The 117881-nt window shown below is 42.0% G+C and overlaps 1 protein-coding gene and 1 non-coding gene across 2 annotated transcripts; both read left to right on the plus strand.

The window, feature by feature from the left end:
• The first annotated feature begins 16342 nt into the window (after window positions 1-16342).
• MAP3K2 (mitogen-activated protein kinase kinase kinase 2) lies at window positions 16343-104146 on the plus strand. The gene is made up of 17 exons (XM_008258427.5): window positions 16343-16875; window positions 60996-61064; window positions 66824-66951; window positions 67925-67965; window positions 69833-69932; window positions 75208-75321; window positions 75711-75798; window positions 78798-78928; window positions 79764-79843; window positions 82306-82373; window positions 83237-83329; window positions 83990-84196; window positions 90438-90586; window positions 90951-91082; window positions 92718-92847; window positions 98827-99004; window positions 100402-104146. Exons 2-17 carry the CDS (start codon window positions 61058-61060, stop codon window positions 100625-100627), a joined length of 1872 nt encoding a protein of 623 aa, XP_008256649.2. The 5' UTR covers window positions 16343-16875; window positions 60996-61057; the 3' UTR covers window positions 100628-104146.
• Window positions 55643-55715, plus strand: TRNAK-CUU (transfer RNA lysine (anticodon CUU)). The gene has a single exon. It is a non-coding gene; the product is annotated as a tRNA-Lys (tRNA).
• Window positions 104147-117881: the final 13735 nt, after the last annotated feature.

Genomic DNA, 117881 nt, shown 5'->3' on the forward strand with positions numbered 1-117881 from the left:
GGAAGGTGGCCTGAGTCCTTGGACCTCTGCACCTGCGTGGGAGACCTGGAAGAAGCTCCTGGCTCCTGGCTTTGGATCAGCTGAGCTCTAGCTGTTGCAGCCACTTGGGGATTGAACCAGCAGATAGAAAATTCTCTCTCTCTCTCTCTCTCTCTCTCTCTCACTGCCTTTCTCTGTGTAACTCTGATTTTCAAATAAATAAATAAACCTTAAAAATATTTCAGGGGTTGGTGATATGGCATAGCAGGTTATGCCACTATAAGTTACAGTCCTGCCTGATCCACTTCTGATCCAGCTCCCTGCTGTTGCACGTGAGAAGGCAGTAAATGATCGCCCAAATGTTTGAGCCCCACATGGGAGACCTGGATGGAGTTCCAGACTCCTGGCCCAGTCTTGGTTGTTGTGGCCATCTGGAGAGTGAACCAGCAGATGGAAGATCTCCCCCCGCTTCTATAACTCTGTCTTTAAAAACAAAAAATAAATAAATGAAAACCTCACAACACCGTATTCTCTCTTGTTACGTGTGACCCAAGCTGTCTTCTATTCCATGCAGGTCACTTGCCTTTCACAACCTGCTAATGGAGGGATCAGGACTGCCAGTCTGAAAAGCACCCCTCCAGGTCGACCTCCTACTGTGCAAATGGGAAAACCCAGGCCCTAAGAAGAGGAGAGAGTGCCCTTATGCTGCAGGTTTTCAGGAAGTTTGTGATACATTTCTACAGCTTTTGGGAGCAATGTGTCTGAATAATAAGCATTGCATTTTAAAACCATCAAGAGCTAGAGGAAGCTAGCTGGGGTGTGTGTGTGTGTGTGTGTGTGTGTTAAACCAGAGATTTCCTAGCTTTATTTAGTAGCCCCGAATGTCCTATATTGGAGGCCTGCAGCTCTGGGAAATAGAACCATGTCTTTTCCTTCACCTGAGCACTCCCTCCAGATAACCTCAGGCAGTGGTGCGTAGAGCAGGCACTGGAGCTGAAGATGGGACAGCTTTGCCTTAAAGGTACAGAGAGTCAGGCAGTCTCATCACAGGGAGACAGGTGTACAAGAGGAGTTGCAAAAGTCCATGGAAACTCTCTCTCAGTGTCCACTCTGCCTGTCCAAAACAAAAAAAGTCTGTGGAAAATGAAATTCCAAGTTTATTTTGGTTCAAAACAATTTGAAACACATGCATCTTTTTTTATAATACACATTTTGCATGAACTTTCTGAAGGTTCCTCATATGCATGAATTTCAATTTTTTTTTTGCACCAAGTACTCTTTTAATTCCGTATTCCATGAACTTGTGCAAGAACCTCCTTAAACAGCCACACTCTGGTGAGAAGCTTGCAGCAACAGAGATGTGCACAGGGAAGGTGGGAGGTACTGGAGGTAGAAGGGAGGTTGTGTGACATTAGAAAAGTCACCTTCCGAGCCGGCGCCGTGGCTCAATAGGCTAATCCTCCACCTTGCGGCGCCGGCACACCGGGTTCTAGTCCCGGTTGGGGCGCCGGATTCTGTCCCGGTTGCCCCTCTTCCAGGCCAGCTCTCTGCTATGGCCAGGGAGTGCAGTGGAGGATGGCCCAGGTGCTTGGGCCCTGCACCCCATGGGAGACCAGGAAAAAGCACCTGGCTCCTGGCTCCTGCCAGGATCAGCGCGGTGCGCCGGCTGCAGCGGCGGCCATTGGAGGGTGAACCAGCGGCAAAGGAAGACCTTTCTCTCTCTCTCTCTCTCTCTCACTGTCCACTCTGCCTGTCAAAAAAAAAAAAAAAAAAAAGAAAAGTCACCTTCCTGGGGTCAGTGCTGTGGTGTAGCAGGTTAAGCTGTGGCTGGCAATGCAGGCATCCCATACTGGCCCCAGTTCAAGTCCTGGATGCTCCACTTTGATCTAGCTCCCTGCTAATGCACCTGGGAAAGCAGTGGAAGATGGCCCAAGTGCTTGGGCCCCTGCACCCCCATGGGAGATTTGGATGGAGTTCCAGGCTCCTGACTTTGGGCTGGCCCAGCCCCAGCCATTGTGGCCATTGGGGAAGTGAACCAGCGGATGGAAGATCTCTCTTTTCTGTCTCTCTCCCTCCTCACAACCCCATAACTCTGCCTTTCAAATAAGTAAATATTCTTATAAAAAATTAAAAAGTCACCTTCTGGAGCCTCAGTTTCCTCCCCTGTGAAATGGGCGTGGTGAGACCTGCCTCCTGGAGTTGTAGCTGAAGGAAGCCCCTGGCACTTCTGGAGGAGAAGCGAGGCTCAAGCCAGCCTGGGGAGGCCAGGAGGGTCTTGGGAGAGCTTGGTGTGGGGGGCCTGCAGGGTGGGCATGAGGGACCGGTGAGCCTGAGAGGGCCCCACGAGCTCCCGAATTCTGGGGCTTGCAGAGCAGGGGCAGGGGGGACTGGAGATGCAGAGTTCACAGGGTGGAGGCCTTGTTTTCCTGCCACACAACAACGTTTAAATCTACCTCTTGGGGCCACTGGCATTGTGGCATAGCAGGTAAAGCCACCGCCTCAAGTGCCGGCATCCCATCTGGGTGCTGGTTCAAGTCCCAGCTGTTCCACTTCTGATCCAGCTCTCTGCTACAGCCTGGGAAAGCAGTGGAAGATGGTCCAACTCCTTGGACCCCTACACCTGCGTGGGAGACCCAGAAGAATCTCCTGGCACCTGGCTTCAGATTGGCCCTGCTCTGGCCATTGCAGCTATTTGGGGAATGAACCAGTGAATGGAAGATTTCTCTCTCTCTGTCTCTGCCTCTGCATCTCTGTAACACTGTCTTTCAAATAAATAAATAAATCTTTTTTTATTAAAAAAAAAAAAACCTACCTCTACACAGCCATCTCGGCTTGCAATTCTGGCAGTCCCATATCATGGCAGGTGCGAGTCCTCAACGCTCCATTTCTGAGCCAGCTCCCTGCTCACACATCTGGGAAGGCAACAGAAGGTGGTCCAAGTATCCATTGCCCTGACCCAGACGTGATTCCTGGAGCCGTAAGGAAGCTGGCAGTCACCATGTGGTGCTGTGCTGTGCTCGGATGACACCCTGGTAGGTGACTCAGGGAAGCCAGAGTTTCCTGTGCACGCTAACAGTGAGAGGGCAGCTGCACCCCAGTTGCACCACCACCATCCAGCACATTGCTAATGAAAACACATGGCCTTGGGGCTCGGCGGCGTGGTTCACTTGGTTAATCCTCCGCCTGCAGCGCCAGCATCCCACATAGGCACCGGGTTCTAGTCCTTGTTGCTCCTCTTCCAGTCCAGCTCTCTGCTGTGGCCTGGGAGGGCAGTGGAGGATGGCCCAAGTGCTTGGGCCCCTGCACCCACATGGGAGACCAGGAAGAAGCACCCGGCTCCTGGCTTCGGATTGGTGCAGAGCCGGCCGTGGCGGCCATTTGGGAGATGAACCAACAACAGAAGGAAAATCTTTCTCTCTGTCTCTCTGTAACTCTACCTGTCAAATAAATAAATAATCTTTTTTAAAAAAAGAAAACACATGGCCTTGATTGCAGAGAAAAGTCTTGTCCTCTGAGACTCCCGTGGGGCTGAGCCCACAGCTCCTGAGCCCTCAGCTGAGCTGGGCATGTTGAGTATCCCAGGTAGGGCGCTGTGGTGAAAAAGACACACAGGGCTTTGCTTTTTCATATGCAAATTAGGTGATGTGGGGAACCTCAGTTAACTGCCCCGGGGAGGACAGCTTCCTGGCTTCCTCAACCTGCATGCGATGGGATGGAGGGGGCCTGGGATGGAGGGGGCCGGGCTCTGTGTGGACAAGTGAAGGTATTTAGAGTGTGTGGTAAGCCCTCCCAAGGCCTTGCTCCAACATGACCTCATGTTCTCCTCTTCCAGAATGAGGCGGCCAAAGCCAGAGAGGCTATTACCCGACCAGCTCAAGGCTGCAAGGGTTGAGCAGGTGGCACAGCCAGGGGCCAGGTGATCTGCCCTACTCTCTGTGGGCCGGTACTCCTCCTCTTGAATTCCACTGCAAGGACAGCCTGGCTGCCCAAGCCCAGCCTGGGACACGTGAGTCTGTTAACCTAGGCCCCGAGGCCAGGGTGTACAGCGATGAGTCACCCCATCCCGCTGCAACAGGAGAGCCCCCTCCCCCGCCCGCTCCGGGGCCCAGACCTGGTTGCCGAGCGATGAGACATAACATATATAAATAAAATGAGGTTTCTCACTGTAGCACTGAGACCTGCTTTTGGCTGCTTGCTTGTCTTTGCTCCTCCTGTCTCCCCAGGCCTTTGCCCCCAAGCCTTTTCTGGTGCAGTCAGCTTGGTGCTGGCATTCACAGCTTCCAGGCTGGAGTGAGTGCACAGTACACCCATGGGACCACCCATTGGGGACTCCTTGGGGGTGGCTGCAGGGCTCTGCCTGGGCCTGAGCTGGACGAGGCTGTGCAGGGCGGGACAGAAAAGAAGGCGGAGGTGGTGGTGGCAGACGAGCTGGACTTTCACCACCCAGCCAGGCTGGGCAAGGGCGGTGGAGCAGACGTGACTGCCTGACCCTGAAACCAGAAGGGCGGGCACTGTCCCAAGCTCCTGCCACCAAGTGCCTGCCCATTTTCCAGGGGTGGGCAGGGCTTCTGCTCCAGGGCCTTGGGCACAGGCACGGCCTCTCATTGAACCTGCACTCTTCTATTTCCAATCACCTGGGTGATTCACTTTAGGTGCCTGACACCTGGTGAGCCTGGCACCCCAGGCTGGGCCTCCTGCTTACACACTGGCCCTGCTTGGCCGAGGACTGTGCACCTGCTTACCACTCTTATTCTAGGACCGTTCTCACGGCAGGCACTGAACTTGGGACAGCACCTCACCTGATTAATGAAAGTTTTATTGGCTTTTTTAAAAAAATATTTATTTCAAAAGCAGATATACGGAGGGGGAGACAGAGAGAGAGAGAGAGAGAGAGAGAGATAGAGAGAGAGAGAGAGAGAGGGAAAGAGAGAGAGAATGAAAATCAATCTTCCATCCACTGGTTCACTCACCAAATGGCCGCAACAGCCAGAGCTGGGCCGATCCAAAAGGCAAGAGCCAGGAGCTTCTTCCAGGTCTCCCACGTGGGTGCAGGAGCCCAGGCACTAGGGCCATCTTCTGCTTTCCCAGGCACATTAACAGGGAGCTGGTTCAGAAGTGGAGCAGCCGGGACTTGAACCAGGGCAACAGCTTAACCTGCTAGGCCACAGCACTGGCCCCTTATTGACTTTATTGTGACTGTATTTACATACAGTAAAATTCACCCATTTTAGGTGTACAGTTTGATGAGTTTTAATGAAAGTATAACCTTGTAACTGCCACAATGCTCATGACAGAGAACATTCCCATCACCCCAAGTACTTGGACCCCTGTCCACGTGGGAGACCCGGATGGAGTTCCAGGCCCCTGGCTTCAGCCTGGCCCAGCCCCAGCCATTGCGGCCATTTGAGGAGTGAACCAGTGCATGGAAGATACCTTGCTCTCTCTTTCTCTCTGTCACTCTGTCTTTCAAATAAATAAGCTAAATCTTAAAAACATTTAAAAAACACACACCGATTTGTGTTTTTGCTAAGTAGCTGATGATTATTTGGGGGGCAGCAAGAAACATATGTGTACAAGTCTGTGCGTGGACATGGGTTTTCACTTCTCCTGTGCAAATCCTTAGCAGTGCAATTGCTGGGTGCTTAACTGGCTACAATTATTCTTCCCATTTTATAGGTCAAAGGTTGTGGGTGAGAAAGGTTGAGCAGCTTGCCTGAATGCACAGCTTGGCAGAAATTCAAAGCCACATCTGACCTGTGCACCAGGTGGTCACCCATAGGAAACAGGTGCGTTTGGAGTTGGAGGTGGAGTTGCTCATTACTGCACAAGAGCAGCTGCGGTCAGCTTTGTGGAAGAGTCACACTCACCCCACGTTGGTGAGCACAGCATGCACATGGCAGGTGCTCCCAGGGCACTTCAGCAGGTGGATCCTGGAAGCTTAAGTGCTGGCTTTATAAAGGTGTTGCTTGCTAGGTTTCTCTGCCATACCGTTATTTTCCCTTTGTAATTGCTACATGGAGAGGAACAGCCTTGTTCATCATCAGTATCCATTGTGAATTATTCCTAACTCCATCATTACTTTTCCATGGGCTGCTTGCTTTGTTCTGCATGGGAGAGCTTCCTTTCTGCCCCATTCATGTTTAAACGTGTGTGTCCCCATGGATTATTTTATTCTGTTGGATATCATCTGTTACTATCAAGTTTGTTTAAAAGATTTATTTTATTTATTTGAGAGGTAGAGATACCGACAGAGAGGAAGAGACAGAGAGAAAGATCTTCCATCCACTGGTTCACTCCGCAAATGGCTGCAACAGCTAGAGCTGAGCCGATCTGAAGCCAGGAGCCAGCAGCTTCTTCTAAGTCTTCCACGTGGGTGCAGGAGCCCAAGCACTTGTGCCATCTTCTACTGCTTTCCCAGGCCACAGCAGAGAGCTGGATCTGAACAGAAGCAGCCAGGACACGAACTGGCACCCATATGGGATACCGACACCCCAGGCAGAGGCTTATCCTACTACACCACAGCCCCGGTTGCTTTAAAACATCCAAGAGAAGTTTCTTTGGGAAGGAAAATATCTGATTGGGCTTACAGTTTGGAGGTTCACAGTTTAGGATCAGGCGGCCCCATTAGTCTGGAGTGTAGTGGGGGCTGGGCGTGGCAGAGCAGGTACAGAGGAACACTCATGTGAGCAGCCAGGAAGCAGAGAGAGGCTTCCTAGGGCAGACCCTGATGACCTAAAGACCTCCCAGCAGACCCAACTCTGATGCCCTAATGAGATCAAGTCTCCACCCCTACACCAGCAACCCTTAACATGAGACTTCTGAGTTAAAACAGCTGCGTGAGTTTAGGGAGCTGAGCCCTGTTCAATGCATGACAGCCTTGGTGACGGAAAACTGCACATGCTTCTCCTGGCACGCACTCGCTGCTGTACTCAAAGCTGAGCCTGGGAGAGCTGAGGATGGCCGTGAACTTCAGGGAGGAGAGGCGCTGACTCACAATACGCAGCCCCAGTCTCAGAGTCAGCCACCCAGAAAAGAACTTTGCCTTCCGGTTGTGTCTGATGCTCTCCGATTTTTTTTTCTTATTATTTCTTTCTTTCTTTCTTTTTTTTTTTTTTTTTTTTTTTTTGGACAGGCAGAGTGGACAGTGAGAGAGAGACAGAAAGGTCTTCCTTTTGCTGTTGGTTCACCCTCCAATGGCCACTGCGGCCGGCGTGCTTCGGCCAGTACACTGCACTGATCCGAAGCCAGGAGCCAGGTGCTTCTGGTCTCCCATGCCGGTGCTGGGCCCAAGCACTTGGGCCATCCTCCACTGCACTCCCGGGCCACAGCAGAGAGCTGGCCTGCAAGAGGGGCAACCGGGACAGAATCCGACACCCTGACCGACCGGGACTAGAACCCGGTGTGCCTGCGCCGCAGGCAGAGGATTAGCTTATTGAGCCACGGCGCTGGCCTTTTTTTCCCTATTTTTCTTTAAATTTCGCTTTCTTTTTTAAAACTTTTTTTTTTTTTTTTTTTTTTTAATTTGAAAGCAGAGAGACCAACAGCGACAGAGATAAGAGAATCTTTCTATTGGCTGGATCACTCCCATAATGCCTGCAATAGCCAAGTCTGGGCTAGGCTGAAGCCATGAGCCTGGAACTCGGTCTGGGTCGCCCATGTAGGTGGCAGGGACCCCAGTACTTGAGCCATTATCACTGTTTGCCCAGTTGTGCATTAGCAGAAAGCTGGAGTTGGGAGCAAAGCTTGTACTTGAATTCAGACACTCCGATATGTGATGTGGGCATCCCAAATGGCCAATGTGCTAAACACCCGCTCTCCCTCCATTTCTTTTAAAGATTTTATTTATTTATTTGAGAGGTAGAGTTGCAGACTGATAAGGAGGGACAGAGAGAAAGTTCTTCCTTCTGTTGGTTCACTCCCCAAATAGCCTCAATGGCCGGAGCTGCGCTGATCCCAAGCCAGGAGCCAGGTGCTTCCTCCCAGTCTCCCATGCAGGTGAAGGGGCCCAAGCACTTGGGCCATCTTCTACTGTTTTCCTAGGCCACAGCAGAAAGCTGGATTGGAAGAGAAGCAGCTGGGACTCGAACTGGCGTCCATCTGGGATGCCGGCACCGCAGGCGGAGGATTAACCTACTGTGCCATGGCAGTGGCCCCATCTGCCTCCATTTTTAAAGCCTTCTGACTCTGGGGTCTATGAGGATGTAGAGAGCACCGAGCCTCCTTGTGTAGCAGGTGGTTACAAGTGTTACCTGTTTCTCACTGTTCACCTGCCTGACCCCTCAGGCCTCCATCGGAGTCCTGGGAGCAAGGGGCCTTTCTTCTTCAGAGGCTCAGCGACCCAAGGGCAAGGTCACACAGAAGTCTCTGCAGACTCCAGCATTCTCCGCAGTCCAGCCTGCAGCCAGAGACACCAGGGAGGTGGCCGGGCAGACGCTGGGGGAGGCTGCAGGGAGCTCTGCCCTCAGATTTACCTGAATTGCCCTGGTTGTCTGAAGGCGTCAGGGGTGGAGGGGGGTGATGGCACTGCTGCCTCTCGGGACGCGGGCTCTACATCCTGCTGGGTTTCAGGCAGACTGGCCCATGCTGCAGAACCAATGTCAACCCCGTGTCTTGACTTGTGGGCACCAGCTGCAGGAGAAGCTTCATGAAGCTGGCTTGAGGGGTTCCATGGGCCCTAGGATGAATGCGACTCGTGCTTTTCTGGTTTTGCTGATGTGATGCTCGATGCTCAATGGTGACAGAGAGGGCTGAGGTCCCGCAGAGCAAGGCTGAGAGGGGCTGAGAGGGCTTGGTGTGAAGGAAGCCAATGGTTTCAAGGGAGGCAAGGCTGCTCGGAGGGGCTGCTGGTGTTGGTGGCACAGGGAGTGGTACTACGGGGCATTAGGCAATCAGGGAGGGACTTGGGGCCCAGGAAGGGAGGGAGGGCCTGCCAAATGGACTTTGAGGTTCCTGCTGGCTGCTCCCCTAGGTGTCCCTTCCCTCACCCCGGGCCTGGTGACAGTTATCTAGCCCCTCTGTTCTGCCTCTTTATCCTCAGATGTAAACTCAGAAAAATAATTCTGCTGAGCTGCTTCTCAGGATACGTGTGAAAAGTAACTAATAAAATACGGTGCATTAAATAGGGTGGGGAGAGGTATATGAAAGAGGCAGAGAAAGAAGGGAAAAGGGGAACAGGAAGAAACGATCACAACGTAAACAGAGAAAGGGAAGGAACAGAGACTCCTCACTTTGCTGTGAAGGCGCGGAGTGGGAAGTGGGGAGTGGACCATTAGGCCCTCGGGGGATGCTGCAGTGGCGACCACCAGGGGACCCCAGCCAAACAGCCAAGATCCCAAAATCCCTCATTGAGATGGGAGTTGGGGTATAGACGCTTAAGTCCCTGCTTAGGACATCTGTGTCCCCTATCAGAGTAGGGGAGAGCCTGTTGGAGTCCTGGCTACTCTGCTTCTGAGCCAGCTTCCTGCTAATGCATCCTGGGAAGCAGCCTGCGATGGGGCAAGTGTTCGGGCCCCTGCCACTCACATGGGAGACCCAGATGGAATTTCTGGTTTCTGGCTTCAACTTGGCTCAGCCTTTGCTGTTGCAGGGATTTGGGGAGTGAGTGAACCAGTAGATGGAATATCTCTCGTGCGTGCTCTCTGTCTTGTAAGTAAATTAAAAATAACTAGTTTTTTAAAAAATTAAAATATCTTATTTTTAAGATTTATTATTTTATATGAAAGTCAGAGTTACACAGAGAGAGGAGAGGCAGAGAGAGAGAGAGAGGTCTTCCATTCGCTGGTTCACTCCCCAATTAGCTGCAATGCCCGGAGCTGCACCAATCTGAAGCCAGGAGCCAGGAGCTTCCTCCAATTCTCCTATGCAGGTGCAGGGGTCCAAGGACTTGGGCCATCTTCTACTGCTTTCCCAGGCCATAGCAGTGAGCTGGATTGGAAGTGGAGCAGCTGGGACTCGAACCGGCACCCATATGGGATACTGGCACTTCAGGTGGCGGCTTTACCTGCTACGCTGCAGCGCCGGCCCCAAAATCTCTTATTCTTAACAATGGGCTGTTGTAAAAATCTTTTTTTTTTTTTTTTACTGTACAGGCTTAGTATGCACCAACCTGAGGAACTCAAATGATTGTAGGAGCTTTAGGTCTTTTCCTAAAAAGAAGTTCTCCTCCAATGCTAGACATAAAATTTGCTGACCTTGTATCATGAAAGTGAGCAATGGCAGGTTGACCAGGGTGCATGATCTGTGAAAGACAGACATTCTGAGGCAAGCATGAGTTTCCCTTCTCAGGTTCATGTTGGCATTGTATTCATGCGGTCTCTTCTCATTCTGCCTCAAACACATGCAGTCTGCTGCTGTTCCATTCATCAGTAGCTAAAAGATTGTCCATTAGATGAACATCTTTCATGTAAAATATTTAGAATAAAGTTAAAAATTTTCAATTCACAGTCCAGCTAATCAGAACCATGTTTGCAAGTATAAGGGAAAATAAGTGAAACTACTCATTCTGTGTTAAATGAAAAAAGGAGGATTTGAAATTGCATATGCTGGAGCCAGCACTGTGGCACAGCAGGTTAAACCACCATGTGCAGCACTGACATTCCATGTGGGCAGTGGTTCGATTCCTGGCTGCTCCACTTGAGATCCAACTCCCTGCTGATGTGCCTAGGAAAGCAGCAGCAGATGACCCAATTGCTTGGGCCCCTGCACCCATGTGGGAGACTCGGAAGAAGCTCCTGGCTTCTAGATTCTGCCTGACCCCAGTTGTTGTGGCCATCTGGAGAGTGAACCAATAGTTGGAAGACCTTCCTCTTTCTGTCTCTCCTCTCTCTGTAACTCTGTCTTTCAAATAGATGAAAGATAAATCTTTTTTAAAAGTTGCATGTGGGGCCGGTGCTGTGGCACAGTGGGTTAACGCCCTGGCCTGAAGTGCTGACATCTCATATGGGTGCTGGTTTGAGACCCAGCTGCTCCCTTCTGATCCAGCTCTCTGCTATGGCCTGGGAAAGCAGTAGAAGATGGCCCAAGTCCTTGGCTCCTGCACCCACGTGGGAGACCAGGAAGAACTCCTGGCTCCTGGCTTCAGATTGGCGCAGCTCCAGCCGTTACGAGAGTGAACCAACAAATGGAAGATCTCTCTCTCTCTCTCTGCCTCTGCTCTCTCTATGTAACTCTTTCAAATAAAATAAATAAATCTTTAAAAAAATTGTGTATAGAATAGATCACAACTGTCAAGCAACTCTCGAAAAATATGAGGGTTCTTCAAAAGCTCATGGAAAATACATATTATGAAAAAACTATGCATAGATTTCAAAAGTTTTGGCAACAAAAAACTTTTAATTCCATTTCCTATGAACTTATTGATTTTGATTGGAAAAGCAGAGAGCCAGAAGAAATGTCTTTTCATCTACTGGTTCACTTCCCAAAAGCTCCCAGCAACTGGGGGCTAGACCAGGCCTAGACAAGAAATTTGGAACTCAAACTGGGTCTCCCAAGTGGCATGAACCCAACCACTTGAGCCATCCTTGCTGCCACCCAGGGTGCCCATTGGCAGGAAATGGGAGTGGAGCTGGGACTTGAACCCAGACACGCCCACATGGGAGGTGGCATCATAAATGCTGTGCCAAACAGCCCTCTTCCCCAACCATTTTCAAGTACCCACTTATACCTAAAATAGAAAATACTAACACAATAAAGAACTAAGCACAGAGAACACTGGACACGACTAGAACTACAGAAGGAATGAGAGTTTTTTCTTTTGTTCTTGTGGTTTTCCTTATTTTCTATTATAAATGTGCTATACATATTTATAATGTTGGCAACTATATAACATGAGGATTTTAAAGAAAGCAGTTTATGTTTTGGCAACTTATATAAGAAAGAATTAAAGATGAACAAGTTCATTGAGAACTCAAAACAATATTCTGTTGCAAATCTTGTCACATTGCCTTTTCCCACACTCAGAAAACTTCTGAGAAGCAGGTGATTTGGTAGAGAGGTTAAATCACCACCTGGGATTCCCACATCCTATATCAGAGTGCCTGGTTGGAGTCCCAGCTCTTCCACTATGATCCAGCTTCCTGCTAATGCACACCCTGGGAGGCAGCAGATGCTGGCTCAAGTAATTGGGGTCCCTGTTCCCCACAGTGGAAATCTGGGTGAAATTTACAACTCCATGCTGTTGCTGTATTTGGGGAGTGAACCAGTGAATTACAGCACTGTCTCTCCATCTTTCAAGTAATAGGAAAAAAAAAAAAAAAAAAAGGAAGATCACAGTCTCCAGAAACATAAGAAATAAATTTCTGTCCATTATAATTTATTCAGTGTGTGGTATTCTGTTACAGCAGCACAAATGGTCTAACAAAGAACCCTTGCCAGATGATGAAAACAACACTGCCTTCCGTAGTCTTGTCCCAAATTCTAATCACAACAAAAACATGAGGCAAATCACAATTGAGGGATACTCTTTTCTTTTTTAAGATTTTATTTATTTGAAGGAGAGGGAGGGAGAGAGAGAGAGAGAGAGAAACAGACTCTTCCATCCACTGGTTCACTTTCAAAAGGCTGTGACAGCCAGGGCTGGGCTAAGCTGAAGCCAGGAGCCTGGAACTCTATCCAGGTCTACCACATGGGTAGCAAGGACCCAACCACTTGGACCACCTTCTGCTGTTTTCGCAGGTGCATTAGTAGGGACCTGGATCCGAAGCAACGCCAATGCCTCAAGCAACAGCTTAACCTGCTGTTGCTGCACCACAATGCCGGCCCCATTCAGGAATAGTCTATAAAATATCTGATCAGCATGTCCCAACTGTCAAGGTCATAAAAAAAAGGGAAGTCGTAAACCAAGAGGAACCTAAGGAGACATGAAGACCGAATGCAGTATGTGGGATCCTGGATGGGATCTTGGAATGAAAAAGGACATTAGGTAAAACCCAAGGAAATCTGAAAGAAATGTGGACTTTGGATTAGCGGTGACGTATCATTCACTCACTGCTTCAAGTGTACCATAGTAATGTGATATCTTAATAATAGGGAAGCTGGGAGACAGTGCTAAGCCTTGGTCTGCGGTGCTGGCATCCCATATAGGCACTGGTTCAAGACCCAACTGCTCCTCTTCCAATCAAGCTCTCTGCTTATGGCCTGGGAAAGCAGTGGAAGATGTCCCAAGTGCTTGGGCCCCTGTACCCATGTGGGAGACCTGGAAGAAGCTCCTGGTTCCTCATGGGCCCAGCTCTGGCTGTTGGGCTATTTGGAGAGTGAACCAGAGGATGGAGGATCTTTCTGTCTGTAACTCTACCTCTCAAACAAATAAATAAAATCTTTTAAAAAAAATTAGGGAAACTGGTATGGGGGCACATGGGAACTCTCTGCATCATCTTACTGATTTTTCTATAACTATAAACTATTCTAAAATTTAAAAAGTGTATTTAAAAAGGTGGGGGATAAAAAGGGGCAAGGCTCTCCCTTCTTTCTGCTGTGGGATGCCATGATCTTCCAAGCTGAGTGACCATCTCTTGACTACAGGGACACTAATGCTCAGCCCTAATTAGCCTTGGGCCCACCTACTGGATTCTTGCTATGTGAGAAGACAAACCTCACTGCCTAAGCTGCTTCAGGTCAGGTGTCTTGTTCACCACCATTGAATATATCCCAACCAACAATCCTCATGTCATTGCCATGGTCAGGGTTCTGGTTTGCATCTTTATTGCCCTACCCAGATCTCTGGCTGGCTCCAACACCTTTCTTTCCTGATCTCCTGCTGGTCGTCTTCCTGTTCTGACTTCACACCCTACCTGCATCTTTCCAATACCCAACAGCCAGCAGCCACTTTTGCCATTCTTGGGTAGAGTGCATTCTCTCACACTTCCTGCTTTGTGCCCACATGGTCCCCTTTTCCTGGAGAATACCCAGCAATTAACCACCCCCATTCAATTCTCCACTCACAACGTGTGAAGACAGGATTTTAAAATGTCCCTAAAGTGCCCTCCTTACTGTGAATGTAATGGATTATACTCCTATGATTAAGATTTGGTATGGGATTTGATTTTACCCACTATGCCACAGCACTGGCCCCCATATATACTAACTTGAGGATGTCAAAGGGTGGGCGCTGTGGTGCAGTAGGTTAATCCTCTGCCTGCAGTGCTGGCATCCCATGTGGGCACTGTTTTTTTTTTTTTTAACAGGCAGAGTAGACAGTGAGAGAGAGAGAGAGACAGAGAGAAAGGTCTCCCTTTTGCCATTGGTTCACCCTCCAATGGCCGGCACAGCCGGCGCACTGCGGCAGGCACACCGGGCTGATCCGATGGCAGGAGCCAGGTACTTATCTCCCATGGGGTGCAGGGCCCAAGTACTTGGGCCATCCTCCACTGCACTCCCGGGCCACAGCAGAGAGCTGGACTGGAAGAGGAGCAACCAGGACAGAATCCGGTGCCCCAACTGGGACTAGAACCCGGTGTGCCGGCGCTGCAAGGCAGAGGATTAGCCTAGTGAGCCGCGGCGCTGGCCGGCACTGGTTCTAATACCGGCTGTTCCTCTTCTGATCCAGCTCTCTGCTATGGCCTGGGAAAGCAGAAGATGGCCCAAGTCCTTGGGCCCCTGCACCCGCATGAGAGACCGGGATGAAGCACCTGGCTCCTGGCTTCGGATCGGCGCAGTTCTGGCCATCATAGCCATTTGGGGAGAGAACCAATGGAAGGAAGACCTTTCTCTCTGTCTCTCCCTCTCACTATCTGTAACTCTACTTCTCAAATAAATAAAATAAATCTTAAAAAAAGAAAGATGCCAAACATTGAATCTCCAAGGAAGAGAAAAACCCACTCATTTAAAAAAAGGATGGAGAAAAAGAATAGCTACTAGAAATATATACCTGGGGTGTTTCTGAGTAGCCCAGAGTTGAATGAAGTTCCCAGGAGGCCAGTGAGGGAGGGGAACAGAGGTGTAAGCAGAGGTATAAGGAAAACTCTATCTCTTGATTACTACTAAACACACATATATTGAATGCCTGGTCAGAACAGGAATTTTGTCAAACACCGTAGAAGTTTAACATGCGAATGTTATCCTTGGAGATTCTGAGGCCCTTTTTCCTGTGGTTTACAAGTCACAATATTAAAATCCAAAGGAATCTTAAGACCTTGAGATTTTATGCACATATAGGGTTAGAAGGCCTCCACCATTTTAAAAAAGATTTATGTATTTGAAAGGCAGAGTGACAGACAGAGGGAGAGCTTCCATCTGCTGCTTCACTCCCCAAATGGCTGCAATGGTGGAGCTGAGCCAGGTGGAAGACAGGTCTCCCACGTGGGTGCAGGGTCCCTGGGACTTGGGCCATCTTCTCCAGCTTTCCCAGGCACATTAGCAGGGAGCCAGGACAAGAACCAGAGTTCATGCGGGATGCTGCAGGCAGTAGCTTAACTCCTGCACCACAATGCCTGCCCCTAGGCTAATTTTTAAGTTGATAACTTTGAATGATGACGTTATCAATCTCCGTAACAGCCCTGGGCAGACAAAAGGTTCTGTAACAAATGGGAGGAAACTGGTATTCCAGGCAGCTCTGCATTTCTGAAGCACACACTCTTGTTCCAGCGCGCCCCACACCTCTGCTAAGGCGTTTGTCATAAAGAGCATCACCCGGACATTTGCTTCTCATCCCGAGTTGCCCAGGCTCCTGGCCTGGCGGGCACGGCTCCCACGTGCGTGGATGGGGGGAACGGTGCGGGAAAGCCTAAGCCGACCTTTAAGGAAAGAAGACAGGGGTTCCGAAGATGCCTTCTAGGCCAGAAAGAACAGGCCGGATTAACTTGCATGTGATTCTGCTGGGTACGGGGAGCGAAGGAGGAGTGGGGAGTGCGGGGGTCCCCGCCCCCTCCCGGGCTGAGTGAGGGTCCCACGTCTGACACCCGAGATAAAACACAAAATACCCAGAAAACTTGGATCTCTCCCACCTTTAGGGGCTGGCTTGAGTGGCCGACCTATAGTAATTTCTCAAATTTTCTGACACTCGACTCACAGGGCATGGGGCCTTTCGCCTCGCAAACGACCCGCCACGAAAGAGAACTGGCTCGGCCTCTGCCGGCTCAGCAACCCACGTGGGAGGCCCTTCTCGGGATCTCCTTTGACGTCGGGGCCGCGCCCACACGCGCAGCGGGGAGAGCACCCAGCCAGGTGCGCGCGCTCCGCACCCCGGCACAGCCAGGCCTGGGAATCCCCGCGCAGCTCCTCAGGCACGCACCCGGCCGGCGCGTGGGCGTCGCCGGCCACTGCGCAGGCGCCGACGCGCTTTCCTCGGCCGGGCGCGCGCTCGCCGCGGGTTACGCTCTGGGAGGGCGGAGGGCTGCGCGTGCACGAGCGGGCGACCGTGACGTGCGCCGCGTTACGCTCGACGTCACGGGTCCGTGTGTAGTGGCGGCCGAACTGCCCTCAGCGGCGGCGCCTGACGCGGGTGGTGTGGCTGCTGGGCGCGGCGTTCTGGGGGTCGCGCGGGTGGCGGCGAGGGCTACGACCGGGACGCCCGACACCCGAGGCCGCACAGCCGCCGCTCCCGCCCCTTCTCCGGCCTCTGGCCGTGCCGGCCCTCGGCTTCCTCCTTTCCTGGCCAGCCCTCCGCGGGCCTTGGGGCTGCAGCGGCGAGAAGCACCGAGGGGGCGAGAGGCCCCGGCCGGCCGCGACGCTCCACGCGCCCGCCTCCCCGGCCGGCCCGGGCTCCATGTGAAGGAGGGACGGGCCCGGCCCGCCGGCCCGCGCCCGACTGCTCGCGCGCCCCTCCGGCCCCCGGGGGCGCCGCGGCCTCCCCGGACCGGGGGCCGCGGTGACAGGCCGCGCGGGGGCGGAGGGGCGGGCTCGGCGGCGGCGGCGGCGGCCCTTCCGCGGGCCTGCGGCTCCGGCGTCCCCGCAGAGCGCCCGGTACGTGCCTGTGTGAGTGTGCGTGTGTGGCAGGGCCGCGGCGGCCTGTGTGCCGCTCCCGCGGGGGCGGGGATTTCGCTCCGGGAGGGCAGACCCGGGTCTCCCCTTCGGCCGCACGGCTGTCAGATGCGTGCCGTGCGGGGGTTTTGGAGGGACGGTTGCGGCCGGTGTCTGGGACGAAGCGGGGATGTTACGTGGAGTGCGTCCCGAAGTGCTGGTCGTCTTTGCACGTTCGGAGCGTGCTCCTCTCTTGTTTCCCCTTTCTTTACGGAACGTTTAGCTAGTGTTTACGGAGCTCCTCACTCTGCCCCCCGGCGGGTGGGCTTTCTCTCATTCCGTCTTCCCCGCCCGGTGAGGTGGGCGCGTTGTCTCCCCATTGTACAGATGCAAAATAGAGGCTTTCCGAAACCTAGAGGAAAGCGTTTGCCCAAGGTCATTCAGCCGGTGGCTGTCGAGGAAGTCTTGATTAGATTATGCATACGTCTTTCCGTCTTACAAAAAGAAATACATGAGGAAAATGAGCCAGGCTGGACAGTTTATTCCCGGGGGTAAATTTTCAACGCGTAGGGAGATACGGTTTGCTTTTCCTTGGCGGAGGCTATTATATATATATTTGGCAGTCTAGCCAAATCATTTTCTTAGTTTTTTATTATTACTTTAAAAATGGCTTAAGGTACCTTTACCTTTTGTGTAGCAGGACTAGACGATTTCCCTTAAAAAAAAAAAAAAAGAAGGAAAGTATTTGGTAAAATTGTACATGTCATGAAAAGTTACAGTTTTACTCGTGCAGTTCGTTCTTGATGCATACAAGGAACTTGCAGTTGGGTTATTTGCTTGAGGTTTCCTTATTGCAAAATTTGTTGCTGGATTATGTGGCAATGTCAACACACAAAGTAATTTGTGCGTTTTGTCTTATGTAATATTTCTTAGTTCAGTGTCAAAATTTAATTTTTTAGAATATTATTTTTTGATGATGAGATTTTTTTTCCCGTTGGTGTGGAGTGCTACAAACCAGTGTTGGGAAGCTCAATGAAAATGACCATTTCAGCATCAGTCAGTAATATTGATGTAACTATGATTAGTGGAAAAACTAGAGCCAGAGCTTTTTTGCAGAAGAAAATGGTGATACATTCCCTTGAGTGATGGAAGCTTCTGACTTAGTTGGAAATGTTTGAGAAATCTGTTGATGTCCAGTGTGGGTACTCCGTGATCTCCCCAGGATGTTATCAAGTTGAAGAAAATTTGTTGTTGATGTCTTTGTAATGTCTGTAGAGAGAAGATCAAGTTTGTAGAGTTAACTAGTGGATGGTTCCTGGATTGATTTGTTTGGTTAAAATATAAACGCATGTTGAATATTGTTGAGTATGATATTCTTCTAGAATGGTTATATGGCTGAGCTCTCCATGTATCTGATTAGAGATTAAGATTTATATTAAATAATTGGGTTACATTATATACTTAATCTTTTAAGCAGTGTTTTAGCTAGAGCTTTCACTCCTACTTTACTTTATTGCTACCATAGAGATAAATGAAAATGAAATTGTGTCCTGTGTTGTATATTTCCTATAACTCTCACTTCAGGATGATTTATTTCCTTTTGCAATTGATGCTTTGTAGGCTACCTATGCCCTCAGCTTTTTATGATTTTAAGTATACAGAAAAATCAGTAATAATTAACACTAATGATGAATCCCCAGATCAACATTTGTTGATATCATGGTCTATTTGCTTTTTCTTTAAGTATGTGTGTTATTTTTGACTGATCCATTTGAAACTAAGCTGTAGCACATTGTGATACTTTACCCCCACATCATGATACTTCACCCCTTAACACGTTTTATATGGCCAGAATACCATTATTGTTAATTTTCTTAAATGTGATATTTAAATCTCTCCATTTATACTGAAAGGCCTTTTATGACTTTGTATTCTCTCTCCTGTCAAACCAGGATCCCATCAAAATGTATTCATTGCATTTGATAAGCCTTTTCAGTCTCTTCAAGAATGGCTTCACCTCCTCCTCCCTTTAAAATTACATGGATTAAAAAAAAAAAAGATCAAGGAGATAGTTGTCATATAAAATGATTCACATTCCAGATTTGTCAGATTTTTTTCCCCTTCAAGATGTCATTTAGCTTGTTCCTCTATTCCCCTATACAAGATGTTAATTGTAAATTGGGTTTTAGTGGTTCATTAGTTTCAAATTAACCATGTTGGACAAGAATATCTAATAAGTGATGCCATGGACTTCATGTTGCCTCCTTCTGGGAGATGTGTACTGCTCAATTCCATTATTTGTGACGCCAAGTTTGATCACTTAGTCGAGGGGGTTAGGGTAAAATCTATTTTTCCCACTGCAGTCAGCAAGTAGTCTGTGGCCTGGTTAGTTAGCACTGTGATGTTAGCCTCTTCTCCAGTAATCTTTCACCTATTGGTAGTAGCATCTATTGTTGATCCTTGTCAGGCTGACTTTTGAATTTCTTTGTTAACCATCTTTTGTTGGTCTATAGATGGAAACAGAATCACAGGAATTGTAAAATATCTTGTTCAGATATATAAAATCTGATTCTGATTTTGTGGAGTTTACAGTTTTTTAGTGATGAATTCAGGGTGTCTCTTACGAATTTTACAAGAAACCTGGCTTGAAAATGGAAAACATTCAGTGTGTGTCTTTTCCTGTACTCTTGAGTATGTTAAAATTTTTCTTAGCATTGTTGCACAAGAATAATCAGAAATTGCAAAGGAGGGATGAATCTGATAAAAAAAATTTTGAAGTTCTAGAATTATAAATTTTTAGACTTTGTGTTCTCATTTCTTAATGATTATGATAGTAAGCATTTATTAATACTTGTGTTAATGATTTATGTTGGTTACATTTTTATCTATTTTTATTACATCAGATAGGAATAAACTAAATATATGTAATATAAAATACAATTTGTTAGCGAATTAACTGAGATCTAGTAGGTGATTGTTTTAAAGAAGGTTTCATAATAGGATTTCTATAAGTGATACGTTCCCTCATTGAAAGTATGAGTTAATTTATAAAACTGTACGTGAAGTTTTCCCACATACCTCTTTTGCAAATCAGGATGAAGCATATATATAGACAGAGTAACTCTTTCCCTCATTCTCAGTGTTTTATGAAATATATCTGTATATCTGTATATACACACACGTACTTAAAAGAAACACATAATTTTGTCTGTTGTCTTAGATATCCCTGGGATTTACTTGGAACATTGATTGACTGTTTCTCATGAGGGTTGATCATGCATTTGCTTAGTAATCTCTTTTTTTTTTTTTTTAAGATGTATTTATTTGAAAGTCAGAGTTACAGAGATGGAGAGACGGAGAGAGAGAAAGAGGTCTTCCATCCGTTGGTTCACTCCCTCCCTACATGGCTGCAGTGGCCAAGACTGGGCCAGGCCAAAGCTAGGAGCCAGGAGCTTCTTCTGGGTTTCCCACATGGATGCAGGGACACAAGCATTTGAGCTGTCTTCCACTGCTTTCTTTCTCAGGCACTTTAGCAGGGAGCTGGATTGGAAGTAGAGCAGCCAGGTTTTGAACCAATGCTCTTATGGGATACCAGTGGGGACTCCCTGTAATATCTTTTGTATTGTTGCCTTTATTGTAACTTAAGTGTTAGGTTGTTACTGAATTTTCCTTGTACTCCTTACTGTAACTAGCACATTGCCTTTGTTATAAATGCTAAGTAATTATTTGAGATTCATGTTAAAAACTATGAGATTTATAAATTTTGGATTTTTTTTCTCTCATTTGTAAAGTTAGTCATATAATATGGACTTTAGTGATTAATAATGACAAATTAAGAGTAGTTTAAGGTATGATTTTATCAGTTTATTTTTAATTTTTTAATTTGAGAGGCAGAGGGAATGCTAGTACGAGTACAAGCTCTTCATCTTCTGGTTCACTCCCCAGATACTCACAGTCCCTGACTGGGAGGCCAGCCGAGGAGCTGGAAGCTCTCTCCAGGTATGCCACATTGGTGGCAGGGACAAACTGTACTTGAGCTGTCATCCCAGTTTCTACATTAGTGGGAAGTTAGAATCAGGGGCTGGAGCTGGGAATCGAACCCAGGCACTCTAAGGTCTAATGTGGGTATACAAAGCCTTAGGCTAAATGCCTGCCCAGTATTCTGAAGATTCCCAAATTGGGCCCACTCATCATCACTGACTCAGAATGCTCCTAGAGCACTCTCCACACCTGCCTCTACCATTGTACTTAACACATGGCACAGTAATCACCTTTGTGTCCTTCAGGAAATTAGGTCTTCAAGGACAAGAGGCGGTGTTTTGCTGAATTTGGTATCCTAATATCTAGCTCAATACAGACAGTAGGGACCTCTTTTGATTTTGTAGGCTTAAAGACAGTGTCTACCATAACCACTGTTGATGTGCTGGTTGAGTTTCCTTTGTTTCTTTTTTCTCCCTTATTACATTATTTTATTAGCAAACTTAATTTTCTACATTCTAGATACTGATTAAGTACTACTTTAAAGATTTTTTTTCAAAAAAAAAAAAAAAGGGATTTATTTATTTGAAAAGCAGAGTGATAGAAAGGGAGAGACTGAGAAAAGTGGGGGCTGGGTCTCCCATCTGCTAGTTTACTCCCTAAATGGCCACAACAGCCAGGGCTGGGCCAGGCTGAAGCCGGGAACCTGGAACTCCATCTGGGTCTCCTACATGAGTGGCAGGGGCCCAAGTACTTCAGCCGTCATCTGCTACTTTCCAGGTGCATTAGCAGGGAGCTGGATTGGAAGCGGAGCAATCGGGACTCTAACCAGCATTCTTACATGGGATGCCATCATCGTAAGTGGTGACTTAACCCACTGGCACCTACTTTATAGGTTTTCATCCATTTAAACCCTACCACAACACAGTGAATTAGTTGCTGTTAGTATGTCCGTCCATACGGCACGTGAGGAAACCGAAGCACTGGGATAATTTGCCTATGTTTACACATCTTGTCTGTGGTGGAACTGGACCTTGAGTATAAGCAGGCCAGCTCCAGAATCTGTGCTTTTTATGCTGCATCTCTGCTTTATCAGGGCAATGAAAAACTGGATTTGGATTACCAAAGTAGTATTATTCATCAAATACCTACTGTGTACCAGGGTGAGGAGTTTCCAGAAGGCCTTGAAGAGTAGGCAACAATTTTAACAAAATTAACAAACCCTACACATTGACCAGCCAAACTTACTACTATGTTTTTTGTAAAAAATTTAAAAATATAGAATAAGGAAGAAAATAAAGGTGGTAAATAGTTAAGAGTATGAGCTTGGGAGTCATATCTGAATGTGGGTCTCAGTTCTGTTGCTTAACCTCTCCAAGCCTCACTTTCTTTGTCTATAAAATGGTGATTATGGTACCTAATTCAGGTTTGTTATGAATGTAAATGGTACCTAATTCGGGAGCAAACCTAGCAGCAGCATATGATGTGTTCATAAAACATCAGTTATTATATTAATCCCCCATAATCCAAACAGATCTTGTCTATTTTGGTGTACATAGAAGCCCTTTTATTTAATGTGATTAGGACTGGTAGTATTTAGTTTAAAAATACAAAAAATACATTAACATAGAGGAATAAAAAATGATACCTTCACTTTTGATATTTTATAGAAAAACATGTAAATTTTAAGCAATCTGAGTACATGATCCATCCAGAATTATACAATTATACAATTGTCTTACAATTGATTCATCTATATCTAATTTAACATTAAAAAAATCTTTCTAAATATTCTGCTTAATTTTCATGGAAACAACTGTTTTTACAATCACAGCATCATTGGTTTGTGTCATTTAGTTAGACTGTGATTATAACAAATACGTAAACATAACTCTTGATAAGTTGATGGGAACAGAAATGTATTGGTTTGATAAAAAGTAAGCTTAGCTAGTGATGAGCGCTCAGTAATTTTGGCAGGCTTCACGGAGAGTATGGAGAGTGCTTGGTTAATTTGCCAGATTGGTTTGTTATGCAGTTTGAATACTTTTGCCTTGCCTTCTAGTATCTGAGTGCAGGGATGCATGCATTACACAGATGCTTAGAGGATTCAAGATTATATAATCATAATGTTTGAATTTTGTGTTAACTCCTTCAGATTTTTTTTCAATTTGTGCTTTTGGTTTTTCTTTGTATTCAGTTCCTTGTAAATATGTATGGTTTTTAGAATAGCTCTCAAATTTTGCATATTTCATCTCTTCTGTGTTCTAGTAGAGCTTTCTGGGTTTGACCTCCATAGCAACACCAATAATCCTATTCTCTGTATCCTCCAATATCTTCTAAAATAATTTTTCATTCTGTTTTAATTTTGCATTTGAATTTTTATCTTAGCACCCATGTCATTTTGCATCTCAATCTGGTCTCCTTTTTGACTTTGTGTTCCTGTTTCAAAAAGGAGAAATAATATTTGAATGTCTCCTGTGCACTAGAAAACTCACACATTTTTTTAACCTCACAGTATTATCCCAACTTTACAGGTGAGGAGTCTGAGGTTCAGAGATGTGACAGATCTTACTCAGCGTTGCAGTGCAGTTGAGGTTGTGTATGACTTCTCCAGTACAGTAGGGATTCTTGATCCTCTTGTTGCCTCTATGTTGCTCACATGTTCTCGTTATCTACAGCATTCCCCATAGGAATGTGTGCATTGGAATTTTCTGGGGATGGGGTCAACATGGTTAAAAAATATGCAGATTTAATTGAAAATTATTTATTTGTGAGGCAGAGAGAGAGAGAACATTCCCATCTGCTGGTTCACTCCCCAAATGCCTGCAATGGCTAGAGTTGGGCTAAAGCTAAAACTGGGAGCAGGAACACAGTCCAGGTCTCTCATGTGGGTAGTAGGAACCTAATTACTTGAGTCATCACTGCTGCCTGCTAAGTGTACATTAACAAGAAGCTGGAGTCAGGAGTCAGAACGAGGATGTAGAGTGTGAATGGCTTAACTGCCTGGCAAAATGCCAACCGCTGAAATTTAAGTATTCTCATCCATCATCTTTTTAATTACTCAAAGAGTTCTGATAAATACTTGAGTAAATCTGAATGGTTGGAGCCAGTGCTGTGGAGTAGTGGGTAAGGACTCTGGCATCCCATATGGGTGCTGGTTTGAGTCCCAGCTGCTCCGCTTTCGATCCTGCTATGGCCTGGGAAAGCGGTAGAAGATGGCCTGGGTCTTTGGGCCCCTGCACGCATGTGGGAGACCCGGAAGAAGCTCCTGGCTCCTGGCTTTGGATTGGCACAGCTCCAGCCATTGTGGCCATCTTGGGAGTGAACCAGTGGATGGAAGGCCTCTCTTTTCTCTTTGCCTCTGCTTCTGCCTCTGCGTAACTCTGCCTTTCAAATAAATAAATAAATTTTAAGAAAAAAAATCTGAAAGGTATTTTTTCTTTTTTCTTTCAAAAAAAGATTTATTTTATTATTTGAAAGAGTTACAGAGAGAGGTAGAGAGAGAGAGATCTCTGGAGGGAGATCTCTGATTCACTCACCAGATGGTCATAACGGCTGCAGCTGAGCCGATCAGGAGCCAGGAGCTTTTTCTGGGTCTCCCACTTGGGTACAGGCCTTGGGCCATCTTCCTCTGCTTTTTCCAGGCACATTCACAAGGAGCTGGATTGGAAGTGGAGCAGCCAGGACTCCTAGTGCCCTCATGGGATGCTGGTGCTGCAGGCTCGGGCTTTAACCTGCTGTGCCACAATGCTGGCCCTTGAATGGTATTTTTCTCTGTACACTTTGGGATGAGCAAAAATTGGTCTATTTTAAATAGGTGGTATGGGAAATATGTTCATTTTTCTATTATAGGGGAAGTAACATGGGAGAATTTAATGTCCATAATTAGCTTCTTGAAATGAATCAAATGAACAGTAGGAATTTTTAGTGTGTTTTTTTGTTTTTTGTTTTTTGTTTGTTTTTTTTTGTTTGTTTGTTTTTTTGTTTTTTTTTGGACAGGCAGAGTTAGACAGTAAAAGAGAGAGATAGAAAGGTCTTCCTTTTTCCGTTGGTTCACCCCCCCAAATGGCTGCCACGGCCAACGCACTGCGCTGATCCGAAGCCAGGAGCCAGGTGTTCCTCCTGGTCTCCCACACGGGTGCAGGGCCCAAGCACTTGGGCCATCCTCCACTGCACTCCCGGGCCACAGCAGAGAGCTGGACTGGAAGAGGAGCAACCGGGACAGAACCGGCACCCCAACTGGGACTAGAACCCAGGGTGCCGGCGCCACAGGCGGAGGATTAGCCTAGTGAGCCGTGGCGCCAGCTAGTGTGAATTTTTTAAAAAGTCTCTATCATTCTGAATATGCTGCACAAAATGAAATCAAATTTCAGGATCTTAAAATAGTAACAAAGGTTTATTTTTTACTTATGCTGTGTGTTCATTGAGGGTCAGCTGGGGGCTTCTGCTCAATGTTGTTGTCATCTTTACTTTGGGTCCCACTTTGCGATTTCACTTGGGAGCAGCCACTGTCTGGAACATTACTAGTTGCTAGGATGGAGGGAAAACAAAATGTGTCAAAGCACACTCTGGCTTTTAAAGCTTTTACCTGGAAGAAACATTCACCACGTCTACCCACAAAGTTCTGTCCAAGGGAAGTCTCATGGCTGGTCCTGGGGTAAACAGGAGGAGGAATTCAATATTTCCATACGCCCAGAAGGAGAAAAGTAGGTGTTCGTGATCAGCCCTACTACACAGGCAATGTTTTCTGTGAAGCAGTTTTAAAAGTGGGGATGATGGGAGTTTAGTTTTTTTTTTTTTTTTTTAAAGTCTTTGGGAATAGATTGGTAGTCTAAAGTGAAGTCAGTTGTTTCTGTTAAATGCTTCCAAGTCATATTTTAGTTGTGTGACTTAAAGATACTTCCTTATCATTATTTGGTATGGGATTACTCTGTTTGATTTTGTTACATTTTAATGATATTTATGGAGTTTTAATCCAAAACATCTTGTTCTTTTGTTTTAATATGATAAGGAAATGAGACTTAAGGACTCTGGTTCAGTTTAAGAGGTGAGATTGGTATGATTTATATTATGGCTTTAATATATTTTCTAAGCAGTCTAGGCATTTTAAAGTAGCTTATTAACTCCTTAAAGTTAGTAATATCTTATACATATATTGTAGAATAATTAGCATGTCAATAACATTTTTAAGATGCTCAGATACTGTAAAGAAACAAGAAGTAGAAGTTGCTCAGCCTTAATATTGATAAAATCTACTTTTGGAGATGACATGACGTTAATCTAGGTGGTTTATGGTTAGTGGATGGCTGCATTCTGATGACTTAGCCCCCAAGCCACTGTGCTTCTTCATATTTAATCTTACCCCACGATTTGAGGAAGGGTAGGTGAGTTATGTGTTCTGAGATCATGTAAGATATGTTAACATCACAACATCATATCCCAAGTCATGAGTTGTTGGATACTGCTAGAGTTGAAGGTGATGGCGATGTGCCTGAGGGATTTCTTGCCTAAAGTTTTCCTGAAGGGTGTGTCACAAGCCAAATTCTATACTGCTCTTTTTCTATCTTTCTTTCTTTCTTTTCTTTTCTTTTTTTTTTTTTTTTTAAGACTTATTTGTTTGAAAGGCAGAGTTATAAACAGGGAGAGACACAAAGAGAGGGGGGTGGAGAGAGATCTTCCATCCGCTTCCATTCACTCCACTCCCTAAATGGGCTGCAATGACCGACTGGGCAGATCTGAAGCCAGGAGCTTCTTTCAGGTCTCCTACGTGGGTGCACGGGCCTAAGTACTTGGGCCATCTTCTGCTGCTTTCCCAGGCACATTTGCAGGGAGCTGGATCAGAAATGGAGTAGCGGGGACTGCAACCATGCCCATATGGGATGCTGGCACTGCAAGTGGCTTTCAACCTACTGTGCCACGTTAGTGGCTCCCTATACTGTTTCTTAAACACTGATGGTAGGTAGGAAGCCTGCGTTCAGTCTTAAATCTGTCATAGAAGTAGATTGTGATAGAGTAACTTCAGGATTTCTGAACTTGTAAAAGTAAGGTTGCCCTGAATGATCTCTTGAGGATCTGTCTAATTGCGATTCAGTGAGACTTACAACTGAATAAATAGTAAAGAGACAGAAGAGACCACGGTTTTTTGCTTGGGAAGTTGTTAACATGACAGCAGTCCGGGAAAGCTGTGTTATAGGACAACGTTTGGAAGGAGGATAAACAGCTCTGTTTAATGTGATTAATTGATCTGTATGGGATCTCTTATTTCAAAGGTATTTTATAGGTACCTTGCATTGAACTGTGCTTGATAGGTAGGAGACTCTTAGTAAATGCCTGTTAGAAGAGTGAATGAGAGGGACAGAAATTGGAATCACCTGTGACACCGCTCAGTCATGAAATCCAGGATAGGAGGCGTTGAGCCCTAGAAAACAGAGAAGAACTGAATTATTCTCAAGTTATGAATGGAAAGCCAGAATAGTGAAATACGTTTTTTGAAATACTTTAACCAGAAATCAAGGAGAGAGTGTGTGGAAGATCTCTTTAAGAAAAAAGGTATTAGAAATATTGTACACACAGTCTTATGCTCAATAGAAAGTTAAATAATTTAGGGGATACTTGAATATATCCAGAATGACTACATAATGGAGTGAAGATTCCCTACTTCCAATGGGGGGGGGCAGAAAACACATTTGGGACAAACTATATATATTTTTTTCTTAGAATTGTTCTGCATCTCTGTTCTTCTTTTCTCCATCTTTACATATCTAACCAAAGCCCAAAAGTTCTCCTACACATTCTTAGCTAATTTTGTTCTTAAGTTAATACATTGATACTGACATTTGTTAATTTCATATCTCCTTTAGTATTAAATCCATTAAATCTTGCTTTGTAAAAGTAGAAAGCAATATGGCTTCTTTGAAACAAGGAATACTTCAGCTTCTTTGGAGACAAGGATAGGGGTGCAAAACTGATTGTTGATTGGAGGCAATGAAAAGACTGAGTGGACAAGATTTGGTATGCAAGAAGATCTTGAAAGGGGAAGTTGCCGAGATTTCTTGGTCAGAGGATTGGGAGAAAGCTTGAATACTGGCATCATTTATAAGTTTGCTCGAGGAAGCAGAGCTACTACAATGATATTATGGAAAAAGGGACTTATGAAAGAAGTTCAAGACTGAGAAGCCAGGGTCTCCAAGTGCAGACGAGAGAAAAGTCACTAGGTGTTCTGGGCAACTTGGAGTTTGCAGGTGAATCTGAGAAGCCAGGTATGCCCAGCTCCTGGAGCAGGACCAGCTGGAGCTGGTGGAACATCAATAGAGATCTGTCACCCCTTTTCCTGAAGTCATCCATTCAAGCTTTTGGTGGTGGACTTGGGTTTGGTTGCTTGGCAGTCAGGGAGAAGAGCTTTATGAAGAGCAGGGGAGAGCAGAGACATAATGCGATTTAATCATGATCTTTACAATAATTTGCCTCTTGGCCTGCTCTAACTTGGAATCTGTGAGAAGAGAATTCTGGGAAATGTAGTTTGAACTTAACCAAGTTGACACAGTATACACTGTCATAGCAGTTAAGGAAGAAAACCACAGTGGGAGATGTTACAGTTGTGGGTGTTCACAGTGATATTTTACAAATTTAGGCTTATACTAATGTGAGAGAACAAATTGTTTAAGCTCTCCAAGCATGTATCCTTCTCTCTGAAACAGACAGATAATGCCTTCCCTATCAGATTGTTGTATAGATTAAATGAAATGCTTGTAAAGTATTAATAGAATGTCAACCCAATGTAAAACATTATAAATAGTAGCTTTTATTAGTAATAGTAGTTGTAGTAACTGCACAACTAATGTAGAAGATTGAGATATGAGAAGAGTATATTTTGAAAGAAGGGGGTATGTGAAAGTAAGAAATATGAGTGGAGATAAGAATAAAGTAAAAGACATAGTTCCTATATTTGAGGATATTGTAATCTAGTTTCAGAAAATATAAATAAATAATATGGAATGGTTAGGAAGCTGTTGTATGAGGTAATGCAATTTTTTAAAAAAAGATTTTTATTTATTATTTGAGAAGTAGAGTTAAAGACAGTGAGAGGGAGAGATGGAGAGAAAGGTCTTCCATCGGCTGGTTCACTGCCCAAATGACCACAACGGCCGGAGCTGGGCCAATACAAAGCCAGGAGCTTCTTCCGGATGTCCCACGTGGTTGCAGGGGCCCCAAGCACTTGGGCCATCTTCAACTGCTTTCCCAGGCCATAGCAGAGAGCTGGATTGGAAGAGGAGCAGCTGGGACTAGAACCGGCACCCATATGGGATGCCAGCGCCCCAGGGGGAGAATTAACCAACTGCACCACAGCACCGACCCCAAGAGGTAGTATCTTTTAAGAAAGATCACTTTTGCCATGATGAGTAGAGAGATAGCAAGTGCTGTCATTCCAGTATTGATAGGGTGAAGTGATAATGTATATCAAATGCCTCACATACAGTCTGGCAGTCCATAGATGATAATTCTCCACTGTCATTTATAGATGAAAATATGACCAGGTGGATAAGGTAGGGACAGCTTAAAAGATGGGTCCTTATAAGATGGGTTAGACAAGTATAAATGAGGAAGGAAGTATTTTAGATAGCACAGAGACAAAAGGTGAGCATCAATAATGCACATGAAGCCCTTCCATAGCACAGGTCAGTGCCTGTTGGCTCTCCTTTCTGCTTCCTTTGGTTGCTTGTAATTTCTAGAGATTGCATTTGTTCCTGTTTGGTCAATTGCCCACTCTGCATCATCAATTATGGCCAAGATGTGGAACCATGCCAGTAATTTGGTGACATTTTCAGTAATCATGTGAATAGTTGGAAGTGGTGGTGGTGATAGAAGGGACAAGTTTCCACAAGAAGGGGATTTCTGCAAGCAGTAAGTGCCCACTGTGGGTGAATAATTCAGTCTCCCTTCTACTTAAAGTGCTACCATTATTCAGTATAATTCACCTATCTCAGTTCCACAAATTAAGTATTTTATTCTCATTCTATTCAATCTGTATTTCTTTAGGTTTACCACATTTAACAATTTCTAGCTTTTGTTCTTTGGCTATCACTCTCCTCCTTCTTGAAGTACATCTTTTAGAAATGTCTCAAATATGGGTCTTTCGGTGATAAACTGTTTTCTGTTTGAAATCTTTCACTCTTGAATGGTTGTGAATGCAAATCTAGTTTAATGATTATTTTCACTTTAGCATTTTGAAATTCCATTCGGACTTCTGCCATAAAATCAGAAATAGAAAGCAATATGTATGCTTTACTAATTATGTTTTTATTATAGTATTAAAACATACGTAATTGGCTTTTGGATAGAAGTATTCATATTGATTTTCCTTTTTTTGTACTATTTTACTTTTTTTTTTTTTTTTTTTTTTTTTGACAGGCAGAGTGGACAGTGAGAGAGAGAGACAGAGAGAGAAAGGTCTTCCTTTGCCGTTGGATCACCCTCCAATGGCCGCCGCTGCAGCCGGCGCACCGCGCTGATCCGATGGCAGGAGCCAGGATCCAGGTGCTTTTCCTGGTCTCCCATGGGGTGCAGGGCCCAAGCACCTGGGCCATCCTCCACTGCACTCCCTGGCCATAGCAGAGAGCTGGCCTGGAAGAGGGGCAACCGGGACAGAATCCGGCGCCCCAACCGGGACTAGAACCCGGTGTGCCGGCGCCGCAAGGTGGAGGATTAGCCTATTGAGCCACGGCGCCGGCTTGCACTATTTTACTTTTAAAGTTCACTGAACATTCATTAAAAATCTTACAGGATGTCAGTCAAAAACTTTTAAGAAATTTTGAATTTAGTTATAGTTGTTCACTTGCAAAATTATTAACAAAATGTATGTATGACTACTTTCCCCATGTTAACTGTCAAGATAAATAGATGAATTAATTGTTGTTTGTGATTATAGAACTTCTTTCTGGTAGAGGAGACAAACATACTAGGGTGTGAGCAGATAATTTACTTTTTCTTTTTTAAAGATTTATTTATTTATTTGAAAGTCAGAATTACAGGGAGAAGGAGAGGTGGAGAGAGAGGCCTTCTGTCCGCTGGTTCACTCCCCAATTGGCTGTAATGGCCGGAGCTGTGCTACACCATAGCACCAGCCCCTGGGATTATTTAATTTTTTTTTTTTTTTTTTTTTTTTTGACAGGCAGAGTGGACAGTGAGAGAGAGAGACAGAGAGAAAGGTCTTCCTTTGCCGTTGGTTCACCCTCCAATGGCCGCCACGGCCGGCGTGCTGCGGCCAGCGCACCGCGCTGATGCGATGGCAGGAGCCAGGAGCCAGGTGCTTTTCCTGGTCTCCCATGGGGTGCAGGGCCCAAGCACCTGGGTCATCCTCCACTGCACTCCCTGGCCACAGCAGAGAGCTGGCCTGGAAGAGGGGCAACCGGGACAGAATCCGGCGCCCCAACCGGGACTAGAACCCGGTGTGCTGGCGCCGCTAGGCGGAGGATTAGCCTAGTGAGCCACGGCGCCGGCCAATATATGAAATCTTATAAATATTTGAAACATTCACATTAAGTACAAAAATATAAGTAATAGCGTAATAGTTGAATACTGAAGCTACATTTAAAGAGTGATGGTAGTGTTGATCTTGTAGGACTGAAACATAGCTAAATGTCAGCTTATCCTATTGAAGACAAGAAGTAAATAGATAAAAGCCTCAGTTTGGCCCCCCCAAAAATTAATTTCAAATTGGTTAGGTAGGAAACCATGCCCAGAAATGAATTGCAAAGTGCTAGGTGTGTCAATGAAATTAATTGGAAATGATTTGGGGAATAACTAAGTTACTTATTTATAGAGAGAAAGAGAAAGAAAACTTCCCATTCACTGGCCCTTTCTCCAGATGCTCACAACCACTGCAGCCAGGGGCTAATTCCAGGTCTCCTCCATGGGCAGGATGGTTGAGCTATCCCTGCTGCCTCCCAGGGTCTACATGAACAGAAAACCAGAATCAGGAGTCTGAGCCAAGTGTCAAACCCAGATACTTTGGTGGTGTGGATCTTGGACATCTTAACTGATAGGCTAAGTGCCTACCTCAAATAAATTGTTTGAGGTATATGGTAGGAGTAAGGATTATTAAAGAGAAGAGGGATATGGGCATTCAAGGGATGGGCAGAAACCAAGGCCCAGGAAGTGGGATCTAGCGTGTCCTTTGAAAAGCAGATAAGTTGGATTGACTCAAATAGATGTGTGCTATATTGCGTTATGATTGTAATGAATCAAGCTTGTGATTTTCTTATTTAAGTTGTATAGGCTAGCTATGTGCAAAGTGTGTTAAGTACTGTGGGATATAGATATCTCATGAGGGGCCAGTGCTGTGGCACACTGGGTTAGTGCCTGGCCTGAAGCACCAGCATCTCTCATGGGCACCGGTTCTAGTACGAGCTGCTCCTCTTCCGATCCAGCTCTCTGCTGTGGCCTGGGAAAGCAGTAGAAGATGGCCCAAGTCCTTGGGCTCCTGCACCCACATGGGAGACCTGGAAGAAGCTCCTGGCTCCTGACTTTGGATCGGCGTAGCTCCGGCCGTTGCGGCCAATTGGGGAGTGAACCATCGGATGGAAGACCTCTCTCTCTCTCTGCCTCTCCTCTCTCTGTGTGTAATTCTGACTTTCAAATAAATAAATCTTAAAAAATAAAGATATCTCAGTAATGTTTCTTGCTCTCCAGAGCTTACTTCATAATGAAGATAGCCAGGTACAGTAATCTTATTATGGAGAATGGAGTGAAGAGCATTGTGGAAATTCATTAATTGAGAATTGGTGAGCCTCCAGTTTTTATGTTGGAGTTTGAACTTCTGGCAACATGTGATGACTTCAGAGTTCTGACTGTGAAGTACCACGTTTAATATTATTTGGGAGTTTATGATAAGCAGCAGAAGGTATTTCAGCAAAGTATGTATGCTGTTAAAGACATTAGTATTTTCGAACTTAGTATTTTATCTTTTTTTAAATTAGGAGGTTGGTGAAGGGAGCATAGTGGTATATGATAGGCATGTGTTAAATGTTGAACCAATAAACAAATGAAAGGCAATATGATACAGCATTCAAGAATAGATTCTGAACAGGATTGGGTTCAAATGCTCAACTTAATAAATCTTAGCCTTTTTTTGTGGACTGTTCACTGTGCTTTGGTATTTTTCAAGTGCTTTACAGATATTTAATTTAACCCTTATAATATTCATATGAAGTAGATACAGTTACTGTCAGCATTTTACAGATGAGATGGTTTTTTTCTAGTGTCTGACAGAATTATTAGAGTACAACACTCAGTTTACTGTGGCTACACCAGCCCAAAGTGATTGAAGAGTTTTAAAGAAACCTACGTTTTTAGAGAACTGATTTAAGAACTATACTCTTTTTTTCTTTTCTTTTAGAAAAAGATGTAATTATTTGAAAGGCAGAGCATAGGTAGAGGTAGTTTTCTTTCATTCACTGATTTGCTCCCCAAATGCTCACAAAAGCCAGTCTGGGCCCGGCTGAAGCCAGGAGCCAGAAACTCCATCCTGGTCTCCCATGTAGGTGACAGGGTCCCAGCCACTTGGTCCGTCTTCTACTGCCTATTTAGGTGCATTAGCAGGCAGCTGGATTGGACACAGAGCAGCCAGGACTCGAACTGGCACCTCAGTATGGAATGCCAGCAGTGTAAGTGGTAGTTTAATTTTAACACTGCCATAGTGCTGGCCGCTACCATTGTTTTTAAAGATAATCTGATGCAAAATAACTAGAGTTTATACACATTTAAAACAAATTTCCCAGCTTTCTTAGCCTGGCTTAAGAACTTCAGGGGAAGGAAAAAATCCCTAAGTATGTGTGTATATATATGTCTTACGTATATATATGTCTTAAGTCTGTTTTGTGCTGTTTTAGGAGAATGCCATGGGCTGAATGAATGATCTATGCAGAACAGAGATATATCTCCTCTGTTCTAGAGGCTGGGAAGCCCAAAATTGAGGGGCTGCCTGGCTCATTATAACATGGTGGAAAGCATCACATGGGAGAGAGACAGTGTGCAAGAGATTGAACTTGCAGCCTCCAAGCTGTTTTTTTATAATCAACATTAATTTATTCACGCCCTCATGGTTTTATCATCTCTCAAAGATTCCACCTTGTAATACTACTGTTGTATTGACGATTAAGTTCCCAGCACTTGCTTCTAGGAACACATTCAAATCATAACAGTATATGAACTTAATTTTGTTTAACAGATATTTCATAATTATGACTATATGCCAGGCTCCTTCTAAGCACTTTACAAACATTCACTTGTTTAATTCCCCTCCCATAACAATGTGAAGATCTCCAGATTACAGGTTAGGAAACAAAGGCAGAGAGATGAAGTCATTTGCCTAAGGTCTCTCACCTGGTACGTGTCAGCTATAGATTTAAATCCAAGCAGTTTGGCTCCACAGTATGAGTTTTTAACCTCTATGCTTGCTGTCTATTTTTGTAAGGAACATGACCCATTGAGAGGAAATGTGGATGAGTAAGAAGGAATCTGTTACCAATTACAATTGTTGTTTCTGTGTAATACCTAAAAAAGGAGAAAAATCAGAACTTACTATTTAGAGTTTCATATGCCTTTAACCATGAGCTGTTTGGAGAAAGAGAAGCGAACTGACATTTATTGAGAATGTCTATGTTAGGTGTTTGTGGTAGGTGTTATCTTTCTCTTATGATATACGTACATACTCTTATTTAGCACTTAAAGCAAACCTGGGATGTAGTCTCTTCTGTCTTCATTTTATAAATGAGTCACACACAACTATTACTAAATTTTGCACTTGATCTTAGCCAAAAGGCCAAGAAGCGTTACTGCTAAATTTTGAACCCAAGTCTTTTTGTGAATCTGAGGTGTCCTGTAATAATACTTTGCTGCCTAAGGAAATGTAGAAACTTAATTTTCATTTTCCAAGTGAACTACATACTCTTTTGAAATGTTCATTTAAGAAATGATAAGACATTTTTTAAGGTTAATTCATTAATTTATTTGAAAGGCAAAGTGGCAGGAAGTGAGGCTGGGAGACAAGAGACAGACACAGACACTGATCTTCCATCCTCTGGTTTTCTCTTCAGATGTCCACAATAGCCAGAACTGGATCAGGCTGAAGCCAGAAGCTCCACTGTGGTCTCCCACTTGGGTCACAGGAACCCAAGTACTTCAGTCACCTCCTTAGCCTTCTCAGGTGCTTAGAAAGAAGCAGGATGGGAGCAGAGCATCGGGGGCTCAAATCAGCACCCTGATGTGAGATGCTTGATATTGTAAGCAGCAGCTCAACCCACTATACCACAGTGCCTGCCCCGTGATAAAACCTTTTATCAACTAAGAAAGAAAACCTTTAAAAGTATTTATTAGTTTGAGAAAGTGAGAGAGCGACTGAGTGGACTGGTGGACTTCAGGTCTTCCTAAACCTTATTCCATTAACTTCAGTCGTCACGGTTGCCTCCCAGGATCTTCATTAACTGGAATCTGGATTTGGAGCCAGAGCTGGGTATTGAATCCAGTACTCTGATGTGGGATGCAGGCATCTTAACTGGTGGTGTCTTAACTCCTGGGCTAGATGTCCACCCCTGGAAAGTCTTTAAGAAGCTTGGTAGGAAAAATGAAACAACTATATTCTAAATGTAATGATTATCAGGACCACAGAGACTTTTAGGTGAAAATTATATTTTTCTCTGCTTTTCTAAAGATATGTAGGAATATTTGCAAATAATTGATATTTTATATGAAATATGTGATCAGGCAGTTTGAGTTAACATGAGGTATAGTTACTAAGTTGTCATTAAAACTTGACTAAATGTATTACATATTCTGAAGTAATGTTTTCTGTAATCATTCCAGGTGGCTTTATGCTTACTGTTGCTGCTAACATTATTGCTTCATATGTTTTGAGAACACTGTTAAAATTCCTGTTAAATTTGAGTTTTATATGGTTTTGATAGATATTATGATAAAAGGTTAAGAAAGTATGGAAAAATACACAGTAAAAGGTCTTGAGGCCCTTCCTTCTCAGTTCTTAACCAGAGGTATCCAATATTACTTGAAAAATACTTCTTGGACATTTTCTTCATAATTTTAATGTTTGCAATTAGGATATGTCTAACCAATGAAAGCAAATGTGATTTTTTAAAAGATTTATTTATTTATTTGAAAGTCAGAATTACTCTGTAATTGCCCACAACGGCCAGAACTGCACCGATCTGAAGCCAGGATCCAGGAGCTTCTTCCAGGTCTCCCAGGTGGGTGCAGGGGCCCAAGGACCTGGGTCATCTTCTGCTGCTTTCCCAGGCCATAGCAGAGAGCTGGATTGGAAGTGGAGCAGCTGGGTCTCAAACTGGCACCCATATGGGATGCTGGTTCCATAGTGCCAGCCCTGTGATTTTGTTTTTAAAAGGTCAGAATTCATTTACAGTTTGGTAAATAAAGGGTCAGAAGTTTTAAGTAATATTTTTGAAAAACAAAATCAATGGGTGTCTGTATGGTGGTGAGACTGGTAGTATGACTCATAAATTGGCTTAGAGTCAGTGATGAGAGTTGCGGAGTTAATAGCATTAAAGAACAAAAATTCTTATAACCTTATTGAAATAATTGGCATACAACAAACTGCACATTTAAAACATAAAATTTGGTGAATTTTCTTATATGTGTATCCCTGTAGAACTATCATCCATCTCAAGGGAGTGAACATATTAGATCCCCTCCAAAAGTTTGCTAGGCCCTTTTGTAATCCATCACTGTCTGGCCTCTATTTATTGTTCCTAGACAACCAATGACCTGCTTTTTGTCACTACAAATTAGTTTGCATATTTTAGAATTATAATGTATATTATATGGTATGTACTTTTTATGTGTAGAGGGAAGAGTCTGGCTTCTTTCACGCAGCATAATTATTTTGAGATTCAGCCATATTCTCCTAACTTTATCAGTAGTTCATTTCTGTTTATTGTTGAGTATTGTTTATTCCATTTTGTGGATACACCACAATTTATGCAACTGTTTACCTGGTGATGGACACTTGGGTTTCCAGTTTTTAAGCTATTGCAGTTAAATCTAAGAACCTTTGTGTGCAAGTACTTTGTGGATATTTGCTTTAGCTTTTCTTGAATAAATACGTAGGAGTAGAATGGCTGAGTCATATGCCAAACTGTTTTCAGTGATGATTGTATCATTTTACACGTTCTACCAGAGTACTGAGTAACATCTTTGCCAATACTTCATGTGGCCAGACTTTTGGAATCAGTGTGGCTTTTCTTTTTTAAGGTGAAACAGGGAATTTTGCTTTATTTTCCCCAATAGTAACATCTTGCATTAGTGTGTTGTACATTTGTTACAAATGAAGAGCCAGTATTGACGCACTATTCTAAGCTAAAGTTCATAGTTTTTGTTAGCAGTCCTTCTGTGCTGGACATTCTGTGGATTTTTATGGATGTTTAATTACATGAACCTATCATTATGGTATCATACAGGATAGTTTCGCCTCCTTAACAATGGTGTGTGGCCCATGTGTTCCTTCCTCTTGCCTTTCCCACTTACCCCATGCCTGGCAGCCACTGATATTTTTATTTTCTGTATAGTTTTGCTTTTTGGGAATGCTATGTGGTTTGGAATCACATGTATGTAATCTTTTTTTAAAAAAATATTTATTGTGAGGTAGAGTTACAGACAGTGAGAGGGAGAGACAGAGAAAAGGTCTTCCATCGGCTGGTTCACTCCCCAAATGGCTGCAATGGCTGGAGCTGGGCTGATCTGAAGCCAGGAGCTTCTCTGGGTCTCCCACACGTGTGCAGGGGCCCAGGTGCTTGGGCTGTCTTCTGCTTCTCAGGCCATTAGCAGAGAGATGGATCAGAAGAGGAGCAGCTGGGAGTAGAACCAGTGCCCATAACTGCCACTCCGCCATAGCACCAGCCCTAGTATATAATCTTTCCATATTGTCTTGTTTTACTTCCTCTCCATGTCTCTTCATGGCTCCTAGCTTTCCTTGCTGTCTTTCAATGAAATCACCTTTTATCAAAACATTTTAACTTGCTCAGCATTGTGTTCTTTGCACTTTTATTATTTATTTTGATTTTTAAAAAGATTTATTTATTTGAAAAACAGAGTTAGAGAGAAGGAGAGACAGAGAGAGAGATCTTCCATCTGCTGGTTCACTCCCCGAATGACCACAACAATCGGGACTGGGCCAGGCTGAAGCCGGGAGCTTCTTCTGGGTCTCCCATGTGGATGCAGGGGCCATGGCACTTAGCCATCTCCCAGTGCTTTCCGAGGTGCATTGGCAGGGAGCTAGATCAGAAGGGGAGCAACTGGCATCCCAGGCGGTGGCCTAATCTGTTACACCACAGTGCCAGCCCCTGTTTACCTTTTGAGGAACTGCCAGACTCTTACAAAATGGCTGCATCATTTACCAGCAGTGCAGCAGTGTGTGAGAGTTCTGATTTTATTTTTTATTAGAGAGCGAGCAGGAGAGGTTGAGAGAGAGAGAGAGATCTTCTATCTACTGGTTCACTCCCTAGATGGCTGCAACATCCAGGGCTGGGCTATGCTGAAGCCAGGAGCTTCATCCAGGTCTCTTATGTGGGTGCAGAGGCACAAGGACTTGGGTCATTTGCTGCTTTCCCTAGGCTATTAGCAGGGAGCTGGATCAGAAGTGGAGCAGCCAGGACAAGCGCCCATATGGGATGCTAGCATTGCAGTCAGTGGCTTTACCTGCTATTTCACAGCGTCTGCCCCATGGATGCTAATTTTTCCACATCCTTTTCGGTGCCTGCTATTACCTGTCTTTTTGTTTATAGCCATCCTAGTGCGTGTAAAGTGGTATCCTCTTTCTCATGTGCATTTCCCTGATAAATAATGATGTTGGCCATATATTTTCTTCTGAAATATCTGTTGTGGGGCCAGTGCTGTGGCGCAGCAGGTTATATGTTTTGAAATATTCAGATCCTTTGCACATTTCATAAAATGGATTGTCTATTGTTGAGCTGTAAAAATTCTTTTGTATCTTCTAGTTACAAGTCCCTCATCAAGTAAGAGAATATTTTTATTTTTATTTTAAGATTTATTAAGAGAGTACTTTAGAAAGCTGTGGATAGGGGCTGGCGCTGTGGCACAGTGGGTTAAAGCCCTGGCCTGAAGCGCCATAATCCCATATGGGCTCCGATTCTAGTCCCAGCTGCACCTCTTCCGATCCAGCTCTCTGCTATGGCCTGGGACAACAGTAGAAGATAGCCCAAGTCCTTGGGTCCCTGCACCCACATGGGAGACCTGGAAGAAGTTCCTGGCTCCTGGTTTTGGATTGGCGTAGCTCCGGCCATTGTGGCCGTCTGGGGAGTGAACCAGAGGGTGGAAGACCTCTCTCTGTCTCTATCTCTCTCTGTAACTCTTTCAAATAAATAAAATAAATCTTCAGAAAAAAAAGAAAGCTGTGTAGAAAATGGAATTAAAAGATCAGTTTACTTTCCTGCAAAATTTTTTTGAAATCTATGCATTTGAGAGGGGCTCTTCAAAGTTAATGAAGAATGCATATTATGAATAAAAAATTGAAGATTTCAAAATTTTTTTTGTATCCATAAACTTTTTTTTGAAGTTTCTTTTCTTTTCTTACATTTTTTGAAGTGCCTTTGTATGCATTTTTGCGAAAATTTTCTCCCATTTTGTGTGTGGTTTTTTTTTTTTTTTACCTTTTTGATGGTATCTTTTGAAGCACAGGATTCTTTAATTTGGTGAGGGTTAATTTATCTTTTTCTTTTGTTGCTTGTGTTTAGTGTTATAGCTTAGAAATCATTGCTTAGCCCAAGGTCACAAAGGTTTCATTTTTCTTTTAAATTTTACAATTTTAGCTGTTACATATAAGTCATTGATTCATTTTTAGTGAATTTTTGTGTATTGTATGAGGTAGGAGTTCAACATCATTCTTTCACATGTAGCTCTCTAGTTGTCCTAGCACCATTTATTGATGACTATTCTTTGTTGAATAGTTTTGGTGCCCTTGTCACTTGTATTGTTTTTTATCTTTTTTAAAAATATTTTATTTATCTATTTGAGAGGTTGAGTTACAGACAGTGAGAGGGAGAGACAGAGAGAAAGGACTTCCTTCTGTTGGTTCACTCCCCAGATGGCCGCAACGGCCGGAGCTGTGCTGATCCGAAGCCAGGAGCTAGGAGCTTCTTCCAGTGCAGGGGTGTAGGGGCACCAATGACTTGGGCCATCTTCTGCTGCTTTCCCAGGCCATAGTAGAGAGCTGGATTGGAAGAGGAGCAGCCGGAACTAGAACTGGCGCCCAAAGGGGATGCCAGCGCCACAGGCGGAAGATTAATCTACTGTGCCATAGAGCTGTCCCCTGGTTTGTTTTTTTTTTTTTTTTTTTTATATAAAAAGGAAAGCATTTAGTGTTTTCTTTTTTTTTTTTCAAAGATTTATTTATTTTATCGAAAGGGAGAACTATAGAGAGAGAGAGAGAGTCATAGACTGAAGGATCTTCCATCTACTTGGTCACTCCCTAAATGGTCACAATGGCTGGAGCTGGGTCAATCTTAAACCAGAAGCAGGAGCGTCTTCCAGGTCTCCCACATGGGTGCAGCATCTCAAGCACTTGGGCCATCTTCTACTGCATTTCCAGGCCCAACAACAGGGAGCTGGATCGGAAATGGAACAGTGAGCACTGGAACCGGTGCGCATGTGGGATGCTGGTCCTGCAGGCAGAGGTTTAACCTACTGGCCACAGTGCCAGCCCCAAGCATTTAGTCTTTTAATGCTAGAAAAGATGTTAGCTATACATTTTTCCTAGATTCCCTTACCAAGCTTAGGAAAGTTTCTTCTATTCTTTGTTTTCTGTGAGTTGTTGTCATTCTTGAAATTAGAAATGGATTTTAGATTTTTTGGTCAAGTAAATTTTATGTCTATTGGTATAATTATATATGTATTTAGTTTGCTTAATATGGTGAATTACATTGGTTTATTTTTTCATTGTGAACCAAATCTGTATTCCTAGAATAAACACCACTTGATTATGATATATTATGCTTTTTGTATATTGTTAGTTCAGTTTGCTAAATTTTAGTTAGGAATTTTTACACTTAGGGTAATGGGGGATATTTGGTACTTGATTTTGTTTTTTGTCATGTCTTTTTCTGGATTGAATGTCAGAATAATGCTGACCTCACAGAATTAGGAAATATTTCCACTTTAAATTTTTAAAAAGGATTATGTAGAATTGATATTATATATTCCTTATCTTTTGGGTAGAATTCACCAGGGAGGCCATATTAACCTGGACTTTTCCTTATGGGAAGAGTTTTACTACAAATGAAGTTTCCTTAATAATAGATTTGATTACTCAGGTTACATACGTCTTTCTTTTTTCTTTTCCTCTATTTATTTAAAAAATTTTAAATGTTACTTGAAGGCAGAGAGAGTGAGTCAGAGAAATATCTTCTTCCCTCTCCTCCTCTGTTTGTTTATTTGAAAGTCAGGGTGACAGGGAGAAAGCTCTTCCATCTGGTGGCTCACTCCCTCCAAAGGGCTACAATAGCCAGGGCTGGGCCAGGCTGAAGCATGGGACAAGGAAGTCCATCCTGGTCTCCCACATTGGTGGCAGGGGCTCAAGTCCTTGGGCCATCTTCCCTTGCTTTCTCAGTCGCATTAGCAGAGAACTGGATTAGATGTGGAACGGCCAGGATATGAACCAGCGTTCTGATGTAGATGCTGGCTGTGCAAGCAGTGACAACCCTGCCACAGCACTGGCCCCATATAGTTCTTCTTGAGTGAGCTATGGTAGTTTGCTTTTTTTTTTTTTTTTAAGAAATTTGTCCATTTAATTACTTTGTTTAATTGATTGGTATAATCTTCTTAATAATTTGTTATTTTTCTTTTAATATTTGTAGAATGTGTAGTCATATTGCATCTCATTTTTTGATATTGATAATTTGTTTTTTTTCGACCAAGTATTTGGCTAGTGGTTTAACAATTTCAGTGATCTGAAAGAACTAGCTTGTAGTTTTATCAGTTTAATGTTCTGTTCTCTGTATTTGTTTCTGATTTTTTATTATTTAGTTTTCCTTTGGCTTTAATTTGCTTTTAATTTACTAATATATTTTGTTGTAAACTGAGGTCAATGATTTGAGACATTACTTTTCTCCAGTATAGGAATTTTTAGAGTAGGCTATAGAACCCAGGCACTGTGATGGGATGTAGGCATCTTAAGCACTAAGCTAAATGCCCTCTCCCTAGACTGCGTATTTTTTGTTGTTATATTTTGTTGTTTTTGGCTAATTAGCTTTAGCTTTAAAAAAACCTTTTTTATTGGGGCCCTTGATGTGGCTCAGCAGATTGAAGCCACTGCCTGTGATGCCAGCATCACATATGGGCACTGGTTCAAGTCCAGGCTGCTGTACTTCAGATTCAAGCCCCTGCTAGTGTGCCTGGGAAAGCAGCGGAAAGTGGCCCAAGTGCTTGGGCTCCTGTACCCACATGGGAGACCAGAGTGAAGCTCTAGTCTCCTGGCTTCAGCCTGGCCCAGCCCCAACTGTTGCAGCCATTTGGAGTTGAACCAATGATGGAAGACCCCCTCCCCTGTATTTTCCACTCTCTGTAACTCTGCTTCATCTGGGTCTCCCAGGTGTATGTCAGGGGCCCAGGTACTTGGGCCATCCTCCGCTGCTTTCCCAGGACATTAGCAAGTAGCTGAATCCAAAGTAGGGTAGCCAGGACACAAATCAGCGTTCCTGGCCTTCCAGGTGGTGGCTTAACCTTCTACACCACAGCACCAGCCCCACAATGTCTCTCTCTCTCTTTTTTTTTTTTTTTTTTTTTTTTTTTTTGACAGGCAGAGTGGACAGTGAGAGAGACAGAGAGAAAGGTCTTCCTTTGCCGCTGGTTCACCCTCCAGTGGCCGCTGTGGCCAGCGCACCGCGCTGATCCGATGGCAGGAGCCAGGTACTTATTCTGGTCTCCCATGGGGTGCAGGGCCCAAGTACTTGGGCCATCCTCCACTGCACTCCCTGGCCACAGCAGAGAGCTGGCCTGGAAGAGGGGCAACCGGGACAGAATCCGGTGCCCCGACCAGGACTAGAACCCGGTGTGCCGGCGCCACAAGGCAGAGAATTAGCCTAGTGAGCCGCGGCACCGGCTTTCATTTATTGTTAATCCCATGTGATGTGTTTTTATCTTAGACATTGTATTTTTCATCTATAAAAATTCCATTAAAAATCGTTCATGCCACTGTTTAATATCTTTACCTTCCTGAATATGTAGAGTATTGCTATGACAACTCTATTAATCATCTTAGGTATTTATCATTTCTGTCATTTCTGGGTCTACTTGTATTGGTTGATTGGGTCACATTTTCCCGCTTTTCTTCATTCTTGGTACCTTTTATTCAGTACTGCATATATTATGAATTTTACCCTGTTGGGCACTGGATATTTTTGTACTCCTATAAATATCTTTTGTTCTGGGATGCAGTTAAATTACTTGGATACAGATCTTTGGTATCTTGCTGTTAGGTTGTGTTAGGTGGAACCATTTAGTCTACCACAAATTTTTTCCTGCTTGTGAGACCAAACTTTTGAGTACCTCCCTCAATGTCCTGTGAGTTAGATTTTGTAATCTGACTGACAATCTGATGCTCATCTTCTCAGTAGCTCACTACATCAGGATTATATTTGGCTGCGTATAATAATAAGAAAAGGTTGCTGAACAAGGGTTTCACTTTTTTCTTACAGTGTCTCAAGATTCAGGAAGTCATCAAGGATTCTTTTTAGCTTATCATTTTGCCATCCTTAGCCTGTGACAAAGGATGGAAATGTCTGATGAATAGAATTAAATTACTTGGGGCCGGTACTGTGGCATAGCTGGTAAAGCCGCTGCCTGCAGTATTGGCATCCCATATGGGTGCCGGTTTGAGTCCCGGCTGCTTCCCTTCTGATCCAGCTCTCTGCTATGGCCTGGGAAAGCAGTAGAAGATGGCCCAAGTCCTTGGGCCCCTGCACCCGCGTGGGAGACTCAGAGGAGGCTCCTGGCTCCTGGCTTCGGATTGGCGTGGCTTCAGCCATTGCAGCCATCTGGGGAGTGAGCCATCGGATAGAAGACCTCTCTCTTTCTCTCTTTGCCTCTGCCTCTCTGTTACTCTGCCTCTCAAATAAATAAATAAATGAATATTTAAAAAATTATACTACTCTAAGTTTGAAGGTGAGCTCTAGGTTGAAAATATAGGTTTGGAATTATCAGGTGTTGATGGTTGTATTCATTGAAAAGAATGATGCTTGTCCAAGAGAGTCAAAGGAATGAGAAGAGCAGTAGTGTGAGCATGGAGCCTCTGGTGACATCTAACAGCCAGGCAGAGGGTGAAGAGGATATTCTGATGCCAGTTAAGATGAGATGTGGGGAGTAGGGTGGGGAGTGGAGAATTCTGAGAGTGCATTGACAGGAAAGCAGTAGTGGTTGCCATGTTTTCAGCTACCAGCTTTTAAACAGCCTTCTGTTTTGGGGAGAAAGGGAGTTGTCCATTGTGTTAGTCTTGGTAGAGGTAGCAGGTTTTTTTTAGTATAACCTTTACTGTAGTGGGACATGACATCAAGAAGTAGGGAAGATATGGTACATAAAGTCATATAAGCTGTGGCAAAAAGTTGAGTTTATTCAAGGTGCGATGGGAAATTACTTACAGGTTTTCAGCAGAGAAAGGGTATTGCCATTCTCTTACAGATGACCCTTATTTTTATAGCAAAATGAATTGCATGAGTGAGGTCTTGGAGTAAAAACAGGTTATAGGAAGCCATTTCAGTAAACCATGCTAGAGATCATGATGACTTTAGTGAAGTGGTGGTTGTATAGATAAATATATTTTTTTAAGATTTATTTATTTTTTTGAAAGTCAGAGTTAACACAGAGAGAAGGAGAGGCAGAGAGAGAGAGAGAGAGAGAAGTCTTCCATATGCTGGTTCACTCCCCAACTGGCCACAACAGCCGGAGCTGTGCCGATCCGAAGCTAGGAGCCAGGAGCCTCTTCCAGGTCTCCCACATGGGTGCTGGGGCCCAAGGCCTTTAGCAATCTCTGCTGCTTTCCCAGGCCATAGCAGAGAGCTGGATTGGAAGTGGAGCAGCCGGGACTTGAACTGGCACCCATGTGGGACACCACACTGCAGGCAGCGGCTTTACCCACTATGCTACAGTGCCAGCCCACAGATAAATATTTTTAAGCAAAAGCTAATGAGATTTGCTGATAAGTTGGAATGTAATACGATGTGAGAATGAAAAAAATTTTGGTTTGGGCAGTGGCTAAAGTAAAGAGGCTTTCTGATGAAATGAAAACTAGGGAGGAATAGTTACCTTTTTTTTTTTTTTTTCAGTTCCTGAATCCTATCTTGAGCTTGGCCCAGTCCTGGCTGTTGTAGTCATTTGAGGAATGAACCAGTGGATGTGAGGTTTCTGTTTGTTTGCTCTTCAAATAAATAAGATCTGTCTGTCTGTCTATCTGTGTGTGTGTGTGTGTGTGCATATATACAAATATGTACATATATATCTGTTTCTTTTTTTATTTGTATTTTGTATTTCCATTTGCTTCTTTCTGTTTTAGTTTCCTTTGAGGCTTTCTCTTTTAGTTATGTATTGTTTAGTAGTGCATTGTGTAGTTGACAAATATTTGGAGATATTCCTGTTGTCTCTGTTGCTTGTTTCTAAATAGATTTCATTATGAACATAGTAAAACATAATAAAACACATCATTTATGTGATTTTAGTTCTTTTAAATGTATTGATATTTATTTTATGGTCGGTCTAGGTCTGTCTTTGTGAATGTTCTATGGATATTTGAAAAGAATGTATGTTGAGTATAAAGTATATGTGTGTGTATTTATATAAATTAGCTTTATATAATCCTAGCTTTTTTTTTTTTTTTTTTTTTTTTTTGACAGGCAGAGTGGACAGAGAGAGAGACAGAGAGAAAGGTCTTCCTTTTGCCGTTGGTTCACCCTCCAATGGCCGCCGCGGCCGGTGCGCTGCGGCCGGCGCACTGCGCTGATCCGATGGCAGGAGCCAGGAGCCAGGTGCTTTTCCTGGTCTCCCATGGGGTGCAGGGCCCAAGCACTTGGGCCATCCTCCACTGCACTCCCTGGCCACAGCAGAGGGCTGGCCTGGAAGAGAGGCAACCGGGACAGAATCCAGCGCCCCGACCGGGACTAGAACCCGGTGTGCTGGCGCCGCTAGGCGGAGGATTAGCCTAGTGAGCCGCGGCGCCGGCCCGCTTTTTTTTTTTTTTAAGATTTATTTATTTGAAAGGGAAAGTGAGAAAGAGAGAAAGGTAGAAAGAGATCATCTATCTGCTGGCTCACTCCCCAAATGACCACAATGGCTAGGGCTGGGCCAGGCCAAAACCAGGAGCCAAGAGCTTTATCCGTGTCTCCCACATGGGTGAAGGGGCCTAAACATTTGGGCCATCTTCTGCTGCTTTCTCAGATGCATTAGCAAGGAGGTGGCTAAGAAGCAGAGCAGGCTTGAATTGGTGTCCATAAAGGGTACCAGTGTTATATGTGGCAACTTTTGCCCATTATACCATAACACCAGCCCCTATATAATCCTATTTTTATTAAAAGGCTTAAGAAAAAAACAAGTCTTTTGACTTGCATATTTACCATTTCCAGTGTTCAATAAGTCAAGCCCAGTGGATACTGTTACGGTTTGAATGTAACATTCATTGTCTTTGCCAAAACTCATCTTGAGGCTTAATGTAATGGTGTTGAAGTGGTAGAGCCTTTAAGTAAGGCCACAGGGATCTGCCTTCCTGAATGGATTGTTTTTCTTGAGAGACTGGTTTAGTTCTCTTCAGGTTGGGTTGGATATTGTAGGACTGATTATTTGCTGTAAGAACAAGTTAAATAGCAAGTTCAGCTTCCTTAGCCTGATCTCTTGCTTCCTTTTCTCACCATGTTTTCTTTTCTACACCTGCCACTCACTGCTCCTGTGATACAGTATTCCTTGTGTCATAGCCAGAAGTTCTTACCAGAAACCACCTTCAGCCTTCAAAAGTCTCAACCTAAATAAACCTCTTTTCTTTATAAAAGTATTTAGTGTCAAGTGTTTGGTTATAGCAACACAAAATTGACTAAGACACATAATTTCTTCTCAGTCTGAAGAAATCCTGAATCCTGTTTTTTTTTTTTTCTCTTTTTAATTTATAAATGTTATTTGAAAGGCAGAATTACAGAGAGATAGGGAAAGATAGAGATCTTTGATCTCTTGGCTCACTCCCGAAATAGCTGCAGTGGCTGGGGCTGGGTCAGGCTGAAGTCAGGAGCTTGTGACCCTGTCTGGTCTCCCATGAGGGTGGCAGGAGTCCAAACACTTGGAAAATCTTTTGTTCTTTTCCCAGGTGCATCAGCAGGGAGCTGGGTAAGAAGTGGAGCAGCCAGGACTCGAATTGGCACCCACATGGGATGCTAGCACAGCAAGTGATGGCCTCTGTGCCACAGTGCTAGCCCCAGAAATCTGCCATCTCTCAAAAGACAGTTCTTGCAATGAACTTTCTCAGCCTTTCTTTATCTAGGAATGTCTTTATTTCACTTTCTTTGTGAAGCATGGTATTGTTGAATATAATATTCCTGCTTGACTTAGCATTTTGGTTTTTGTTTAGTTTTTGCCATTTAATATGTCATTCCACCACCCTCTGGCCCCCATTCTTTCTGATAGAAGTCATTTGTAAGTTGTGCAAAGATAGCTTAAAAACTTCATTTAGAATGGATTTTACAAATTTATTTTGGCACAAAAAGTTTTTTTTTTTAATTGTATTTGTGTGTGTGTGTGTGTGTGTGAGAGAGAGAGAGAGAGAGAGAGAGAGAGAGAGAGAGAGAGAGATCTTTCATCTGTTGGTTTGCCCCTGAAATGGCCACAACAGCTGGAGCTGGACCAGGCTGAATCCTGGAGCCAGATACTCCATCCGCATCTCCTACATGGAGGGAAGGGGTCCAAGCACTTGGGCCATCATTTGTTGCTTTCCCAGGTGCATTAGCAGAAAGCCAGATGGGGAAGCAGAGGAGCCAAGACTGAATCAGCACTTCTATATGGAATGTGGGTGTTCCAAGTCACAGCTTGTGCTGTAACACCTGCCCCAGCGAAAACATTTTGAATACATGCTTAGAGGAGTCTCAAAAAGTTCGTGGAAAATGTGTATTATTAGGGGCCAGTGTTGCGGCATAGAGGTGAAGCTGCAGCCTGCAATGCTTATTCGTGTTCAGCTGTTCCACTTTTTTTTTTTTTTTTAAAGATTTATTTATTTATTTGAAAGTCAGAGTTAGAGAAGGAGAGGCAGAGAGAAAGAGGTCTTCCATCTGCTGGTTCACTCCCCAACTGGCCTCAGTGGCTGGAGCTGTGCCAATCTGAAGCCAGGAGCCAGGAGCTTCTTCCAGGTCTCCCACATGGGTGCAGGGGCCCAAGGACTTGGGCCATCCTCTACTGCTTTCCCAGGCTATAGCAGAGAGCTGGGTCAGAAATGGAGCAGCCAGGACTCGAACCGATACCCATATGGGATGCTGGCACTGCAGGCGGTGGCTTTACCCACTACACCACAGCGCCAGCCCGGGCTGCTCCACTTCTGCTACAGCTCTCTGCTAAGGGCCTGGGAAAAGCAGCTGAAGGTGGCCCAAATGCTTAGACTCCTACCACCCATGTTGAAGACCTGGAGGAAGCTCCTGGTTCCTAGCTTCAGCCTGGCCCAGCCCCAGCCCCAGCCCCAGCCCCAGCCCCAGCCCCAGCCCCAGCCCCAGCCCCAGCCCCAGCAGTCATCTTACAGAGAGAAAAGGAGAGTCAGGGAGAGATATTCCATCCACTGATTCACTCCCTCTTGGCTGGGACTGGCCCAGGTTTAAGCCAGGATCCAGGATCCTTGGTCTTCTACTTTGGTGGCATGGGCCCACACTGCTTTTTCCAGGCCATTATCAGGGAGTTGAATCAGAAGTGGAGCAGCTGATAGAGGAACAGGTGCCCATATGGGGTGCTGGCGTCACAGGCGTTGACTTTACCTGCTATCCCATAATGCTGGCCCCAACATTTTTCAACAAAGTTTTTGAAGTATCGTTTATATTTCCCTCTATAAAATATACTTTCAAGGTTTTGTCTTTGTCTTTCTTCAGTTTGACTTTGACTCTTGGTGTTTAGCACTTTTAGAGTTTATTAAGCTTCTTGAATATGTAGATGTTTTTTATCACTTTTGGAATTTTTCAGCCATTAATTCTTCAAATAGTTTTTCTGTCTCCATTTTACCCCTTTTCTCTGACACTAACACATTTTGGCATGCTTAATGTTGTCTCACAGGTCTCTGAGACTTCATTTTTCCTGTCTTTTTTGTCTGTTCTTATTTCTATCGATCTTTTGAGAATTTGATTTTTTTTCTTCTGCTGTCTCAGATTCCCTGTTGAGTCCATCTAATACATTTTATATTGGGATATTCTTTAAGATTCTAGAGCTTTTTAAAATAACTTCTGTTGAGATTCACTGTGGGATTGTTTCTGTCAGAATTTCTTTTAATTCTCTTAAACATATTCCTAATAGTTACCTTAATGTCTTTATTAATGCAAGCATCTGGGGCTGGTGCTGTGGTGTAATGGGCTGGGCCTCTGCCTGTGGCGCTGGCATCCCATATGGGTGCCAGGTCATGTCCTGGCTGCTCCTTTTCTGATCCAGGCTCTCTGCTTGTAGCCTGGGAAAGAGTGGAGGATGGCCCAGGTGCGTGGGCCCTTGCACCTACGAGGGAGACCCTGAAGAATCTCTTGGCTCCTGGCGACAGATTAGCTCAGCTCCAGCTGTTGCGTCCATGTGGGGAATGAACCAGTGAATGGAAGACCTTTCTCTCTGTCTCTCCCTCTTTCTGTCTGTAACTCTACCTCTCAAATAATAAATAAAATCTTTGGAAAAAAGATTTTAACTCTGGGTAGAGTTAATTTCTATTCACTGATTTTTAAAATTTTAATTTGAATTATTTGTTCATATTTGTTTGAAAGGCAGAGAGGGAAACAGAACTTCCCTTTGTTGGTTCACTCCCTAAATGCACAAAAGACTGAGACTGGGCTCAGTCTGAAGCTAGAGCCCAGAAAACTATCTGGGGCTCTGGCATTGGAGCCATCACTGCTACCTCCCAGAGTCTGCATTAGCAGGAAGCTGGGCTTGGGAGCTGTAGCTGGAAATCTGACCCCTAGCATTCCAATGTGGGATGCAGGCATCTAAACTGCTCCTATTCATTAACTGGACAGATTGGATAATATATTGTAGCAACTCTGGAATCTGATTTTTCCCCCCTGGTTTTTATTTTTAAACTGGCTTGCTTCTGTTTTATCTGTGGAATATGTTATTTCCTTACTTGCTTCAGTGCTTCTATTTACTTAGTTATTTTTGTTTGCTTTTCTGTTTTCTGTGTTTTGTTTTCTTTCTTTCTTTTTTTTTTTTTTTTTTTTTGAGAGAGAGAGAGAGAGAGACAGACAGAGAGAAAGGTCTTCCTTTTTCCGTTGGTTCACCCCCCCAAATGGTCACTAGGCTGGCACACCATGCCTATCTGAAGCCAGGAGCCAGGTGCTTCCTCCTGGTCTCCCATGCGGCTGCAGGGCCCAAGCACTTGGGCCATCCTCCACTGCACTCCCGGGCCACAGCAGAGAGCTGGACTGGAAGAGGAGCAACCGGGACAGAATCCGGCACCCCAACCGGCACTAGAACCCGGGGTGCTAGCGCCGGAGGCGGAGGATTAGCCTAGTGAGCCACAGCGCTGGCCATGTGTTTTCAAAACCAGGCGTTCTGTGGTTGCCTCTTTGGCTGCATACCTTAGCAGTCAGTCGGTGATTGTGCAGAGGCTGTACTCAGATAACTCAAATCTGTAATGCCTCAGCCATTTATTAGTGGATGTGAGAATTGGAAGACTCAAATTTAAGGCAATTTTCAAATGTACTTCATTTTTTACTTTGTGTCTGGCCCTCTTGGTTCTCTTCTGCACATACCCAAAGTTTCCAGTCAGCCAGCAATTTGTAGAAAGCCCATATAGATCTTTTATGACTCTCTTATTTTCAGGATTTTTCCATTACAATTCTGAGTGATCTGCCTATTAAATTTCTGACTGGTCTGCCTCTTCCCATTCTGAACAGCATGGTTTTTCCTGACTCATTTTTTGCTATTTTTTTTACTTCTAAAAGAATTACTAATGTATTTGAGAGGCAGAGACAGAGAAACTGGCAGGTAACTCTCATATACTTGGTCACTCCTCAGATAATGGCAACAGCTAGGGTTAGGTCAGCCTGAAACTGGGTGCAGAAACTCAGTTCAGGTTTCCCAGGTGGATGGCAGGGATCCAACTACTTGAGCCATTACCTTCCATATTAGCAGGAAACTGCAATTGGGGACAAAGCCAAGACTCAAACCCAGATACTCTGATATGGGATGCGGGTGCCCCATGCAGTGTTTTTACCACTAAGCCAAATGCCTGTACCTGCTTTTTACGTTTATTTATTTAGTTTTAGTTTTATTTTGTTTATTAAAACTGCTCCGTGGTACAGTAGGTTAATCCTCCACCTACGGCACCAGCATCCCATATGGGCACCAGTTCTAGTCCTGGCTGCCTCTCTTCCAGTCCAACTCTCTGCTGTGGCCTGGGGAAGAAGTAGAGGATGGCCCGAGACATTGGGCCCCTGCACCCACATGGGAGACTGGGAGGAGGCACCTGGCTCCTGGCTTCGGATCTGCACAGCTCCAGCCGTTGCATCCATCTGGGGAGTGAACCAATGGAAGGAAGACCTTTCTTTCTGTCTCTCCGTCTCACTGTCTGTAACTCTACCTCTCAAATAAATAAAATATTAAAAAGAAAAAAAAGAGGGACAGAAGGAGAGACAGGCAGACGAAGAGATCTTCTCTCTGCTGGTTCACTCCCCAAATGGCTGCAGTGGCCTGGGGCTTGGCCAGGCCAAAGCCAGGAGCCAGGAACTCCATCCAGGTCTCCCACATGGGTGGTAGTGGTTCAAGTACTTGGCCCATCTTCTGCTGTTCTCCCAGGTGCACTAGCAGGGAGCTGAATCAGAAGCAGAACAGCCAGATCTTGAACTGACACTTTGATATGGGATGTTGGCATTGTAAATGGTGGCTTAACCTGTTCCACCATAATGCCAGCCCACTGCCTTTCATTGTTATTGACAGTTCCTTTCAGTATGGGTTTTCATCTTTTTCTCCAAATATAGTTAATTGTTTCTTGCAATAGAAATGCTGGATTTCAAGGCCTGCTCTGCCTGTTAAAAGTTCTTACATGGATCAAGCTAGGCATAGTGATGGGAGCATCTCCAGGTAAGAAGCCCAGGGTTTCCATGGCCTTTACCTGAAGTTCTAGTGGTTTTCTATGAGTAAATACTTCTCAGTTTGTTGTTTTTCTGTTGGCAGTTTCCAAATCCCTGACCTAGTTGTTTTTCACAATTTGTTAGTTTTATACTTGTTCTTAGAGAGGATTTGCTGCCCTTTTCATTCTATAATACTGAATGTTCTACCAGCCCACACTTTGTGTTCTCTGTTTAAAATATACCTTTTATGCATCCTTTTACTTCATTTTCACTGCTGCTATGTATCCTCAATGTGTTCATACACCATCTCCTTTTGGACCTTAAGTAACCTTATAGCTATGTTTGCTTCTTTTGTTTCTTAACATTTCTTTAAGTAAACTTTTTATTGTTTTCTTTTGTTAAAGACTTTAATTATTTGAAAGAGTTCGAGGGGACAGGGGGTGGGGGGGATCTCTACCATCCACTGATTTGCTCCCTTAGATGGCTGTGACAGCCAGCACTGGGCCAGACCAAATCAGGAGATTGGAACTCCATCTGGGTCTCCCATGTGGGTTGCAAGAGTTCAAGCACTTGGACCATCTTCCAGTGCTTTCCCACGAACAATACAGGGAGCTGGATTGGAAGTGGAACAGCCGTAACACAAACTGGTGCCTCTATGGGCTGCTGGTGTCACAGGCAGTGGCTTTACATGCTGCACCAGAGTGCCAGCTCGAGTTGTAGGATCTTTTTTTCATATTCTAGACATTAAGCTCTTTTCAGAAAATGATTTTCAAATACTTCTGTTTTGTAGGTTATTGATTGTGTGGTGTTTTGATAAAAGATTTATGTATTTATTTGAAAGTCAGAGTTACACAGAAGGCAAGGCAAGGCGGGGTGGGGGTGGGGGTCTTCTGTCCACTGGTTCACTCCCCAGTTGGCCGCAACAGCTGGAGCTATGCCAATCTGAAACCAGGAGCCAGGAGATTCTTCTAGGTCTTCCACACGGGTGCAGGAGCCCAAGGACTTGAGCTGTCTTTTACTGTTTTCCCAGGCCATAGCAAAGAGCTGGATTGGAAGTGGAGCAGCTGAGACTTGAACCAGTGCCCATATGGGATGCTGGCACAGCAGGCAGCGGCTGGCTTTACCCGCTAAACCACAGCGCCGGCCCCAGTTGTGTTTTTTGAAGCCAATTTTTTTTTCTTTTATTAATTGTACTTTTGTTGTCATTTCTGTTTGGTCATCAGGTATCTTTACTTTCCTTGTACCTGCAATATTTCCATAGCCTTTCTTTGATTTTTATGGCATTGTCACTTTTGAAGAATATGATCTTTTTTTATTAAATGCAGTGTTTCCTTATTTTGTATTTGTCTGAAGTTTCTTTATGATTGTGTTTAAGGTTTGCAGTCTCAGAAAAGTGCTTAGTTGACCTTGTGTCCTTAGTGGTTTACATCTGAAGACACAAGATGTCCCTATCTTGAAGGAGTTGCCCAATTCCTCCACTGTATACTTACTGACTGCATTAAATTAGTTTGAGCAAGGATACCATAAATAGTATGGAGATGAGACACAGACTAGAGTGAATTTGTCCAACCAAGACTTAGAGTCACTTTACACAAGAGAATATCAAAATGGGCCATAAACCAGTGAAATGGTAGTCAACATCTTTAGTCACTCAATAATTGTAAATTGAGAATACAGTGCTGTATTCTCAAACACAACAATACACAAACACCAGAATGACTAATATGGAAGAACTGAAACTCTTAGGGGCCAGCACTGTGGCTCAGTGGGTTAATCCTCTGCCTGCAGTGCCAGTATCCCATATGGGTAATATTCTGGTGTTTGTTTGGCTTTGGAATATACCCTTATTCTAGGTTTGAGATGTGATTAAATTTAGAGCAACATTCAAAAGTTGTTTGTAAAAGTCCATGGTGTTTCTCAGATTATCTGGGCTGTTTCATTCTTTGTTGCAACCAGTTTGAGAAAAAAATGAGATAAATCTTTCAAGCTTGCATCAAAGTTAACATCACCTGGGTGTTTAAAAGCTTAGGGACTACAACATCATTGTAATATTCAGAAAATGAGCCTTTTTGTCCCCTTGACCCTCAGATGTCTCTTTTATATTATAGGATGCTTAGACTAGATCTTTGTGTCTTTGAGTCCTGTGCTTGACTAAAAATCAAGTATTGGAAAATCCATGATTAGAAAATCCTAAAAATGGGGTTGGCATTTGTTTGGCCCAGCAGTTAAGATGCCAGTATTCCACATTAGAGTGCCTGAGTTCAGTTCCCAGCTCCAGCTCCTGATTCCAGTTTCCTGATTAGTGTACACCCTGGGAGGCAGTAAACAGCCCAAGTAGTTGGTTATGTGGGACAACCAGATAGCATCCTTGGTTCCCGGCTTTGCCTCCTCCCTCTCCTTGCCTTTGTACACATTTGGAGAATGAACTAGCTGATGAGAGTTTGTTGTGTGCACTCTCTCTCTCTCTATTAAAAAAAAATTGAAAACTGAAGTAACATAGTGATTGCCCCTGGAAATGATACTGACTGGATGATGAAAGGAGTATTTTCATGTTTTGTGTTACAGTCCATATATTAAAAATTTTTTCCTTGATAATCCCTAGTGATGCTTCACATTTCAAAATAATAATACACGGCTCACTAGGCTAATCCTCTGCCTTGCGGCGCCAGCACACCGGGTTCTAGTCCCGGTCGGGGCGCTGGATTCTGTCCCGGTTGCCTCTCTTCCAGGCCAGCCCTCTGCTGTGGCCAGGGAGTGCAGTGGAGGATGACCCAGGTGCTTGGGCCCTGCACCCCATGGGAGACCAGGATAAGTACCTGGCTCCTGCCATCGGATCAGCGCGGTGTGCCGGCCACAGCGCGCTGGCCGCGGCGGCCATTGGAGGGTGAACCAATGGCAAAGGAAGACCTTTCTCTCTCTCTCTCTCTCTGTCCACTCTACCTGTCCAAAAAAAAATATATATATATATATATAATACACTCCAAAGAAATTAAAGCTATTGTTATGTTGACTTTCTTTTTCATATTGTGTGTGTGGCTTCCTCTAGGAAAGAGTTATGGTACTAAGTAGGTCAGTGGTTGCAAGGTGGCAGCATGAAAGGGGAACATGCATACTGTTTTTCTACAGATTTGATTAGTTGCCACTATTTGAAAATGGAATCTTACACTAAAATTTGGATTTGGAGCTTTTTGAAGAAATCAGTGTATCTGATAATCCTGAACCTGAGCTGCTGAGGCAGCTGTTGACTGGTGCTGAGGCTGTTGCCCCTTTTGATGGGCAGACCAACTCTAGTTAGTTACAAAAGCTGCTTTCTCTTTCCTCCCACTACCTCTTCCTTCTTTTTTTTTTTTCCTCCCCCTCTCTCCTCCTTCCTGTTGGAGATATAGTTCACATGCCATGAAATTCACTCCTTTAAAAACTACAATTCAATAATTTTTAGTATACTCAAAAAGTTGTACTAGTGGTTAGGATTCCTGGTTTTCACACAGGCGGCCCGGCTAGCTCAGTCGGTAGAGCATGAGACTCTTAATCTCGGGGTCGTGGGTTCGAGCCCCACATTGGGTGCCAGATGTTGCAGTTGATTTCTCAACAATGTTGCAGTGGATTTGTTCCTGAGAGGAGGAACGTGGTGGGGGCAAGAGGCGCGGAGTCGCCACACAGACCCCGGGAGTTGGGTGAAAGCAGGCCTGAGGCGAGCAGCCCACAGACTCATTTATTTCAGTTGGTACAACATCTTATATAGCCAAGACCAGCCAATCCAGTCAAGGGGCAGTCTATGCCCCAACCAATCACAACCTGTTGCCAGGCAGGTTCCATTGCCAGTTGGGTTTCAAAGCCATTCCTGAGTAACTGACGCTCGTTTGCCAGCATTCATCTTGGCATGGCCTTCTCATTCCACCACATACTGTCACCACTAATTACTAATTCCAGAAATCCTTATCGCCTCCAAAAGACACATTGTGCCTTTCCATAGTTATTCCCTATTTCTCATACTCTAGCTCTAGAAAACCACTTATTTTCCCTAGTCTCTGTAGATTTACTTATTTTGGACATTTCATATAAGTGAAATAATTAATCTATGACCTTATTGCACCTAAAAGTGTTCTCAAGGTTTATGCCTGTTGAAGCATGCATCTGTACTTTGCTCCATTTTTGACTGAGTCATATTGATGGACGTTTCAATTTCCACACCTCACGCTGTTGTAAATAATGCTGTGCCATTGAATGTAGTATTCAGGTTTTTTAATGGAGTTCTACAAGTGTGTTATGAATTCTCTTGGGTGTATATAGGCATGGAAATAGCAATTTGTGTTTCTTATATCATACCACCATTTGACATTGTGTTTTAAATTATAGCCCTCCTGCTGAGTATGAAGTGCCCTTTCGCTCATGACGGATAATATTGAGCATAATTTCAAGTGCTTATTGACCATTGTGTATCTTTGGATGAACCTCTAGTGAAATCCTTTGCCCATTTCATAATTCGATTAGTTGTTTTGTTGAGTTTTAATAGTTCCTTTTATATTATTTATAGATCTTTATAAATTCTTATCAGATACATGATTTGCACATATTTTCTCCCATTCTATGGACTGTCTTTTCACTATCTTGATAGTATCCTTTGACACACAAAAATTTTTAATATTGAAGAAGTCTAATTATTTTTTCTTTTATTGTGCTTTTGGTGTCATATTTAAGAAATTACTGCCTAATTTTCCAAAGCTTTATGCATCTGTTCCTTTAAGAGCTTTGTAGATTTAGGTCTTTCTGTATATTTAGCTCTACTTTATTTTTTTAAAAGATTTATGTATATATTTGAAAGGCAGAGAGAAAGAGAAATCTTCCATCCACTGATTCACCCTGAACCATCATTGCAGCCCCTGAGAGTCTGCATTAGCAGGAAGTTAGTTAGGAGCTGGAGCTGACTGTAAGACCCAGGCACTCCAGTGTGGGATGTAGATGTCTTAACTGGAGCCTTGACTGCTAGGCTAAACACCTGTCCCACAGCTGAATTTTCACCATTGCTCTTGTGGCCTGCAAATATACTGAACTTACTTATCAGTTTTAATAGTGTTCTGTGAATATCTTATAATATTCTGTGATAGGATTTTGTCAACCTGTAAATATATTTTTTGAAGATTTATTTATTTACTTGAAATTCAGAGTTTACTTGAAATACAGAGAGAGAAGGAGAGGCAGAGAGAGAAAAGAGAGAAAAAGGTCTTCCATCCGATGGTTCACAATTGGCTGCAACAGCCAAAGCTGTGCTGATCTGAAGCCAGGAGCCAGGAGCTTCTTCTGGATCTCTCACGTGGTTGCAGGGGCCCAAGGACTTGGGCCATCTTCTACTGCTTTCCCAGGCCATAGCAGAAAGCTGGATTGGAAGTAGAGCAGCCGGGACTCAAATCGCCACCCATATGGGATGCTGGCATTGCAGGTGGCAGCTTTACCTGCTATGCCACAGCGCCGGCCCCTGAATATTTTTACTTATCCAATCTGCATTCCTTTCATTTCATTTTCTTGCCTCATATTCTGACTAGAACCTCTGATACAGTATTAAATAGAAGTGGCAAGAGAGTGGACATCTTTGTATTGTTTCTGATCTTAGGGGGAAAATCCAGTCTTTCACTATTAGGAATGGTGTTAGTTGTGGGTTTTTCATAGATGCTATTTATCAACATGAGGATATTCTCCTCTGTTGTCTTTTAAGCATTAAAGGACGTTGAAATTTGGCTTCTACGTTTTCTGTATCCTCATGTTGTTTTTTTTCTCTTTTATTCTATTTATGTGGCTTATTATGTTGATTTTTGTATGCAGAATCTGCCTTGCTTTTGTTGACCATATCTCACACGTTTATGCATGCACTCCTTTTTAATGTTTCGGATTAGGTCTGCTAGTATTTTGTTGAGGACTTTTTGTATGTATCCCTATAAGAGTTATTGATCTCTTAGTTTTATTTGGTGATATCTTTGTTTACATTTGGTATTAGAGTACTACTGTCTTCAGCGTGAATTGGGAAGTATTCCTCCCATTTTGGAGTAATAATTAGTATTAATTTGTTTGGATCTTTGAAGGCATCTGGTAAAGGATATGAGAAATCATGAGAACTTTTTTGTTTATTTCCAAGTCTTTTTTTTTTTTCTAGGTTTGTCAAAATCTGTTGCCTTTTGAATCTGTTTTGGTAGGTTTTTTTTTTTTTTTTTAGATTTATTTATTTATTTGAAAGTAGGAGAGGCAGAAAGAGAGAGAGAGGTCTTCCATCCGATGGTTCACTCCCTAATTGGCCACAATGGCCGGAGCTGCACCACTCCGAAGCCAGGAGCCAGGAGCTTCCTCCAGTTCTCCCACGTGGGTGCAGGGGTCCAAGGATTTGGGCCATCTTCTATTGCTTTCCCAGGCCAAAGAGCTGGATCGGGAGTGGAGCAGCCGGGACTAGAACTGGCACCCATATGGGATGCTGGTGTTTAAGGCCAGGGCATTAACCCACTGCGCCACAGCGTCAGCTCCGGTTGTTTCTTTTTTAGGAATTTGCCTATTTCATCTAGGTGGGAGATCTGGATTGTGTTCACATCTCCTGGCTTTGGCCCCTGCCCAATCCCAGCCATTGCGGTCTTTTGGAGAGTGAACCAGTGAATGATTGTTGTTTTGTTTGTATAGCCAGTTCAGGCCGCTGGCTACTTTGCATAGTGTTTTCTTTAACTTTGAACCTGTTTGAATCTTTGAATCTCTAGTCTTTGAATTTAAAGTATGTCTGTTATAGATAATATATAGTTATATTTTTTTATTCTATTAATCTGTGCCTTTGTTCCTTCCATTTATACTTAGTGTAATTTAAGGTCTGATTATGTCTGGCATTTTCTAGTTTTGTTCGTCAATTTTTCCATTATTGCCTTTTATATCACATAGGTGTTTTCTAGTGTGTAATTTTTTTTAAAGATATATTTATTTATTTGAAAGAGTTACACAGAGGAGAGGCAGAGAGAGAGAAAGAGGTCTTCCATGCGATGGTTTACTCCCCAGTGGGCCGCAACGGCCGAAGCCAGGAGCCAGGAGCTTCTTGCGGGTCTCCCGTGTGGGTGCAGGGGACCAAGTACTTGGATCATCTACTGTTTTCCCAGGCAATAGCATAGAACTGGATCGGAAGTGGAGCAGCCGGGTCTCAAACCGGCTCCCATATGGGATGCCGGCACTTCAGGCCAGGGCATTAACCCGCTACGCCACAGCGCCGGCCCTACTAGTGTATACTTTTAATTCTTTTCTTTTGATATGTATCATAAAAAATTTTTTGTTTCTTTTGATATATATCATAAAACATTTTATATGTTTTATATATTAATGTTACATATATTTCATGATATATATAATAAAAACACGTGTATGTTTTTCATTTGAGTGGCAGACCGAGAACGAGTGCTCCCATGTGCTGATTCTCTTCCCAAATGCCTGCAGTGATCTGGGGGCTGAAGTTAGGAGCTAGGAATGTTCTTCAGGCCTCCTGTGTGGTTGGCAGGAACCCAACTATTTGAGACATCACTGCAACCTCCCAGGGTCTGCACTTGTAGGAGCTGGAGTTAGGAATCAAACCCAGGCACTTGGATGAGGGACACAGGCATCCTAACTGGCTTCAGCATCTGAACCGCTAGGCCAGATGCCCCGCTTACTATATTTTAAAAAGGTTTTTTTGGTTGTTGATCTGGGTATTACTATTAATATCTTAATTGATAACCATGTAGTTTAGGTTAATACCAACTTAATTGCATTAGTTTATAAACACTTTCAATAAGTCCATTCTTTTCTCCTTTGTACTGTTACTTTTATGTAAATTATATAATTATAAGTTGTATGCCTGGAAAAACAGATATAATTACTGCTTTATGCAGTTGTTGTGTTTTTTTTTTTTTTTTTTTTTTTTTTTTTTGACAGGCAGAGTAGACAGTGAGAGAGACAGAGAGAAAGGTCTTCCTTTGCCGTTGGTTCACCCAACGTTGGTGCTCCGGCTGGGACTAGAACCCAGTGTGCCGGCGCCGCAAGGCGGAGGATTAGCCTGCTGAGCCGCGGCGCCAGCCCTTTATGCAGTTTCTTTAAACCAATGTAGAAGTTTCCTGTTGCTGCTTATCTAGAAAAGTTTTAATATAACAGATCTGATGGCTGCTTATCCTTACAAAGGCCTAGTTTTCAAGGTCAGCAAGGCCGGCCCTTGGCTGACACTTGAGTTTTGGGAGGGTTCCAACCTTTTTAACTGATAACAATTCACTGTGCCTAACTGTTTGTAGAAACACTGGTTTATGCTGAATGTGTGCTTTTTTCCCGGGAGTCTAGAATTTTTATGAGTTAATCAGTCCCCAGTGTAAATCACCTCTTCCCAGCAGAATGTGTAAAGTAGTCATATTATATATTTCTTATTAATGTTATTTTTTAAGAGTTTATTTATTTATTTGAGAAGTAGTGTTACAGACAGGGAGAGGGAATGACAGAGAGAGAGATGGTCTTCCATCTACTGGTTCACTCCCCAAATCAATGCACCGGCCAGAGCTGGGCTGATCTGAAGCCAGGGGTCAGGAGCTTCTTCCGGGTCTCCCATGCAGTTACAGGGGCCGAAGCACTTGGACCACCTTCCATTGCTTCCCCGGGCCATTAACAGAGAGCTATATTGGAAGAGGAGCAGCCCAGACAAAAACTGCTGCCCGTATGGGATGCTGGCACCTCAGGCTAAGGCTTACCCTACTGAGGCACAGTGCCAGCCCCCCTCATTAATATTATTTATACTGACTTTTTGTGTGTGTGGCTGCCTCATTTGTTTCTTCTTACTAATACATTTATCTTTTTTTTTTATCATCCCCAAAGGCAATAAAGAATGCTGACAGAAGAACCATTTTCCTAATTTTCAAATTGTTGAACCAGTTGCCATGATGGGTAAGTTCAAACCAAAAGCATTGTCAGCTATAGTTAAAGGATGGTATGGGGGAGGGGCAAATTTTCCTGTATTACTTGTTATGATAGGCCCATTTATAAAGAAATTTTTGATGTGAGAATTTATATTTTTTCTTAATAGATTTTCCATCAGGCAGTGTTTGTGTTAATTGTATGGCTTGGAGATGACTACTTTAAGCTTAAATTTACTCATGTTCTTGGTTTCCAAAAAAAAAAAATTGGTTAATTAATTTTTCTGTATTTGAGAGGCAGAGAGAGATTTCTCCCAACTGCTAGCTCATTTCTCTAATGCCTACAACAGCTATGCTAGACGGAAGGCAGGAGCTCAGAATTCAGTCTTGGTCTCCCATGTGGATAGCAGTTACCCAAGTACTTGAGCCATCACCTGCTGCTTCCCAAGGTGTGAATTATCAGGAAGCTGAAACTGAGAGCAGAGCTGAGACTCAAACCTAGGCACTCTGGGGCCAGTTCTGTGGCCTAGCAGGTAAATCTACCGCCTGCAGTGCCGGCATCCCATTTGCGCACAGGTTCGAGTCCTGGCTGCTTCATTTCCGATTCAGCTCTCTGCTATGGCCTGGAAAAGCAGTAGATGATGGCCCAAGTACTTAGGTCCCTGCACCTGTGTAGGAGACCTGGAGGAAGCTCCTGGCTTTGGATTGGCCCCCCCATTGTGGCCATTTGGGGAGTGAACTAGCGGATAGAAGATCTCTTTCACCTCTGCCTTTGCTTCTGCCTTTCTGTAACTCTGCCTTTCAAATAAATAATTGAATCTTAAAAAAAAAAAAGAGAGAGAGAAATTCTTACATTAAAGAAAAAAACAACCTGGCACTCTGATACCGAATGCAGACATCCCAGGAAGCAATGTAACTGCTGCACACTCCTACCCATGTTCTTTTGTGAAGAGGTGCCACACTGTGTGTACTTGTGGCATGTGTGTAAGCCAAAACTTCACTTTCCTACCTTTTTCAGTCTCCCGCACATTCTCTCTCTCTTTTTTCTTTTTTAAAAGATTTTATTTATTTTATTTGAAAGGCAGAGTTACAGAGAGGCAGAGGCAGAGAGAGAGAGAGAGATTTTCCATCTGCTGATTCACTCCCCAGATGACGGCAACGGCCAGAGCCGGGTTGATCTGAAGCCACAAGCTTCTTCCAGGTCTCCCATGTGGGTGCAGGGGCCCAAGGACTTGGGCCTTCTTCTACTGCTTTCCTAGGTCATAGCAGAGAGCTGGATCAGAAGTAGAGGAGCCAGGACTCGAACTGGCACCCATATGGGATGCCGGCACTGCCAGCAGTAGCTTTATCTGCTACACCGCAGTGCCAGCCTCCGACATTCTCTTAGTTGCCTTGAGCACCTTGTTTTCTTGTCCAGATCCTCCACACTAGTTAGCTTCATCTTCAGCTCTAGATTGGGTATACTTTTTGCTTTTCTCTCTCTTTCTCCTTCCTCCTGCCTCCCTCCCTCCCTTCTTTCTTTTTTTAAAGATTTATTTAGTTATTTGAAAGTCGGAGTTATACAGAGAGAGAGAGAGAGATATTCCATCTGCTGGTTCACTCCCCAGATGGCTGCAACAGCCAGGACTGGGCCAGGCTGAAGCCAGGAGCCAGGACTTTTTCTGGGTCTCCCACATGGGTGCAGGGACCCAAACACTTGGGCCATCTTCTGCTGCTTTCCCAGGTGCATTAGCAGGGAGCTGTATAGGAAGTGGAACAGCCAGGACTCAAACTGGTGCCCATATGGGATGCTGGCACTGCATGCGGCAGCTTTACTTGCCATGCCACAGTGCCAGCCCTTCCTTACTTCCTTCCTCCTCCTCTCCCCTGCTCTTTCTTTTTTTACTGAATTCCTATCAACTTTTCATTTTATTTGCTCTCCCTTGCGTTCTGAGTTATATATTAAATTGATTTCTGTCATCATTCTTGAATAGTACTGCAATTCAGTAACAAAGCAAAGAACATTCATTGCTTAAAAAATGTATAAAAGAAGTCACAGACAACTAGGGTTATTTAAAAGTGTGAATTACAGTTGAGCTTTTCATTGAGGATAGTCATAGTATTTTTCAGATATAACAAATGAGCATATGAGATTTAATGCAGTATTTCTGGTAAGAGATTTTATTTGAATTTATTTCCCAAATATTTTCTGTGCTTTGTACTCAGTTAAATGTTGTCATATGTCATATGTCAGAAACCCACTACTGCATCAGAGTCTGGGATCCACTGGTGTCCTCACTGCCTAATTGAGTCAACTCATGATCTTTAGGACATTTATCATCCATATATCATCTGCCTAACCTGACTGGTACCCTGTGACCACCACAGGGATCTCTCTCTCTCTCTCTTTTTTTTTTTTTTTAAATATTTATTTGGTAGAGAACACCCATTGGCCCCTGACTAGAGCCAAAGCTGGTAACTCAGTCTGGGATTTACATGTGAGTGGGAAGTTACTTGGACCAGCTCTGCTGGCTCCTATAGTCTGCATTAGCAGGAAGTTGGGATCAGAAGCCAGAGCTATATGAACCTAGGTACTTCAGTAGGGAACATGGGCCTGTTAACTGCTAGGCTCAATGCCTGCCCCAGAGTTTTTTTGTTTTTTTTTTTTTTAAACTTATCTTTTAATCCCACTTCTCCATAAATCTTTTTAAAGATTTATTTATTTTTATTTGAAAGTCAGAGTTAAACAGAGAGAGAGGGAGAAGCAGAGAAAGAGAGGTCTTCCATCTGCTGCTTCACTCCCCGATTGGCCGCGATGGCCGGAGCTGTGCCAATCTGAAGCCAGGAGCCAGGAGCTTCTTCCGGGTCTCCCACACAGGTGCAGAGGTCCAAGGACCTGGGCCATCTTCTATTGCCATAGCAGAGAGTTGGATTGAAAGTGGAGGGGCAGGGACCTGAACCAGGTCCCATTTGGGATGCTGGAAACTGCAGGCGGCTTTACCCACTATGCCACAGTGCCAGCCCACTAGAGATTCTTAATTGAGTCCTGTCTGGACTGTTGAGGACCAGTTTTTTTTTTTTTTTTTTTTTTTTTTTTTCCCTCATGCAAATGTTGAACTCTTTACTTAGCATAGAGTTGGTCTCCTGTGTTTAAAGTTAATCGAAAATGAATGTTAGTGGAGAATGGGACTGGGAATGGGAGAGGAGGTGGGGTGGGAGGGCAGGTATGGTGGGAAGAATCACTATACTCTAAACTTGTACTTAGGAAATGCATGAAGTTTATATTCCTTAAATAAAAGGTTTCTTTGGGGAAAAAAAATAATAAAAAGAATTGTTAGAACAATGCTCATTATGGTTTGAGCGTAATAGTTTCATCATTATGCTTGATCTTATGTCAGTTTGTTAGCTCCCGTTTTATCTGTCTCCTTAAAATAAGTCTTAAGTGTCATGGATTGTTCACACCAGCACAAAGAAAGAACCTCAGTTAAATTATCCTTTGTTTTATGCATCATCTTCCTGAGGGCTGAACTTTTATTCAGATGACTCTCTCCTTTTTTGCATTTATTATAGAAAACCATGCTCTTTTTTTAAAGCAAGGAAATATATATAAATGTGATAAGAGATTTTAGCAAAAGCCTTCTCTGACATTTATTTATTTTGGCATTGTGATATTGATACTAAACATATCAAAATGGCCTGGCACTGTTGCCTAATAGGTTAAGCCTCTGCCTGTAGCATTGGCATCCCATTTGGGTGCTGATTTGAGGCCTGGCTCCTCCACTTCTGATCTAGCTTCCTGCTAATGGCCTGGGAAGGCAGTGGAAGATGGCTGAGGTGCTTGAGCCCTTTTACCCACCCACAATAGGAGACCCAGAAGAAGCTCTTGGCTCCTGGCTTCAGATTGGCTCAGGCCCAGCCATTGTGGCCATTTGGGGAGTGAACCAGCAGATGGTAGACCTCTCCGTGTCTTTTCCTCTCTCTCTCTCTGTAACTCTGGTTCTCCAATAAGTAAATAAATCTTTAAAAAATTCAGTTGTTTTTCTGCTGTGGCCAGGGAGTGCAGTGGAGGGTGGCCCAAGTGCTTGGGCCCTGCACCCCATGGGAGACCAGGATAAGTACCTGGCTCCTGCCATCGGATCAGTGCGGTGCGCCGGCCGTGGCGGCCATTGGAGGGTGAACCAACGGCAAAGGAAGACCTTTCTCTCTCTGTCTCTCTCTCTCACTGTCCACTCTGCCTGTCAAAAAATAAAAATTAAAAAAAAAAATAGAAAAAGATTCAGTTGTTTTTTCTAATAGGATAATTAGAACAACATAGTTACCTTTAAGTATTAGGAGTTCCCCTCACCCCCAATATAGAATTAAGACTCTTATTCAAGAAGGTCACATCAAATTATTGTATTCCAGTTAGGATCATTCTGAACTTATTAGACTGAAAGAGAAGTTATTAAATAATTGATGTAGTAAGAAGAGGCCTGTTGATGGTACTGGATAAGTCAGGTATTTGTGTGTCTGAAAGGCTGTTAGGTTGGGGCTGGCATCCCAGAATGGGGACTGGCTCTTATCCTGGCTGCTCTACTTCCAAGCTAGCTCCTTGCTAATATGTCTGGGAAAGCAGTGAAAGATGGTCCCAGTCCTTGGGCCCCGCACTCACATGGGAGACTCAGATGGAGTTCCATGCTCCTGGCTTTGGCCTGGCCCAGCCTCTGCTGTTGTGGCCATTTGGGAAGTAGAACACCGATTAGAAGTACAGCGTGGGTGCTCTCTAACTCTCCCTTTCAAATAAGTATAAAATAATCTAAAAAGAAAAAAGAAAAAAAAAAGACTGTTAGAACTGTGGAATTGTTAGATTAATATGAATGATTTCCCTTAGATATATAGCATGTATTAATTATTACTTTAGGAACATAAATTATTGGTCACCATAATGCTAACATTTTAGAATATAAACTATAAAGGCTTTTGATTCTTTCATTTATCAACTGTTGATTATCACTAGGATTGATTTACTCTAGTGAAAATCAATTAAGGTGTTCCTGAAATCTTCAAGAGAGCTTCTAATTGAGGTGCATGCTTAACTTCTCAGAAAGAAATCTTTGATGTATTTGGAAGAGACCAAAACAGTTCATGATTCATGATCTTTCTCTTAGTTTTACCATTTCAGTACTTTTTCTAAGGAATGGATTTTTCTTACCACGTTACCTTTTAACTTGTTGCTGACAAATATCATTAACTAGTTTGTCATATGTGAACGAGTTTGAGCTTATACGTCTAGGTTTCAGTTGTCCAGTGTCTGTAGATGATACTTTTCTTTATTTCTGACTCTTAAATATTGATGAAAGAAGAAAAAGGCCTAACATGAAGTTTCTTCTTTGCATACGAATGTTAAATGATTATGTATTTATATACTCTCCTCTCCCCTGATTTTATTAAGATTTTAGATATCTGGTTGATGTTATGTTTAGGAGTCATAAAAAATAATTTGCTATTCCAGAGCCATTTTGACTCCTATCTAGGATTTTAAGTCATTAGAAGAATCAGAATGACTTTATTTTGCTTTTATAGATCTGTTGTGTGTCTGATGCTATAGCTTGAGTCTAGTGCAGTTTTAGTCTTACTTGTTTTCAGAGTTCTTTTGTTTATGTTCAGTTTTTAAGTAAAGTTTCATTTCACTGTAGGTATAGCATAAAAATGTTTTAGATGTATTTTATGTTAAACTAATGCTTTTTTACATTAGATTTTATTTAATGTTTTGTATTTGAGGCCTGTGATAAATATATGTTGAAATTACAATTCTACATATGTAATTTTAAGAATCTCTAGATGATCAGCAGGCTTTGAACTCAATCATGCAAGATCTGGCTGTCCTTCACAAGGCAAGTCGGCCAGCACTATCCTTACAGGAAACCAGAAAGGCAAAATCTTCATCACCAAAAAAACAGGTATTTTTTAAAGTTTATTTTGTTGTCCTATGAATTATTTTCCTTTAATATCCTGTTCTTACAGAGGACTTGTTTAGAGTATTCAGCTTTTATACTTTTGAATCAACTATTGTTATTTATTATATATTTAGGAAAAATATACCGTTTAATTTAACAAAGTAACTGTTCTCCAAAGCCCATACTTAATCCATTCCTCAGGCACTTAAGATAAGCAAATTGTTTTGTAGTTTTATTTTGTTTTTTTTTGCAAATAGGATGAGGGTGATTTTGATGCTTACAAGTGAAATTAATTTGGGATTCCCAGCATGAAAAGTATAAGTACAGTATTCCACATTCCCTGCAACAGGACCTGCAAATGCCTAATAGTCTTAATGCCTTCATTAAGTAGATCCTGGAGCTCTTTCCTGTTGAGTCCAGAGTCAGAAACATATAATTCTTTAATTCTTTTTTTTTTTTTTTTTTTTTTTTTTTTGACAGGCAGAGTGGACAGTGAGAGAGAGAGAGAGAGAAAGGTCTTCTTTTTCTGTTGGTTCACCCTCAAATGGCTGCCACGGTCAGCGCACCGCGCTGATCCGAAGCCAGGAGCCAGGTGCTTTTCCTGGTCTCCCATGGGGTGCAGGGCCCAAGGACTTGGGCCATCCTCCACTGCACTTCCTGGCCACAGCAGAGAGCTGGCCTGGAAGAGGGGCAACCGGGACAGAATCTGGGGCCCCAACCGGGACTAGAACCTGGTGTGCCGGTGCTGCAGATGGAGGATTAGCCTATTGAGCCTTGGCGCCGGCCAGAAACATATAATTCTCATCTCACCTTTTTGACAGACACTGTCAATTGATTGGAGCTGATACTGAAAATGAAAAATCTTTGCCCTTCTGCTGTATTTTAAATGAGTGGCTAAGAAAAATTTGTTTAGAAATGTTAAAAATTTTATCTGATCTTTGAATGATTAGATGACTGACTTGTCAATTCATTACAGAATGATGTCCGGGTCAAATTTGAACACAGAGGAGAAAAAAGGTAAGGAAGAAAACATTACATGGCATTTAATTGATTTAATCAAGCCTGTGTACTGATTAGCGAGGTTCTTTCCAATTTTGTTTGAAATTTCGTGGCTTATAAATTGAGAATGGAGTGGTACTTGGTAATATGTAACATGTGCTTGGACTACAAAATAGAATCTGTCAAAATTTTAGGCTTGATATTAGAAATGATTAATGATTTTACTTTTCAGTATTAGAAGAGAAGAGAAATAAGGTCACTGAACAAGGCAGCTTTAAATATCATAATTCCATTTTATTTTTACTCAGTGGAAATTAAAGATTTCTCCTTCCCATAATTGTATCATCCCTCTGTGCTATATAGAATTTATGGACTTAATGTTCACAATTTTGATTATTCTCCAGAGACTATGTATTTCATTAGTAATGTTGGGGACACTGAGTTAGAACAGTGACTATAAATTATTTAGCAGAGATTTAAACCTAGTCTTCCTCTTGGTATTTGTAGCTCAGTACAAAAGTGGTGGTAGTTATAGTTGATAACAAAATTGCTAATAAAAACTACAGGAGTTAGAGAAGATAGGATTTCATTTCTGCTATGAGTTTTCCATTAAGTTAATGAAAAGCCTGTTTTAGGGAGTTTAACATAGTTCATAAATCATATGACTTGAAGGTCTAAGTGTGTTTTATACAAAAACACTAAAAAAAGGTGAGTATACTAGATAATAATCATATAATTGTTATCAAATTGGCTTTCCTTGTTAAGATTCTTTAATGTATGTTCTCCCAATTCTAAAAACCTAGTTTACTACTACTTATTGAGTACCTACTTATGACAGGCCTAGAAGGGGTAATATGAACACAGCAGACATGCTGTCTCTTTTGGAGTGTCTGGGCTAGTATGGCAGTCTTCAGGTTTGCAGAATATGCTCTCGGATCACAGTACAGGCCAGTCTTTTGAGACATAGGAAGAAAATACTAAAACATGGATTACAAATTTTAGTCATTTAAAATATTTATTTTGGAGTTATGCTTACATGAGACATATGCCCAAAAATGTTGAGGATAAGGATAAAGTCATCAAAATTTGAATCCCCAAAGAATCACTTTCTTTATTTTTAAAATTAAAATAAAGTATTTATTTATTTGAAAGGGAGAGTGAGAGACAGAGGTAGGCAGACATAGCAACAGAGATAGTTCATGTGCAGATCTTAGGAGGCAGTGCTGATGGCTCAAGTAACTGCATTAACAGGAAGTTAATCAGAAACTAGGGCCAGGAATTGAACCCAGGCACCCTAAGGTAGGATGGGGCATCCTAACTGGCATCTTAACACTAGACCAAATTCCTAACCCTTTAACAATTTGATCAAGTGCACAGATTTTTAATACAAAGCTCAAAAAACTTTGAAGTTTGTTCTCTCTAATACAAATTTTCAAAAGGAAATTTCCTGGGGGCTGGCATAGTAGCACAGCTACCTTCAATGCAGGCATCTCATATTGGAGAACTGGTCTGAGCCACATCTGTTCTACTTTCAATCCAGTTCCCTACTAATGTGCTTGGGAAAGCAGCAGAAGATGGCCCAAGTACTGGAGCCCCTGCCATCCACAAGGGAATACTGGGTAGTGTGCCTGGTTCGTAACCTTGGCTTGGCTGAATCTTGGCCACTGTGGGCATTTGGGGAATAACCTAGCAGATGGGAGCTTGCTCACTCTCTCTTTTGTCTCTCGGATACTTACATATGTAATACATATTTTTTTTAAAATCTGTTTTGATGTTTAACAAAAGTGAGCATTTATGTAGTTTCATTTTTTATCTAATGAGGTAACTACCAGTATATTATTTATGTCTAAGAAAATAAAAATATTTTAAAATTCTTCCCATATAGAATCCTTCAGTTCCCCAGACCAGTTAAACTGGAAGATCTGAGGTCTAAAGCTAAAATTGCCTTTGGACAGTCTATGGATCTACATTATACCAATAACGAGGTAATCATGTATAATTTAATTTTTAGTACTTATTTTGGGAAGTATTATGTTTATAAGACTGTGTTTAGGATTTTTTTTTTAGGGATTGATAAGTATATGATATGTCAGGAATTTCTCATGGATATTTGTGAATTTTAGCTGATTGAAATTTTTGCTATTATAGAAAATAATAGAAGGTATTACTGGGAATGTGAGTGAATGGATAATCTATTATAGAAAGAAATATATATTACATTGAAATTTGGTCTTATACTTAATTTGTACTCTGGATGGACTATTCTCATATTCTACACTTGTTTATAGACATTAGAGCTTTGGCAGTCTTAACAGTTTAGTTAAAACATAAAAGATTGTTTTAGTGTTGGTTATGACATGATTAGCAATGTAAGCTTATGTTTAGGAATTAATACATGTGATGTTGAATGCTTGCCTGACACTAAGGAGCTTTGTATTCTGGGGCAATCCCTTTTTAGTCTTTTGTAAAATTAGGATGGGCTGGATGATCTTTAAGGTTTCTTTCAGTCTTTGAGTTTTTTTTTTGTTTGTTTTTTTTTTTTTTTTTTTACTGTGTTAAAGCTTTACATTGAATCATTGCTAGTGACACGTTCATGATACCAATTTACTGATTTGAGGTTTAAAATACAGTGTGGGGCCGGTGCTGTGGTATACGGGATTAAGCCTCTGCCTGCAGTGCCTGCATCCTATATGTGTGCTGGTTCGAGTCCTGGCTCCTCTTCCAATCCAGCTCTCTGCTAATGGCCCCAAAGGAAGTGTCCCAATGACATCCACGCTGTATGATTCCTTCAAGTTAAACCCGGCTGAAATGCCAGTGCCCATGACCACCGCAGAGAACTCTAAAGTTCTTTGTGAGGTCTTGTGATCTTAAAATTTACAAGAATGATTTAGTAGTTATTTTAGTTTCTTGTCTTTACAAAATAATCACTGGATTTTTGAAGCCTAATATAATGAGTTAGGAATTGCAGCTCCTCACAGAGGAAACATTGTAGACTAGTATAGAAGCAGACGACTGATAAGTGGGTTGTTCAAACATAGGAAATTCTTTGAAGGAAATGTATAAAGTATTGTGATGAAGAATAAAAGCAAAGGCAGAAGATGTCCTATTTATAATATTAAAGAAAAGCAATGCCAGAAATATTTGTGTAAGTGGGATGATATGTGGTATAAGTGAGTTTTTCATTTGTCTACAGAATATACTGAGACTCTTAAGTATGAAAAACTGATCCTACAAAGAGTTTCAGACAAAGATCCTTGCTGATTGGGAGAGTGGCTTGAGAGCAGTGCATATAGAGACCCTAAGGAGGAAAAGATGTGTGTGTTTCAGAAATAGGAAAAGTGCCATGGGGCCTGCGGTGTGGCATAGTGGGCTGAGCCTCTGCCTGCAGTACTGGCATCCCACATGGGCACTGGTTCAGGTCCTGGCTGCTCCTCTTCCAATCCAGCTCTCTACTATGGCCTGGGAAAGCAACTGAGGATGGCCGAGGTGCTTGAGCTCCTGTAGCCACGTTGGGAGACCCTGGGGAAGCTCCTGGCTCCTGGTTCCTGGCTTCGGATCAGCCCAGCTCTGGCTCTTGGGGCAATTTCTGGAGTGAATCAGTGTCTCTCTGTCTCTGTCTCTGTCTCTGTCACTCTCTCTCTCTGTAACTCCACCTCTCAAATAAATAAATAAAATTTAAAAATAAAGTGGAGTGGGGATAGAGTGATAGCAGACAGCTTAGTAAAAATTAATGCAAGAAAACATGTGAAGGTGCTTTATCAGTGTTAAAAAAAATAGTGCAAGGGGTCCATGCTGTGGCATAGTGCGCTAACATGGAGCCGGAATCCCATATGGGCTCTGATTTGAGTCCCCACTGCTCCTTTTCCGATCCAGCTCTCTGCTGTGGCCTGGGAAAACAGTGAAGGATGGCCCAACTCCTTGGGTCCCTGCACTCGCATGGGAGACCTGGAAGAAGCTCCTAGCTCCTGACTTCGGATCAGCTCAGCTCCAGCTGCTGTGGCCAACTGGGGAGTTAACCAGCAATTGGAAGACTTTCTCTCTCTGCCTCTGCCTCTCTCTGTAACTACCTTGCAAATAAATAGATAACATTTTAAAAAGTGTAAATAAAATACTTAAATATATTAGATTTTAAATAGTTAAAGCAAAAGAAAATGTTAATGTAGCTTGTCTAAAGAAACCACGTACAGCTCAGAGATGAAAATATTTTGAGAAAGTAAAAATCCATAACCCAAACATTTAATATCCACAAAGGGACGAGTACTATACTATAGTGATGCCTTGCAGTTTCTTTTTTTTTTTTAAGATCTGTTTATTTATCTGAGAGGCAGAGTTACAGAGAGGCATAGGCGGAGAGAGAGAGAAAAAAGTCTTCCATCCGCTATTTCACTCCCAAAATGGCCACAACCACCAGAGCTGGGTTGATTGGAATCCAGGATCCAGGAGCTTCTTCCGGGTCTCCCATGCTGGTACAGGAACCCAAGGACTTGGGCCATCTTCTACTGCTTTCCCAGGCTATAGCAGAGAGCTGGATTGGAAATGGAGCAGCCGGAACTCACACTGGCACCCATATGGGATACCAACTCCACAGGTGGATGCGTAACTTACTACACCACAGCTCCAGGCCCTAAGGAAAATCTTACAAGAGGTGTTAGTTTTGTGTACCTGTAGACAAATAAAAAATTCATGTATACTGCATATTATTCCACTTATTTACTTATTTCTGGTACAGTATCATTCATGCTGTTCAAAGTGAACTTTTTTTTTTATTTTTTATTTTTTGGAAAGGCAAAGTTAGACAGTGAGAGACAGAAAGAAAGGTCTTCCTTTTCTGTTGGTTCACCTCCCAAATGGCCGCTACGGCTGGCACACTGCGCTGATCTGAAGCCAGAAGCCAGTGCTTCCTCCTGGTCTCCCATGCGGGTGCAGGGCTCAAGGACCTGGGCCATCCTCCACTGCAGTCCCAGACCACAGCAGAGAGCTGGACTGGAAGAGGAGCAACCGGGACAGAATCCGGCGCCCCAATCGGGACTAGAACCCGGTGTGCCGGCGCCATAGGCAGAGGATTAGCCTAGTGAGCTGCAGTGCTGGCCCAAAATGAACTATTACCGTATAAACTTATGGTTCACCAGAATTGAAATAACCAGGAATTTGAAGCTTGATTGGATTTGTTTTTTCTAGTAAGATGCTGACTGTAGTTGTTCTTGTGGGAGATTTTCTGAACTCTTTCTCAGTTTAGATGAGAACAAGAAAATCTATGGGCTATTTTCATATTTCACTGTGTAAAGTCAAGAAGATAATTCACTTATTTCAAATTTAAGTTCTATTCCTTGTGTTCTTGAACTAATTTTTTTTCTTTTGTGGAAAGGATTTATATTAACATAACATATCAAAAATTAGCTGAAGGGAGATTGCGTGAATAATACTGAAATGAATTTGTGAAGCATGAAAATTCTGTTTTATTTACTATAATTTAGATAAGCCAGGACTTGTTCTTGACTCTCATTCTGGATTTTACTGTTTGTAATAGGTGACCTTAGAACATAGGGATAATCACATCAGGACTATAAAAAAGATGATTAATGAGAGGAGCAAAATTGCCCATTTGATTCATAACTGGTAGGAGAAGGAAAGGAATTTATTAAGCAGATAAATAGATCAGACTTGTGTAATATTAGTTAATAATTATTTTTTCATTAGGAACAAATTCTTAAAAGGAAAACAGAGTCCAGTGGCTGGGTAACTTGTAGTATGAAATTAGCCTCAGACAGAAGTTGGGACTTAGGTTGTAGGTGTTGAGTTAGTAAATGTGAGCAGACTGTGTGATGGAATTCATGGTAGTCCTTTGTGGTTCTTAAAACAAGGGTGTTTCTCATAAAGAAATCATAGAGAATGAATGTATGCCCTGCTAGTTAGTGGGTTTGGATGCACATCAAACTTTCACCTTTCACCTCTGGGTTATCTATCTGTTTATTTTTTAAGATGTATTTATTAATTTGAAAGACAGAGAAAGAGATCCATCTTCCATCTACTGTTTCACTCCCCAAATAGCTGCAGTTGGCTGAGTCTGAGTCTGACTGAAGCCAGTGCCTGGAACTCCATCTGGGTCTTCCACGTGGGTGGCAGGGGCCCAAGCACTTGAACCATCTTCTGCTGCTTTTCCAGGCATGTCAGCAGGAAGCTGGATCAGAAGTGGAGCAGCCAGGATTTGAACCAGTGCTATATGGGATGCCAGTGTCATAGGATATGGCTTAACCCACTGTTCCTGAAGTGCCTTCTTCCCCTACATGATATTTATTAAATAACATTTACCAAGTCTTTTCTCTTTGCTGTGCTCTGTAGTTATTGCTAATGTGCATAGGTCCTTGTTCACAAGGTATTGTAGGGAATCCCAAACTATGTAGGCCTTCAATTTGAGTGACTCATAGACTCTACTAATAAGGGCAAGTGGAATACGTTCATTTGTTTACTTCTGTTTGTCTTTCAATAAAGTTGAATGTACTTTGGAGTTATTGACAGTCTTCTTGAACTACTAAGTTGACATTTTAAAAGTATTTTTGAGTTTCTTAAAATGTATGCATCATACTTTTTCTCACAGACCTCTTTGGTGCTTTTGTCCTCTGTAATAGCTGATCCATGAGACAATTGATGAAAGCAGATTTCCACATTTAGAGTTGATGGGATGACTGACCCATTTGGTTTCTTGCAAGAACAGTGCTCAGGCCAGCAGGGTCAGAGAGGCAAACCCCAGGTGGACTGCAGATGGCATGTAGGTTGCTTGTGGCAGTTCTCTATGGCAGCTGTCACAGATGCTGTGGGTGTTGGTGTGTCAAGGAGCACACTGGGCATGAGCGCAAATCTGTGTTTACTATTGGAAAAAGCACTGAGAGTTTCATCTGTGCAGATGAAAAATCATACCTTTATTTTATACAGTTTGTGTTGTACTCCTTAATGTCATTTGGGGATGAATATTTTGTAAGTTATATTTGGCAATATTGTGGAAGAATCTTAGAAAATTAATCTTTATGTAATTAACAGCTAAATTTAAAAATATTTAGCTGTATCTATTCTGGGATTTTACTGGTAGCAGCATGGGGAGAGCAAAACAATATAGAGTCATGTGCTTATTCAGACTGTCATTGTAGTAACAAATCAAAGAGCAAGGTATTTTGAAATTTTTAATGCCCTAGTAATGGGGATAACCATGGGAGAGCTTGACCTGATGAGATGGCTGTATGATTCTTTATGTTCCTTTTTGTTTAGTTGGTAATTCCACTAACTACCCAAGATGACTTGGATAAAGCTGTGGAACTGTTGGATCGTAGTATTCATATGAAGAGCCTCAAAATATTGCTTGTAATAAATGGTAATGCACAGGTAGGAATTGGAATTTTTTCTTAATAATTGTGGGATTTAAGCCTATAAAATCCAATGTTTGAAATAGTTACATTATGTAATCATCACTGTATTTTCAATATGAATAAATGTAAAAGTACACACTTTAATTGCTATTGTTTCAATAACTTTGCTCTTCAAAACTACAAGTCAAAAATTACAAATAAGTATAATATTTTGAGTATGTGAAGCTAACAGAAACTGACAGTTTGGGAAGAATTATGTTAGAATAAAAGTTTCAAAGAGTGTAAGGTTTGCTAAGGCCCATAAACAATATAGAATAGCTAGATTGTGTTTGGTAGGGAAGAGGATTCTATTTAAAAGTCCTGAAGGGGAAGAATAACATTAAAATTGTCACTTATCCTCTGTAGGCTACTACTGTAGAACCATTAACATCACTAGAAGATTTGGATAACACAGTATTTGGAGCAGAAAGGAAAAAACGACTGTCTGTGATAGGTAAGAAAGCTGGTATCTGAATCATTGAGCACTCTAATTAACCCAGCAGCCATCAGACCAGTAAATTTGTCTTTAACTCATTGGATTGTTGAGAGAACTCTTGTAAAGTACTCTATACTGCTGACTCTGGAAAGCATGACTACTCTTAGTTGTGCATTTCTTTATCTGTTTCTTACCACTTTATAATACCTATATTTTGAAGTAAGTTGCCAGTTCATTTTCATCGCATTAGACAGAGCAAGTTAAATGCCCCAGCTGAATTGACATTTTGAATTCATTTTGAATTAAAATTCTACCAAATACCTTAATCTACTAATAAATGTTCTTGTTGTTTGACTTAAGTGCCAGAGGAAGAAGAAACTGGAAATTATATAGAATCACTAGTTTTTTATTGGCGTTACTTTAAACTTGGAATGGCTTTGATACATACATATGACCATTACTGTTTTTCCTTGATTATTGGTAATTATTACCTTTAATTCTCTTCATAAAGGGAAGCAAGAGGAAATCTTCCTTTGGGGTGGAGGTGTAGGCCAGTGTAAAGATCTGAGGCAAGTGTGGACTGATAGATCCATTACTAACAAGAGTGAAGACAAATGGGCCGTCAAGTTAGAAGATAAAGGGGTTTTCATAACCATTTTTCTTCCCTGTCTCCTTTTAGTAATTAAATATATTGATCTTTTATAAATAAGGATTTATGAAAGAATAAAAACAATAGGGCCCAATATCATCTTTGTGGCTATAGTTATTTGTAGAACCTAAATTGACACTGACTCAAAGTTCAGCCTCTAATCATTTTACAGAGAAGTGTAGGTGATTTCTTTTATGTGCTTCCCTTGATATGTACCTTGCTGTTTTTCTGCCTGTCTCACTAATGAATGCTGGCATTCATTTAAAATGACCCCTTTATATAAGGCTAAAGCCCTTTTGCCTTAAATTTGACTTGGGCTGACATTTGCCTATCATTTTAGACATTACTTAGTACATCTGAGTCCTATTTGGAGTGTCTGTGTTTGATGCCCAGTTCCAGGTTGGTGATTCCAGCTCCCCACCAATGCAGACCATGGAAGGTGGTGGTGATGGCTCAAGCAATTCAATTCCTGCTGCCTACATTGGAGAACTGAATTGAGTTCCTGGCTCCTGGTTTGAGTCTTTATAGGCATTTGGGGAGTGAATTAGCAGGTGGCAGCTCTGTCTGTCTACCTGCTTTTTGAATGAAAAAAATTTTTTAGAGATTTACTTATTTATTTGAGAGGCAGAGTTACAGGCAGAGAGAGGGAGAGACAGAGAGAAAGGTCTTCAAACTGCTGGTTCAGTCCCCAAATTGCAGCAACAACCAGAGTTGGGCTGATCCAAAGCCAGGAACCAGGAGCTTCCTTTGAGTCTCTCACATGGGTGGGGGGGCCCAAGCACTTGGGCTATCTTCCACTGCTTTCCCAGGCCATTAGTAGAGAGCTGGGCTAGAAGTAGAGCAGCCAGGACTTGAACCATTGCCTATATGGGATACTGGTGCCACAGGTGGAGGCTTAACCTACTATGCCACAGCGCTGGCCCCTCGAATAAAATTTTTTTTTAAAGATGTGTGTACTCATTTGAAAAGCAGAGTTACAGAGATAGAGGGAGACACACACACACACACACACACTGCTGCTGGTTCACTCTCCAAATGACCTTGATGACCAGAGCAGGGCTTGGTCCAAGCCAGGAGTCAGGAACTCCTTCTGGATCTCTCACATGTATGTCAAGGACCCAAGTACTTGGGCTGTCTTCTGCTGCTTTCCCAGGGGAAGCTAGATCAGAAGTGGAGCAACTGGAGGTGGGGAGGATGCTGTGGTGTAGTGGGTAAAGCCACCACCTGCAGTGCCACATCCCATATGGGTGCTAGTTCAAGTCCTTGCTGCCCCATTTCTGATCTAGCTCTCTCTTACAGCCTGGGAAAGCAGTAGAAGATGGCCCAAGTGCTTGGGCCCCTGCACCCCATGTGGGAGACTTGGGAGCATCTCCAGGCTCCTGGCCCTCGGATCCACCCAGCTCCAGCCCATTGGGGCCATTTGGGGAGTTAACTAGTGGATGGAAGATCTCTCTCTCTGCCTCTGCCTCTCTCTAACTCTGCCTTTCAAATAAATTAATAACTCTTTTAAAAAAAAGAGCAGCTGGGACATGAACTGGTGTTCATATAGGGTGCTGGTGTTGCAAGCTTAAGCACAACTCTTGCTCATCTATTTTTCTAAACTACTAATAAATTTGAATTCCAGGAATAAGATTTGCCACAGAAAAAGCCTGATTTTTAAGTACCCCAAAATAAAATGCAAGATTGAAAATTATAAATACTCTTACATAGGGCTAAATGACAAAGAAGTAATTTCACTTCAGATTTCTAAAGATTAAAGAGAGTGAATGGAAAGAATATCACTGAGCCAAATATGCATAGACCATGTTCATTATGAATGATTTTGTGATCACAACACCCATGCACAGAAGAGTTTTATTTTCATGTTTGCAGATGAGGGAAATGGGCTAATGAAGATTGTGTAATTTATGCAAAGACATAGCTGCTGGTAAATAGCCAGAGGTGGGGATGTACACTGGAATACTCCAGAGCCCTTATCCTTTCACTGTATCATAATGCCGCCCATCAGTTAGGTTAACAGCTAGCATGTGCTACGGTACCAGTGGCCTCTGGAAGTTCAGAAGCAGCATATCAAGCATATCTAAAAATGTGCATTATCAGCCCATGATACAGCTGTCAGCACTCAGGAGAACGTACTACCTAATAAGTATTAACTGAATATTACAGGGAGTAGGGTGGGAGCTTATGAAGAGCACAGAAACATTTCTAGTTTTACAAACATAAGCATTCTGTTAAGTTTTAACAAACACTGGATTCATTTGCTAAAATTGCTTTTGATGTAGTTCAGAAATACAACCTATTCAGTTAAAACAAAATTTTATTTCCTTGCTGGTATTTATAAAAATGCACGTAATTTTTCTCCTTTGAGGTTCCACTAGTAGAGACAGAAGCTCCCCTCCCCCAGGATACATTCCAGATGAATTACACCAGGTTGCCCGGAACGGGTCATTCACTAGCATCAACAGTGAAGGAGAGTTCATTCCAGAGAGCATGGACCAAGTAAGCAGAAGCTTGATGTTGCTTTCCTTTTTGTTCAGATACATTGTCAGGTGCGGTGTGATTTGGTAGGGAGAGAGAGAGAGAGAGAGTGTGTGTGTGTGTGTGTGTATGTATGTGTGACCTTTTCTCCAGGCTCACTTCTGCCTTCTTAAAGGAAACTGCCCACTGAGGTGTTCTGTATCAATTAATGTATAAAGAAAGCTGGACTAAGACTGATTTTCTTATATTGCTTATTCACAGAAGAATAAATTAACAAAAGTTTTGTTTTGAAATCCTAGCATTAGCTAATATTGATATTTTTTGACATTTGAAAGAGTAAAACTACAAATTTTATGAAGTAAAAACATTTTTTAAAATACAGGAACATTTCAGTAGATAAAACAGGTATACTTAACATTGCACTGGGTGCTTGCATAGCTACAGTAGTTTACATTTTGTAATGAGGTAGCAGTCGCCTTATTATCCAGATTCCATTTGGGTGGGGCTGTTATTCAGTTTTAAGGAGACAAAAATATGTAATGTGTTTTAAATTTTTATTATTTAGCTAATAGTTTCTAGAGAAAGTGTATTTTCTTTTAAGAAGTTTTGAAGTTGTGGTTTACGTACAAGAGACCTTTTTGGGATGGGATTTCTCTTGGAGGTACTGAAAATGTTCTAAAGCTATGGTGAGGGTGGCACACTCTCAGTATTACAGTATTACTAAAAGCCATTGAAATGTGTACTTTGGATGGATGAGTTTTATGTTATGTAAATTACACCTCAATAGAGCAATTTTAAAAAGGCAGCTTTGGGTTATGTCAGATCAAATCATGGCAGAACTCTATTGTTTTCCTAGATGCTGGATCCATTATCTTTAAGCAGTCCTGAAAATTCTGGCTCAGGAAGTTGTCCATCACTTGATAGTCCTTTGGATGGGTAATTGATAATATTTTTGTTTTTTTTTAATAGTTGTGGATAAATGAATGTACAGTAAGTATGTATTATCAGTAACTTTTGTGCTGTATTTAGATGAATAATTAGCTGATGTGTGTCTACACTAATGGCAAATGAATTTTTCCCACCTTGGATAAATCCTTTATCCTTAAGGAATTCAGTATGTTTATTATTTTTTCTGCTTGCCAAAAGTGTGTTCATTGAAAGTGAATGCACATTTAGAATTTCTATATATTTACCATTATTATTTTAAAATTTTTATAAAGATTTATTTACTTGAAAAGTTCAGTGATGAAGGGACAGAAAGAGACCTTCCTTCTGACTTATTCCCCAAATGGCTGCAGTGGCCAAGACTGGGCCAGGCTGAAGCCAGGAGTCTGGAACGCTGTTAAGGTCTCCACATGGATGGCAGAGACCCAAGTGCTTTCTCAGGCACATTAGCAGGGAGCTGGATCAGAAGTGAAGCAGCCAGGATGCAAATCAGCGCTCTGGAATGGGATGCTGGTGTCACAGTGCCACCACACTGGCCCCTACATTTAAAACTGTGTGTGTGAAACTGCTGTCAGAGTTTTCATAAGTATGTTTGAATTTGGAAATTTCTTGAGTTCTACCTATTCATGATTATTTTCATTCTGATACCAGACTCAAAATAACTTACATTCTTGGTCATTGTGGCCTAGTGTGTTGCTTGTCATTTCAAGTATTTAAAAACTTTTTTTGTGAAATAGCTGTTGAGGAATATGAGGGGGATCAAGTTGTGGCTGTGAATTGTTTATTAGAAGTGCTCCCTCTCCTGGTCTGAGAAGGACAGTGTTCATGGTAGTCACTTTGTAACACATGGGTGAATATTAAAATCTTTTCTTGTTTAATCTCCTTTGAGATTGTTGTGTGACAGCAGATTCTGTAAAAATTACATATTTTGTGGTAATGTCCACTTAAGTTTTTCTTATCCATATATATGCAGCCTCTGTCTGTGTCAAATACCTCAAGGTAGACATTTAAGAAATCAAAGGTGGTAATAAGAAAATTACATGTTGAGTACTTAATATTTGCAAGGCGTTTTCCTTAACATTTCACCTGTTTACCTATGATGACTTAGAACTTATGTCCTTTTTATAGATGTGGAACAACCTCAGGTTGATTTGCCAAGGTTACACAGTTAAGTGGCAGAGCTTAAATTGAAACACAGATATTTTTAAGCACCAGTGAATGCGAAATACATAATTTTTACCATTATATTCTACAAGTTAATTTTAAAAGCCAGGGTTTTTTTTTTCCCCTACATGCACCAAATAAGTATTTAAAAAATTTATCTTTATTTAGGTATGTTAACATTTCTGAATGAGCTCCTTTGTTTGCACATATTCTGAGGATATAAGATAAATAACTCCTACCAAATGTGTGGGATTTTTCTTCACAAACTAAGCAAGGAATCAGTTATAGTGGGCACCAGCCAGGTGTCTTCTAATTCAGTTTAATTCTGACTGGAGACAGTGTCAGATCCTACAGGTTGAAGTATCAGTCTTTAAGAATGACTCCTGCCATGCCAGTTTTAAGCCCCAGGCTGTTTTACCTCTACATCTAGCTGAGCAACTATAATTTTCAGTTCCCACAACATCTCCTCGGGTTCCATTAGCTTGCTACATAGAGCAGCTCACAGAACTGAGGGAAAGAAATTAGCAGAGGGAGAGAAATATAGGACCAGGTGTGGGGAAAGGCGTGGGGAGCCTCCAGACCCTCTCAGGACACAGCATTCTTTAGGAACCTCCATGTGTTCACCTACAGGAAGCTCTCCAAAACCTGTCCTTTTGGGTTTCATGGAGACTACATTTCATGGGCAGAATTGAATACATCATTGGTTATTGGTGATCAACTTTTTTTTTTAATAGGTAAAGTTACAATTATTTATTTTCATCTACTTGAAAGTAAGAATGACAGAGAAGATACTCTATATCCTAGTTCACCCACAAAAACCAGGGCTGGGCCAGGCAGGAGCCAGCAACCTGGAACTTGACATCAGGTGCTGTCATCTACATTCCAGGATCATTAGCAAGGGGCTGGATCACTAGCAGCAGAGTTGGGGCTTGCACTGGCACTCTGATGCGCGGGATATGGTCATCCCAAGGAATTGCTTAATCTGCTACTCCATAGAACCCAGCTGACATTCAACTTTTTTGCTTTGGCCCTATCTATGAAAGTTGTGGATGGAAATGGAAGTTCCAAACCCTGTATTGGTCTTTTCCATGACCAGCCCCTATCTTAAATCTACTAAGGGGTAGGGAGCAGTTAGCTTATTAGCATATAAGACACTTATCACTTTAAAGATTACAAAGATGTTAGGTACTATATGCCTAGAAATAAAGACCAGATATACTGTTTAAAGATTTTAAAATATCCTGTTTATATACTTTCTCTTAACTTAATGTGACATTTTCTGTTTTTAGAGAGAGCTATCCAAAGTCACGAATGCCTAGGGCACAGAGCTATCCAGATAATCATCAGGAATTTTCAGGTTAGACTATATAAATTATAATTGTTTGTGTCATTGGGTAATGTTTTCGTTGGGAGGAAGAGGGGAAATGTTCGAAAAATCAAAGATTTAAAAAAAATTTTTCATTTTATTTATTAAAAAACTTGAAAGGCAGAGAGCCAGAGAGAGAGAGGCAGATCTCCCATCTGCTGGTTCCTTCCCCAGAAGCCTAAAACAGCAACCAGGCCAAAATGGGGAGCCTGGACCTGAATCTGGGTGTTTCACAGGAGTAGCAGGAACCCAAGTACTTGAGCTATCACCTGCTGCCTCCCAGGGTACACATTACAAGGAAGCTGGAATTGAAATCAGAGCCAGGGCTTGAACCTAGTCATTCTGATATAGAATGCAGATGTCTCAAGCCACAACTTAACCACTGTACCAAATGTGTATCCCCTAAATCAAAAGCATTTTTTTTTAAAGGCTTGGCAAACTGCTTCTCAGGGAGGCAGTTATTTCCTTTCTTACGTATTTTTTGAAATAAATTTTTTGAAAGGCAGAGCGACACAGAAAAAGAGATCTTTCATGTGCTGGTTCACTCCCAAAAGGCCACAATGATCAGGGCTGAGGAACCAGGAACTGCATCCAGGTCTCCCACATGGGTGGCAGGGATCTAAATAGTTGGGCCATCTTCGGCTACCTTCACAGGCATATTTAGCAGGGAGCTGGATTGGAAATGGAGCAGCTAGGACTCTAACTGGTGTTCCGATATGAGATCCAGCATCGCAGGCTGTAACTTAACCTACTGCACCACAGTGCTAGTTCTTCAGAAACTTTTAAATATGATTTTCATCACTAAAAATATTTGACTTTTATACAACATAAAACTTTCTTATCTGTCATAACAGATTATGATAACCCTATCTTTGAGAAATTTGGAAAAGGAGGAACATATCCAAGAAGGTATCATATTTCATATCACCACCAAGAGTATAATGATGGTAAGTTATTGACAATTAGACTTTAAGAACACTTTGTTAAAAATATCAAAAATAATAAAATAAATGAAAAAATTTAAAGTCCTGTATTTGTGTAATACTGTTAGAAATAAATTGGTTTCAGAATCACTTAGTATCCTGGTTAAAAGACACTTTTTTTTTTATTTTTATTTTTTTTGAGAAAATTGGTCTTTAAATAAAACCATGATAGTATTTTAGCTTTATGTCAACTTAACGTACTTCTCTTTCTCTTAAAAGGAGAAATTTAAAAATTATTTTATTCAGAAAATTACTTCTTGAAGATGAAATTTATACTCACATTGCCCCTTAAAGACAGAAGTACTACCTATAAACTTTTGCAGTGTTTGTTTTATATTTTAAAATTATTGGAAATGAGAATAACATATTTTTCTCCTTTTTATCCAAAAATGTGAGAGTCCTATTTTGTTATTTTTATATGTGTACATTTCACCCTAAGTGATTGTTTGAGTTGGAATAAATTTCTGTTAATCCCCCGTACTCATCCCTGCCTCCTGCAAACTGCTGTTTCAGTTTCATAGCCTAGTCATAGAACAAAAGTTCCCTACATTACAAATTTAAATATTTTAATAGTACAGGATATTGATAAAAGGTATAAAATATTTCTTGTTTTTCATTTTGTAGGTCGTAAAACTTTTCCAAGAGCCAGAAGGACCCAGGGGACCAGCTTTCGGTCTCCTGTGAGTTTCAGTCCTACTGATCACTCCTTAAGTACCAGTAGTGGAAGCAGTATCTTTACCCCGGAGTATGATGATAGTCGAATAAGAAGAAGGGGAAGTGATATAGAGAATCCTACCTTGACTGTGATGGACATCAGCCCACCCAGCCGTTGTAAGTAATAGAAATTGGCATATTTTAGCAGAATTTTCACCAAAATTTGTAGTATTAAGAGGAGTAAATACCAAGCAAACTTTGAGACAGACTCCTCAAAAAGAGGTAATGATGTTTGTAAAGGTGGTTGGAATATGAGCTATAAGCATAGCTTTCCTGCTAATTACTTGAGATAATTATGCTTTTTTTTTTTTTTAAAGAATTTATTTATTTGCGAGGTAGAGTTACAGATAGTGAGAGGGAGAGACAGAAAGGTCTTCCATCTTCTGGTTCACTCCCCAAATGTCTGCAATGGCCAGAGCTGTGCTGATCCAAAGCCAGGAGCCAGGTGCTGCTTCCTGGTCTCCCATGCTGGTGCAGGGGCCCAGGGACTTGGGCCATTCTCTACTGCCTTCCCAGGCCACAGCAGAGAGATGGATTGGAAGAGGAGCAGCCAGGAGTAGAACTGGCACCCATATGGGATGCTGGTGCCGTAGGTGGAGGATTAACCTACTGCACCCAGCTAGTCATTTTTTCATCCACTCATTCCATATATCCTTGTTGAGTGACTCCTACTGAAATTTCAGCATGACCTCATAAGACATAGTATAATGGGGAGAATGATATATGGAGAAATAATTATAGTCTATAGCATAATAACTAGGTCATAAGTGTGGGTAGAAATTCATCAGTTAAGGAGATGAAGTGTGTGAGAAACTATGCCATAGTCTGAAAATGGGGAGCAGTTCATTTGTAGGAACATGAATGGGGATATCTTCCTTGAAATAGTGGTAATAGGATTATAATGGTCACTAAGGCCAGACTGAGTATTTGTGCTTTACAAGAGTACTTCAGAAAGTTCATGGAAAATGAAATTAGAAGTTAAGTATATTTTGGTGCAAAAAATTTTGTGATCCCTACAGTTTCCTCAGATTTTTTTGAAAACCCACCATATGTAAGCAATACATGTAAAGCAGGGCTTGGGAACCTTTGGCCCACAGCCATAATAAGGCCCTGGAAATCAGGTGATCTGGCCCTGCCATAGCAACCACAAGTGGGACTCAAAATTCACTGAACCTGTAGCAGGCTAATTTTTAGGTTGATAGTTTCATATGGCCCACGAATGATGTTATAAATATCCAAATGGCCCTTGGCGGAAAAAAGGTTCCCCACCCTTGAAGATTCATGCAGCAGTATTTGCATATTCTGTATTCCTTCCTTTTGTGCTAGTGTTGTAATACCTTCTACATCCATGACCCCACGTTGCATTTCTATGCTATTTGCTTAAAACAGCTATCTTTTTTTTTTAAAGATTTATTTATTTATTTGAAAGTCAGTTACACAGAGAGAAGGAGAGCAGAGAGAGAGAGAGAGAGAGAGGTCTTCTATCCGCTGGTTCACTCCCCAATTGGCCACAATGGCCGGAGCTGCGCGGATCCAAAGCTAGGAGCCAGGAGCTTCTTCCAGGTCTCCCACGCCGCTACAGGGGCCACTTTCCCAGGCCATAGCAGAGAGCTGGATAGGAAATGGAGCAGCCAGGACTAGAACCAGTGCCCATATGGGATGCCAGCACTGCAGGTGGCAGCTTTACCCGCTATGCCACAGCACTGACCCCAGACAGCTATCTTTTAAAGTGATGAAAAAATAGCAGAGTAATATCTTTGTACTTTTATTTTTTTATTTATTTACTTGAGAGACAGAGTTACAAAGAGGCAGATACTTCCCATCCGCTGGCTCACTCCCCAAATGGCCACGACTAGGACTGAGCCAGGTTGAAGCCAACAGCAAGGAGCTTACTCTGGATCTTCTATGTAGGATCAGGGGCCCAAATATTCAGGCCATATTCTGCTGCTTTCCCAGACATACCAGCAGGGAGCTGGATTGGAAATGGAGCAGCCAGGACTTGAACCATCACTACAGGTGACAGCTTTACCTGCTACCCCACAGCTCTGGCCCTTGTACTACTACTTCTTCCTCTTTTTTTTTTTTTTTAATTTGTTTATTTATTTGAAAGAGTAACAATGAGAGAGGTAGAGAGACAGAGAAATCTTCCATCTTCTGGTTTACTTCCCAAAAGGCTGCAATGATCAGGAGTAGGCTGGGCCAGAGCCAGGGTGTAGGGGCCCAGGGACTTGAGCCATCCTCAGCTGCTTTCCCAGATGCATTAGCAGGGAGCTGGATCAGAAATGGTGCATCCAGGACTCGAATCAGTGCCTATAGGGGATGCTGGTGCTGCACGCCGTGGCTTTAACCTGCTGCACCACAGTGCTGGCCCCTTTGTACTGCTTTTATATATACCTTCAGTTTATCCTTTTCTGTGTGATCCAACATCTAATCAGATATCAAATTCCTTCTGCTTGAGAATTGCATTTAACCTTTCTTATAATACAAATCTGGTAATAAATTCTTTCTCATCTTTTGTTCTTTCAGTTACTTATTTTCCCTTCATTTTTGAAAGGCATATTTTATCTAGGTATAGAATTCCAGTCATAGGTTTTTTTTTTTTTCTTTCAGCACTTTAAAGCTCCATTTTCATCCATTCTTTCCACTTATCTTTGTAAAGTGCCTAGTGCTGACATTTTTGGCTTGTATGCTCTCTGAGGAGAAAACTGCTGTAATTCTTATCTTTGTTCTTCTGTATGTAGTTTGCCCCTATTCCTACCCTGGGCAGCTTTCAAAATTTTGTCTTCTGTTTTTCAGCAGTTTGAATGTAAATTGTTTAGATTTGTGTGTGGTTCCCAATTTGCATTCTCTAAGTTTTATGAAAGAATTATCAGTCAGTCATTACCGCTTCAAGTATTGCTTTTAGTTCATTCTTCTTCTTTTGTAATGTCAATTATCTGTACAGTAGACTGTTTGATATTGTCTCATACCTCTGTTCCCTTCATATACCCCCAGTGCACGGGCGCACACGTGTATGTCTGTATGTGTATGTGTCTGTTTCAGTTTGGGAATTTCTTTGCATCTATTCTCAGGTTACTGATTCTTTCCTCAACTCTGATGAGTATATTCATGATCCTGTTGAAGGAATTATTTATACTTGTTTTATTACTCCAAGCATTTTCAGTTGACCCTTAACTGTCTCTCAGAAAATATTCATCTGCAGGGCTGGCATTGTGGCACAATAGGCTAAACTGCTGCCTGCAACACTCGAGTCTCATGTAGGTGCAAGTTCGAGTTCCAACTGTTCCACTTCTCATTCAACTTCCTGCCAAAGCACCTGGGAAAGCAGTGTGTAGACCCATACAGGAGACTCAGATGGAGTTCCAGGCTCCCAGCTTTGGCTTGCCCCAACCCTGGTCCTGGTCTTTGCGGACTTTGGGGGAGTAAACCAGAGGATGAGAGATCTTTTTCTGTCTGTAACTCTACCTTTCAAATAAATAAATAAATGAGTCTTTTTTTGGAAAAGTATTTATCTGTTCATGCATATTGTCTGACTTTTCCATTAGAGCATTTAATGTGTTAATCATAGTTGTTTTAAATTTCCTGTCTGAATCTCTTGAGTCTGGTTATGTTGATTATCCTTCCTTTAGATTTTTCTAAATTTATTTTTTGCATCTTATGATTTTACATTGAATGCTAGATGTTATGTATAGCATAATAGACTGAGGTAAATAGAATTTATGCCTAGAAATAAGCACAGCTCTTCTGCTAGGCTCTTGTTATGGGGGATTGAGTCACTCTAGTCAGGAATTGAGATGGCTTTGGATTTTGTTGTTGCTATGGTCTCTGGGTAGCACTGACATCAAATTCCTCTAGACTTACCCTGGGTACTATTTCTAGAGGGATTTTCTCAGTGGTCTTGCTGCATCTTCAGCTTCTGGCCTTTCTTGTGCATTATCTTGTCAGTGAAGGAGGCTCTGTCTGTGCCCTTGTCTTCCTTCATCAGTATATTGCAGCTATATGTTGGCCCAGGACAGCAGAGGAGAAATGGCAGGGTCTCTTTTTCCTGTCCAGCTTCATTCTTAGGTTCTCTCTTCCTGCTTCTCAGAAGTGAGTTTTCGCATTGCTTCTGCCCATCTTCCAGGGGTACAGGAATTTTTTTTTGATGCCAATAAATACTTTAATGAAAACTGAGGTCCACAACATACATGGCAATAACTGCCCTGGTCTATGCCTTCTGCTCTAGCCCAAGTTTGGGGCTCACCAACTCCATTTAACCCACATTTGGAAAGACGGTGTCACTCCCCCTCTTCGCGGAGGAACGACACAGGACCCTGCGCTGTTCTTTTGTCTGCTCGGCCCTCCCCGGGTTTGCTGCTGGTTCTTCCCGGGTTGGCTACCGTCCTTTCCACCTCCGTGGAAGGGCGGTTCCCCCTGCCACTTTCCCCACTTCCGCGGGGGAGCGGCACACCGCCAGCCGGCACTCTCGGGGGCTGCTCAGGTGTTCCTTCAGATAGATGTTCCTCGTGCATGTTGTCTCTCTTTTCCTTTATAGTCCTCTTCCACCAATCCCAACTCTGCTACCCACACGCCGAGTACGCTGCTCTCCTCCAATCAGGAGCAGGTCCCACAGTTTATTGGTTGAACTGGAGGCAGTTGCGTAGAAGCTGTTTACTCCTCTCCCAGTGCCATATTGTGGGAGAGCAGATGCATAGAATAAGTCTTAATTCGAGTAACTTAGTCTAGTCCGAGTTGCTCCCCACAGAAGGCAATTTTGAATGTCACCCTTCAGTTTACAGGAATTCTAATGGTCAGGGCCATTGGGAATAGGACTCATCTCCAACCCTGGTTCTCCTAACCTTAGTGGGTTTTCAGCTGTAACCTAGAAGTGACATGGCTTGCTGCTCTTCCTCCAGCAGTTTGAGACTTCTGTTTCTTAGGGGAGAAGGGTTTGGGAGGAGTTTGTAGTGTTGCCCATAAGTACACTGTGGAGGTCCACAGAATAGACTTTGAGTAAGTGTAAACTCACCCTTGTGTGTGGAACAGGATCCTAAGGGTTTAGTTTTCTCATAACCTACACTTCTTAAAAATGGAGAGTTATCCTTCTGTACCATATGGGTCTTTCTGTGTTAGCCAGTGCTCACATTTCACCTCTCCTTGGAGATGTCTTCTTTTCCTTGGATTCCTGGCTAGTTGGTTGCCCTGCAGTCTGTTTTCTGATAGATTTGATATAGGTTATAATTTTGTGAATTACATAGACTTTTTTATCATTAGGATGGGAATGATTCTTTTTCCAGCTTTTTGTGTTGCAGGTAGAAGCTGAAAATCTAATTCCAAATACTGCTGCAGTGTAAATAAGAAATAGTGCATCTTGGGGCCCAGGTTGTGGCGCAGTGTGTTAAGCCACTGCCTGCAATACTGGCATTCCATATAGACACTGGTTTGTATCATGGCTACTCCACTTCTGGTCTAACTCTGTGCTAATGTGCCTGGGAAAACAGTGGAAGATGACCCAAGTGCTTGAGCCCTTGCCACCCATGTGGGAGACCTGGAAGAATCTGTTGGCTGCTGGTTTTAGCCTTGCCCAGCCCTTGCTGTTGCCATTTGGGGAGTGAAGCAGCAGATGGAAGATTTCGATCTCTTTCTCTCTCTGTCTCTCCTCTTCCCACCCTCTCTCTAACTCTGCCTTTCAAATAAATAGATAAATCTTTAGAAATAGTATATCTGAAAATTAGTGCATCTTAGATTGAAAGATGCTATCACATTTATAATCACAAAAAATTATAAATATGCAAGTCATGGGGATATGAAACTTGTGTCAGTTTAGATCCTCAGAAAATCTGACTAAAGAGAAAAAGAGAAAAAATTTTTTTTTTTTTGGAAAGGCAGAGTTAGACAGTGAGAGACAGAGACAGAGAGAAAGGTCTTCCTTTTTCCATTGGTTCATCCCCCAAGTGGCCGCTACGGCCGGCATGTTGCGGCAGGCGAGCTGCGCCGATCCAAAGCCAGGAGCCAGGTGCTTCCTCCTGGTCTCCCATGCGGGTGCAGGGCCCAAGGACCTGGGCCATCCTCCACTGCCCTCCCGGGCCACAGCAGAGAGCTGGACTGGAAGAGGAGCAACTGGGACAGAACCGGCACCCCAACCAGGACTAGAACCTGGGGTGCCAGTGCCGCAGGCTGAGGATTAGCTTAGTGAGCCGCGGTGCTGGCCCAAGAGAAAAATCTTGAAAGGTTATAACCATTATGAATTTGGGTAGTAATGATTTTCCCTCATATCCAAGCACATTTAATAAAGGATTATCAGTGATGCAGTATATTCATTTAGTTCCTATTCATGTGCCAACTGATTACTCCATTTTAAGGAAGTGTTCTTTTTCAGCACCTCGAGCTCCAACTAACTGGAGATTGGGCAAACTGCTTGGCCAAGGAGCCTTTGGCAGGGTCTACCTCTGTTATGATGTTGATACCGGAAGAGAATTGGCTGTTAAGCAAGTTCAATTTGACCCCGAGAGCCCTGAGACCAGCAAGGTAATAATCACTGCACAGACTTTGTCACATTGTAAGATGCATTTTTACTGAAAGAAAATACATAATATACAGAATTTGGGGGTTTTCCTTAATGCAAATTATTTGCAAAACAGATGATAAGGGTAACTTTTATCTACTTTGTACTATGGAATTTTCTTTCTTTATACTTTAGTCATATTCCTAATCTGATTTAATGTTGCTTTAGTATATCATCAAAGACTGTTTAAAGTTTCTGGTTTGAGATCTTAAGTTATTTGTTTCTTGAGTAGTAAATATCTTAAAGTGAAATTGCCTTGATAATTCATGAACTTGGAATTTTTTGCTTTTTAACAGTGTTGTAAAGACAGTGCATTCTGTTTTTTAGGAAGTAAATGCACTTGAATGTGAAATTCAGCTGTTGAAAAACCTGCTGCATGAGCGAATTGTTCAGTATTATGGCTGTTTGAGGGATCCCCAGGAAAAAACACTTTCCATATTTATGGAATATATGCCAGGGGTAAGTTGATATATCTCTTTGAAAATCTGTTAAGTCTTGTTAAGGAAACAAATTAAAAAACCTTGATTGTCAAATGTTAATCCTAGTTAAGGACATTTCAAAAGTTTTAAATTAGAATTGTCTAATATTTTCTGTTCTCTTCATCTATTTCTGAAATTTTAGCTCATTACTGCTAAATTATTCTAAAATAGGTTATAGATATTACAGTAGTTCATCCTCAGATTTTCCTAGGTTTCCAAAAAATGTCCATTATAGCTGATTATCCTAACCAGTTTCCATTCTATACCCACACATTATATTTAGTTAGTTATGTCCCTTAATTCTTTTTTTATCCTGAACAATAAAATTTTACATGATGCAGATTTAGCAAAGAGACTGAAATAGTTTTTCTGTTAATAGCCCCATCTCATAGACTTTTTAAATCGCATCTTCGTGTATTTTGTTTAATGTCTTCCTTTATTTATTTATTTCCTGTAAACTCCGTTAGATGTGAAGTCTAAATTAGATTCAACTTTCATGTTTTTATTTCATCTGTAGACTTCGCGTTGCATCCCATCAGGAGACATGATTTCCTATTGTTGCACTGTAGTGATGCCAAACTTGACTGCTAACTTAGGGTGATTGACATCCTAATTGCCACAATGTAAATTTTTTTCCTGCAGACCTGAAAATAATCTGAGCTACAGTTCATATGGCATATGTTAATATCCACTTCCTTTTCAACCTTCTACCTAATGTTTTAAAACTGATTTATAGTCATTGCTAGAGTCAGTAATTTCATTAGGAGTTACAAATTGTGATTTGTGACCTATCATTCCTTGTATGTTATTCTTCCCAATCTATAGGGTGCATTCTAATTCTGTTAACTTTCAATATGGTTGTTAGTGTCTTTACTCACTTAAAAATACATGCATTCCCATAAAGTAGGATATGTTAAAAAAGGAATTTGAGGAGAGGGCATTCGGCACAGCGGTTAGGTTGCCACTTGGGATGCCTGCATCCTATATTAGAGTGCCTGGTTTGAGTGCTGGCTACTCCACTTATTTTTTTAGATTTATTTATTTATTCGAAAGTCAGAATTACACAGAGAAGGAGAGGCAGAGAGAGAGAGAGAGAGAGAGAGAGGTCTTCCACTGGTTCACTCCCCAAGTGGCTGTAACAGCTGGAGCTACGCCAATCCAAAGCCGGGAGCCAGGAGTGTCTTCCAGATCTCCCATGCAGGTGCAGGGCCCAAGGACTTGGGCCATCTTCCACTGCTTTCCCAGGCCATAGCAGAGAGCTGGATTGGAAGTGGAGGAGCCAGGACTTGAACTGGCACCCATATGGGATGCAGGTAAAGCAGGCGATAGCTTTACCTGCTACACCACAGCACCGGCCCAGCTACTCCACTTTTGATTCAACTTCCTGTGAATGTGCACTGTAGAAAGCAACAGGTGGCTGACTCAAGTACTTTTCTTTTCCTTGTCTGTCCCTCCATCTCTTCCTATTCACTCCCTTTCCATCTTTCTCTCTGTCTGTCTCTACCTTCCATATGAATAAAATAAATAAATGAAAAAATTATTTAAAATAGAAATTTACTATTGCTTTCCATTTCAAACCACAGCACAGTTTTTATTGTAATTGTTTTTTTCCTAGGGTTCAATTAAGGACCAATTGAAAGCGTATGGAGCTCTTACTGAGAATGTGACAAGGAAATATACCCGTCAAATTTTAGAGGGTGTCCACTATTTGCACAGTAATATGATTGTCCATAGAGACATCAAAGGTAAGAGATGAGGTATTTTTTGTTCTGAGAACACAGTTCTTTGTGAATGTGAATGAAGCAGGTGATATGGTTAATACATTTAACATTTAAATTAATTCATCTATATCTGAAGTACCATAGGAAAACAGTTCTTCTGCTTTCTCATGGACTCTTGACACTGTTCCACTAGTGCAGTGCTGTGGGTACAGATTCCACAAATGGGTAGCTTCACTGGGGAGTTTCAGAGAATCAATGAAGTTGAAAAGACCAAACAAGTGAGACTGGGTTTTCATACATGCTATGCAGGCATTGCAGTAGAGTGATTAGAGTGGGGCTCTGCCATCCCACTGCCTGATTCAAATTCCGATTTTTTTCTGTCACTAACTATGTGATTGTGGAATAGTAACTTAATCTCTGTATGCCTCAATTCTTCATTCTGAAATGAGAATAATAATAGTTTCCAATTCAGGATTCTTGTAAGAATTAAATGGGTTAATGCATGAAATATTCTTAGGACGGTGCCTGATATCTGGAAAATAACAAAAAGTTAGCTTTGATAATAATATACCTTATGTTGAGATCATATTCAGAGTCATGAAAATGGATGTCATTACCTAGGGAAAGAATAAAGGGAAGGAAAAGAGCTCAAGACTGAGCTTTGTTGAACTCCAACTTGGTTAAACTTTTTAAAAACAAAAATAGCTTTTTTCAGGGATCAGGTAAGTAAGTAAATGCATGAAATGATAAAAAAATGAGTGTTGGGGATGTAGGAGATTTGAGAGTGCTTAAAACTCTGAACTGCAAAATATATCTCTGTAGGTTTAATTCTGTGAAGGCTTGGTTGTGACCCCAAGTTTAGAAATCACTGTCAATAAAAATAAACAGAGAAACTGTGAGTGTGTATGTGTACAGGAGAGTGCTTCAGAAAAATTCATGGGAAATTAAAAGACAAGTCTACGTTCATTTAAAAAAAATTTTAAGATCCATGGGTAGGTCTTTCATAAAACACATTTTTGACCAACTTTTTGAATACCCCTTGTATTAATGGAGTATGTATGTGTATTATGCATTGGTCTTGCTGGGGGCTCTTAAGAGCTCCCAGGCTTTTGTGGTATGGCCATATTCAGGCCTAGCAGAACATTCCCAAACCAGCTTCTGTGACAGAGTATGCAGAATACTGAGCCAGATGACATGTATAAGGGTGGGTTTACCAGCGAGTGTGAGAGCATCCCCCTGATTTCCCCATTTCAGGCAGAACTCAATTGTTAGGTACAAATCCTGATAGTTTGAAGACGCTTATAGGGAAATTAACTTGATTAGGAACAATCTGTATTCAAGCCAGTTTCTCAGTAGCTCTCATAATAAGGCAAGACCAGGAATGAGGGTGCTTTCCCCAAATGGATCTTTTTCTAACTCTGTCATAGGGATGAACTGCCCTTGTCAAATGAGGATGGAAACAAGCTGGTTTGAAAGCATTGGAAGGCAAATATATTGATAATGGAAAAAAAGTAACTTATAAACTGGGATATCGGGGCTGGATTATGGTGAAGCCACCACTTGTGACACCGGCATCCTATATGGGCTTCACTTCTAGTCCTGGCTGCTCCACTTCTAATCCAGCTCCCTGCTAACACCTGGGAAGGCAGCAGAAGATGGCCCAAGTCCTGAGCCCCTGCACCTATGTGAGGGACCTGGATGAAGCTCCTGGCTTCAGCCTGGCCCAGCCCAGGCCATTGTGGCTATTTGTGGAGTGAGCCAGCAGATGGAAGTCTGGCTCTCCCTCTCTCTCTCTGTAACTCTGCCTTTTAAATAAATAAAATAAGTCTTTTTTAAAAAAGATTTATTTATTTATTTAAAAGGCAGAGTTACAGAGAGCATAGGCAGAGACCGACAGAAAGGTCTTCCATCTACTGGTTCACTCCCCAAGTGGCCACAATGGCCAGAGCTGTGCTGATCTGAAGTCAGAAGCCGGGAGCTTCTTCCAGGTCTCCCATGCGGGTGCAGGGATCCAAGAACTTGGGCCATCTTCCACTGCTTTCCCAGGCCATAGCAGAGAGCTGGATTGAAGTGGAACAGCACGCTTATGGGATGCTGGCACTGCAGGCGGTGGCTTTACTCACTATGCCAAAGAGCCAGCCCCAAAATAAATCTTTAACATCAGTAAATAAGCTGGGATATACAGTATGATCAAGTGGAACATAGAAGGAAAATTTTTGTTTGATTAACGGTGGTTATACTGAATGGAAGATGAATGATATGAAAAAAATGAATGGGGCCGGCGCTACGGCTTACTTGGCTAATCTTCCGCTTGTGGTGCCAGCACTCCGGGTTCTAGTCCCAGTTGGGGCTCCAGATTCTGTCCCAGTTGCCCCTCTTCCAGTCCAGCTCTCTGCTGTGGCCCGGGAGTGCAGTGGAGGATGGCCCAAGTCCTTGGGCCCTGCACCCGCATGGGAGACCAGGAGGAAGCACCTGGTGCCTGGTTTCGGATCGGCACAGCGTGCCGGCTGTAGCAGCCATTTGGGGGGTGAACCAATAGAAAAGGAAGACCTTTCTCTCTCACTGTCTAACTCTGCATGTCAAAAAAAAAATTAAAAATAAAAAAAAATTTAAAAATGAATAATTATTTTTTCAACATTTTTACTTTTCTGTATTTCCCACATTTTTATGAATAATTTTTAAATGGTAAGGACAAAAGAAAGGTAGTTGATTGATTTTCAGTTTAAATTCCTGAGTTCATTTTGAAATTTAGGATAAGAATGAATGGATCATTGTTGCTAGGCAACCAGCTCATTATTTTGAAAAAGCTGATTTCAAAAACTCCTCTATTCCATGCATTTTTTTAACCTATACAACTGAAGACCAAATAGTGGATGAAAGAAAACTTACTTTTTTTCTTTAAGACTTTATTTGAGAAGTAGAGTTACAGAGAGAGGTAGAAACAGAGATAGATCTTCCATCCACTGGTTCACACCCCAAATGACTGCAACAACCGGAGCTGAACCAATTTGAAGACAAGAACCAGGAGCTTCTTCTGGGTTGCCTACATGTATGCAGGGACCCAAGCACTTGGACCATCTTTCACTGCTTTCACAGGCCATTAGCAGAGAGCTGACTTGGAAGAGGGGCAGCCAAGACACCAGCCAATGCATATATGGGATGCTGATGCGGCAGGCAGAGGCTTAGCCTACCACAGCACAGAAGTATTTTGACTAACAGAGGAAGAGAAATGATAGAATAGTAGCATTTTATAATTACCAGGGAACTAATATATATAGGTGTTGGCCTTAATAACCTCTGATGCTACTAAAATAGTCTAGAATACATTCTTATCCCTTCCTTCCAAAACAGAGCCTGAATTTGATCAAACCTCCAAATTTAGCTATGAAATTATGGTAGTTCACTTTCCAAATGCACAGAAAATCAGGACTGTGTTTGGCCAGAGCCAGGAGCTCAGTCAAGGTCTCTCATGTGGGCAGCAGGGACCCAAGCACTTGAGCTATCAACTGTTGCCTCCCAGGGTGCACATTAGCAGGAAGCCAGAATCGGAAGTGGAGCCAGTACTACTTGAAGCCAAGAGATCAGGATTAACAACAGTGATGTTGACAGTGTGTGCCCTTAACATCATGGGGTGAGAATGGCAGTTTCCCTCTGAGCTTCTTTCCCAAAACTTATATCCCTAAGTTTAATCATGAATTTAAACATGAGAAAATTAGAGCCAGCACTGTGGTGTTGCGGGTTAAAAGCCCAGGCCTGCGGCACTGGCATCCCATTTGGGCTCCAGGTCAAGTCTTGGCTGCTCTACTTTTGATCCATCTCCTGCTAATGTGCCTGGGAAAAATGGTGAAGGATGGCCCAAGTGTTTGGCCCCTGCCACCCACGTTGGAGACCCAGAAGAAGCTCTTGGCTTAGGATTGGCTCAGTTCCAGCTGTTGCAGTCATTTGGAACAGATGGAAGACCTATCTCTGTCTCTACCTCTCTGTAAATCTTTCAAATAAATAAAATGAATCTTTAAAAAATAAATAAGTGAATCTTTTTTTTTTTTTAAGATTTTATTTATTTTACTTGAAAGTCAGAGTTACAGAGAGAGAAGGAGAGGCAGAGAGAGAGAGAGGTCTTCTATCTGATGGTTCACTCTCCAGATGGCCACAACGGCTGGAGCTATGCCGATCTGAAGCCAGGAGCCAGGAGCTTCTTCCGGGTCTCCCACGCTGGTGCAGGGGCCCAAGGACTTGGGCCATCTTCTACTGCTTTCCCAGGCCATAGAAGAGAGCTAGATTGGAAGTGGAGCAGCTGGGTCTCGAACCAGTGCCCATATGGGATGCCAACGCTTCAGGCCAGGGTGTTAACCGGCTGCGGCACAGTGCCAGCCCCAATAAGTGAATCTTAAAAAAAATGACACAAATCCTAATTCTGCAGGAACCTAACCAATATTCCTAAGAAGTGTCAGTCATCAAAAACAAGGAAATCTGAGAAACAACCACTTCCCAAGAAGAAGTTAAGGAGACACCATAACTAAATGCAGTGTGGGATCCTGGATGGGATCCTTGGACAGAAAAAGTACATTAGAGGGAAAACTGAGGAAATCTGAGCAAGTATGGCTTGAGTTAGTGCCAGTATATCAATATTCATTAGTTATGACAAATATACTATACTAATGTGAGATAATACCAGGGTATGTGGAAACTCTGTACTGTCTTTGCAGTAATTCTATAAACCTAAAGCTGTATAACATTTTAAAACTTTTTTTAAAAAATAAATGAAATTTAGGGTCTGGTATTGTAGCATAGCAGGTAAAGCATCCATCTGTGATGCCAACATCCCATATATATGGTGCGAGTTCAAAACCTGGATGCTCCACTTCTGATCCAGCTCCCTGCTACTGCATCTGGGAAAGCAGCAGAGGAATGGCCCAAGTGCTTGGGTCCCTGCACTCAGGTGGTAGACCCCAAAGAAGCTCCTGGTTCCTGTCTTTGGCCTGGCCCAGTCTGGCAGTTGTGGCCATTTGAGGAGTGAACCAGCAGATGGAAGCTATCTCCCTCTCTCTCTCTCCAACTCTTTTCTCCTCTCTCTGTGACTCTGCCTTTCAAATAAATAAAAAGTAAAAATCTCAAAAAAAAAAAAAGGCATCTAAAAACAGATGGAAAACTCAAAGCTTGCTTATAAGACATTTAAATTATTAAAACCTATTATTAAGAAAAAGTTTAAAATACAATATTTATGTAGTAGCAGAGGGGGAAACAGTGCTAGAAGTTTTTGGCTAGGAAGGTTCCACAGGAAGACCCTGTAGGGAGAAGCTGACTTCTCAAGGAAATAAGCTTTGGCCATGGGCTGCTTGCTCTATGACAGACAAACTGAGAACCAAGATCTTACAGTGACTTTTTTTTTCTTTGTAAAGATTTATTTATTTATTTGAAGGGCAGTTAGAGAGAGAGATCTTCCATCTACTGGTTCCCTCTGGAAATGGCCACAAAGTACCAGGGCTAGGCCAGGCCAAAGCCAGGAGCCAGGAGCTTCTTCTTGGTTTCCCATGTAGGTGCAGGGGCCTAAGCACTTGGGCCATCCTCTGCTGCTTTCCCAGGCACATTAGCAGGGAGCTGGATTGGAAGTAGAGCAGCTGGCACTTGAACCAGCACCCCTATGGAATGCTGGGTGTTACAGGTAGCGGCTTTACCCACTATGCCACAGGGCTGGCCCCCTTTTATGATTCTTGCTCCTTCATCTTTCTTTTCATGTTCCTCTCATCTCCTGCCCTCACTAGTCCTTTTTAGTTTGAGATCTCTCTTAGATCCTGAAGCACATGCAGCTGTTTAAAAATTCTGTGTTTATGCAACAAATAGCTGGTGTTGTACCAGGTACTACTACTGATCAGGAGATAAAAGTTGTCTAATTTTGGAGACAGACTGAAGAGTTCAGTAACTGGTTCTCTGCCATTATTCTTTTGTACTATATTCCAGACTGCCAGTAAAATTAATGAAATGAAGATATTTCTTGATTTTTAGGTGCAAATATCCTGCGAGATTCAACAGGCAATGTCAAACTGGGAGATTTTGGGGCCAGCAAACGGCTTCAAACCATCTGTCTGTCGGGGACAGGAATGAAGTCTGTCACAGGCACACCATACTGGATGAGCCCTGAAGTAATCAGTGGAGAAGGCTATGGTAGAAAAGCAGATATCTGGTAGGTTTTGAGGTTTGTGAGACTTGCCTGGACTTTATGGACTTCTTAAATGTTCCCACTCAGGGTTGAAATTATTGAGCTGGATTTAAATGATCTCTTAAAAAAGATTTATTTATTTGTATTTATTTGAAAGGCAGAGGGAAACATGAGTGAGTGGGAGATCTTTCCTCTGATAGGTCACTCCCAAATGCCCTCATCAGCTGGGACTAGGCCAGACCGAAGCCAGGAGTCAAGAACTGCTGGGTCACTCTGATGTGGGCCACCTGCTGCCTTCCCACACGATAACAGGAAGCTGCATTAGAAGCAGATGGAAGAGTCAATCCCAGGCACTGTGACTGGGATGCCATTGTCTGATTTGGCAGCTTAACCCATTGTGCCACAACACCTGCTACAAAATTCTCTTTTGTACTTCTGAAATACAATGCAACAATTGTAAGGATTAATACTATTTTAATTATACCTCATTGAGGCTTATAATTGACAGTATATTTAGAGCTTTCATTCTTTAAGGATATTGTATGAAGCAAATCTCAGCATTAGAAAGCTGTCTTACTTGATTTCCCTGAAGATCTTTGAAAGTAATTAGTCTGTTATTAATGTCATAATAATTCACTTAATCTTTAATTGCTTGATAATTTTAAGTTAGAACACAAAGTGGTCATTGGCAACTTCTCACCCAGCAAAGATTTTTTTTTTTTTTTTTTTTTTGACAGGCAGAGTGGACAGTGAGAGAGAGAGACAGAGAGAGAAAGGTCTTCCTTTGCCGTTGGTTCACCCTCCAATGGCCGCCGCTGCAGCCGGCGCACCGCGCTGATCCGATGGCAGGAGCCAGGAGCCAGGAGCCAGGTGCTTTTCCTGGTCTCCCATGGGGTGCAGGGCCCAAGCACCTGGGCCATCCTCCACTGCACTCCCTGGCCATAGCAGAGAGCTGGCCTGGAAGAGGGGCAACCGGGACAGAATCCGGCGCCCCGACCGGGACTAGAACCCGGTGTGCCGGCGCCGCAAGGTGGAGGATTAGCCTATTGAGCCACGGCGCCGGCCCCCAGCAAAGATTTTAATAGATGTTCATTTTAGGCACCTGAGGGCAAACATCTTCTAATGTTTTATAAGGTAAAAACAATTATTTTTAGCACCAGGTTAGAAACTCATATAAAACCACAGTAATATTCTCTGCCCACCATTTGGATTAAATTATAGTCATCAAGTTATGGGTTATTTTCTTTGATTTTTTTTTATGTTTAAATTGCAGTTTTATGTAATTGCAACCTTTTAGTGAATGTTTAAATGTGAAATCAAGTTGTATTTAAATTTATATGGACTTCTTTTTCTCATTTTCTAGGTTAGTAGCTTTATTTCATGATGCTATTGCTTGTATAATATATTTATTTCTTTTTTAGGAGTGTAGCATGTACTGTGGTAGAGATGTTAACTGAAAAGCCACCGTGGGCTGAATTTGAAGCGATGGCCGCCATCTTTAAAATCGCCACTCAGCCAACAAACCCAAAGCTGCCACCTCATGTCTCAGACTATACTCGAGATTTCCTCAAACGGATTTTTGTAGAGGTCAAACTGAGACCTTCAGCTGATGAACTTTTAAGGCACATGTTTGTGCATTATCACTAGCAGCCAGTAACCTTTCCTGTGCCTCTACCCGGCTCCCATCTGTGCATTCACCTTCTCTCTGACTGCACTTTTCTGTTTTATAAAAAAAAGAGAGATGGGGAGAAAAAAGACAAGAGGGAAAGTATTTCTCTTGATTATTGGTTAAATTTGTTTAATAATTATAGTAACCTAAATTTTTTATATTTAATCTTTTTTTCCTTACAAGAACTTGAAACTTTTTTTTTAAGTTTGTATAATGTACTGATGTGGTTCAGAGAGATAAAGCACTTTAGTACATAGTCACTCTTTTTAGTATACACAAATCATTTGGAATACATAAAGATTGTAGAGTCTTTCCCTGTTATCACTGACGTCTTAGTGGTGTTGGAGAGACATGGGAAACAGAGAAGAAAATAATGTGTCATTTGTAGTTTTTAGTCCTAGTATTTAATATAGATCCTCAATTGTAGGGTTGAACCCTAAACTTGACTTTAGGGTAGGTACTCAACTTAAAGAATATAGGTTTCTTCTTACATCTGTATTCTTTAGATCCTAACCTCTGTCTACCAAGCTTTTTGCTCAGTAGGAATTGTGATAGAAGAATCTGTAAGAGGTATGTTTATTTGTTAGTCCTAACCAGTATAATTAGCAAATACACTATAGTAGATCTATGGTACTGGAATCCATAAACCTTGAGGGATAACTTTCTGCTTATGAGAAAAAGATATTTTATTTTAAAGAAATATGGGAATTCAGTGAGCAACAAACTCAAGTAAATGACAAAAGGAGAGTGCTCTCGTTAAATGTATGAGCAATAGATGAGACCATATTTGTCATTCAACAGAAATAATGAGGAAGAAAAAAAAGGACTGAATATTGGTTAGTATATTTTAAACTGTGTTCTTTACTTGAGGGGGAAAGTCCCAAAATTAAGGAGATAGAGAACTATTCACAATCATGTGTACCATCTTTCTGTTTCTAGCTCCTGATTCCCCATAGATAGCATTATTTAGGAACTATAAGTTCAATTCAGAGTACCTGTATGTGAAAGCTAGTGTCCTGAGCCAAAACCTCTGTTCTTGGGGTCACAGAGGAATAAAGCCCCTCAAAAAAAAAAAAAAAAAAAGGAAAGAAAGAAAGAAAGAAAAAAGACAAACAGATATCATTGGAAACAGTGCGGTTGTTATTAGTGGAGTGGGGATAATTTACTTGGCCTCTTGCAATGCCTGGAGACTGGGAGGATACTCCTGGTATCCAGAGGGTAGAGGCCAGGGATGCTGCTCACCTGTCATACACCAAGACAGTGCCCCTGAACCCCAAAGTATTGTCCTGCCCAAAACTGCCAAGGTTAGGAACCCTGATGTAAAGACGAGTCCCAGGTATGAACTGAAAACTGCCACTTACAAAGCAGTAAATGCAAAACAGATTTTAAGGAGAAGGTGACACAATGTGAAATGAGGATTTTCTGTGAACTGATAGCCCTACTTTTAGATCAAGGGTGAATGATCTCAACAGAAAGCAAATCCCAGTCACTTCCTTACCAGCTGTACATAGCATCCAGAGCAGCAAGGCTTCCATTTTAGAAACAAAATGAATTTGAGCACTGAGCCATTTGTGGATCTAATCTCTGTAGAAGTCAGTTCATAATTGGAGCAAATGAAAGCCTATCAAAATTAATGTTAGCTACTATCAGGACAGTTTAAAAACTGCCAGGTATTTCTAATGTAATGTATCTTCTAAGAGCAAGAACATTTAGTGGAATGAGACGGCTGGGAAAGGTCGTGCTGTCTAATGAGTTTGTGCTAACTGAAAAATATGATCAGTAATTTGGCTACTTGCAGTTTTTTCCAGCAAATTAAAGCAAATGCTGTTAAGTATTTTATTTTTAGAGGTCTGGAAAATAATAGTCTTCCTGGGGGCATTAAATGTGTGGTTCCTTTCATGGGATTCATAAGGGACTAAGGTATTCTTATTCTCTGCCAAAAGGTATGCTACTAGGGAATCTTGAAGGTAGATCTTGTTTTCCTGTATCACGATCCTATCTGGCATTCCCTGGAGGAATATTTGAAATCCTGCTATTGATCTGAGAAGTCAAAGCACAAATTAGATGTTAATGCTTTTCCCATAATCTTAAAATCAAAGGAAGCAGCTTACAAGGAAGAACAAGAATTAGGTGCCTCCTGCCTTGGTCAATCAACTGCTAAACCTGTGCTAGAAACAGAATCTCGCAGTTTGTGGACCTTTTGTGATTTCTTTCTGTTCCTGAGGAAGGGCATCGTTTCTACTTGAGCAAGATCATGGTGTCTGGACCAGTGGGCTTTTCCTTCATTTCTTTGTCTTGTGTGGTTGTGATTTCCCTTTGGCTCATTTTTGGTCTGTCAGGGTAACCAGCAGTGCAGAATAGCAGACAAATGCTCCTTAGAGTGAATCTGGGGAGGCTGTGGAACCCAAAGCAAAGTTGTTTGCTTTTTCAGTCTCCTTTTTCTTTTCTAAGTGCTATTGAAGAGAAAAGGCACCTGAGGAGAAACTACTACTTTAACACTGCTGCAGAAAACTGTTGCTTTATAAGAAAAATATTAGCTATGGGAAAGTAATGTTCTTTATGTAAAGACTTAAAAATAGACTGATAGTTTACAGAGTTATTATATAAAGTATGAATTTATTTCAAACAAGTTGTGAAGGTACCAAAAACCACAATAAAAGTTAATATATATATAAAAATGAGTTACTCAGAACAAAAAAGCCTGAAGGTGGGAGGAAGGCATGGAAGACCAAAAGTAAATAAACTTTTGATAGGAAACACCTTTATCAGGGGAAATTAAATATAACACTCCAGTTTTTTCTTTTTAATAATGGTGTGGATAACAGATGAAATTTGAACTTTTTAAGATGACTCTAAATATATTTTGTTTTTTAAGTGCACAGCTGATTTCTTCTATACTGTAATGTTTCTTTGCTGAGGCTGGAAAATGGCCAGACTGCTGACTTTGTGCCTTTAAAATGCATTCTGCTTTGACAGTGGCAGACTTTTTGGTGCTGGAGAAGATTTACTAGCAGTCTTACATAAGCTTTTCAGGAAATATCTTTCTACTTAGGCCTTGAGAGACTCCAAGTGGCATGACTTAGGCTTGGACCAAACATAAGACCTTTTACATTGCAAATAAAATATATTGAATAAAAGAGTTGAAAATTATCCTAATGAGTAGTGGAAATTTTGATGGGTTGGCACTTCTTTAAAAGGTATTAAAAAGCATACAGACTGATTTCAGTTTGAACACCTTGAAAATTGTCAGCACTTTTCTTAATTTACAAAACAGGTTTCTATCTTAAAATGACTTTTCCCTTCAAAAAAATTTAAAAGGCACAGTCACCCTTACATACTGTATATAAAGATTAAAATATTAATACATACACTGAGCTATAAAAGAGAAATTAAAGCTTTGATTGAATTGAATTGACTTAAATTGAATTGACTTTCACTTGAGAGAGTCTTTACCTTATTCCCAATAGCAATTACATTAAAAAAAAAAAAAAAAAAGAGGCAAAGCTATTTCTTTAGAGTAGCTTCCTGCTCTTCCAGCTCTTACATAGCTCTGGTCTGTGCTGTAGTATTTCTGAGATAGAGTTGTAAGATATGTAAAGTCACTGAGAGAGTCAAATCTGGATAGTTTGGTAGGATGACCAAGCCAGAAACTGACTCTTTGGCCTATGGCTGAGTTCTGTGCCGGTGATTTCATCTGAAGTCTAGGAACCAGTCAGTAACTTCATATGAAATCATCTGATGTCAGTTGAGTATACAAATCTGTCTGTTCTTTAAAAATAGGGAGAATTTTTTAATTTAATTATTCAGTAGTTGTGACTATGTCAGGTACTAAATTGACATCCTTCAAGGAGGTTCGGTCTAGGAGGAACATGGATGGAGATGGTTACTTGTTTTATGGTATACTCTAACACTGACTATTCAGCAAGGGTTTCAAGTGTTACCATTATTTGGAAATAAGGAGAAAACAATTTTATGTTAACGATGGGCTGTTGTACAATGAAATGTCATTAACGACAGGGGTTAGAGTAAAAGTATCCTCCAGCTGGAGGGACCCACCCACCCCAGATTAGGTAGTCTGTCTCAGGACCTCTACTCACAGCCTCCACCCAAACAGTTCCAGTAATGGGGTAGTCCATAACACAGGGGCGGGAGAGATGGTGGTGGTTATTTTTCCTAGCTGTCTCTTTAAAAAAAAAAAAAAAAAAAAAAGTCTTTAGGTCTAAATTGTGAAAACACCCAAAACATTTGATGAGAACTGAACTCTGTCAGTGTTATTTGTGCTAAGATCAGGATAATTTCTTGAGACCATGTTATTTTTATCATTAAGTTTGATCTTTGTTACAAATGTAATGTTCATATTTATTTGAACTTTAAGATTGGTCGAATGTCAATGAAAGCAATTTAATTACTTATTTTTAGTAGTGCCTTTCTCTCTGTATGCCTTAATTTTATTTTATATTAATAATTCAAGTTACCCACCAAAATGAAGATTTTTTCCAAAATCAGCAGACTTCGAGAGTTCCTTTGGCCTTAGACTGTGTATTAGCCCTTACACATTTCTTAATGGCCTGCTCCTCCTCTTCCTCCTTCTACCTCCTTTTTTGTTGTTGTTCTGTTTAGGAAAGAAATATTAGCATTTTTCTGTGATTGGCACTGCATTCTCCACTAGACATGAATTCCTAAGCATAGAAAGAGGTATTGTCATTCTTCAAGAGACATAGTAAATTGTTTTCTTGGTTGATTACTTGAGTTTCAGTGACATTAGCACCTCCATGTTCTTTGTATATCATGATTCAGTTACCATGTTCACGCAAACTAGAGTGGTTGTTTTTGCCCTAAAGAGATCATTTACGTAGTTTACAGCTGTTGAAGCAGTGAGAATTAATTGGGCAGTCAGCAAGAAGTCCAGCGATAACAAATTCTAATCCTTGCTTTATAAATAACATTTTGACTGATACTCTAGCTCACCTTTTCTGTGAAGAGTGTGTGTGTGTGTGTTTGAAGTTGGGGCAGTGGTGGGAATAAAGGAAAGTTGAGAGTTTTCAGTTAGCTCAATCTCTGTTCTTCGAAGAACAACTCAAAAATGTGTGCCCTCCTGATAATGGATGAATGTTCTCATCCTCAAGTGGGAACATCAGTACATTTTCCACCACTAGCTAGTACAAATGATTGTTTAATAAAGGTATTTAGTGTAGATTGCCAAGCTCTTGGTTGCTAAAAGTAGATTAAAATTTTGTGTGAGTGTGTGTGTGTGTTTCTATTACTTAAATATAAAGTAATTGATCTTACATAGTTCTTTATGAAGTTTTTGGAATAGAAATTCTGCAAGATATTATCAAAACCAGATTCCTTGGCTTACTAGTTTTTCAAAAGGATATTGTCTTATACCTCTTTTTGGTTGGCTGGGGAAGGTGTGCTGTGAAGTCACCATTCCTGCTTCACAGTCGTCTTTAGCTTTGCTTTGACTCCTGCCATGATCTGCACAGGATGCCCTACCAGACGTGGGAAGTATCAGGGCCACCCATCTCTCTCTATTCACCTGTCAGCTGTAGATGGTAACGAGCTCTCAAGTAGAGTGATCATGGTTGAGCTTCAGAAAAGTGAGAGAGTAGTCATAGCTGTAGTAACAAAGAGAATAAATTTTATCTGTTCATATCATTCTTATGTGTTTGTATTTTTCATAATTGCATTTTAATTGATAGTCATACAGCATTTTTATTACAGGCAGCAAAGGCATTCAATCAGCAAATACTATTCCTTCTGCCTGATGACTTCTTGTTTGTATAACAGTCTGTATTATCAGAATCACTTTAAACCAAAGCTTTTATATTTCCTGCACACATAGCCAAAATGATTAGCACTGTTACATCTGCCCATTTCTAAGCTAACATAAAAATGGTAAGGCAGGTACTAATAGAATTTTATCTCAGTCTATCCTTCAAGAAAAGGACAGGTGCTCAGTGTTTGCATTTAGACATGCAGAATGCTTCTATTAAGGAACTATATAGACATTACGAATTTAAGCTGTACACGTGCCAATCTATTAACGTCACCTGATCGTAGATGCATATAGATATACCTTGATGTCTGATGCCTCAGGTTGGTGGCGTACTTTCTTCTAGTGTCTTAACATTTATGAACTTGTGCTTGACTTGAGGGGCATTTCAGCAAAGCTGTGAAGAAAAGTAGGTTATAGACCAACATCTGCCTTGTGCCATAGATCTTTTGGAACATAAGAAAGTGTCTGCTCTCCATTATACTGCAGAATTTGTCCTCAAATAAGGATTTCTGAATCCCTTAATGCCAGTTGAGAACAGTCAAGTTCATGATTATCCTGAAAGCACTTTTGTGTTCCTTTATTTATATGTTTTGGGGGATTTATTTTTAAAAGCATATGTAACTAGTGATGATCTTAGCATTACTAGAAGGGAAGAGATAAATAACAAAGGTACATCTTTAAACTCTATTAAATTCTTAGATTCCAAAATAGATTTGACATATTCTCATTTTTCCAAAGACTTTTCTTCCACCTAAAATAAGAAGACAGAACTAATAGAAACATTTGAGCTGGAAAGGCTTATTATGGGCAAAAGAAAGTCAGCTAAACCCTTGCAATATACCCTTTTTAATTAAAAGTGCAGTATCTAAGAACAAGAATGCTTCTTTAAAAATAATTGTTTTAATACAATTGTAATTAGTAAGTAAAAGGTTTACACTTTTTCTATTGCTGTTGGTTTTAAAGTTTGCTACCCTGCAAAGTTAATACCAAAAATACTTTTAATGTCTGACATCTCTTACATTTCACGTGGTTCTTTTTATTCATTGTAAATAAAAGCAAACTTGGATAAATTTGAAGATAAACTTTTAATTATTACAACCATGATTATCGATTTGTAAATTTACCCTTTGACTTAATGTACATTTTTTAATGTAACCATTAAATTCTCTATATTTAATCTATTAATTTCTCTGTAAAAGTTTTTAATCTCAGTTGAATGCTGGGCAGTTTATAATTATGTACAAAGGTTTTTTTTTTCATATTAAGGTTGACTTTTTGCACATTTTTGGAAATGTTTAATTTGTACACTGATTTCCTATTCTGACCAATAATTGTTGATGAGTGTATGAGCATCATGAATGCGTGCATTGAACTACTGTCTGTGTCTCTGTGTTTTAACTTCTTTCAAGATGTAGCCATCAGTTACTGCACTGCTATTACTGACTTACATGAACATTCTTGCTTCTACAAAGTATACTTATCTATGGTTCTGTATTTGTTGAAGAACTCAGGAGTTCAACATTACTTTCTAATTTTATAATGTATTCTGAAATCCATTACTAAGTTGAAAGTATGCTTTGTGATTCTGTGTATCAGGGGCTGTGTGTTTGTGTGGAGATGTCTTTTTCTGTGTCTAGGCACATGTATATATCCCAGTAAGTTCTTACTTTAATTTCATTTCTACATTTTTATGAACTTGTTTTATAAGGGTACTATTTAGTTAGGATAATTAAATATATATAAAAGCTTTCTGAGAGATTATTTACTATATGAATATATTTTCAGCTGGCTGATCAAAATATTTTTTTAGTTTTGTTTTTAACCATTCAAAATGTATTTGTATTTCCAGAATTGGACACACATTGTACTTAAGAGCCCAATCAAAATATGCTTGCAAAGAGAAGCAGTGAATTCTCTTGAGAATTCTGGGAAATGCAAGTTAAGAGAAAAAAATAGATTTTGAGTAGTATCAAAAACAATGTCCTCTAAAATGGCCTTTGAATTCTCAGTGCTATTAAAAATGCAAGAAACTAAATTGTCTTCAAGACTTGTCAAGATTTTTATATCTCCAGTTGCCATTGGCCTGTCCTGTTGGTTTGTTAATATTTCCTTTATTCTGCCCCCGAAAGATTTCAGCTTTGTTTTTTCCCCTACTGGGCAAGGTCAGACTGGGTTTACAAAACAATATACATTGACAGATTGTGAATCTCTGTAATTGACTATAAATTGGCTTAGAAATGTCCAAATATATATTGTTGTGTCTTTATACTGTACTGTGTGTTTTAAGTAACTGCCAGAAAAATAATTGGAAATAGAAATTTCCAATTGACATTGTTATTGTATTAAAAAAAAAAAAAACAACAACAACACAAACCTTGCTTTCAATATGCGGTGCCACATAAAGTTACTTGTGTTAGGAATAAAGTCCACTGTTGAAGTTGAGTGTCACTAAGCTTGTTATGTTAAAAGGAACCGGTGTGATTAGAACCTACCAGAAGCCAGATATAGTGTGGTATGTGCCACATTTCATGCACATTTTGACTTTGTGTTGTTTATTCAAAATTGTGCTTGTAAAAATGTATAAAATTTCTGAGTTTTATAATTTCTGTGTACTTGTTTTTTTTTCTTGCTGGTAAATAGCCTTTAAAAAAATCTAATATAAAAGAAACCATGTTTATATTTTGTTTAGTGATCAATGACTTTGTTTATATGGAAATTTGTATATTGTTGGCATACATCTTTGTTTAGATTTTTTGTGCATGAAGGCCTGCAATAATTAGCACAATGAAAATTGCTTTTTATTACATGTTAGTTCATTTTTCTTTTTTTTGAAAGATTGTGGTGCAAAGGCTTACTCTGAGTAACCTTCTGGACTATGGAATGAACATAAATGATTGGCACTTTGAGTGTTAATAAAACTGATATTTATTTCCACTGTGATTGGTTTGTCCAGATCTCTTCTTGGACTGTTTGTTCGAAGTTTTCCCCTTGGCAGTTGTCCGTCTTGCTTGAGGTTCATCATGTTCCAAGAGACTAACCTAGAAATGCTGAGTCTGGACTTAATCTTTCCACTATTTAGGGGTGGGGCATGTTTGTTCTGCCAAAGGCCATTTGGATATTTATAACATCCTTCCCAGTCAATACAAGATTACCAACATAGCCTGCTTTGACTGACTTATTTTAAAGATTTATTTATTTATTTGAAAGGCAGAGTTACAGAGAGGAAGATCTTCCATCTGCTGGCTCACTCCCCAAATAAGTCAAGAGCCTGGAGCTTCTGCCGGTCTCCATGTGGGTGCAGAGGCACAAGAACTCAGGCCATCTTCTGCTGCCTTCCCAGGCCATTAGGAGGGAACTGCATTGGAAGTGGAGCAGCCGGGACTCAAGCTGGCACCCATAAGGTTTGCTAGTGTCGCAGGCAGCAGCTTTACCCACCATACCACAGTGCCAGACCAGATTCATTGGAGTCATTCCTGTGGTTGCCTTGGCAGGGCTAGATTAAATATTGCAGGGCCATATACAACCTGCACGCCCGATGTTCCCCACCCCTGAATCTACAAAGTCCTCCCCAACTTGCTCTGTTATAGCTTTGCCTGGATATCTTAATTATCAGATCAGAATTTAGCAGTGATTAAAAGCAAACACAAGATCTGTCATACTTATTGAGTATAAGGAATGATCTCTCATGTGGTATCAGAGGTAACTTCATATAGAGGGCAACTTAATGTATGTTAAGCCTCAGAATCTGCATTGAGTTCCCAGCTTCTGGTTTTGTCCCCAGGCCCAGCCCTGACCATTGCGGGCATTTGGGAGCGTGAACCAGTTCATTCTCTCTCACTCCTGCTTCTTGGATAAAAAAATTTAAAATCATAAGCTTAAATCTCATCATTGAAATGATCAGTCATGGGTGACTGTTTTGGAACAGAATTTCTTCTCATCTGTGAAACAATGGGAAGTTACCTGCTTCCAAATTACAGTGGCAGGAAAGGCAGAGAATAGACTCCTAGAAGGGAGAAATGGGAAGGAAACCAGATGGTCCCAAGCAAATGTGAAATCCAACAGAGCAAGTTACATTAGGCTTTAAGACTCTAGAGTAGTCCTCTCCAGCTCAGTGTTCTTGTCCTAGGGATTCACTGAGGTCCAACCCTCAGAACAGTACATCCAACCCTGAGTCTGTCCCTTTTAGGCCTCTGGTGGCACAAACAGCATTGCTCTCAGGTCTGTTTTTCCTTTTTTTTTTTTTTTTTTTTTTTTTGACAGAGTGGACAGTGAGAGAGAAAGAGAAAGGTCTTCCTTTTTCCATTGGTTCAACTCCCAATGGCCACTGCGGCCCGCGCACTGCGCTGATCTGAAGCCAGGAGCCAGGTGCTTCCTCCTGGTCTCCCATGCGGGTGCAGGCACCCAAGCACTTGGGCCATCTTCCACTGCCTTCCCAGGCCACAGCAGAGAGCTGGACTGGAAGAGGAGCAACCAGGACAGAATCTGGTGCCCTGACCGGGACTAGAACCCGGGGTGCCGCAGGCAGAGGATTAGCTTATTGAGCTGCGGCGCCGGCAGTTTTCCCTTTTCTTTAAGGATAAAAATGTGCTCACAGCCAAAGTGCTGTGTGTCTTTCCTGGCTGTAACTCCTAGAAGTCAACAGCCTGGCTTCATTGCCTCCAATCTTCTCCCCTGGATTGCAACCTTCTACTTGAGAAGGTTGATTGGATACACAGTCCACACACGTTATCTCCTACAGATGGTTGTCCAGTCATATTCTTGTGTTTTTCTCCAGGACACACTTGCTCATGTTTTACAAAATTGATAGGCTAAGAACTGTCCAAGTCTTGCAAGTTTGGGTTCTTTTTTGCTGAACAATCTCTTCCTTCTCACATTTTACTTATTAAGCAGTAAAAAATCAAGCTACACTTTGAAGCTGTGCGTATCCAAGTTCATGGCTTAAAAGTTCTCTCTCCTATCCAGCAGAACAGTTTGGGAAAGGTCTCTACTGCTTCATAACAAGGATTGCCTTTCCTCTAGCTTTCACTAACATTTCTCATTTTCATCTGAGCTTTCACTGAAATCAACTTTTTTTTAAATGTATTTGAAAGAGAGATGTCTTCCATTCACTGGTTCACTCCGCAGATGGCCGCAACAGCTGTAGCTGAGCCTATCCGAAGTCAAGAGCCAGGAGCTTCTTCCAGGTCTCTCACATGGGTGCAGGGGCACAAGGACTTGGGCCATCTTCTGCTGCTTTCCCAGGCCACAGCAGAGAGCTGGATCGGAAGTGGAGCAGCCAGGACTCAAACTGGCGCTCATATGAGATGCCGGCACTTTAAACCAGAGCTTTAACCCACTGCGCCGCAGCGCCAGCCCGAACTGTTGTGCTGTTTTGTTTTTTTTTTTTTTAACTACAGAGAAGCAGCATTGCATTTATTTTATACTTATTTTTTATTATTTATTTGAAAGGCAGAGAAAGATAGAGGTCTTCCGTCTGCTGGTTCACTCCCCAGATGGCCACAACCGTCCGGGCTGCACCAATCTGAAGTTAGGAGCCAAGAGTCTCTCACGTGGGTCCAGGGACCCAAGGACTTGGGCCATCCTCTATTGCTTTCCCAGGCCATAGCAGAGAGCTGGATCAGAAGCAGAGCAGCCAGAACTCAAACCGGTACCCATATGGGATGCTGGCACTGCAGGTGGTGGCTCTACCCGCTACGCCACAGCACCAGTCCCTGGACTCAACTTTAATGTCCAAATTTCTATTAATCTCTATGGCAACCAAAGCTTTTTTCTTCATGCATTTCACAATTTCAAACTACGGCCACACCTTCAGCTATTTCTAACAGCAGCATCCTACTTCCCTGTACCAAAATCTGTATTGAGTCTCCAGAGAATCAGGACCAAAAGGTGGTGTTTCTCCCACTGATAGTGTTAGGGAGAGATTTATTTAAAGAAACTGGCTCACATAGTATGGAAGCCGACAATTCAAATAAGAACTGATGTTGGAATCTTGAGTTCAAAGGCTAGAAACTCAATTTCTACATTGAAAGTTGTAGAAAACAACTTCTATGTTGTTACAGTCTGGAGCATTCTGCATTGTTCCCTGGGAAGCCAGTCTGCCATGTTTGGATGAAGCCTGCACACATTATTGAGGGTAATCTTTATTTTAAAAGCCACCTGAGGGGGTCAGTGCTGTGGCACTGGCATCCCATATGAGTGCCGGTTCTAATTTAGGCAGCTCCTCTTCCAGTCCAGCTCTCTGCTAATGACCTGGGAAAGCAGTAGAAGATGGCCCAAGTGCTTGGGCCCCTGCACCCATGTGGGACACCTGGAGAAGCTCCTGGCTGCTGGCTTTGGATCAGCCCAGCTCCGGCTATTGCGGCCATTTGGGGAGTGAACCAGTAGATGGAAGACCTTTCTGTCTCTCCCTCTACCTCTCAATTAAATAAATTCAAATCAAAAAAAAAAAAAAAAAGGCCACCTGATTGGGGCCAACATTGTGTCACAGAAGGTTAAAACACCACCTGTGACTCCAGCCAGTTTCAGTCCAGGTTGCTCTGCTTCTGAGTCAGGTCCCTGCTAATGTGCTTTGGGCTTGGTCCCCTACGGCCCATACCTGTGTAGAAAACCTGGATGGAGTTCCTGTCTTTGGCTCAGCCCCACCCATTGCAGCCATTTGGAGGAGTGAACCAGTTGATGGAAGAGATCTTTCTCTATCACTCTACCTTTCAAATAAATAAATAATAAAAGACAAGTGATTGTGAATGTTGATCACATCTAAAAACTACCTTCACAGCAACATGTAGACTAGTGTTTGATCCAACAAGGGGCACCATACATAGCCTAGTTTAGTTGAAACATAACATTAACCACCACTGGGATTAAATAAATTGTAGTACTCTCACATATGTTACTGACTGAAAGAAAACCAATTACATAAGATGTATAGCATGACTGCATTTTTTAAAGAATATTTAGAAAAAATACTGGAAGTACATATTGTGGTGGAGTGATGAGTGGGTATTATTTTTGTTTATTATTTATTGTTTATTATTATTTGTTTATTATTTATTGTAATTTTTAAACTTATGATTTGTAGATGTTTTTGCTTAGTCCAAAATCTTTGCTTAATTGTAAAAATGTTATTATCAGCCATTCTTCCTCATCACCTCCTCCACTTAAGTTAATCAGGTTTGGTAGCAAGAACTTAAAAAGCCCTGTGTTTACAAGACCACTGGTTGAACTCTGCAATCAATGCACAACCATTCTTAAGCATTTAAAAATTAACAGAAAATTGATCTCTGTGAAACATAGGAGTGGGAATAAGAGAGGGAGGAGATACATAGGATGGCACATATCACTCAGACCTACCTCCAATGGTGGAACTAGAAATGTGCCAGGGGATTTCAACTCAACCTTACCAAGGAGGCAGGTACCATTGCCAGCACACTTGGTAAAGTGATAAGTATAAACACACAACTGATCAAAAAGATAGGGTAAGTGTCGAAGAGATTACACAAATAAGACCAGTGTAAGCAAATAATGAAAGATAGAATCAAAAGGGAGAGAATGATCCTGCGGGGGAAGCAGGACACACAGCATAGAATGGCAAATGCCCAAAACAGCACTCCTGCCTCAGAATCAACCCTTGGGACATTCGGATCTGACTAAAAGGTCCATGAGAGTCTCACAGGCATGGAAAGCCATGACACAGTGGCAAAAAAAAACAATCTAAATGAAGGATCCTGGTGAACAACACCCCAGCAGAAGGAACAGGCCATCAAAGAGAGAGGCGCCTTTCTCTGAAGGGAGGAAGGAACCTCCACTGTGATATGGCCTTGACTAAACAAATTCAGAGTTGGTAAACTCAAGGGGCTTCCATAGCCTAGACAGCTCATAGCAAGTCTCGGGTGATTGCTGACATCATAAATAAGAGTGCCAATTGTTAAATCAACAACGGGAGTCATTGGGTTCATGCTCCCCACGCAGGATCTCTGTCCTTAATGTGTTTTACTATGAAACTCAAAAACAACACTACTAGTCAAACAATACCCTATACCTGGTTCAGTTGTGTGAGTGCAACCTGTTGAAATCCCTGCTTAGTATATACTTAGTTGATCTTCAGTATATGAAGGTAATTGAAAATGAAACGTGATGAAGGGCGGGATGGGAGAGGGAGTGGGTGAGGGGAGGGCCACGGGAGGGAGGGAGGTTGGGGGGGAGCCACAACAATACAAAAGTTGCATTTTATATTCTACTTAAAACTATTGATTGAACTCTGTAATTAATACACAATTACTCTTAGGTGTTTAATTAATGCTATAACTAGTACTCAGATAGTATTTTACACTTTGTGTTTCTGTGTGGGAGCAAAATGCGGAAATCTTTACTTAACATACGCTAAATTGATCTTCTGTATATAAAGATAATTGAAAATTAATCGTAATGTGAAGGGGAAGGGATTAGGGAGTGGGAGAGGGGAGCGTTGTGGGTGGGAGGGAAGTTATGGGGGGGAGCTATTGTAATCCATAAGCTGTACTTTGGAAAATTTATGCTCATTAAATAAAAAAATAATAAAAAATATTGAATCTGAAGCAAAAAAAAAAAAAGTATACTGAGAGGGGCTGGCGCTGTGATGTAGTGGGTAAAGCTGCTGCCTGCAATGCAGGCATCCCATATGGGCGCCGGTTCGAGTCCCAGCTGCTCTACTTCTGATCCATCTCTCTGCTATCGCTTGGGAGATGAGTAGAAGATGGCCCAAGTCCTTGGGACCATGAACCCGTGTGGGAGACCCAGAAGAGGATCCTGGTTCCTGGTTCGGATTGGCGCAGCTGCAACCATTGTGGCCAATTGGTGAGTGAACCAGCGGATGGAAGACCTCTCTCTCTCTCTGCCTCATCTTCTCTCTCTGTGTAACTCTGACTTTCCAATAAATAAATAAATCTTTTTTTCAAAAAAAGTATACTGAGAGGCTGGTCCGAGGTGCAGCAGGTTATGCCGCTCTCTGCAGCACTGGCATTCCATATGAACACCAGCTTGAGTCCTGATGCTCCACTTCCAATCTAGCTCCTTGCTTAGCACCTGGGAAAGCAGCATAATACGGCTCAAGTGCTTGGGCCCCTGCACCCACATGAGAGATCCAGATGAAACTCCTGACTTCTTACTGCATCCTGGCCCCGCCCCAGTCATTGCAGCCATTTGGAGAGTAAACCAGCAGATGGAAAATCTCTGTCCTCTATTCTCTGTCTTTCCCTCTCATGCTGTAAATCTGATTTTCCAACAAACAAATATTTTTTAAGAAAGTACAATGGGAGCTTTTGGAGGTTTTATCCACCAACACTTTCATATGTGATTTATTCATCATCCTAAAATTTTATGGTAACATTGCAGTTAAACTTGAAGAGATCAAAACTAGACAGTTTCAATTATCATCAAATTATAATTGCTAATTGATTCAAAACTGAGAGTATTAAAAACTGATGATAGTAGAGAAAGTTTTATAGCTCTGATAAATCTTTAAAATCAAAAGGTCATATGGTCTACACCAGGAATCAGGCAGGCCTTAGATGGGTATGGTTAGCAGGTTGGATGTCCAGGCAATGGTTGAGTAACATTAGGGTTGAGGGGGTTGTGTATCTTTTATCCTAATGTTTGACAAGCAAGACTAAGTGTGAGACAAGGACCTGATTTGCCTGCTGATTTTCTGATAGAAAATTTTTTTTCTGTGGTTTTTCATTTCTACCATTATATTAGTGAAATTCTTTACAACTCTGATGAGTTGAAGAGACATTAGTCAGTTTGACCCAGCATTGAGTCTGTTACTGTGAGGAAGCATTTTATTGAGTAATAGAGGATTTTCATGTAAATCTTTGAAAACAACTTGTTAGAAATGTCTTATGTCTTTATTTAAAAATGTGTGTAACTGTGAAGCCAAAAACAAAACCAAACTTGTTAGAAAAATTTTTGAAATAAAGTTTTCCTTTCATATGAAATGCTTAAAAAAAAAAAAAAAAAACACCTGTGTTTAATCCCGTGTTTCCACTTCTCAGAATTTGCCTTAAAACAACCCAGGATGCAGTTAATGATTTATAACTCATGATATGCATAATAGAGCTATTTAAAACTGAATGGACTGGAACTATCCAATTAGGATTTGGCTAAGTAAAGTATGATATTGCCATACAATGGAATATTAATTATTATTTTGAAAGAGATTGTCCTTCCAACTGCTGGTTCACTCCCCAAATGCCCACAACTGCTGTGGCTGGGCCAGACTGAAGCCAGGAGCCAGGAAGTCCATGCGGGTCTTCCACATGGATGGCAGGGACCGATGTAATGGAGCCATTGACTGTTGCCTCCTGGGGTGCACATTAGTTGGAAGCAGAGGGGGGACTCTATCTCAGGCACTCCAATATGGGATATGGGCATGCCAAGTGTTGGCTTAACCCACTGTGCCACAAGACCTGTTCCCAATGTGGCTGTATTTGAAGACAGGTATTAGGAAGTGACAAAAGTTCAAAGAGGTCGCTAGGGTGGTGTCCTTGTAGGAGGAGACATCATAGTTCCCTCTCTGTGCCATGTGGGGACACAGCAAGAAGGCAGCTGACAGCCGCCAAGTGGGCCCTCACCAGGATGGACGATATCCTACTTGGACTCTCCAGCCTCCAGAACTGTTAGAAAGTAAGTTGTTTATGCAGTCTGTGCATAAATGCCTGCACTTATATTCGGTTTTCTTCATTGTTACAGTTTCTTTGCCTAAAAATCGCGGAGTTACCCTTTACTCCTCCTCTCTCACTTGCCCTAGTAAGTCAGTAAGCAAATCTCACTCGCTCTACCTCCAAAATACATCCAGAATGGCGCCACCTTGTGTCACCCGTACCCTGCCACCCTGGCAGAACCAGCTGTTCCTGTACTCACGACCATGTAAAGGCTACACTGAGCATTGCAGCCGGTGAAGAATGATCACTGAATAGCAAATCAGAGTCATTTCTTCTGCGCAGAATCTCCCAGTGGTTTCCCATCTCAAATCTATTCCCTACAATGGTCTACATAAGTGCTTCTCGAACTTGAACATCGGAAGGACGCGATAACTGAGTCCCACCTCGTCCTCTCTGATTCCGTAAGGGCGGGGATAGGGCGAGGCACTCTGCACCGGCTTTTCCAATCTGAGTTACCCCAGCTTCCGTTTCCTGTCGACACCCCAGGGAGGCCACGCTCTGGACACGGGGCACCTGCTCTTTCCCAGGTCTCCCAGCCACACTGAGCCTCCACATGGTGCGATGCCCTCACTCAGCCTATAGTCTTACACCACTTCAGAGAGGTATTCCGGCATCCTCTGGGCTCCTTTTATTTCAACACTATTTTTTGGTGGCCCACACTGCTTTGTCAGAATTTGTGTTCCAGAAGGTCGAGGCCTTGCGTCCGCTGTCTGTTCTACCCGAGCGGTTTACAGCAGTGACTGCGCGATCACACAG

Source organism: Oryctolagus cuniculus, chromosome 3 (assembly GCF_051225735.1).
Source record: "Oryctolagus cuniculus isolate XC-2025 breed Fujian yellow rabbit chromosome 3, ASM5122573v1, whole genome shotgun sequence".
Classification (NCBI taxonomy): domain Eukaryota; kingdom Metazoa; phylum Chordata; class Mammalia; order Lagomorpha; family Leporidae; genus Oryctolagus; species Oryctolagus cuniculus.

What these genes read in the sequence shown, in the direction of transcription:
- MAP3K2 (XM_008258427.5), top strand. An exon ending in CTTGATAGTCCTTTGGATGG is followed by an intron (nt 79,844 to 82,305) that starts GTAATTGATAAT and finishes TTCTGTTTTTAG; the next exon opens with AGAGAGCTATCCAAAGTCAC. An exon ending in CCACCAAGAGTATAATGATG is followed by an intron (nt 83,330 to 83,989) that starts GTAAGTTATTGA and finishes TTCATTTTGTAG; the next exon opens with GTCGTAAAACTTTTCCAAGA.